This window comes from Hylobates moloch, unplaced genomic scaffold, assembly GCF_009828535.3.
Source record: "Hylobates moloch isolate HMO894 unplaced genomic scaffold, HMol_V3 SCAFFOLD_9, whole genome shotgun sequence".
Taxonomy (NCBI): Eukaryota; Metazoa; Chordata; class Mammalia; order Primates; family Hylobatidae; genus Hylobates; species Hylobates moloch.
In genome coordinates this window covers 97457417-97589933 of record NW_026652284.1, presented here as the reverse complement: position 1 = coordinate 97589933, position 132517 = coordinate 97457417, and the positions used below count along the sequence as shown (strand labels likewise).

General features: G+C 37.8%; 1 long non-coding RNA gene across 1 annotated transcript; it reads left to right on the top strand.

Moving 5' to 3' along the window:
• The first annotated feature begins 11251 nt into the window (after positions 1 to 11251).
• Positions 11252 to 105811, top strand: LOC131384261 (uncharacterized). Its single transcript, XR_009214932.1, has 5 exons — positions 11252 to 11367; positions 13585 to 13684; positions 80124 to 80256; positions 83969 to 84026; positions 105361 to 105811. It is a non-coding gene; the product is annotated as an uncharacterized LOC131384261 (long non-coding RNA).
• The last annotated feature ends 26706 nt before the right edge of the window (positions 105812 to 132517 follow it).

Here is a 132517-nt window from a genome sequence, read left to right as displayed (position 1 = left end):
AACTCCCATTCACAATTGCTTCAAAGAGAATAAAATACCTAGGAATCCAACTTACAAGGGATGTGAAGGACCTCTTCAAGGAGAACTACAAACCACTGCTCAATGAAATCAAAGAGGATACAAACAAATGGAAGAACATTCCATGCTCATGGGTTGGAAGAATCAATATTGTGAAAATGGCCATACTGCCCAAAGTAATTTATAGATTCAATGCCATCCCCATCAAGCTACCAATGACTTTCTTCACAGAATTGGAAAAAACTACTTTAAAGTTCATATGGAACCAAAAAAGAGCCCGCATTGCCAAGTCAATCCTAAGCCAAAAGAACAAAGCTGGAGGCATCACGCTACCTGACTCCAAATCTTGACTGCCAGAAATACTATAATCTTCTTCAGCTTCCCAATTGCATTTCCTGGAAACAAGTGAGATAATGGATTTATATCATCTAATGCCTGGCATATACTATGCCCTCCATAAACAAGAGTAGCCAGGCCCTATTTGTGAATCAATGCTCTTCTCAGATCCTGAGACACTCCTGATGAGAACAAGAAGTGTGCTGGAAGCCTCATCCTCTCTACCCCCATCCAGTGGCCCTTGGAACTAAGTCTCATGTCTCTGACCCCAAGTCCAGTGTCTGAGCTATGATTGATGGGATGCCACATGCCCTCTGAGCTACCTTAATGTCAACCTGGCTCAGGACCCCATGTACGAGGAATGAGCATCTGTGGATCCCTAAACAACAGCCTTTTTCCTTCCACTTATATATGGGTCCCAGCCAAGGGTAAGAACTTTTTTGTTTTTATTTTGACCTTCGTAGTTTCTGCTTAATGTCCCTGGTTAGACCCCAAGTCCAGCTTAGGGTATTGCCCTGAATGCCTGGCTCTTACAAGGTTTCTGTTCCAAAGCTGAATTCTGCTCCCCTATATTTCTACCCAATTGTGAGAAATCCCCATGGACAAACCTAGTGTCAATTGCTCTTCACCTCTTCCAGATATCATTCACCACTGGGATCTTCATCCCTGGGTGCCGCAGTTCAGATAGACACTGGCGATTGCCTGAATCACCTAAGGTCTTGAGGCTTTTTGGAGTTTCTGTGTCCGAGATGCCCCCGCTCATGTCCTCCTACATTTTGGTGACACTGATGCTACTGAAATGTTTTCTCACCTCCCTACAAAAGATGTCTTAGTGTCCCAACTTGCATCTTACCTCACCTTTTCTATGACAACACTGATTTTCCAGACTAGGCTGCAAATGGACTGATCTCCAAGTACAAACTATGGGATTAGAGTAGAAAGAAAGAGGGTCATGAGCTGCATCACTCAAAGATGTTTGTAAGTTGAATCCCAGTCCCTCAAACCCAAACCAGCTGAGGAAGTGATTTTTCTTTTGTTTTTGGTTCTCAAGAATTGCAACCCCTTCAATATTTTATTCATTAGATTTATTTTCCTTATTTTTTTCTGAGCTCAGAACTTCTGTGCAAGATAGAATAAGAAAACTGCAAAACCCCTTCAGGGCACAAATCAGGAATTGTTTCAATTACTTTTTTTTTTTTTTATGAAGTCCAGGATATAGGTCTTGATGAAGCCACATCATCTCTTTTTCTGTTTTCTGTTTTTCTTTTAAACAGAACAAACTGCCAGCAGGATTCCTGTTTCTGAGGGTAGGAATTGCTTGTACGCATTTTCCATAAGGATTCTAACAGGAAGCTTCTCTCTGCTAAGGCAAAGGGCTCATTGTATTGCCAATTTTGGGCATGTAGCCAGAATAAGTCTGAGATCCCTTATGCCCACCAAGACACCCTTCCCTGTATCTGTACAGTCTGATTTGCTTGAGAAACATAGTTCGTTTCTGTAATTATCTCAGAATGGAGAAGTTTAAGTCTGTGTAATTACAGTGTTCATGCGTATTGAGGATTCTCTCAAGTTTGGATGTCAACAGGGTGCCCAGGGAAAGCTGACTGGTGAATCCAAGTGTTGAGACCACAAGCAGGGTGAAATGTAGGAGGCCCCATAATGGCCTTCTCAAGCCCAGTTCCATATTGATCAGTGCAGCTGTGAGAGGCTGGGAAGAGCAGCAGCAGCTGTCTTTCCTAGGCTAATTTCCTTTGAACAAAGGTATGAACAACGAGGCTTTTAAGGTGGGATCATGCTTAAAACAGAGACAACCAGACTAAAGATGTCTTTATCTATGGCATACAATGCATGAATAATCATAATTGTGATAATAACCTTTTATTAAGCATTTAATATACTAAATGTTGTGTATACATTGCATCAGCAGTATTTTTTAAGTGTTTTCTAGTTGCCACACATTCTTCTAGATACTAGGGATTCAGTATGAATAGCTAAAATAGGCATGGCATTTTCTTCTGGTATAAAAACAAATATATTTGGCTACACATGAAAGCAATGTTAACAGTGATCCCATTTTCGGTTGTGAAGAGCAGAGATATACCAGCCATCAGTTTAAAGCATTTATCTCCTCCTTGAGGACAAAGTATTGTCCCCAAGCAGATGGCTTAGCTGAGCCTTTAATAGGTCTTCCCATCATTATATTGGTCTGGTTGCTTCTGAGTGATATGGTAAGATTTCATGGGAAGTGGTCCACTATTATAACTTCTATGCTGTAAAATGCATCCCTTTAATGGACAATGCTGAACGGAATCCCATGTCCATAAATCAGGCATGCAGAAAGCCCTTGGGTGATGGTCCTGAGAGACATACAGCAGGCAGGGAAGGTTAAGACATATCTGGAATAAGTGTCAGTTTATTTAAGGGTGAACTGATATCCCCTCTAAAATGAAAGAGGTGTGATGTAATCAAGTTGCCACAAAGTGATGGAAGATCTCTTTGGGCATTGGTGCTATATAAAGGGACATAGTATTGGTCTTTTGATGGCAGTTTGGACATTGAACAGTATCAAAAGATAATCTAGCCTTGATCAGAGGGACCCCAAACTTAGAGCCCATGCATAGCCTTCACCTCTGTCACCATGGCTACTCACTTCGTGGCTCTATTGCATAGCCACAAGGGTGACTAAGGGTAGAGGCTTGCTGACAACCAGTGGATGCATCATCTTTTCCACCCAGTTAAGTGCTGCCTCTGCAATGGATGGTCTCTGGTAGACATTAATTAACATTAGATAAAAAGATCAACATGGATTTTGACCACTTCCATGGGTACATCTACATACTTCTTTCCCAGCTCCCCTTGTCTCTGATCTAATCTTTCTCTTTCCTAGCCGATGACCAAGCATCCATGCCTTTTAGGAGTCCTCAAAGATCTGTGTCTGTCATTATTTTGAGGTACTTCTCCATTCCTACAAAGGGAATGATCCAGTGTACTGCTCACACTTCCAGTGTAGAGGATTCACCCTCACTACTGTCCTTTAGTGCCAAGTCTAGACGGGGCCGTATTGACGTAGCAGTCCATTTTCAGCTCAAATCAGCATAGTGGGAGGTAAAAAAACAACATATTGTGGACCAGCTCTCAGGTTTTTTCTGCCTTCATCATGTAGTCATAGAAAAACTCTCATCGTATGGGGCCATAGTCATGAGCTTCAGAAAAAGCATCACTAATATGTTGAGGCACATCTTCATGTAATTTACTTTTATCTCCTGCTCGGGCCTGATCCGGAATAGATCATTTCTATTGTCCAGTGTCCAGTGGATTGCTGCTGCACCCACCCGATGCTGCGATTAGGAGAATCTGATAATACCTAGCTCATGTTTGACGGCTTCACTTACCAAGTTGCCTGTTGTTAGGTACTCAGTCTTTACCAGGATCCAGCAGCACTCCAGGTGGTGTCTTTTAAATAGTAAGTCATTCTCTACCATGGAAGGCATCTGTGTGTCTCTTCTATTGAGGTTTGTCAGAGATTCCAAATGGCATACTTATCTATCAGAGGGCATCATTGGCTCTGCCAGGTCATGTGGCCCAGGTTGCAGGGGAGTTGATACCACAAATAAGACCTGCTGCAGGGTTTTCCCTTGCTCCGGGCCTCATTCAAAACTGTCAGTCTTTTCAGACTCCAGATAAACCCAAAGGAGAACTATCTCCAAATGTAGTCAGCATATTGCCTTCAAAATCCACAATGACACTCTAAGTGCCATGGCTCCTTCTTGATAGTAAAAGGTACAAGATATAAAAAATGCCCATCCTTAGAGGGGATGTCCCAGCCTGTCCTAGACCCTTGGACCCCCAAAAACATCACTAACATGGTGAGTAGCTAATTTTTTATGTGGTTTATCTCCAGTCCTCTGACATGTATTTATCCTGCCAGAGATCTAGAGTACTTACTACTTTCTTTTCACCAGATCTTGTTAACATGATATCATCAATATTGTAGACCAATATGATGTTCTGAGGAATGCTAATGTGATGAAGGTTCCTGCTGACTACATTGTGTCTGAGAGCAGGAGACTTATATAGCCCTGGAAAAATTAAGTGAATGTATAATGTTGTCCTTCCTACAAAAGAGAAAACTGCCTTTGATCCTCCTTCGTGATACAATTAGAGAACACATTCACCAAGTTGGTAGCCTCAGACCCAGTACCAAAGTCTCTGTTGATCTCTTTTATGAGGATTTTACATCCAGCAGAGGAGCTGTGAGGGTAATCATAATACTTGGTGAAGTTTATAAGAGTCCACTGTCTTCTACCAGAACTAATAGGTTTTATTATTTCTGGTCCCATACAAGTGAATAGAATAAGGATATGTAGGAACTATCCTCCCTGCATCCTACATGTTTGATGGTAGGACTATCTCCAGAATTCCTCCTGGAATGCATTATTACCTATGCCTTATTATCTTGGCAAGGGTGGAGGCAATCTTAGGAGTTTCCTATAATTTTGACTTATATTCCATAGGTCAGAGAATAACATCTGCCAGCTGTTTAGTATATCTATCCCAATTATATACTTGAGAATTGGGAAATATGTCTGTGGACTCAATGAACTCATTGTAGAATGAACTTGTATCAGAAATCTGTTTATTACATGGATTCTGTGAGCCTCCACTCCACTGGAGCTCCTGGATGGTATTTTGGGCCCCTTGGATGGTGTCAGCTCAGACCCTGTATTCAACTGTCCTTGAAAGGTCTAGATGTTCTCTTTTCCTCTTGCATAACTACTCTGGAAAATTTATTTGGGGAGATATGTCTTACATATACAAATGATGATATTATAGAGTCCTTCCTCAAGGAAAACAAGCCTGCCCTTTGATCAATAACCTCTGGGTCTGTAAACTAATTTAGATCCAGAAATTTGGTGAAGGACTAGTTTTTCATTGTGTTAGCTCACATTGGACAGTTCTCAATTTTGGGCATGTCAGGGAAGGGAGAGAATTACATTAATTCAAATTGAATAGCACTTTGTAGGCTGTCCATCTATCTTGTCCCCTGGAATATTCTAATCTATGATTCATTACCATAGATCCCTTCAGGTAAAGGCATCTTGATTTCTACCTGGCTCTTTCCATTATGATAGTCACATCTACTTTGCTTCTGAAAATTAAGTGCTGCCTGTGGGCCTTTGTTATTCTTGGATCATTTTATAAACACACCAATACAAAGCAGCCCAGTGCCAAGGTAGCAGACTCTACTATCACACCAACAGATGGAAGCCTCCACTTGGCTTCTCAAATCTGTTCATCTTCAGCAGAGCCTTCACGGCCTTAGTAAAGGAGTTTCTATGGGTCCTTCGAGTGAACAGGCAGTTAGTGGGGTTTTCTGCTCTCGCATAATAAATCCATTCTAACGTTTTCACTTCCTTTAGCCGTTTGGCTCCTTCAATGTTCTGTCTAAGCAGTTCTGGCATCTCCACCTCATTTACTCTGCACTGTTATTGTGTACGGCCTTCAAGGAACCATCCCAGCAGTAGGTTAGGACTGGTTCCAGAATCTCTTTGCCAGGACAGTACATCCTGGATCCTTGTTCAGACCACGCTGAGAAGAGACCCAAGTTATTGGTATTGGCAAAAAGGAGTGAGTGGTGGTGGATCTTGAGAAAAAAAAGTATCACTATGTAAGGCATATTCTTCAGGTGAGGCCTTTTCAAGGTATCTAGGCAACTGGAAGTTTTTCTTTGGATAAGGAGACAGTGGTGTCCTTTTGCCAGCCTGGAGTGTTCAGGAGGATCTGGTGGTTTAGGATTCTCAGGTTCCTCCACTAATTGGTTGAGACATGCCCTGGGGACATTAACTTTTCCTCACTTTGAGGCTGCACATGAGGGCAGAGCATGCTTTTCTCAGGTCACCATGCCACTGTGCTAGATAAGACCTGGGGTTGCAAATGAAGAAGAGGTTGTTCTTGCTTAGGGCAGGAAGCTGCCAATGAGTCAAAGACCATAAGTACTGTTTGCTATAACTAGAGCTGGAGTCAGAAGTGAAGTCAAGGCAATACAAGGCAGTTTACAGAAGTCTCTGGAATAAATAGGAGGAAGACTCATCTATGCTGAGTAAATTATCCAAGATGATACATGTATGCTTAGCCTAGAGTTGGAATAAAAAGCCAGGCTATCTGATTCCAGACACCATCTCTTAACCACTGCTACTCTTTATTTAGGACAATCAAACAAATTTTATAGGAAGGAACATATTAACACTGAAGTGGCTGGGCAGAGCTTAGCTCAGCAGCCATCTGAATGCTTCACCTTAGCTTCCAAAAGAGTCTAGCTGCCTAGAAAGTTTCTGATCCAAAGTCTCAGTGCCTTCTGTAAACTCCAAGCCTGGTAATTCCTTTCACTGTCTGATATGGTGAAATTCCCTAAGGAGCTCCATGGTCTTTGCAACTTCCCCTAATCAAGTCTAAGTTCTTTGAACACTAAGCTTTCTACCACTCCAAAACCTTTGTTCTTTCTGTCACTTCTGTCAGGAACTTTCTTTCCCTGTCCTTTTGCATGGTGGCCAGGCTTTCATCCTTCCAGGATCAGTTCAAGTACCATGAGAGGCTGCCTCTGACTACCTCATCCAAAGAAGCACATACCACCCCTCTCCTTAATAACCCTCGACACCGTTATCCTGGTAGTGTTCTTTATTATACCATCACATTCTTCAACTATCTTGTATTTGTGTATAAGGTTATTGTTTGATTACTTCACTAGAATGAAAACACATTGCTTAAGAATAGGCTATTTGGCCGGGTGCGGTGGCTCATGCCTGTAATTCTAGCACTTTGGGAGGTTGAGGTGGGCGGATCACCTGAGGTCAGGAGTTTGAGACCAGCTTGGCCAACATGGTGAAACCCCATCTCTACTAAAAATACAAAAATTAGCCAGGCGTAGCGGCATATGCCTGTAATCCCAGCTACCTGGGAGGCTAAGGCAGGAGAATCACTGGAACCCGGGAGGCAGAGGCTGCAGTGAGCCAAGATTGTGCCACTGCACTCCAGCCTGGGTGACAGAGCGAGACTCTGTCTCAAAAAAAAAGGCCATTTTTCTACTCTCTTTATCACCATGTCCCTTGTCCTTAAATAGTGCCAGGTAGATAGAAGACACTCCAGAAATATTTGCTGGATGAATAAATGAAAGCCATTAAAGCATTGGTTTGCCCCTAATGCCTATGTATGGCTTTCCAGTAACTACCAAATCATTTAGAGACCATGAGAGGTGAGTATCAGTGGAGATTTACTTATTAAGGGGGGCCAGTATCAACCAATGCACTGCAGAGAACACAGAATAGACATTACTACCTTCCTCATGCACTTCTATCTAAACCTGACAAAATATTGAGCAATTAGACCAGTCATATTACCAAATGTATGGACAAAAATTTAGATGCTTAACAAGAGCCTCAAGGATAAGGTGCCAACTCCTTATCTATTCTCTCCTCTGGAAAAGCATTGAGGTGATGTTGTCCATTAACAAGTGACATCTTTGTCCTTGGCCATAGGAATGAGATACAAAACTGAGTTGCATGCTAAGAGGTTCAAGGTATTCTCTCGTACTTTACTTTTTAAAATCACTCGCACCTCCTTTGACCTTTCTTTTTTGAAATTATTGGACTTGTAGCTTTCTACATTGGCTTTCTTTTCAATTCTTGCCTTGACTTGATTTAGAACTTGGCTCCAGACCATATGCTTCATGACTGCCTTTGAAATTCCATTGAAGTCTTCAATTAAGAGTTATTTCAGGTCTTACTATCTAGCTGCAATCCCAGTCCAGCTTCTGGTGCTTGGCTTTATAGACCAGAAATGTAGTTTGTCCAGAAGAGACTAACTGATAAATTGATGTATATTTTAAATTTGTAATACCCCAAATTAAAACATTAAATATTGAGACAACCTCAATGATAAACGAATAATAAACTTGGGAAGCTGAATGATCATTTTATTGTTGAGCAAACTTCATATCAAAACATGGAATATGATAGTTTGGGGATATATTTTATATGGGGTGAGAGGATCACTAGCTATACAAGCTTGAGTACAGGACTCAAACTTTTGAATTTTCAATTCCTTCATTTATTAAAAAGTGTAAAAAATAGTATTTACCTCGTGGGGTTATAGTATGAGCCAAATAAATGCACATAAAGCCTTTAGCATAGCATGTGGCCCATAGAAAGCGCTCGATAAATGTTAGCTGTTAATGATAACAATAAAAATCTGCTTGGAATATCTTTCCCTACTTCCCCACCAGGAAATCTTTCTTTCATCCTTCAAGATTGTTCAAGATTGCTTTGCTCTGTTTTCCCTACAGGTAGCCTTAGTCATCTTCCTTGCTGAGACTCCATTGTTCGTATTTCTATGCCAGTGATGATGATATTATTCATGTCTGTATTACAGGGACTAACCTATGCTAGTTATTCAATAAATCCTGATTGAATAAATGCATACCCTCTGCACATTAACCTTGACCTCACCTGACTCCAGCAGTGGCTTATTGCAAAGTGAGATTTCTGAAGCTTTAAACTGTTAGAGAAATTACTTTTTTACAAGAGCCAGAAACATACAGAAATGCCTTCGCACTCAATGCCTGGGCCAACTCTTTTTGTTCTCTGGGCTTTTTATGGGTGGGAAGAGATCTCAGCGTTCAACCCTAAAAAAAAAAAAAAAAAAAAAAAAAAAAAAATCAAAGTCTCAACTTTGCTAACATATTTTGAAAAAGACTGGCCTTGGAAGTAAAGGCAGGATCTTGGATCTTGGATTCACTCTTGGTAAGTGCTTCTGCCTGAGATCTGAAAAACGGTTGCAGGAAAAGTGCCAATAATTCCAGTATATAACTAAGACAAGCATTTTCTAAAATGTCTGTTGCTAAAGTCAGATCATAGCTCACTCATGATAATGCTCTTAATATTTAATTTAATCAATTAATCGCCTGGCTAGTAAACGTCGTCTTCATCTTAAATCTGTTCTCTTGGACTGTCGTAATAGTCTTACAGGTTCAGAAATGCATAAAATTTCTCACTTCTCCCAGTGCTCAGTGCAGAATGAAAACTCTGTGGCCTTTAAGACCTTTCCAACTCTGAAATGTTGTAATTCTGTGATTCCCTCAGCCAGATAAAATTTTATTAGTTTTAATGGTTCACACCAGGATAAAAGAAGTGATCTTAACCATTCAGGAGTAACTTGTGATGCTGTTAAAAATCTATTGGGTGATTCAATAAGAGATGCCACAGAGCTCCTCAAAATATGCAGCTATGGCAATTTTGCCAAGAGGAAGAATCTAGAAGGCCCAAAGCCTCAGAGAATATTGAAGCCAAACTTACTTCTCCTGTACCATCTTGAGACAAACACCCTTTTAGTATGCTCAGCCAGCCTGTTTTGTAAACTTCCCGTTTCAACATCACTTTACCTCTCTTTACATTGTATATTGCCTAGAAATAGCACCAAATGAACGATCAACAGAAAATAAATCTGATGAATCACCTTGATCTCTGTCTCTCTCTTTCTCTCTCTCTCTCTCTCTCTCTGTCAGACTCTTTTTTTTCCTTAGAGATTTTATTTCTGACAGTCTCCCTAGGAGTCATCTCATGAATCATCTACCTTCCTCTGAGAATATTTGCTCTCAGAGGCTGTGAACCCTCCAGGGAAAGTTGTTTCTGGCTGAGGTGCAGGCTGTGCAAATCATGAAAATGATTCAGCTTTAGCTGAAAAAGCACTACCCAAAATTTAACACCATCTCTTTCTTTGCTCTTCTGTTTGGCTATTGTGAGTTTGCATTTATTCCTTCATTCATTCTTTAATTCATCTTCTCCCTGCTCATTTACTTTCAATTATAATTCAACATTAACCAACTCCTGGAAATTTCACTTAAGTTGCACAAATGTTACTTGATTTACTATTTTGCTTAAAATTAGGTACACTAAATAATTCATTTCTATCTCTAACATCTTTTTGATACATTATTCTAGTAATATATTATTAAAATATGAGATATGTATACTTTTAATTGAGCCATTGCTGGGGTCACAACCATGAAGCATCTTACTAAGTGCCAGGTACTCTGCTTAATTTTTCATACAGTATCTCCTTGAGTTTCACTATAACCCTATGAGAAGCTATATTATTTTTTGTTTCCTGATTACAAATTCCAGCAAGGATAACATCAAGCCTTATTTCTCATCCTGTTCTTGATTGCTACACCTACTGCCTGGCATATTCATTCATGAAGACATTTTTAAAAAATGTATCAATTATCAAGCGCACAGTGGATCGGGCACTATGTTGGCCCCTGGGGATGAAGCTAAGTGCAAGGTAAACATCCATCCCTGCCTTTATAGGGCCTATACTCTAGCAGGGGTGATAATAAATGTTTGATGAATGAATAAGTGAATGCAGAGGCCAAGGTTAAGAGAAGTTAAATAATTTCTGATTAGTAACAGAATTAAGATTCATGCCCAGATTTGAGTGACTCCAACTCTATGCTCCTCATATAAAACAATTTTAGGCAGAATATTTGACCTCAAGGAGCTCACAATCTAGAGAGGAGTAAAGAGTGGGAGAGGATAGGAAAGTAAGTAACTACATAATTACAATGTATATTATTTAACATTTAGCAAGTCCTTCCTATGTAGCAAGTACTGTTTGAATGGCTTTCTACATAATGACTTTTTAAAGTCTTAAAACAATCTTTGGGGCAAGTAATATTTTATTGCCATTCTACAGACAATTAAAAGGGACACAGAGAAGTTAAGTAAGTCTCCTGAGATCACCCAGCCAATAAGTAGTAGAATTTGTATCCAGGGAGTCTGATGCAATAATGTACGGTCTTATCACCATGTCATACTATCCCTTTCAGTGTGGTAGTGTTCGGGAACTGTGCTAGTCTCTTTGGATTCAAAAACAAATAAGATATGGCCTCCATTCTTGATGAGCTCAAAATCAAATTTAGAAGACAAATGTAAAAACATTATTATCACGAAGGATACGCTGGTAAGCTATGCTTTATTTTTTCCAAGAGAAACTATTCTGAACTCAGAGTACCTGGTGTCTGGGGTATACTTAATTACTGGTCCCTATATTCACACTTTTACCATGGCCTTGGTGTGAGCTGAATATATTTCCCAACAACTTGACTTTGACCGTATGACTTGCTTTGGCCGGTGGCAAGTTGGTGGAAGAGACAGCATGACACTCCTGACCCTAGGCCTTAAGCATCACAGGTTTCTGCTGTTGTCTTAACCCTCTGATATCTTCATGGGAAGGACATGTCTTGGCTAACCCCCTGGTCCATAGTGAACTACCTGGCTGACCAGCAGGCTTACAGTTTGATGCAGAGATACCGAGATCTAGGCTCTTCTAGCCTAGATCAGTTGATCCCTGGGCTATGCGCAGATACTTAAACAGCAAAACTATCCCAACCAACTTGCAGGAACATAAGAAGCACTTATCATAATATGTCTTAGTTTGCTCAGGCTCCCATAACAAAATACCACAGACTTGGTGGATTACACAGCGGAAATCCACATTTTCATTGTTCTGGATGCTAGAAGTCCACGATCAAGGTGTTGGCAGGTTTCATTTTGTCTGGGGCCTCTCCCTTTGCTTGCAGAGGACTGCCTTCTCAGTGCGTACTCATAGGATATTTCCTGTGTGTATACACATCTGTGTCCTCGCCTGCTCTTCTTATAAGGATATCAGTCATATAGCATTAGACCTCACCCTTATGCCCTAGGGTCAGAAGTGTCATGCTGTTCCTTCTACCAATGTGCCATTGGCCAAAATCATGACCTTATTTTCTATTCATTATCTTTTTAAAGACTCTGTCTCCAAAAAACAGTCACATCCTGAGGTACTGGGAGTTAGTGCTTCATGACTATGAACGTAAGGAACAATTGATCCCATAACAATACAAAATGCCTCTGAGATTTTATATTCTTTCTTATGCAGCAAGAGATAAAAAATATAGGTAAAATATAAATAGATAAAAATATAGACAGATTTCTCCAAAGAGATAAGGTGACTTCTGGGCATAAAAATATAGAGTTCCTAACTCTTTTTCTCCAATATTAAAAGTTATTAAAATCTCTTGTAGTGGACACAGGTAGCCCAGAGCAGATCTTATGACATGGAAGAGCAATGGGCCTCTGAGTTATGCTCATTGCAGTAGGAAAGAATACGATTAGTGTGCCCTAAACCAAGATGGGTGGATAAAAGGGGAAGAGTAGTTCTAGGTCCATGAGGTTCTGACCCAGCCATCCAGGTAGTAGGTTCGTGACCTAAGGAAATAGCTATTCAAGTAAATTTAAAAGCCAAGAAGCTGTCAGGCCAGACTAAATCTGGCATGAGCTGCTAATGTCTACGTGTAATATTGATGCTTCCATGTTTCAGGGCCAGTAGCAACAACCTCCAGGAGTTGGTTCCTCAGCACAAATGAGCACTCCAGCGTATCCTTAGACACATAATAGAAAGGAAATATTTGTGAAAAGGTAGAGTAAGACTAAATTGGACATTCAGGAGCTTCATAATTATATTCTAATTGTACTCTTGCTCTTCAAATTTGAGTCCTTAGACCAGCAGCATCAGCTTCACCTGCCAACATATTAGAAATGCAGCATCTCAGGCCCCAAACCATCCCACTTGCTAAATCAGAATCTATATTTTAGCAAGATCTCCAGGTGCTTCTTAGGCATCTTGAAGTTAGAATGGCTCTGGTGTAGAGAAAACTATTGGCTGTCAGGGGCTGGGTGGGGAGGTTATTCTGGTAAATTGAATGGGGTACATCAAGACTTCCTGGCTACATTACAATCTCACTGTTATTCCTGTTTTTAGGAATCAAATTCTGTTATCTACTGGTGTGATGGTCAGTTTTATGTGTCAACTTAGTTTAGGTTTATAGTCTTAGTTTTTCTGTTATTCAATCAAACATCAACCTAGGTATTGCTGTGAAGATAACTTGTAGATGTGATTGAAGTCTATAATTAACTGATGGTATGGACTGAATTGCATCTCACCAAAATTCATATGTTGAAGTCGTAACACCCAGTGCCTGTGTTTGGAGATGGGGCCTCTGAGGAAGTAATTAAGGTTATGTGAAGTCATAAGGGTGGGCCCCTGATTCTATAGGATCAATGTCCTTATAAGAAGAACACCGAAGAGACTCTCTCTCTCCCCTCTCGCTCGCTCGCTCTCTTTCCCTGCCATGTGAAGACACAGCAAGAAGGCAGCCATCTGAAAGCCAGGAAGAGAGCCCTTACCAGAAATCAAGCTCTGTTGGACCTTGTCCTTGGACTTTCCAGCCTCCAAAACAGTGAGAAAATCAAATTCTGTTATTTAAGCCATATAGTCTCTGGTATTTTTTTTTTAATGGCAGCCTCAGAAGACTAATACAGTTGACTTTAAGTAAGAGAGGTTATCCTCAGTAATCTTTGGGCTCAATTCAATCAGTTCAAAGATCTTAAGAGCAGAACTGAGGCTTCCCTAAGGAAGAGAAAATTTTTCCTACAGATAGCAACTCTGAAGGAGAATTCCATCCTGTCCTTCCTAACAGCCTGCCCTATGAGTTTTGGATGTGCCTACCCAGCTACCACAATTACATAGGCCAACTCTCCGAAATAAATCTCTTAATAGGTATCACCTACTGGTTTGTTTCATTGGTTTATCCCTGACCGATACAGTTGACTTGTCCATTTTTTTTTTAATTTTCATAGATTCAGCATTTTATTAATTGTTTTTACTGATTATTGTTTTCTCTTTCATTAGGATCTCAGTTTTATTTTTATTTCCTTCCTTTAATTTTTTTTGGCTTAATTGTTTTTATCTGTCCTTTTTTCTTTGGATGTAATTCTTCTTTTTTTATTTTATTAACAAAAATATCTACAATTATAAATTTTTTCCTTTCATTACTGCTTTAAATGTATTCCACACATTTTGATATAATGAGGGTTTTTATCATTAATTTTTACAAAACTTATTATTCTGGTTTTCATTTTCCCTTTACCCAAGAGTAATATAATAGTTTCTCTTTTTTTTCTAATTTCCAAGTAGAATTTTTGTTTTGTTTTGTGGTTTTGTTATTAATGTCTAGTTTTATTACTTTGTGATCAGAGATTGTTGTTAATATTATTTCTACTTTGTGAATGTATTTTATGCTTTCTTTGAGTCATGATTATATTGTCAATGTTTACAAATGTTTTAGGTGCATTTGAGAAGTTCTACACGTTTTAATCAAGGAGCAAATTATATACACATATATAAATATAGATATTTATATAAATATATAATGAATATATAATCAATATATTATTTTCTGTTCACTTAATCTTTGTCTGGGACTGAAAGTGCTGGCTTAAATTCTCCTGATAGTCGTGTGCTTCTGTTCATTTCTCTGTATATCAGTTGTAATTTTTCCTTTATGACGGTGGTTTCTGTGTTTTTGATACAAAAATTTTATATGTGTCATGTCTTCATTGAAAAGTATGGCCTTTAGTACAAGAAAGCCTCTCTTTTTTTCTGTTTTTGCTTTAGAGCATAAATTCTTATATGATAGAAGGATGCATCCTCTCTTTTCCTTGGTGTCGTTTGACTAGTATACTTTCGTCCATCTGCTCCACTCATTTCTTTTTTGCCTTTCTGAATCATTTTGTTTTCAGGTATTTCTATTCTATTTCACTTATTTTCTACACTACGATAGCTCTAATGCTATAGGACAATGACCTAATCTGGAGGTTATGGAAACTACCAACTATGTCTATTTTAATTACACATTCAGAGATTAGAGAAATGACTGCTAAGTGGTTCCATGAATCCTGTGGACCCATTGTGAGCTGGACCTGGGCCAGGCCTCTAATGTGGAGGTGGCATAATAACACTTTGGGTATTAATAATTACTTGGTCCCTACATGCAACGGTCCTTGAAATGTGTGAGTGTTTGCTATTCCCCAGGATTGGGTCCCTATTTGAAAGAAAGAGAACTATTTGAAGAAATCATTGCCATTTTTCCTTGCCATGGTTTTGTGGGGTCCTTTCTCCTGGGGACCTGTCCTCCATTCCAGTCTATGGGATCTGGGTTTGTAACTTCATTTGGACAAGAAACTGGGATGGAATCATGACTTTTATATTTGGAATTGGGGGCTGGGAACTTCCCCCTGATCTGCCTTGTGATTATCTGCCACTGAATTCTTTCGCTTGCACACATTGAGCAGTTCCCTAATTGGCTACTCTTCTATTTTGCCCCTAGGAATACCATCTCATAACCCTCTCCATATCAGCTCTTCTTGGCTGCTGCTTCAATCTTACCACTTGTTACAAATAGCTTCATCCTTAAGGCTGCTGACGAAGCCCACACATTGCTATTTAGTATTTTGTTTTGAAGTTTTATCATTCTCATTATTATTAGAGAGCTATAGGTTGGGAATGGCATCTTCTGCTGTCAGCCCTACACTAACAAGCATTAATGAACATCTCAATGACACTGATGTCCCTCTCACCAGCTCCTTCCTTAGCCCTTTGACAAATAGTGTATCCCCTGGCCTCATTGATGGAATATCACTATCTGGTGAGTTTTCTAACTTTACATAATATATCCACTCTAACATGCCCACTTCTTTGATTCTTTTGCTTCTTCTACTACCTGCCACAAAAATTCTGGAATTTCTTTCTCACCACACGGGGGCCATTGCTTTTTTCATACTTCTAGTGGCCATCCTTACAGTGTGTTTGTACCATCTTCCCAGGGCTTTTTGCCAGGCTGTTAAATACTCCCATACTGATAAATTCCTCTTATCCAAGTTTTTTTCTTTTGCCCTTGGCAAAACATTTTATTGTAATCAGTCTCATTTGTGCTCTTCCAGCTCCTTCTGGTACACGTTGACTAAGTCATGCAGCTGTGCAGTCACCTCCCACCTTTTTCCAGGCTCAACACACTCCTGGTTGGGATAGCCTATGACTTAACTCTAGGTTTGGACTTAAAAGCAAAGAAATGAGATAATGAAAGATCATGAGTGGGTGCTGATTGTTTAAAGGAGAGGCACCTATATCAGGAAGAGGCTGCCCTCCTCTGTTGGAATGGTGAAGTGGTTTCTCTAATCAATTGTTCTCTTTTTGTGGGGGAGGAGTTGTGTGTATTCTGTTTAATGTGATTTTCTCACTCCCTTACCCAAGAGTTGAGAGAATGTACTGATGCTCAGTAGGAGGAGTAGGCTACTTTCTCATCTCAAAGGATTCAGCGGAATTAGGGCATTCAAGATTTTCAGGTCCATCAACTCAGATTTTGCCATCTCATGTGTCATGATAGAGATTAACCTTCTTTGGAACACAGTTACTCTTATTATTAAATCTTAAAACCAATCCTTAGGTTTCACTACCTTTCTGTTGCAAGTGATTAGAAAGTCTTTGTTATGCTACCAAGGAAGCTTTCTGCCTTTCACATTTAGATTTCATTTGGTGATTATTGATTATGATTTGATGATGTTATCTTTCCCCAGGGTGTCCATCAAGTTTAGCAATAGTTTAGCAATAGGTCTCCCAATTCCACTCTCCTTAGAGCTTCTGTTTCCTTCATTTTTTCCCAATGGCTGATACGTTTCAGCAATTAGTGCATTCCCATTAAACAATACACCATCCCAGATTGCCCCAGTGAAAGTTTTTCACTGCTGCTTTATGCTTGATTAACCATCAGTAATGGGGTTCTCATTGCCGGCCACCTAGCTGGTAAGTGATCCAGCTCCAAAATTCAATTTTAGCATCTGCAAGACCACTTCTTGTCAACCATCACTGGTTACATTCTCTAGGAAGTAAACTATGAGATGCAGATTAGCATGCTAGGTGTGTATTAGTAGATACTCTTTGATGAACACCTGTAGAAGGAAGGTAAAGGAAGGGGGATAAGGAAGAAAGTGAAATTTTGCAGTGATGCAAACCCAATAAAGGCCTCAGCCAAACCCATAGAAACCTCTGAAGCTAAGACGGACTTTCAGAGTTATCCTGAGTTAGAGTAAAAAGGGGAGCTGGGCTTTTATACTTTTCTCTCAATCAGTGAAGGAGGACTTGGGTGGTATTTCACAGCATCTATCGGTCAATGTCTATTATTTTCTTCTTTTTACTTTTTCTTACATCTTTTTGTACTTAGAAGTACTTTTATTTGTGTTCTAGTAGTTATCTATACACTAGCAGGTAAAAAATGTTCTTCATTCTCCTTTTTCTTAGTTGGAGTTTGACTATTTGGTTTCTGAGCTTTAACTTACATACTTTGACCCTCACCTTTCTTTTTCATTTCTCTGCCTTTAAAAAAGCTTCCTCAGTTATTTCTACTTAAGACAAATTTGTCCTCTAGTAGATTTTCTTGTAAAGGGCACATGTACAGTATTCCTAGATTCTTGCATATCTTAAAAATGTGTTTCTATAACCTTGACACTTGAAGGACAGCTTAGCTGGATATGAAATCCTTGGCTTGTGCTTTCTTTGAGTTTTTTGAAAATGTTTCTCCACTGTTATCTGTCTTTGCATGTTGCAGTAGGGAAATCTTATGCCAATTTGATTTCTTTTATAAATAATCTGGGGCTTTTTGTTGTTGTTTTGCTTTGCAGACCATGAGGACAATTTTCACTACACATTATACACCATAGGTCCTTTTAATTTATGCAAATAGGTCTTTTATTTCTGAAAAAAAGTGGATTATGATCTAAAATGTTGTTCTGTTGTGTTGTTGTTTTTTTGTTTTTGGTCCCCCAGAGACTCCAATTATATGTATATTGCATCTGCTTTGCCTATGCCAAATACTTTCCCTTGATCCTTTTAAATTATTTCCTTTTCATTATTTTTATTCTTTGCCCTATTTTTATTTTCTTGACTATTCAATGGTCCCTACTAAATTTCAATCCAATGTTTTCTCATTCAGGCAATTTGTAATGTTGTCTTCACTTCTAGGGTGAATTTTATTTTTCTACTATTTCTTTCCTGTGTTCAGTCATTTTACATCTTCCTAATTTTTGTTCATATTTGCTATGAGTTTTACCTTTCTGATTTGAGATACTTATTTTACATATACAGATTCTTGTTTTCAGATATTTAATTCAGATGGAGCTCTTATGTTGCAGTTTTGTTCTGCTTCATGGTTGACATTTTGGGGAGCATTTTTAACAGCTGGTACATTTTAATTCTTACTTCATTTCTTTTTTGTCTGACTTTGTATGGATATTATCTACTTTTCATACTTATTTTGAATGTCTAATTTTCTAGACCTGCAATAGCAGTTGTATGCACACAAAAATGAAAGTTTTGACAGGCTTATCAAGCTCCCTAGTTCAAGACTACCCTCTTCATTTAGTATGGTGAAGTGCAGTTTCTCTAATTAATTTAGCTATTTTCGTGTGTGGAAAATTTTTGTGTATTCTGTTCTGTGATTCTCTCTCACTTTCTCTCTCTCTCTCTCACACACACACATGTGCACACACACCAGAAATCTCAATTTCTTGTTTTTATATATATATATTTTTTACCTTCACTACCAAATAAGTGTCCATGGGGCATGTTTCCTTCTCAAGTTGCCCCATTCCCAGGCAGAAGTGTTAGTTTCCAATATTGCTGCTTTGGGTCCTGATTACATGCAAATCCTTTCATTTCTCTCCTTTCTTTCTTCTTTTCTTTCCTTTCTAGCCAGTACTCAGATCTACCAGATTCTACATTTGTTCCTGGTATTTTCCACTGCATGGTGGGGATTTAGCTTTTTGAGGGAATTCTATTTGGATTCTGTTACCCTATTTCTCCTGTGGCCCCTGCTCCTCTTTCCTCTTTCTTTTGGCCTCTTTCATATCTCTGCCTTACTCTTCCCCTAAACTGGATTTTTAAAAAATTTCCCTACTTGCCAGTGTTTTAAGCTCACATTATTGTATTTTCTGTTTCCTGCAGAAAGCATAGATTATGGGTCGTTTTATTTGCTGCTTATATTTATCCAGGTGGATTTTGGGTGAATATTTAGAAAGAATTAGAGTTAAGAGGCAGCCATTATTCTGTGTAAATCTAGAAAAACCAGATGATTAGGTTTTAAGCAGAAGACTGTCAGAAGTAAGATTTAGAAAAATGAAGCTGTGACAGAGCTCAGAAATGTGTTTGACTACTCACTTTCACTCCTCAGGTAGAGAAAGAAAAGGGTGAGATGCTTTCTGCCTTGTTCAGGTGCAAGCAATCCTCCAGTGCACCCAATATTACTCACCACATCCATCCTAACCACACCCTGGCTCACAGAGGGTGAGGCAGAGAATGAATCATTGGGAGGGTTTTTGTGACTAACAGTCCTTCCACTGTCCTCGGGCCTGGCTATGCAGATTCTCACCTGTACACTTTTCCTCTTCCTGGGGTAATATTGCCCCCAGTTTCTCAGGTCTTTTCAATAGCTATTTTTTACTCACTTTAAGATTTTCTTTAAATATCAGCTATTTCAGGAAGTCTTCTGATGACCTACTGCAAACCGGATGGTGAATATTCTCTTTGTGCAACTACAGGAAACCATATACCTCCCTATCCCTGCACTTGACATGTTATTCTGCTTGTGAAAATGCCTCCACCTATAAAGTGTGGATACTTCATGATTCCTTTTTCCTTTTTGCATTTCCGTAGCATCTCTCACAGAGTGTGATATTTAACAAATACTCACTGGTAGAACGAATGGATGAATAAAGAAAGCAACATAACTGCTCTAGAAATGCCTGCACTTTGCACTGTCCCAGCCTATGGGGAAAATGTCTTCCTCTTTTGCTTGGTTATGCTTAGAGGGTCACTGGTTTCTACAGACAATTTTCTATGCTTATGTCCCTGATTCCAGGGCCACTTGGACATGAATATTAGCCAGACTTCCCCCAAGGCCTGGAAGCATGGAGCATTTTGCTGAGGGTGCTTTTGGGTGATCTCCTTTCTATTCTTGTCTCCAGCCATGTTCCACTGGGGACACAAAAATGAATGTATTATCTCAATATGTAGCTAAATAGGAAGAGTGAATCCATCTCCAAAGTCACAATATTCTCTTCAGGTACAGGCAGAATAAATTTAGTTATTCTAAATCATGTTGAGGGGCAATAAATGTTCTTCTCTATGAAATTTCCTCTGCATTTCTTTCCTCCCCTCACCTGATCTTTAATTGTATTCCAGAAGAGGGTTTCATAATGAAAGACGACCGGCTTTCGTCCAAGATCATTATAATTCTTGCAATCCCAAAGTCTGTTTCTCCCCTCTTCTCTGTAGACCTGAAACTATAAAAGTCGTAAAAGCATGGAACTTAGGACTTGAATGGACCTCATTATCATCTAACCTTCTCATTTGACAGACAAACACTGACTTGCCCATAATTATAAAGCTGGTTAATGGAAGAACAAGTAATAAAATAAGTTTCTTACCCACAGTTTCGTGTTTCTTTTGTTTCTGTGTGCCTCTGTGTGTGTATCTTCTCTCGTTCAAGCCTCCAGGATAGCGACTCCTCCCTTAAATCCCCTAACATATTCTTCTTGTCTAAACGGTTCCAAGTGGCAGTTTGAAAATAATTTTACTACACCATAGAGCCTTGAGATTAATGATATAAGCATCTCCTTGTCATAATGCTTCAAAAATTTTAGAGAAGTTCCTTTTCCTCTCTTTTATTTTTGTCATGAAAAAGGAAATAAAATTTCTCTTAAAAATAAAAAAAAATCCAGAATCCTTTCAAGATTTTTCAGGAGTTTAAATCATTCTTCATCAGTTGCAATTTTCTCTTCTATATTTTCCATTAAGGAAGGTGGAGTTAATAACAAATTTGGAGTCCTGTTAGAGAATTTGCAGTCTCAAATTACTGCCTTCTAGTCTTTTTTATCTTGGCCTTCTCATAAAGGGGCAACTCTGTTTTCTTTGAACAAAGAGAGCAGTAATTCACAATCTTGGTTTTGCCACACCCCAGGGTGTCTTCAACCATAAAATAGTGTCAAGAGATTGTCAAAACAAAATTAATTGAAATTGAAACAGTAAATTCCTGCCATAAAATGTCTTCAGAAGGTGAAAGGAAGGGTGTATCATAGAATGAAGCAAAAGGTGAGTTCCCCAAAGAATGAGAATTGTTGATCCAAAGGGAAGATGGAAAATCTTTTACTCTAATCTCACCTATGTTTTCAAAACCTTGCAGGACGTAGAAGGAGGAAAAACGAGAATTGTCAAAACAATAAGCCACATCTTGTTACAAGTCAGGGCCCTCCACAGCGTTTCTGACAGTTTGAACACCAGCTAAAGTTTTTTTTAACACCAAATTTAGCATGCACAGGCATTTCAGATCTGTCACTAGAAGCAGGGTGATGTCAGTGAGAAAATCTGGTGTTGTTTCATTTTCACAAGTTTTTCAGGATCCAAAATGGAGTGTTTGTTGAGCATGTCACTGCAAGAGGAGGTAATCATTAGTGATCTGAGAAACGAGGCTTGTTGCAAGGTTAAGAACCTAAAAAATGCTTATTAACAAGGAGAAGGGCTGTCAAAGGGAGGAAGGCAGTGAGATAAACGTAGTACTTATCACTCCTGGGGGCTCCAATTTATTTAGATGCTTTGGAATTCTACTCTTTGGGCCATGCATGTGGTAAGACTAAAGTCACATTCACACTTCAGGGGAATGCTGTTGTAGTCATTCTTGAGAAATGTGTCATGACATGGGGCGTCTTTTTTTTACGCCATTCTCCTGCCTCAGCCTCTCCGAGTAGCTGGGACTACAGGCGCCCGCCACCACGCCCGGCTAATTTTTTGTATGTTTTTAGTAGAGACGGGGTTTGACCTCGTGATCCGCCTGCCTCGGCCTCCCAAAGTGCTGGGATTACAAGCGTGAGCCACCGCGCCCGGCGACATGGGGCGTCTTTTTATCCTAAACCATTTGTGCTTTGCCTTTCAGACTAAAGTGGCTTCTGAACGTTAGAATTTTAATTAGAAATTGAATGAAAGCCTTTTACCAATGAAGATGATTTTGAAATACGTAAGGCAATAATGAGGTTTTTAGGAAGCAAACCATTTATTATTCTGTGCCCATTTGACTCTCTGCTTTATGTTGAGGGGCAATAAATGTTCTTCTCTATTAAATTTCCTCTGCATGAACTTGCATTTAATTATTTTTAAGGAAGGCTTCATGTCTGCTGTTAGTCTGAAGTCCTCATGAAGAATTTGGAGTTTCACATAATTTAGCTCCCTGTAGAAGAGATTGCTGGTAGCCCTTCAGTGTCAGTTTGCTCTTTTTCATTAGTCACAGAACCCCAGTTTTATTAGGTTGGCGCAAAAGTAATTGCAATTTTTTCATTAAAAGGGATGGCAAAAACCACAATCATTTTTGTACCAACCTAATATTTGGGTGACAGTGATTTCAGTTTAAAGAAGATATTTCCCCAGCTCTTTCTTTTTCAGCTAAGTGTACTCATGAAATTATAATTGGTTCTTGCCAATGATATGTCAACAAGAAATTACATGAAAAGTAGAGTAAGGTTTCAAAAGTGTATTAACTCACTGACAAATGTGTCCCTTAGTATACATTTCTCCTCCCTGAAATCTGATAATTGGTTCTGAGGTTTGGAGCTCTAGCAACCAACTGGATTGATGTGATGGTTAATTGTGTGTCAACTTGACTGGACCACAGCGTGCCCATGCATTCAGGTGGACGTTATTCTGGGTATGTCTGTGATGGTGTTCCTGGATGAGAGTAACATTTGAATTGGTAGGCTGAATGATTGCCTTCCCCAGTGTCTATGGGCCTCCTCCCATCAGCTGAAGACCAGAATAGAACAAAAGGCTGACCTTTTCCTCCTTTTGGACTCAAACTGAAACATCAGCTCTTTTGGGGTCTGAAGCCTGCTGACTTTTGAACTAGACTACGCCATCAGCTTTCCTGGGCTTGGTGACTACAAAGCTCGGGACTTCTCAGCCTCCATAATCTCATGAACCAGTTTCTTATAATAAATCTCTTTCTATATGTATACATATCCTGTTCTGTTACTCTGGAGAACTCTGATTAATACAATCCATAAGGTGGCTTTGAAGGCAGAAAGTGTGCTGTAGGATGATAAAGCAGGAAGATAGAAGGAGCCTTGACTTCTGACAATTTAACTGAATAATTATACTAGTCCTGGGCTGCTAAACTTCAGGGCTTCACGTTATGTGAGCAAATAAGCACCTAATTTGTTTAAACACTGTTATTTCAGCTTTCTGTTACTGGCAGCCAGAGGCAATTTTTAATTAATATCCTCCCTTGCTACACATAAGCTCTGTGAAAGCTGAAAATAACATTTATACTTCTTTGTTTCCCCACCAGTGATTAGCACAAAGCTTTGCCCAGAGTAGGAGCTCCAGAAGTATTTATAGAAATATTTTCTTGAACAAACATCTATTGAGCTCCTAATATGTACCTGGTAATGTGCTAAGGGTGTGAAATAAAAGAATGTAAAACAAAAGCTCTTGTAACCAGTCTCTACTTAACTATCATGATGGGTTAATCAATGTTCTTCTTTTCCCCTGTAAAAAGCATAAGCATCGGAAGCCCTTGGCACTCCACTTACTCCTGAACAGTAGACTACTCTCTACTGTGCCAAGCACTTCTGCTCCCACAGGTTGGATTTTAAGCTTCCAAAAAGTCCATTTTATTTGTTCACAAGCCTAATTATGCCAGTTGCATTTATTATTGCAATTATATAATTATTATAAAACCAATAAAATATGAGTGTACAAAGAAATGGAGCTATTGTTCATGTAAAAATTAGGCTGAATTCTCTGAAAAGATTAAATAAAGGTGAATCACTAAACAAATGCTGTCAAATTAGGTGGGTAATGATATTACGTATATAGTAGTAAAAAAACTTATAAGTATTTGCATTAGGACCTTTTCCATTGCAAATACAAATAATCTATCTTAGATCCATTTAAGCTGAAAAGGTAATTTGTTGGCTCATGTGGCCAGGAAGTCCAAGGAAGAATGGCCTTTCTGCATGGTGGGGTTTGGGTGGCTTAACTATGTCATCATATATTGTCATCATTTTCCAGCTCACTCGTTGTTTTTGTTGACTTTTCTTGTTTTTCTTTAAACTTGTTGACTTCATTCTGTCCTATTACAGAAAGACTTTCTCTGTATGATGGACAAATTGACTGTAGGCAGCCTGAAACAGGCCTCGTTGTCACTCATATTACCAAGGGAAGACGATCTCTCTCCCAGGTTTAATTGGTTGAATAGGTCCTGCAATCTTGGACTAATTGCAGGATAGTTCTTTGGGTTACCCTAATTCCCCAGTTCTCCCCTATTCTACTTTTAGTTTTTAAGAATAACTGTAGAATGTGTTGGAAATGCAACAGCCTGAGATGAAGAAGGACTGGCTAGAAGAGCCTGGTTTCTGTTCCAGTCCATCTTTAGAAAAAGAATGTCACTCAGTTCCTTAGCCCAGTGGGTCATGTGACCCTGAGGTATATAACCGGGGCAGCCTGCCTTTTGGGGGTCCCTCAGCTGTGGTGCAAGTGGGACATATGTAGAAAAGACTCTATCTGCACCAGGCAGCATTCCCGAGCCTTCAGGAATGCCTCACAATGGACCCTAGGCTTCTGTTGTCCCTTGCTGCCTGTGTGTAAGAAATGCATTTCAGGTAACTTGTTTTGTGTGTGGGCTTCTCTGTGACTTGACTCGGAAACGCTGATAACCAATGCACAGTGAATCTGCTTCTCACTATTCAGTGTGAACAGTTTTGGGTCACCATGCCTATCAGTTCTGATTTACTGTCATACCAGAACCATGGGGGTTGAGGCAAAGGTAGAGCAGCCCCAACTTCTCCACTGTGGCAGGGGTCTATTCTGGGGCAGGGCCTGAGAAACGGTACTTGTCTCTCCGTTCTTCTCTGTTTTCCTTAGGATGCTGGAGCTACGTGGGGTTTTATTAGCCTATTCTAGGCCCAACAAAAGGCCACTTGACTGCACCTCAGAGGACTTGTGACAGAGTCCTTTAGCTCATGAACTGGCTTAAACTTTCTTAAAAAGTTACTCATTGTCGGCCAGGCAAGGTGGCTCACGCTTGTAATCCCAGAACTTTGGGAGGCTGAGGCAGGCGGATCACGAGGTCAGGAGATTGAGACCATCCTGGCTGGCACGGTGAAACCCCGCCTCTACTAAAAATACAAAAAAAAAAAAAAAAATTAGCCAGGTGTGGTGGCGGGCGCCTGTAGTCCCAGTTACTCAGGAGGCTGAGGCAGGAGAATGGCGTGAATCCGGGAGGCGGAGCTTGCAGTGAGCTGAGATCACGCCACTGCACTCCAGCCTGGGCGACAGAGCAAGACTCCGTCTCAAAAAAAAAAGAAAAAAGAAAAGCTACTCATTGTTTCTGGATTTTAGTTTTCTGTGCTGTAAAATGAAGACATTGGACTTGGCATTCTTTAAGATCACTTTGAATCCTAAAATTCTACAACTATGACTCTACACTTTTGCTTATGCTGTAAATCCTGCTCAAGGAATATTTTTACCCTTGCAAAATTTATATATGTAAACTCTACTTTTGGTAAATAGCCTGGTGTTCTGTATCAATCTAGAGACTCTAGGAAAGGTATTTTTGTTTTGTTTTATTGGATATTTTAGTACTTTTATTTGAGAAAAGTGGTGCCTCCTTTATAGCAAAACCTATGTTTTTCTAAATAAATTCAAATTAAATAGAAAAAAGAGATCATTAAAGAATGAATGATTACAGGAAATGACAGCAGGGATATTGGCAGGTGGCAGAAGGAACCTAAGGGTGTGGAGAGTCTTGAACAAACATCAACCCATCCCTTTTAGAGAGAATAACATTTGTTCATCCAAAGACACTCAATTTGAACATTGGGCTTTTTTGAAATAATAGAAGATAAATTAATATTATGTGCTTTATGGCAGGCACTGTGCTAAGTTGTATGATGTGGCTTTTCTCTTTATTTCAAATGGCAACTTCATAGGGGTAGGTTTCGTTATTAGGCCCACATAGATGAGAGGAGAAGGCCTTGGGTAAGTAAGTAGCTCAAGATCTATTAAGTAATAAACAGTAAAGGTGAGATTCACATTCAGGAAGCCTGACTCCAGAGGATGGCTTCAACTCAGAATGACTTTGTGGTTTACATTTTTTTTTTTTTTTTAAGAGACAGGACCTTGCTTTGTTGCCCAGGCTAAAGTGTAGTGGTACAAATATGGCTCATGGCAACCTCAACCTCCTGGGCTCAAACGATCTTCCTGCCTCGGCTTCCCAAGTAGATGGGATTACAGCCACATGCCACCACACCCAGCTAATTTTTAATTTTTTTTTTTTGTAGTGACTGGGTCTCACTATGTTGCCCAGGCTGTTCTCAAGCTCCTGGGATTAAGCAGTCCTCCCATGTTGGTCTTCCAAAGTGCTTGGATTATAAGCATGAATCACCGCACCCAGCCTAGATTCTTTTTTATTACATTTTTTCCTTCCTTCCTAAAAATGTAATTTATTACATTTTTATTACATTGTTTCCTTGTTTTCCTCTGCCTCTTTGTTTCCTCTGATAAGTAGTCTAAATTCATCCCATTGAAAGGAATACCTTGAGGCACACACATGGTTAGAATGCTAAGCAAGAAATCCCTAAAGAATTGTGACTACTTTGTGATAGTTAAAGAAAATAAATGAGTTTGCTTAAGGGTTTTCCAGACAACAGAAAAATAAAGAAGATCTTGTTGATGGCTAAATAGTCTTTTTAGAATTTATTAATATTTATATTGGAAGCTATTTTAAAAGAAGAAGGAAAAAATTATCCATGTTGCTTGCTCTATCCTGTAAGGTCCATCTGCTATTTCTCAGGTATAGATGCCAAATTACATGATTAAAATAACACATACAAAGGGCTGTTCCTTTTATAAGTTGAAAATCTGTCTGATTTTTCACACTCTCACAAGATCAATGTCTAGAGAAAGATTTTATAAATAAATATGTCCTATGTTGCTGCTGCTTCAAGTTATGATTAAATTAGTCCTCTCATGTGGAAGTTTAAAAAACTTCCCAGGTAAGATTCTACAGACAATAAGATCTAAGTCTTCCCCAGAGATGGACATTTAAGCATTTTCTTTGGTACAGCAGCAAGTCTCTTTCTCTCCTGTTAATCCCATAACTTGTTTTCTTCTCTTAAGATTCCACAGTCTCAAGACGATCTCCCACAAATCCAACTTTTCTCCCTTTTCTGGGCCACTTTCTATTGTTACACAATATATGGTAATGATTTGTTTCACTACACAGGGACTGTGAGCTCCTTGAGAAGAGGGTCTGCTTGTTCATCTTTCTCCTGAGTGTCCAGCCCCGTACCTGGTATGGAGAAAGTGCTTCACTGTTGTTTGTTGCATAGAAATGATTCTGGGTTCAGAGCTTGCCTCCACGATGAGAAAGGGCAGAATAACATGTAAGCAATGGTGTGGACATCAGTCAGAATTCAGAACTAATCTTAGGAGCCAAATAAGAAAGAATGACTATATTTAAATTAATGAATTATCTTGGTTTAGCTAGACTTTATTTATAAACCATTTTCCTGATAGGAAAGTTCACGAAGGCATTGTCCAAACCACTGTTGTTACTCATTCCCTTCATTTTGTGGTTCAGGCGTTTTGAAAATGTGGGGGGGAGCAGAAGAAATTAAATTTCATATAAATATGGAAAGAATGGATTTTTGTTATCTTTGTTTGAAGTGATATGTTTGGCTAGTTAGTACAGAATTGAAAAGATTCAAGAGAGTGAGCCAAGTAACATTGATTTTGACATTTTTAATTCAAAGCAATTCTTTAAGCATTGTGTTGTGAATAACCTTAAGAACAGATATGCACCCTCTCCCTCGTTATTTCAGGGCTTTAGAATTCGTGTCCCACATGTGCAGCTTTATATCATAAAACACTAGTTAAGAAATATTTTCCAGGCCTTATATTACCTAGTGATATATTTGAATCTAATATAAATGTCAAGATAAAGGAAGTTTTCTGTTCTGCTTTGTTTTGTAAATTTCAAGTGCTATTATAATAAACACGAGGAAGCAACCAATTTTTCTGAAGTAACAGCTCTGTTATCAAATATATTTTCTCTTGATTAACTACCTGTTTAATCAACTAAGTTCTGTCTCTGTTATCCACTAATTGATTAATCTCAGGTAAGTAATTTCACCTCTCCAAGCCTCTGTTCCCTTGTTTATTATATGAGATTCTTATGTGATGACATGAAAGCATATATAAATCCATGGCATAGTACATAAAAATATATTAGAAACTCAATCAGTGCTACTTTTTCTCTCATAAGGAGAAAAAATACTTGAGATGTTTACTGTGTCACCTCTCAGCCTTCACCCTTTTGGCCAAACAATTCCTTTTAAATATTCTGAATCTCCACAACTATCATTCTTATTATGCTATTCTGTCTTGAACTGTTTTTTCCTAGTCACTGTGAAATTGCATGATCAAAAAGAAATTAAGACAGAGTTTTCAGTCTTTATAATGACTCAGCTCCTTATTACCACAATTTAAATAAAATAAATGGCACAGTTGGCCACATTTTAAGCAAGTTATTTAGTGTTGGCTACAGGTACAGCATTTGGGAGACCTGAGAAAACTACCTTTTTTTTTTTCTAAACAACAATAACAAAAAAATGTATTGCCTACGTTTTACATTCAAGTCATTTAGGTAACTTTGTATGCCTTCCCCTAAATTTGAAGTAAGCAGAGGGTCTAGAAGTGTTGAGTCAAGCCTAGAAAAAAGATGTTCTCCCTAGCCTCTGGCTTATGATAGAGGAGGCATGAGAATATGTGTAGAGACCAAATCTATAACCAGCCCTTTCACCCAATCAAAACACCAGTGACAATGATAATGGTTTAACACCTTATTCTACCTCAAAGATGCTCCATTCAGTTGGCAGCTCCGTAGAGGCTGTCAACAGGCACATTTAGTTTATCTCTACGTTTGTTAGTATGTTGTAAAATAAAAGGGAATCACTCTGAGACACAACACTTTAGTGAGTAGCATTGTGTGGGTAGTCTCTAAAGTGACTTTTTTTTTTTTGAGCCCATCTTTGCTCTTTTCTAGCCTGTAAATGAGTTCTGTGTTTTTAGCAGATTTGAGTTAACTTGAGAATTAACTTTAAGTTCAGGGAGTTGTGAGTGAACTTAACATTTATGCTGAGTGCCAACCCTTTCTACAGGGAAATTAATATTGTGTCAGTTATTGCCATATCCCAAATGAAGAGGGAGATAGTATGTGTCAAGGAATAAGAGCAGCTAATTAACATTAGCATTAATTGACTGATTACCATGTGCCAGGTATGATTTTGATCTCTTCACATCTCTTATATAACTGAATCCCCAACACCCCTAATTAACATTATTCCCATTTCAAATGTGAGAAAATGAAGTACAGAGAATTTAAATAATTTTCTCAAAGTTTCATAGTGATTAAGTGGTGGAGTTATAATTGAAACCTGAGTACGCAGTCTAACTTCTTTTCTTTGGCAACATCAGATACTCTATATTTTTTACTGTAGGGGTCTTGGTCTTAATGTGCTAACTTAAGCCATCCAGTAGATTCTCACAAGAAAAAATCTTCCAAGATCTCTATGACTTAGTTCCAACATAGTTTTCCCTATGTATCTTGATATAAATCTTTTACCAATTGGATGCTTTATCCAAATTGAGTTGCTGACTTTTTCTCAAATCAGTGCTAGGCCTTTTTGTATTCATTCCCTTTCTTTTTTAAATTTAACTTAATTTTCTTTCTTTTTTTTCTTTTTTTTGAGATGGCTTGCTCTGTCGCCCAGGCTGGAGTGCAGTGGCGCGGTCTCGGCTCACTGCAAGCTCCGCCTCCTGGGTTCATGCCACTCTCCTGCCTCAGCCTCATGAGTAGCTGGGACTAGAGGCACCTCATTCCTTTTCTAATTGTTTTGCTCTCTTTTATATAGTTTTGCCTTTTGTCTGTACCAGCATAGCTTCTGTCCTTATCTCCAAGCCCATTCTAGGTGTAGATGCTCACTCCCATGAACTCTTTAAGGGTCTGTCTTTCCAGATGTAATCAATTTCTCCTCTTTCACTTTGCTTGGACCTCTTGCATCTGCCATTTGTCCTTATTTGTGCTCGTGTATCATGTGCTTTACCAGATTATAAATTCTTTAAAGCTAGTAGTATCCCTTAGACGTACTAGGTATGTGTCACAATAAATGTGACAGAGGTCATAAGAGAACAGCAGATAACCTTGCCCTCCCATTTCAATGCCAGAGAAACAAAACCACATCCTAATGTGGATAGGTCAGAGCAGCAGAGCCTTGCTTTTGTTCAGGTGCATTTCCCAGTCCAGGGAGGGCTGTTTCTGTTTCCTACAGCAGACCTCAGGGACACAGTCTACTCTCTTCTCTCTAAGGTTACCACCACTCTATCTGTTGGTGGCTATAGGAGGGTGGATTTTCTGCACAAAAGACTGTAGAGAAGGAGTGTCATCTCCCTAGACATTGTCTTCTTTGCTTCACCCAAAGACAAGCTCACACAATCCTTTTCCCTATAAAGGTTTTCCTGCTCATTGGTCTGGAAAATACAGGAGGTAAAAGAAAAAAACTCGAAGAAATTAAAAAGGTTAAGTAGTCTGTTCCAACATTACTAGTGCGATCCCTGGTGGGTTGTTCCTCTCTCTTGCTGAGATAGAGACTCAAAGTTACTTTAAACTTTTCTCAACTCTATTCTTGGGGGAGTGTTTCCTGAGAGCAATAATCATGGCAGAAAGTAGACATCCATTCAGGAGCCCATGCAAAATGCATCCAGGAACGTAGGAAGGCACAGTGGCTAGAGCACATTTTTGGGGTTAGCCAACTGATGTTTGAATCCTAGTTCTGTCACTGTATATCTCTGTGACACCAGGAAATGTATTTAATGACTCTGACTCAGGTTTCTTATTTGCAAAAAGAAGATAATATTGTATTTACATCACAGGGTTGTGGGAAGTGTAAATGAGACACTGGGTAGGCATTGCCACACTTTGCCATTATCTGGTTTGCTTTCCCCATGTCCTTGAGGCCAGGTGTGGTCACATGACACAGCCAATGGAATATGAGTGTAGATAATCTGTGTCACTTCTAAGTAGAAATAGTTCATTGCTAGTGCTGCACTCTGCAGTCTGCCCTTCGCTACACAATGATTGTGGAGGCTCATATCAGTGTGCTGGTGCCATGAAGTTAAAGAAGCCTGGAGGACGAAGTTATCACATGGGCGGCTGCTCTGGAGAGCCAGCCATGCCTGGAAGAGACTCCATATGAGGAGAAAATAAAACCTTCGTTGTCTTTAGCTTCTGATATTATGAGTTTATGTTATCACAGCATAAACCTAGTCTATGACTAATACAGTGCTTAATAGAGTCTATGACAGAGTAAACTTAAAACCTTTAAAAATTGATACTTTTAGAAATGGATAATTTGCATTTCCTGGAACTCCTAGATTGCAAAATACCTACGTTAATGGGATTCAAGCCAGTCCCACATGGAAATATTTCTTCATGTGTAGCATTGACATGCTTCCATGAAAATTCTCCCTACTATATCCTGTTAGCATTAAATAACATATCCCCATGTAAAATTTACCTGCGGAGAATTTCTTTACTTCAATAACATCAATAGAAACCTTTCAGGGTAAACCTTTTTGTAAGAAGACAAAAGTTAATTTTTCCTGGCAGACAAAGGCGAATGACCACTAATGGCCCTCTTTACCAGATCTCCTCTGGCAATATCATTCCATGCACTTGGAAATGTAGATTTTTCTTTCTTCTTTCTCCCTATGAAGAAGTCATTATGTGTCTAATTAAACTTTAGTAAATAATGTGTTTTATTCCTCTAGTAGATGAAAGGGATTTTTTTAATCCCACAGAGTTCACAGTTCATATAAGCCAATGGATTTCATGACTGGAGTTGGGTTATTCTTTCAAATGAGCAGCAGGGGTGTTAATTCCATGATAAGTGAGGTTTAGATGGAAGACTACTGTCTACTGATCAGTCTCAAGTTGTAACTCTGATTGTAGCACACCCTTGCTGTGTGACTCTGCTCAAGTTTCTTCTTTGAGCTGCCTGGAGTTTTTTCTCATTGGATTATAAAAATTTTCAACATTGTGTGGACTTTAACTCTTTACCTCTTATATTTGTTGCAATCTTCCGCATAAATGTGCGCATACCCTGACTTTTCCTTTCTAATGATATTTATGTATTTGTAGATACGAATCTCATTTCACATCCTAGCTCTGCCTCTGCCAGTATATGTAACACAAGACTAGCTATTTATAAGCTCTCTGCATCTGTGTTCTCTTATTTACAAAATGCGAATAATAATACCTAACCCACTAGATTTATGGTGAAGGTGCACTGGATAATATTGAAAATTAGCTGGTACATAGCAAGAGGTTAATGCATAGTAGTTTATCTTCTTGCTTCATATATTTCTTGGCATGTCAAGATTTAGGACCACCATATTCCATATTCCATATGATATCCAAAAAGAATAGAAAGGAAAGGAAAGGAAATCAAGATTCCAAGGCTATTTCAGTGAAAAAAAGACTTTATTTCTCATTTCAGAAAACTTAGGTAAACTCCCTTGCCTTCTCCATATATATTTTTCACTTTTTTGAAAGTGTCTTGAAGTTTGCAGTTAACATAAACTCTATTAGCCGAAATCAGGACTTTTATACATCAAAATGCCAGTTCTCAAAGCAGTGCAATTAATTTTTATTAGTAGTAACGCTAATATTTACTGAGAATAAATTATGTGCCACATACTATTCTAAGTATATTATGTACAAAATATATTTATACGTAATACATACAAAACATATACTAATACATAGACTTGTTTAGAGAATTAGAGTATATAATACACACCACACACACAGCTTTATGATACAAATATTATTTCCATTGTATCAGTCCAGGTTCAGTCAGGAGAGTTATTCTACAGAGAAACTTTAATATAAGGTATCAAGGCAAAAAGGTGACAAGGAGGTATCCCAGAGGAAGTAACTGCACCTCTAAGCCTGCAGAGAAGAGAAAAGGGAAGAAGTTGGAATTATAGAAACCTAAGAGCATGGAGGAGGAAACTTGTGGATTCGGGACTCTGACCCCTGAGGAAGGGGTGCTGCTTGCAGTTGCATTTGCATTCCTGAGCACATGCAGCGATGCTGGTTCTAGGGTTAGAGAGAACTGACTACACGTTGGAAGCAATGCTGCTGGCACAAGCTATAACTAACAAACCATTGCTACAGTGACATGGTGGGAACAAGAAGCAAAATAGAAATGAGTGCTTCTTCCTCTTCCAGCCTTCAAGTCTTCCTTCTAGCATCCCTATGAGCAGATCCTAAGCAAGATGCAGCTGGCAAAGGAGAAATGTGTTTTACAGAGGTCCAACTCCAGCATCAGAAAACAGCAGAGAAGCTTAGGTTTGATGCTGAGATACAATATCTTAATAACCAATACCGTCTACCCCTTTGGCTATTCATAATCTATATACACCCTTCTACACATACTTTAATTTCAATAAAACAACAAAAATCACTTTGTACAAAGATGACCTCCTCTCTCCAAAGTGGGGAGAGGAGAAGTTCCAATAGTTATAGTGTGTGTCTCTGGAAGACCGTCACAGCATCCATCTCTGAGGTTCTGAAAAGCAAGCAAGGGAACTTCCATTGGTTTGTGTGGAAGCATCCACATGTAATTTAAAAAGATTTAGTGGACTGTGATAGAAAAGTTTTTCTTCATAGTGATTCTTCTTATCCCATTGACTGGTAAATGGCTTAAAAACTTGGTGAAGTTCTCAAGGCATTGATTTTCAAACTTATTTTCAGCTCCATGTTGCCTCCAACATTAGTTTATTTTCTCTTCCCCATCCCCTTTCTCTTCTGCTCTTCTCTCATCTCTCCTTTCTTCTCCTTTTTCCTTTTCTTTCCTCTCCTGTCCTCTTCTCTACTCTCTTCACCTTCCCCTCTCCTCTTTATTCTGATCGTTCCTCCTTTCCTTGTTTCTTTCTTTTTTCAAATATCCCTCTTGTTATATTTGTGTATCCTTTTAATAAACTTGAAATTATTTTCTGAAAAAAATTAATGTATAAATAGATACAGAAAACAATTTTTTTCTATTTTTCCCATAAAGGTTCTATGTTTGCATGCTTACCAACTGATATAAAAAATGTTTGCCTCACTCTACTTGTGTCAATAACATTGTTTTTACATTTTTGCTTATATAATGGGTAAAGAAATAATATCTCCTAATTTATATTACTTTGATTAGTAAGTTAAATGCTTTTTCACATAGAATCTATTTTTTCCTCTTCTAAGAAATTTTTTTATCTTAACCTTTATTTTGTCATCGTCTTCTGAGATCCTTGATGGATTGTTATAATTTTTATTAGTTATGTATTAGAAACATATTAATTATATCACAGTTGTAATTTCCCCCCCAAATTTTATTTCTCTTATAATTATGTTTCTGCTATCAAATTTAAATCTTGGGTCAATCAAAGCAGTTGGAATTTTAAGCCATTGCTGACATCAGTGGAACGATATAGACTAGTTTAGTCATTATCAACAAGGTACTCACCTTGTGCTGAAGATTGTCAACATGCTGCTAATAGACACATTAACCTTTGAGATACAGTTTTCTAAGCTTTTGGTCTATCAGTGGGTAGTATTTACTGTATAAAGGGAAGCCTACATATGACTATATGGCTTCATCTTTTAAAGTGATAACATAGCAACAGCTTTTGTTAGTTTGCAGGAACCAGAAACAGATTGAATTCTTGGCATGCCATAAGAAAGAGGTTTCACAAACTCCGCTGGTTATGGTACTCACTGTGTTGTAAATGTTACTGGAGACAGACCCTGTGACTGAGGCTTTCCACGCTGTGAACAACATATCACTGAGCAACAACTTTCTTCTCACAGGTCTGACAGAGACAGAAAAACCTGCCAAGGTGAAGATACTAAGAAAGAGGGTCATTAAACACTGCCAAATTGCTTTCTTTTCAAAATGGAACACTTAGCACAAGCAAAAAAAAAATGAGCAAACATGCATGTCACCAGTTTGTTGTTATTATTGAAAATGAGGAAATGTATAAGAAGGCTGTCCACAAAAATCAAATGTCTATTTCATTGCTTGCCTAGATATTGGTAGAGGTGAAAATGGATACACAGATTCCAGACAGAGGTCAGGTCAGTCCTGAACAACATTGAAAGATGAACTAAGGTCATTTGATTTCCCTATAAGTGACCTCGTTGATAATTAGGGATGCCTGTGCCATGCTCACTCAGAGGCTACACCTTTCCAGTAATATTGTATATGTACCTATCATCAGTCATTCACTTATTATCCAAGCATTCATTATCTATCTTTTCCAGGTATAGAGGATTTAGTATTATAGATGTTGTCAGTGTCAGAAAATGAATGCAAACTCTTTTCTCATAGATATTTATGACTTTTGTAATTTGTAGGGCAAAGGAGTGAAATTGGCTTTAAGCAAGAGGGAATTCTAAAGTTAAATTATGCCACCAAGATCCTCTCTTCCATTCCGTTTCTCTCAGGTCATCTTACTCCTTACAGGTTTTCATTTCAGGAAACTTCTCTCTACATGTCGACAAAGGAGACTCATGGCAGTTTCTGGCTTATGTGGGCCATTCAAATTTTAATAACATAAAGAAATAAACTGTCTCCAACTGACCAAATCCCTTAAATGGGGAAATATGAGTCTATGTGATGGAGATATTATCTCAGAAGCGGTAGCAGGAGTTTCCAAAAGGAATTCATTAAACAGTAAAAAAAAAAAAAAGGAAAAGACTATATATTTTCACAACTTTAAAAGAAGACTCTTCTTTATGCACAACAAGAATATAGTCTGACAGGAAAAATAAAGCATAAATAGCTATTATATAATCAAATATAGTGTTGTGATAGAAATATTTTCAATGAACTAGAGGCAATTCTGTATCTGGTATGGCAGAGTAAGCTGCCCCATCATGGTCTACATTCCTATGAATGGCAATCCTAAACTCTGAACAAAACATAAAAATATTGTAGACACTAGGGAGTGAACAAAATGAGACAGACTGTAAATAAGTGACAAAACTTGCCAAAAGGAAAAAGAATGAGGTGCATTTTTTCATTATTGCAAGTATTAGTCTGAAAGTAGGCTAAAGCCTAAAACTCCAACAGAAAAGAGACAGACTTTCTGACCTAAAGAACTAGAGGACAGAGTTCAGGGAAATTACCTCTGCTGAAAACCGAGGTAGGTAAGGATTCAGAAAAAAAAAAAAGCCAGAGAGTGAGCCCCACATTTTGGAAATAAATTCTGCCCAAATTTCTAGATAACCATGGAACCACACATACGTGGGCAGAATCAAAGCAGTCCAGCTAAAGAAAAGGGCACTGAATTGAGATCTGAGCTGTTCCCAAAAAGATTTTTTTGTAACTTGAATCCAACCAAGTTAACTGTCTACTAAAAGAAAGAGAGCCCATTCTTTGGAGGAATATAACAGAATCTATAGTATCGCCTTCCAGGATATAATAAAAATTTACTTGACATTTGAAGAACTAGGAAAATGTGATCCACTCTCAAGAGAATAGACAATCTACTAAGACCAACTGTAATTAGAATATATGGGTTTTAAAGCAGCTATGTATGATGATGTAAAAGAAAAAATATTTGGACTTAAAAACTGAATGGAAATGGCAAAGGAAAAGAGTCTGAAGATAAGAGAGCCTCATAAAACTGTAAGACAATGTCTAAAGTCTAATGTGTATATAATTGTAATTGCTGAGGATAAAAGATATACACTGGAACAAAAGAAATTGAGATCACAAAAGCACAAGGAACAAACACACACACAAAATAAGACTTCATCAAAATTAAAAACTCTTGTGCATCAGAGGACCTTATAAAGATAGGGAAAAGGCAACCAACAGAATGGGAGAAATATTTGCAAATAATATATCTATTAAAAGTCTAATATCCAGAATATATAAAGTATTCTTATAACTCAACAACAAAAAGACAAATAATTCAATTTAAAATGGTCAAGATACTTGAAAGATATTTCTCTAAAAAGGTATTCAAATGGCCAAGAAGCACATGAAAAATAATGCTTGGTATCATTAGTTATAAGAGAAATACAAATTAAAACTTCAAAAAGATACAATTTCACATTCACTAAGATGGCTATTTAAAAGAAAACAAAAAAAATGTGTTGGTGAGGATGTGGAAAAATTGGGACCTTATGTATTGCTGGAGGGAATGTCAAATGGTGTAGCCACTGAGGAAAATAATTAAAAAGAGGTATTTAAACAGATATTTGCACATGAATGCTTGCATATGAATGCTCACAGAAGCATTAGTCACAATAGCCAAAAGGTGAAAATAAGTCAAAGGTCTACCAGTGGATGAATGAGCAAGCAAAATGTGATATAGCCATATAATGGAATATTATTTGGCAAAAAGAACTAAGTACTGACACATACTATTAAATACAACATGGACTAACCTTGGAAACATTATGCTAAGCAAAAGAAGACAAGCACAAAAGGTCATATATTGTACAATTTTATTTATATAAAATATCTGAAATAGATAAACCCATAGAGACAGAAAGCAGACTGGTGGTTGTCAGGGGTTGGATGGAGAAAGGGTGGAGAGTGGTTACTTAATGGGTACAAGCTCTTCTTTGGGGTAATGAAAACATTTTTGAGCCAGAGACCACCGTTGCACAACCTTGTGAATGTATTAGATACCACCAATTGTATACTTTAAAATATACAATAAGCTTTAAAATAATTGTATATTTTTTAAAATAGTTAATTTTTGTTGTATATCTAATGCCTTGATAAAATTTTGAAGAATGGATGGTGGACATTTTTTTCAAATTTGGCCATAGACATAAATATGGTAACTAAAGGAGGTTAATGAGCCCTTGGCAGAATAATTATAAAGAAAACTATCCCTAAGAACATTATGTACAAAGTGCTAAAAACATGAAATGATGGAAACTTGAAAAGTAAATAAATTAAAAAAGTGTTAAAAACAAAAATGAAAGGAAAATCTAAAAAACAGCTATAGAAAAACAACATATAACGTACAGGGGAACAATAATTCAAAAGACTTCTGAATACTCATCAGAAACTAGCAAGGCCATAAGACAAAAGATAAACGTCTTTAAAGCTAAGGGAAAAACAAAACTTTCAACCCAGAAGTTTATATCCCATGAAAATAACCTTCAAGAATGAAGGCAAAGTAAAACTTTCAGATGAAACAAAAAGAATATTCATTGACAGTAGTTGGAGATTACAAGGGATGCTAAAAGAAATTCTTCAGGCTGTAGGGAAATGATACTTGAAAAAAGTTGAGGTCTTTTGAAAACAACAAAAAGCATGGGAAATGATATTGTAAAATGTATTCTTCGTATTAATTTCTTTAAAGTACATTTGACTGTTGGAAGCAGAAATTAGTTTTTAGTTTTATGATAGAAGTATATATAGTACATATGATTACTGTAGCATAAGAAACAGCCTTGGGGGGTAAATAGGTCTATACAATTGTAAGATTTTCACATTTTACATGAAGGGTACAATATTAACTAAAATGGACCGTGAAAAGTCAAGGTTATTTATTGTAATCCACTAGAGTACCAAATTTAAGAAATTACAAAGAGACATAACCAAAAAGCTAGCAACAAAATTGAAGTGAAATTTTAATGAAATATTAATTAATCCAAAAGAAGTCAAGAAATAAAGAACAGAGATAAAATGGAGGTGAACAAATAATAGAAAGGTAGGCCTAAATAAAATAACATTAATAATTAATTAATATGAAGTAAACAACTAAAAAGCAGAAATTACCAAAACAGGAATAAAAACAATTTCATACCCTCAGCTACATATTGTATAATAACACAATTTATATGTACAATGATAAGTTGAAAATAAATGAGTGGAAAAAATAATGTACAAACAGCAAACGCAAAGATTGTTGGCTGCCATATTAATGTCAAATAAAAGAAAAACTTCAAGATAAATGGTATTGCCAGAAATAGACGCATTTCACATTGAGTCAATTTATCATGAAGACACAGCAACTCTAAATGAAGGTTCACTTAATAACCTCAAAATAAATGAAGCAAAAATTAACAGAATTAAAGGGAGAAATAAATTTCAAATAATATTTGGGAATGTTAACACTTGTCTCTTAGCAATTGATTAAAAAACTAAACAAAACATATTAGTAAAGATATAGATAATCTGACAAACACTATAAACTACCTTGGTCTAATTGATGTTTATAGTACAACACACCCAAGATACACAGAATACACATCCTCTTCCAAGTGCACGTGACACATTCAACAAGATAGACCATAAGAATAATTTCAAATCAACAAGATAGACCATAAAAACAAATTCAACAAATCTATAGTTAGGTAGATTATACAGAGTAACTTATCTGATTATGCAATTGAAATATAACAATCTAGAAGACTCTAAACATTTGAAAATTAAACACACATCTAAATACAGGTCAATAAAGCATAAAATAAAGATTTTGAACTGGATAATAAAACAACAAATTAAAATTTTTAGATGTGTAAAAAATAAATGCCTATATTAGAAACTAAAGGTCTAAAATCCATTACTTAAGTTTTATTTTAAGAAACAACAAAAAGAAAAGCAAAGTAAACACAAAGATTTTCTAATAAATATTAATGTCAATGAAAGAGAAATCAGACAAATGAGGAAAAATTAAATGAAGAGATGATTCTTTGAAAAGATTCGCAAAATCGATAGAGAAAAAAGCTTAAGAACATAAAGTAGTAATATCAGGAATGGAAGAGGGATTATCATTGCAGATTCTACAAATATTAAGTGAACAGTAAGAATATTATAAACAAACTTAGGTCAAAATTTAATTAAAACAAACACATTCCTTGAAAATAAAGCTTACCAAAACTGACACAAGATAAAACAGAAAATATCAATAGTTCTACCTCTGTTAAAGAAGTTGAATTTGCTGTTAACAATCTTCACATGAAGAAAATTCCTGGCCCAGGTGGGTTTCTAGTGAATGCTATCAAATATTTAAGAAATAATTATTACCAATTTTATGCAATCTCTTTCAGAAAGTAGAAAAAGAATACTTCCAAACTTCTTTTGAGGCCTTCAAAACTCTATTCAAAACCCAGCAAAGAAATTACAAAACAAATACATAAATGAAACTACAGATCAATATCTCTCTTGAACATGGATACAGAAATCCTTAGCAAAATATCAATTCTAGCCGTATATGAAAAGGATTTTATATCATGACCAAGTGGGGTTTATCCTAGAAATGTAAGGTTAGTATAACATTTGAAAGTCAATCAGTTTAATTCACCATAACAATAGAATAAAAGAAAAAAATCACGTGATAATTTTGATTGATGCAGAAAAAAGTATTTGATGAAATTTAACACTGTTAAAAGAACAACTTTAGACAAGTTATATTTAACAGAGTTTAATTGAACAAAGAACAATCCACGAATCAGGCAGCCCCTGAAACCAGAATAGTTTCAGAGAGACTCTGCACTGCCACATAGCCAGAGAACATTTGTGGATAGAAAATGCAAAGTGATGTACAGAAAATGGACGTGTGGTACAGAAACTGCTGAATTGGTTACATGTTGGTGTTTGCCTTATTTGAACAGGGTTTGAAATTTGGTCGCCTTTGATTGAATGAAGCTCAGAGATTGGTGTAAGGGTAGGCTATAGTCTGTTTACACATCCAGTTAGGTCACAGTTCACTATGTATGGAGAAACTTGTAGAGTGAACTTAAAATATGTAAGGTGGCAACTTTAGGCTAAACTTGATTTAATAACATTGTTTCTGATTTAAAAAATTTAAACTAGAAATAAATGAAAACTTCCTCAATCTGATAAGGGGTATCAAAAAACACCTACAGCTAACATATCACTTAGCAGTGAAATATTGAATGATTTCTTTCCAAAATCAGGAATAAGGCAAGGAATTCCCAGCTCACTGCTGGTATTATTAAGCACTGAAATCAGAAAAATAAATTTCAGGCATACAGTTTAGAACAAAAAATACAACCCTCTATTTGCTGCTGTTATCGTTGTCTACATGGAATATTCTAAGGACTTTGAAAAATAATAGAATTAATAAGTAAATTTAGCAAGGTCACTGCATTCAATATTAGTATAAATAAAAATTGTGGGTTTTATATACTAGAAAAAAATAGAAAACAAAATTTAAAAATTAAAAATTTTTTTTCAAAATAGTATCTAAAACTTTCTCCTGCTTAGGAAAAAGTTTATTTTTAAAAAATGAAGATTTCTACTTTTTACTGTGGTTAAGTATACCTAATGAAAAAATTTTCTACTCTTTAATTATGTCTAAAAATAGACAAGATGAAAAATTTTCTGTTTTAATCATTGCTTGTATATAGTTTATTGGCATTAAGTGCATTCACACTGTTGTACAACCATCTTCACTATTCGTCTCTAGAACATTTTCATCATCCCAAACTCTGTACCAATTAGACAATAACTCCCCATTTTCTCCCTCCCTCTATCCCCTGAAAACCATTGTTTGATTTTCTGTCTCTGTAAATTTGGATGCCCTAGATACCTCATAAAAGTGGAATCATATAATATTTGCCCTTTTGTGACTGGCTTATTTCACTTGGCATAATGTCCTCAAGGTTCATCCATGTGTAGCATGTGTCAGAATTTCCTTCCTTTTCAAGGCTGAATAATATTCCATGTGAGTGCTGCTTTATCACCTCCATTGGAACCTTCCAGAAAAAAATGTGGTATTCTCTACTCTCCAAGACAGCCATCCCACTACTCTCAAGTCTGACTGTTAAGATAATCTTGGGTTGAACAGCAGTGATCTTGCCATTACTGCTACTTGTTGATTTGCCTTTCATCATTAATTTATTTCACTTAGCATAACGTCTTCAAGGTTCATTCATATTGCAGCATATGTCAAAATTTTCTTCCTTTTTAAAGCTGAATGATATAGACCTATATTTTTAAAATTGCAAAAAATTTGCTGAGTGAAATTGCAAAGCTGCTAAGTTAGTGGATAGGTATTCTGTATTATTGAACTGGAAGATTGAGTATTTTAAAGTTGGCAATATTCCCCAGACTGATCTATAGAATCAATGAATTTCAAGATTCCTGAAGGTGTTTTATTAGAAATTGACACCAGCTCATCCTGAAATATATAGGTAAAGGACCTAGAACCTCCAAGGAAATCTTGGAAGAACAAAATTGAAGGATCTTTCACTATTCATCTTTAAGACTTATTGTACAGCTCAAATAATCAAGAAAATATGGTACTAGTATTCAGGATTCATTATTAGATCAACACAACTGGCAGTAAAACGTCCAGACATAGACACTTACATGGTCATATAATTTTCGACAAAAGCATTAAAACAATCTAATGGAAAAGGAAAATTTTTTCAACAAATATTGCTGGGAAAACAGGATATTCATATGGAAAAAAATGAACCTTGCCATGATGATTCTCATATCATACACACATATGCACAAATTAAAAATGGATCACCAGGTTGGGCACAGTGGCTCACATCTATAATCCCAGCACTTTGAGAGGCCAAGGCAAGAGGATTGCTTGTGCCCAGGAGTTTGAGAACAGCCTGAGTAATACAGTGAGACCTTGTCTCTACAAAAAAAACTTTAAAAAAAATTAGCCTAGCATGGTGGTGCTCCTGTAGTACTAGCTACTCGCGAGGCTGAGGTGGGAGGATCACTTGAGCCTAGGAGACGGAGGTTACAGTGAGCCTTGATGGCACCACTGCACTCCAGCCTGGGTAACAGAGAGAGACCTTGTCTCAAAACAAAACAAAAGGATTACCAAACCCAACCATATACCTTTTAGAGGAAAACAGGAGCCATCTCCCTTGATAACTTGGCAGCAGGCAAAGCTTTCTTAGACAGATTACAGAAAAACCATAAAAGAAAAAATAATAAACTGACTTCATAAGCAAACAAATGGCAAAAGCAAAAACTTCCACTCACAAGACACTGTGAAAGAACTGAATAGGCAGTAGAAATAATCCAAGTGTCCACCAATTGGAGAATGAAGAAACAAATGGAGGTGAATTTATGCAGTATACTCATATACAACTGTGACATGCAACAGTACAGATGAATCCAAAACAATGTTAGGCTGAGTGGAAACTAGCCAAAAAGAGTACATACTGCATGCATAATTTCATATATAAGATATTCTAGAACAATCTCCTCTGGGAATCAAGGGCTGAGTTGGACTGGGAAGAGGCATGAAGGGACATTTTTGTGGTGATGATAATGTCTTATTGGGTTTATAGAGGTGTATACCTTTGTTGAAACTTGGAAAATGTATAGCGAAGATATATGCCTTCCATTGTATGTAAATATTATAAGAAAATACTGAAAAATATAAAGTATACCACTGTCTGTGGTTTAAATGCACTAAAAATGAGAAGGATATATGAATGACTAGAAAGATGGCTAGATATGTGATCAACCAAATAAAGAGTAAAATGCTAATGATAGAATCTAGATGGTGGACATATAGAATTATTTACTGAAAAAAATATTTCAACTTTGCTGTGTGTTTGACAATTTTTTTTGCAATAAATGTTGGAAAAGAAGCTGTAGGAGCACAGAGGAGGGAACCACAAATTTTCATTTTTGATAGTGAAGATATAGATTGACGAAGAGAATGGTATTTTAAAAACATTTAGAAGAGTCTACTTTTTTTCTCTTATTTCATTTTCCCCTTCCATCAGAATGTTCCTGTACCGTGTCCATGTCATATAAATGCTCCATTCTCTTTACTAGGGCTAATCTGATAAAATTACCTGTGCTAAGGAGTTAATGGCTAGTGAGAGCCTAATGCATGAATCCCTTCCAGATAAAATATTTGAGAAGGCTTCAATGCCTTTCTCCAAAGGAAACACTATTTCTAAAGAGACTTGGGAACTCTAATGATGGAAGTTATCCTACCCCATTCTTCTCACAGAGATCTAATGGCAATCTGTAACTTCTAAAGAAATGGATTATAATTGATACATCTTAAATACATTTATCTTATATCCCCCAAACCCACTTCCCTTCACTTATTTTAATCTGATAATGACACCCCAAAATTTCAAAATGTACTCATCCTCATTGGTCCTACAACTACAGTCTCTCTCTATCCCCACCTTAGCACAGAATCATCACAACTATAATCTAAATTATTTCAATCACATTCTAATTATTCTTTCTCCTCCAGCTTCTCTCCCTTTCCAACCTATGTTGGTGATCTTAATCCACCAGTTTCTGAAAAGTTCATGCTGAAATATCTAAATTATTAATTTAGTGTTCATTTGACTATTATTTATTGCTTTATATACTTTGAGGCTCTATTGTCTGTTACACATATATTCATGGTTGTTACAATTTCTTGATATATTATTTCTGTTACCAGTATATGATTGCTTTTTAAAGTATATCTTTACAGATATTCAGATGCAAAAATATATTTTGACAAATATTAAAATTGCTGTCATGGCCGTCTTTTGCATTATTTTGCCTGGTACACATTCTTACATTTTCACTCTTTTCAAAATGCATTCTTTTGAATATTTCCAGTAAACAGCATACTGTTTTACTTCATTTAAAAAAAATCCATTGTAAATGTCTTTAATTTTTATTTATTTCAAATACCATTATTTCTTATCTAAATATTTAATAATTTCCATATTATATACTTCATTTTCATTTTTCCTTACGACCGTCTTACTTTTCATTGGATATATCAAATTTTATTTTCCTGCTTTTTAAGTATCATAGTCTATTTGTAGGGTTTTGGAGTTTACCCCTAACTTGTTGAGAGCCATATTTATGCATATTTTTCCTATCAAACTCACACACACACACACACACACACACACACACCCCACAACTCCCTTTCTGGACAAATACATAAGCAAGTTCTCCCTCTGGTACCTTCTTTCTCACCAAATTGTAGTCAGTAGTAAGTTTTACTAACTCCTTTAGTCACAATTTCCCCATACCTTATTATATCCCCTCAGTCTGATTTCATTTTTTGAAGAAATAACTTATCCAAGAGTATTTTTTCAGAGGAAGTTTTTGTGATAAACTGAGAGTATCCTTATTTAACTCTTGGATTTTAATGATAGATTAACTAGACACACAATTCCAGATTAAATGATAGTTTTTTTTTAAAGTTTTAAAATTTTACTCTATATAATTTATGTTGTTATTGAAAATTTTAGCATCAATCTGAGTATTGATTTTTTTTTTGAGATGGAGTCTCGTTCTTTCCCCTAGGCTGCAGTGAAGTGGCATGATCTCAGCTCACTGCAGCTTCCGCTTCCTGGGTTCAAGTGATTCTCCTGCCTCAGCCTTCTGAGTAGCTGGGATTACAGGCATGCACCACCACACCCTGCTAATTTTGTATTTTTACTAGAGATGGGGTTTTGCCATGTTGGCCAGGCTGGTCTTGAACTCCTAACCTCAGGTGATCCACCCACGTCGGCCTCCCAAAGTGCTAGGATTACAGGCATGAACCACCATGCCCGGCCGATTCTTGATTTTTTAAAAGTAATCTCAACATTATTGATCAATAGTTTTCATCGTTTTTGTTTTTTCTCATAGGTTTCTCTCTCTCTATCTGGGACTTCACTGATACGAACTTTGACACTTTCCGATTCTACTCTCTTTGTCTTTTAATTTAAAAATCTCTGTCTCTTTGTCCTATCCTGATGTCGTCTAAGAGAATTTCACAAAATGATTTTTACATGTATTCTTCTGCTATTCAGTCCAGTTATTTCAGCCATAACATTTTTCTTAATATCTCCAGTTGATTCTTCCTTATGATTTTTCATGTTTGCTGCATGGATCCAATATTTTTTCTTACATATTTTAGAAAATATATTTATTTTAAATTCTTACTCTGATACATTACTTTTGCTTTTATTTGATATAGCTGAATCCATCAGTTGTCCTTCTTTCATTGCAGTTATGCTCTGAAAATATCTTTATCTTTTTCCATAAATTTATATTCCTTTAGGAACTTAATTTACCTCTATAGAAATGTGACTTTGGCAGGAAGGACAAAAAGCCAGAAGCTAGCGTGTGCCCCTGATAGTAAATATAAGGAGTTAAGATGTGTGTGTGTGTGTGTGTGTGTGTGTAAGAAGGTAAACACTTGGAGCAGGGAACCTCTGAAATTACTACTTATATATCAACATTGGCACTGCTCTTGATCAAAAATTCTTAACCTGAGTTGTAATCACATACCACTTGGTGTACAGAGAGGATGTGCAGGAAGGAGAGGGAACACCGAAAGGCTAACCAGGCCCATTGCACTTATGGTTAGCTGATTTCACCCCAGGTGGACTCAGCAGCACCCCAAGACTTTCCCTGCCATCACTATAGGGGGTAGGCTGGTTGCTCTTGTTCTGCTTTGTAGTTTGTTTATTTATTTATTTACATAGATTATTATCGTCTCAAGGCAATATCAGGGAGAGAAAATAGCTGTCAGAGGTGGAAAATTGCTTCCCTGCTCCATATCGGATGTCTGGGTTGATTATTCCACCTTACTCTACTCAAAGGCTATGCAAGGACCTAACCCATTGCTTTTCCTTGCCCTGATGTTGCTGTATTTCTTATTTCAATAGATTCCTCTGTCTTCTTTTTGCTCTCATGGAACTTCCAGGGCTGTATTCAGGGGGAGGAATGCAGCCTGTACATTGATGTTAATTCACTGCCCTGATCACCTTCCCTTCAGCTAAAACACCTGCAGTAACTCTCACTGCCTTCAGAATAGAGGTTTATTCTCTTCAGACAAGGCAAAATCCAAGATTTGGTAAGCCATTCCTTCCCAGCCTCTTCTGATTTTTCGTATTCATTTAAATTAGACTATTTATACTTTTCCAAAACTTCACTGTACTTTTCCGCCTCTGCATTTTCAAATGCATCATTTTTTTTTAATCTTGAAAATCTTTCCCATTCTGCTATGGAAACCCGAGACATTGTGCATTTCCCACCTTGACTGGCACTTCATGAAACAACGTAATTTAATAGAAAGGATGAGGGCTGGCCGGGTGCGTTGGCTCACACCTGTGATCTCAGCACTTCGGGAGGCTGAAGCAGGTGGATCATGAGGTCAGGAGTTCAAGACCAGCCTGGCAAACATAGTGAAACCCCATCTCTACTGAAAAAAAAAATACAAAAATTAGCCAGGCATGGTGGTGCATGCCTGTAGTCCCAGCTACTTGGGAGGCTGAGGCAGGATAATCGTTTGAACCTGGGAGACGGAGGTTGGCAGTGAGCAGAGATCATGCTACTGCACTCCAGCCTAGGCAACAGAGCGAGACTGCATCTTAAAAAAAATAGAAGAAAGGATGAGGGCTTTTGCATTCAGAACTCAAACTTGACATTCTAGCCATTATTCTTTCCATTCCATGTATGACTATCAATTGTTTATTTCACATTTCTCTGCTATAATTCCCCCATTTGTAAAATAGATAAGATACTACATACTTCATAGGCCTGCTATGGGATTTCATGAGACGGCAAATACTTAATATGTAATAAAGCCAGCAAGAACTTCGGTCTCTACAAGTTTACTGCCCCCTCTCTCTAGTGTTTCACTTCACCCATTTCCCTAAGCCCAGTAGAATTAGTCTCGTCCCTCACCAACCTCCCATAGCATCTTCTCAATAGCATTTTTAGGGCACTCATCCCATTTCATCTGAGCTATAAGTCTGGATAAGAATTTAAATTTTATCTATCTCAGACACACACACACACACACACACATATATATATACACACACACACACACACAGTTTTTTATAAAAAACTGTGTGTGTGTGTGTGTATCTTCCAGGTGTTTTGCAAGAGGCAACAACAGTAATAGTATAACAAGGGCTTTGGAGTCAGAATCTCAGGGTTTGAGTCCTAGATCACAGCTTGTTAACTGTATGGTTGTGGGAAAATTTTGTAACCTTTCTTATGTCTCAGATTGCTCATGTCTAAAATGAAAGTAACTTCAGTCTCTACAGGAATGTTGCAACAATTAAGTATATTAATATATCTAAACCATTTAGCACAGCGTCTCCTGTATAATAAGAGCTCAGTAATGATAACTATATGAAGGCAGAAGGAATTTGTGGGATTCAAACAATGGTAAGATTAACACTTCCCACTCCCAAAATCCCTAAAATCCCATGGCCAAAAGATTGCCCAATCTCTAAACAGCTTCAACATATATTAGCCCTCTGAGGTAGTCCAGATTTATGGATTTTCTCCTAAATTCCCAAATTTCCTTCTCGGTCAACTGGCAGAATCAGATTACATTTCTTTTGAGGAATTTTTTTTTTCCCCAGCTGCATAGGTTTCAGTGTTTAAAGACCTCTTCTTCTTTCCTTATGCAAATTGATTTTTTTTCTTTTGCTCACCACAAGGACTTAGTAATAAACACATCAAAACTGGCATTGAGCCAAAGTTCCCAGGTGGAGATTGGCATATTGGCTTCGATTTGAAGGCAATCTTTAATTTTTCCAGGCTCTCTCTCCAAATCATCAACCCGGCAGCCTTGTAAGTGCTTATATATTTTTATTTCAATTTTTAAAGCAGTTTTTTTTTGGTATTGCACAAATTGGATTCACACATTGCTAACATGTTATACAGAGCTATCAGCCTGCACGATTTGGCCTTGCAGCTCAGTTTGCAAAGTCCTGTGTCTTACTAGAGGATCTCAAGTCAAGCTGGTGAACACCAGTTTAAATCCTGAAGGTCACTGCTTAGGATCTTGGCTCCCTAGATTCTACATGAAATGCATCTTCAAAATTGATTGCTTCTTCTCCAACTTCATGTCAAACTCCTCTCATGCCCCTTCCTCAATCCACATTCTAGATATAATTTAAAAGGATGATTAAAATTCAGCTTTAGTAAAACCCCTTCTGCAGTGGCTTCTTTCTTCTTGTCAATGTTTTGTGCCTGACCTGGCTTCCTCACTTTTTCTCTCTGTCATCTACAGGGACTATTAGATAGAAATCCCCATGCAGGCAGAATGAGATAAATTAGGAAGACTTTACTGCAATTTATCAGGAAGCTGCTGCAAGGCAAACCCGTGAATTTCCTTGCTCAACCTCTACTTTCCATTTACCACTCACACTACGGTAATAATGCTTTGTAACTATGCAATGGTGCTCATTCCTCAATCTCCACTGACATCGCCCACGGTTAATTGGCTTTTACAGCATCCCTGAAGGGTAAGCAAGTGTTGCTACCACTGTCCCCAATTTGCCAATAATTGAGACACAGAGTTGTCAAGTGTCTTTTGGAAGGCCATGGAGAGCCACTCGGAGAATTTTCTGACTGCTATCTGTTTGCTCTAATCACTGAACTTCCCTGCAGCTCATTGTTTCTGGGTGAAAGGCTGCTAATCAGATTCTTTGAGGAAACCCAGAAGAAGAGAATTTAAAGAATAGATGCTCCTAGGAGTCCTTTATTCCCTTTCTCTCTACAGGAAAGCACGCGAATGAAGAGTGAGTTTTTGTTGTTGTTTTGACTTTTAAAATTTATGGCTTTCTATCACTGGAAGTTTCAAAAAGGGTGTAGTCACATTCTTAACTGCCGTTTTATTGTAAACGAAGATGCTAAACAATCATGGGAAGAGGAGATATTTATGATTGCCAAAAGAGAGATGCTCATTCTCTAGAACCCACAATGAAGCTTAGCTTCCCTTCTGGCCCCTGCAGCTGTACTCGCACCTCAGGACCCATTCTCCTACCAAACCCAGCCCACCTCAGGTTCCCAGGAGCGTTTTCACCAACCCAAGTTTCCTGGACTCAGCGTCAGGTTTCTCTGGTGATGGCTTTTTTTGCTTGGGGATACCAAAGTTTCAGTGATTAAATGAAGCCAAATTTGATTCTTTCAGGACACTGAGAGATGAAGACTAATTTATGAGTTATTCATTCATTCATAAAATTAATAAGCATCTATCAAAAATCTCTGTATGCCAAGCACTGTTATAGGTGCTGTGGAATAAGAATAAATAACACACACAGTTTCTGCCCTCATGAATCTTAAATTTAATTATTTCTCTCTTTCCTTTATTCCCTCATTTGTGCAATGCCAAGTAATATTCAGCACTCCCGGAACTGCTTTTCTGTCCTCTGTTGAAGGTGGGATTACCTCTAAAGTCCAAGCACAGTAGGAAGGTGGCATGTGTAGTGGGTGGAATGGTGACTCTCCCTGGTTCTACCAAAAAAAAATAATAATAATACATCCACATCCAAATTCCTAGAACCTGTGAATATTACCTTATTTGGAAAAAAGGGTCTTTGCAAGTATAATTAAGGATCTTCAGATGAGATCATCCTGGATTACCCAAGTGGGCTCCAACTCCAATGACAAGTGTCCTTATAAGAGACAAAAAAGAAGACACAGAAGCGATGGAGTCCATCTGAACATAGAGGCAGAGATTGGAATGATGCAGCTCTAAGCCAAGGAGTTCCAAGGATTACCAGCAGCCATCAAAAGCTGAGAGAAAAAAATGAAATAGATTCTCTTCCCAGAGCCTCTAGGGAGAGTATGGTCCTGCTGACACCTGGAGTTAGGATTTCTGGCCTCCTGAATGCTGAGAGAATACATTTCTGTTGCTTTCTGCCACCAAGCTTGTGGCAATTTGTTAAAGGTGCCACTGGAAGTTAATACCTTATGGCGCATTGGTCTTAGAAGGTGGTGGCAGGAATGGTTACCTTCAGCTGATGACCAATGGGCATGTCCAAGTGACTTCTTCAAAGTCTGAGTCCTGGTCTTTTTAGTGTACCTCCTCAGGCTCAGATGATAACTCATGCTGGCATCCAATTGTAATTTTGTTACCTCCTTTAAGAAACATTCCCTCATTTTTCTCTAAGATCAACATAAAAGTATCAAGCAAGTAATATTTCAAACAAAGTTGTCAAGAAATACATTTTTTTCAGCCTGCATAAATTCTCTTCTGAGAAATGTGCATGCAGATAATACAATACATTATGTAACAATAAGGAAGCAGCCACAATTTGCCAGTCCCACCCCTGGATTTTTAAAGAGAAGGCAGAAAATAAAGTTAGGTGACATGTTATGGAAATTCCCTATCAGTGAGGTGTAACTTGTACACAGGTCTCCCGGAACACCTGATATGGTTTGGCTCTGTGTCCCCACCCAAATCTCACCTTGAATTGTAATAATCCCCACGTGTCATGGGGGGGACCCAGTGGGAGGTAGTTGAATTATGGGAGTGGGTTTTTCCTGTGATAGTGAATATGACTCATAAGATCTAATGGTTTTGTAAAGGGGAGTTCTCCTGCACATACCCTCTTGCTTGCCACCATGTAAGACATGCCTTTGCTCTGCCTTCATCTTCCACCATAATTTTGAGGCCCCCATAGCCATGTGGAACTGTGAGTCCATCAAACTTCTTTCCTTTCTAAATTACCGAGTCTTGGATATGTCTTTATTAGCAGCATGAGAACCGACAAATACAACATCCTTTTGTGCATTGAGGAGAATTGACTGGCCTCGTTTCTCACTAAAACCTAAGCCTCCCCAGGGGGCAACATTGCTTATCATTGTAGCCCTCCCCGGGTTTGATATGGCCTCCAACTCTTGGTGGTAACAATGATAACTATAGCCAGCCTTTATTGAATTCTTAATATCTGCCAGGATTTATTCTACATGCTTTATATATATTTATTAATTTGATCCTGAGTGCCATCCTAGGTAAGAGATACTTGTATGATTCAGATTTTACCATGAGAAAACAAAGCCACAGCCAGGCTGATAAATATCTGTTTTGTTCCTGATGCAAATTATCTCACTGATTGAATTTTTAAGAATCTGAAGCTACTAGATTGTCTATTGCATTTTGTGCTCAGTTTATAGACAACCTCTCTCTACATAATTGGTTGTTATCAGTTTTATTGAGGTAAAATTTGTACACAATACAATGATACAAATTTATTCATATAGTTTAATGGGGTTTGAGAAATGTGTTTGGTTATTTCAGTGCAATAAAAATAAAAATATTTTCATTATCCTTATTTTTTCCCTCATGTTTCTTTGCAACCAATCCTCTTCTCAAATTCCAATCCAGACAGCCACCAAACTATTTTCTATATGTAAGGATTCATTTTTTATAGGTGGAATCACACGGTGATGTTGTACCTGCCTCAATATGCTGTGTTTGTGATTAAGTAATGTTGTATGTATTAATATTGATGAATAATATCTGTTATATAAATACATCACAATCTGTTGATCTGTTAACCTCTTGATGCATATGTGTGTTGTTCCCAGTTTGTGGTTATTATAAATGAAGCTGCTATGAACATTTGTGTACAAACCTTTGTGTAGACCTGTGTTTGCATTTCTCCTGGAGTGAAATTTCTGGGTAATACAGTAACTGTATGTTTAACTATAGAAGAAACTTCCAGGTTGTTTCTCAAACTAGTTGTCCCATTTAACACTCCCATTGGCAAGCTAAAATTTCAAGTAGCTTTACATCTCTACCTACACATGGTATTGTCACTCTTTTTAAATTTTAATTATTCTAAACTAAATAGTGTAGTGTTTAGTGGTATCTCATTATAACTTTATTTGCATTCTTTGATGCATAATGATGTTGAACATTTCTTCTTGTGCCTATTGACCATTTGAATATGATGTAAAATTTAATTTACATATTTTTGAAATGTTCTTTGTTAGATATTTCAATATAGTTTGTAAATATTCTTTCTCAGTCTGCAGCTTCCCTCCTCATTTTCTAAATAGTGTCTTTTAAAGAGGACGAATTAATTTTCACAAAGTTTTAATTTGTTGGTCATCTTCTTCTATGGTGAGTGATTTTTGTGATCAAAGAAATCTTGCCTGCCCAAAGATTACGAAGATTTTTATCTTCTGTGTTTTCTTTTAGGAATAATGTAGTTTTCTATTTTTAAATTTAGATGTAATCAATTTTGAGTTATTTTTTGTCTATAGTTTGAAGTAAAAATCGTGGTTCACTTTTTTTTATATTGTTATTCGGTTACTCCCCCCTCAACTTGTTGAAAGGAGTATTCTTTTTCCGTTAAATTATCTGAAACTTTCTCCAAAATCAATTTTCTTTTCCACTTATCTATATTACTATGCTTGTGTCCCTACCACAATCTTTTAACTACTATAGTTTTATAATAAGTCTTAAAATTAGGAAGTGTAGGTCCTCCTACATTGTTATTTCTCAAAATTGTTTTGGGTTTTCTATGGTCTTTTGCAAATCTAATCAAATTTTCTAATTGGCTAGTTAACTTGTAAACAAAAAAAGCCTGCTGAAATTGTTATTGCTATAGCAATTTGAGTAGAATTGACCTTTTAACATATTGTATTTTATGATCCATATACATCATATATTTCTTCCTTTATTTAAGTATTCTTTAATTTCTCCTAGCAGTCTTCTGTTGTATTCAGTTTATGAATCTTGTGTAATTTTTGTTAAACTTATCCTTAAGTGTTTCATAGTATTCCAATTATCTCTTCATAGGATATGGAAATACAATTGATTTTTGTACATCTAGTTACCTTTTATTTAATTGCTAAACTCGTGAAGTAGTTCTAGTAAATTTTGGTAGATTATTGGAATTTTCTGCTCTCTGTGAATAAAGACATTTTTACTTCTTTCTTTCCAATCTGTATGCCTTTTGTTGCTTTGTCTTGCCTTATTAGACTGACTAGGACCACCAGTACAACACTGAATAGTGGATTCCAATTATATTCATATTAGATCACTTGCTACTGTCCCATAGTCAGTGAGGCTATATTAAATGTATTCTGTCTTTTGTATCTCTGTGCTTTAGTTTTAATAACTTCTTCTGTTCTGCTTTCAGTTTTCTGATCTTTTCTTCTGTGATGTCTAGTCCCTTGTTAAGTGCATCCAGTCAGTTTTTCAATTCAGTGTCGTATTTTTCGACTCCAGAAATGTCATTTCATTCTATTTTATACTTTTCATTTTTCTCTTTGTTATGTTCATTTTTCTTTTACATCATTGAACATATTTAAGAGTTTTTAAATCCTTTCTATTAATTCCATAATATCAGCCATTTCTTTTATTTTTTATTTTTTTGTTTGTTTTGAAACAGTCTTGCTCTGCTGCCCAGGCTGGAGTGCAGTGGCACAATCTCTGCTAATCGCGACCTCTGCCTCCTAGGTTCAGGCAATTCTTGTGCCTCAGCCTCCTGAGTAGCTGGGACTATAGATGTGTACCACCATGCCCAGCTAATTTTTGTATTTTTAGTAGAGATGGGGTTTTGCCATGTTGGCCAGGCTGGTCTCGAACTCCTGGCCTCAAGTGATCCACCTACCTTGGCCTCCCAAAGTGCTGGGATTACAGGAGTGAGCCACCACACCCAGCCATCTATCATTTTGTAAGCTTTGTATTCACTAACTTTACCCCATTGATGGATCTTGACTCGCTATCTCTTTACATGCCTGGTAATTTTAGATCAGATGCTGAGTATTGTAACTGTTACCTGGTTGAGTATCTGGATTTTGTTTTCTTCCTAAAAAGAGTGTCATATTTTTTTTCTTTTTTATGAGAGTCAATTAGTTTGCATCTAGGCTAACTTCACCCTTCCAGTCTTGTTTTAAAGCTTTGTATGAGCTTGTATAGAGAAGTGTAAACTCTTCAACTGGTGCAACACTGTTTTGTGTTCCTTTGAGCTTTACTGGGCTATCACTGTTGAATAAAAATTCTACATATTTAAGGTGTACAATGTGATGTTTTGACATGTGTATACATTGTGAAATGATTACCACAATCAAGCTAATTAACATATCAGTCACCTAACATTTTTGTGTGTGTGGTAAGAACACTTGAGATTTCCTCCCTTAGAAAATTTTAAGTATATTTTAACTTAATATGAGTCACAGTCACCATGTTATATATTAGATCTCCAGAACTTATTCAACTTATAACTGACAGTTTGCACCCTTTGACCAATATGACCCCCTTACCCCACCCCCAACCCAAGCAACCACCATTCTACTCCGTTTCTGTGAGTTCAACTTTTAAAATTTCAATATATGTGAGATCATGCAAAGTTTGACTTTCAGTGTCTGTTTTATTTCGTGTAGTGTACTGTCTTCCAGGCTGTTTCCTTTTTTCTTGAAACACAGTCTTGCTGTCACTCAAGCTGGAGTGCAGCAGCATAATCATAACTTACCACAGCCTCAAACTCCTGGGCTCAAGCAGTCCTCTCCCCTCTGCCTTCCAAGTAGCTGAGACTACAGGTACGTGCCACCATGCCTGGCTGATTTTTTAATTTTTGGTAGATACAGGGGTTGTGCTATGATGTCAAGTCTTGTCTCAAGCAATCCTCCTGCCTTGGCCTCCAAACTAATCACAAGTAGAATGACAGGCATGAGTCACTACACCCAGCCCTTTCTCCAGCTTCTTAAGGTTGAATAATAATCCATTGCGTGTGTCTGTATGTACAGACACACGCAATGGATTATTTTATATATATATACGCACAAACAATTATATTGTAAATAATGCTGTAATGAACATGGAGTGCAAATACCTCTTCAACATACTTATTTCACTTCCTTTAGATGTATACACAGAAGTGAGATTTCTATATAGTAGTTCTATTTTTCATATTTTGAGATACTTTTATACTGTTTTCTATGGTGTCTGTACCATTTTACATTCCCACAAACCGTGTACAAGGGTTCTTATTTCTCTACAATCTCACTGACACTTGTCTTTTGCCTTTCTGATAAAGCCATCCTGGCAGGTGTGAAGCGATATCTCCCTGTGGTTTTGATTTGCATTTCCCTGTTGAATGGTGATGTGAACCTTTTCATATACCTGTTGGCATTTTCTTTGGAAAAATGTCTATTCAGATCCTTTGCCCATTTTTAAATCAGGTTATTTGTTTTTTCCACTTTTGAGTTGTATGACCTACTTGTATATTTTTGCTTTTGTTACCTGCGCTTTTGGAGTCATATCCAAAAAATCATTGCCAAGAACAATATCAAGAAGCTCTTTTTCTCTGTGCTTTCTTCTTTTAGGAGTTTTATGGTTTTATGTCTTACATTTAAGTATTTAATCCATTCACAGTTGATTTTTGTGGCTGGTGTAAGATAAGGGTCCAATTTCGTTATTTTGCATGTGGCTATTCAGTTTTCCCACCACCATTTAATAAGAACTATCCTTTTCCCACTTTGTATTCATGGCCTCTTTGCCAAGATATCCATGGGCTTATTTCTGGGCTCTCGGTTCTGTTCCATTGGTTTATGTTTCTGTTTATGTGCTAATACCATGCTATTTTAATTTTTATAGTTTTGTAATATAAATTGAAATCAGGAAGTATGGTGCTTTCAGCTCTCATCTTCTTGCTCAAGATTTCTTTTGTTATTCAGGGTCTTTGGTGGTACCATGCAAATTTTAGAATTTTTCTTCTATTTCTGTGAAAAATGCTATTGGAATTTTGATGGGGATTGCATTGAATCTAGAGATTGCTTTAAGTAGCATGAACATTTTAATAATAATTCTTTCAATCCATGAACAAGGAGTATTTTTTTCACTGATTTGTGTCTTCTTTCATGTCTTTTGTCAATGTTTTATAGTTTTCAGTGTACAAATCTTTCATCTCCTTGGTTATTCTTACATATTTTTGATGCTATTGTAAATGACATTGTTTTCTTATTTTTTTAAGATGGTTTGTTGTTAGTGTGCAGAAATGAGACTGATTTTTGTATGTTGGTTTTTTATATGGAAACATCACTGAATTTACTAGTTCTAACAGTATTATTTTGGTTGAGTCTTTACGGTTTTCTATATATAATATTATGCCATCTGCAAACAGACAATTTATCTTCTACCTTTTTTTTTGAGACAAGTTCTTGTTTTGTCTCCCAGGCTGGAGTGCAGTGGTGCCATCTCAGCTCACTGCAACCTCAGCCTCCCAGGTTCAAGCGATTCTCCTGCCTCAGCCTCCCAAGTAGCTGGCATTACAGGCATGCCACCATGCCCAGCTAATTTTTATTTTTAGTAGAGATGGGGTTTCACCATGTTGGCCAAGCTGGTCACGAACTCCTAACCTCAAGTGATCCACCCAACTTGGCCTCCCAAAGTGCTGGAATTACTGGCATAAGCCATCACACCTGGCCTACCTTCCACTTTTATTATTTGAATGTCTTTTTTTTCCTTTTCTAATTTTTCTGGCTAGGACTTCTAGTCTTATGTTGAGAAGAAGTGATGAGATGGATATTCTTCACTTGTTCCTTATCTGAGAAGAAAAGCTTTCAGCTTTTCATCATTGAGTTTGATGTTAGCTGAGAGCCTGTCATATGTGACCTTTATTATATTGAGATATATTCTTTGTATATCTAATATTTTCATAGTTTTTATCATGAAAGTGTGTTGAAAATGTAAAATGCTTTTTCTGCATCTATGGAGATGATTATGTCTTATTTATTCTTCATTCTGTTAATGTGATATATCATTTATTGATTTCCATGTGTTGAACCATTTTTGCATCCCAGGGATAAATCACACTTGATCATGGTACACAATCTTTTTAATGTGGTATTGATTCAATTGCTAGTATTTTTTTGAGAATTTTTGTACATAGGTTTATCAGGGATATTGGCCTGTAATTTTCTTTTCTTGTCGTGTCCGAATCTGGCTTTGATATCAAGTTAATGCTATGCTTGTAAAATGAGTTTGGAAGTATTCTCTCCTCTTCCCTTTTTGAGAACAGTTTGATAAGGATTGATATTAATTCCTCTTTAAATGTTTGATAGAATTCAGCAGTGAAGCTATTAGGTCCTATGCTTAGCTTTGTTCAGGTTTTTTATTCATACTTTAATCTCCTTACTCATTATTGATACATTCAGATTTCCTAATTCTTCATGATTTAGTGTTAGAAGGTTGTATGTTTCTAGAAATTTATTCATTTCTTCTAGTTTGTCCAATTTGTTGATATATAGTTGTTCATAATAGTCTCTTATGGTCCTTTGTATTTCTGTGGCACTAGTTGTAATATCTCCTTTCCATTTACAATGTTTGATTTTTTTCTTTATTTCTTAGTCTAGCTAAAGATTTAAAATTTTAATCTTTTCAAAATATCAACTCAGTTTCAATTATCTTTTCTATTGCTTTTCTACTCTCTATTTCATTTATTTATTCTCTGGTCTTTGTTTTCCTTCTTTCTGCTAATTTTATGCTTCATTTATCTGTCTTTCTCTAGTTCCTTACATGTAAAACTAGCTTGTTTATTTGAGATTTCTCTTTTTTCTTAATGTAGGCATTTATCACTATAAACTTAACTGTTTTTCTTTATCCCTTAAGTTTTGGTATGCTGGGTTTGCATTTTTATTTGTCCCAAGATATTTTCCATTTCCCTTTTGATTTCTTCTTTAACCTTATAGTTATTCAGAAGTATGTAGTTTTTGTGGATTTTACAGTTTTTCTCCTGTCATTGACATCTAGTTTCATATCACCTGTATTAGTCTGTTCGCAGGCTGCTATTAAGAACTGCCTGAGACTGGGTAAATTATACAGGTAAGAGGTTTAATTGACTCACAGTTCTGCAGGGTTGGAAGTCCTCATGAAACTTACAGTCATGGCAGAAGGGGAAGCAAACATGTCCTTCTTCACATGGCAGCAGGAAAGAGAATGGGAGCTGTGTGAAGGGTGAAGCCCCTTATAAAATCATTGGATCTCATGAGAACTTACTCACTATCATGAGACTAGCATGGAGAAAACAACTTCCACGATTCAATTACCTCCTGTTTGTTCCCTCCCACAACACGTGGGGATTATGAGAACTACAATTCAAGATGAGATTTGGGTAGGGACACAGCCAAACCATATCACCACTACTGTTTTCTTATTAATTTTCTGTCTGGATGATGTATTCATTAAAAGTGGGGCATTGAAATCCCCTTCTATTATTGTATTGCTAGGTATTTCTCCTTTCAGATCTGTTAATGTTTGCTTTATGTATTTGGGTAAGAAATCATTGGCTAGGAATTCTTTTCTTCTGAGGTTAAATGAATGTATATTTACAATTGTTTTATCATCTTGATAAATTGATCCCATAATTATTATATAATGACTTTTATTGTCTTTTGTTACAGTTTTTGACCTAAAGTCTATTTTCTCTGATGTTAATACAGCTATTTATCTTCTCTTGGTTTATATTTGCATAGAAAATCTTTTGGTGTTTCATCTTTTTCAGCCAATGTATGTCTTTAAATTTGAATTGAGTCTCATGTAAACAACATATACTTGGAGCTTTTTTAAAAAAATAAATTTGGCCGAGTGCGGTGGCTCAAGCCTGTAATCCCAGCACTTTGGGAGGCCGAGGCAGGCGGATCACAAGGTCAGGAGATTGAGACCATCCTGGCTAACATGGTGAAACCCCATCTCTACTAAAAATACAAAAAAAAAAAAAAATTAGCCAGGCGTGTTGGCGGGCGCCTGTAGTCCCAGCTACTCGGGAGGCTGAGGCCTGGGGGACAGAGCAAGACTCCGTCTCTAAATAAATAAATAAATAAATAAATAAATAAATGTAACCACCATATGTCTTTGATTGGAGAATTTAACCTATTTACATTTAAAGTGGTTATTGATAGGCAGGAACTTACTGACATTTTGTTAATTGTTTTTTGGCTGTTTTGTTGTTCCTTTGTTTCTTCTTCCTTTTCTGTCTTCTTTTGTAGATTTGATGATTTTTTTGGAATGGTATGCTTTGTTTTCTTCCTCCTTATCTTTTGTGTATCTCCTATGGGTTTTTGGCTTTGTGCTTACTGTGAGGTATACCTAAAAGATCTTCTAACGGTCTATTTTAAGCTCATAATAACTTTAATTGCATATAAAAGCTGTAAACTTTTGCTCCCCCAAATTCTCTGTTGTTGATTCACAGTTTGTATATTTTCATATTGTGAATCTTGTGAATCCATTAACAAGTTACTGTAACTATAGATTTTTAATAATTTTGTCTTTTAACCTTTCTACTAGAGTTAAAGTTGAGCTTTACAGTAATAGGGTAAAGGGACACTTATCTTTACCAGCAAGTTTTATTATTTCATGTTTTATATTACTAATTAGGATTCTTTCATTTCAGCTTAAAAAGCTCCCTTCATTATTTCTTATTAAAAAAAAGGTCTAGTGGTGATGGTGATGAACTTCCTCAATTTTTATTTCTCTGAGAAATTCTTTATTGCTCCTTCATTTCTGAAAGACAGCTTTACCAGATAAATTATTCTTATTGGTGTTTTATTTTCCTTCAGCACTTTGAGCATATTATCTCACTTTCTCCTAACCTGTAAGGTTTTGCTAAAAATAAAAAAGTCTGCTGAAAATCTTATGAGGGTTTTGTTGTAAGCAACAAATCTCTCTTGCTACTTTCAAAAATTCTCTTTGATTTTTGACAATTTGATTATAATGTGTCTCACTGAAGTCCTTTTTGGGTTGAAACTCTTTGGAAATTTTTGTGCTTCACATATCTGGATGTCCATCTCCTCCCCAGCTTTGAGATGTTTTCAGCCATTATTTCTTTAAAGAAGCTTGTTTCTTTCTCCATTCTTCTTGTGGGATATTCCTAATTTTATATTATTTCTCTGAATGGTGTCTGTAGTTAGTGCTTGTAATTCTATGTTGCCTCAGCATCCATTTTAAAATATGTATAATTTTCTCATATCAGAAGCAGGGCTCAGCCAGCCTTGACACAGTTTCTAATACTATACCCCACTCAAATGGTTCCAGGTAGTAGCTAGAGATAAATCTTAGAGGCATCTTTCTTGCCTCACAGGCTGATCTCCCTACTTTCCTGCTGCCTCCTTTAAATGGACCATTCAGACATTTTCCAATGAGCTTAAAGGGACCACTTCTTGGTTACAGCATGACCTCCTGGAACTAGTGCCTGTTTGCTTTAACCCATGAATTAAAGCTCCCTGGGGGAAACCTGTTTCTATAACACCCTGGACTCAATAAATGCATTGACTCATGGGTCCCTTCTCTCTTTCTGCTCGTGCTCCCTGGCTTCTGTGTTTGTGTGGGCTTCAGGGGTGCTGTGTATCCTCCAGGATCTATAAATACTAAAAACTCTTAAACTTTCACATTGTGGTTGTGTCATTGAAGTTGTTCCCACAGTCCAACCCAAACCCCTGATGGTGAGGCTGCCCCAAAGGGACCCATGCAGGTGGATCCCCTGCTGGTGCTCTTTTGTCTGAACCTCTCAGCTGCTGAGAAGTTACCAGTTAAGCTGATAGAGTTTCATTTAAAACAGCTTCTCATACATCCTGTAGGCTTTCCTCATTCCTTTTTAATCTTTTTTTCTCCTCTTACTGGATAATTTTAAGTGACCCATCTTTGAGTTCACAGACTCTTTGGTTTTGCTTGATCAAATCTGCTGTTGACACTCTACTGCATTTTTAATTTTTTTCATTGCGTATTTCAGCTCCAGAGTTTCTATTTTTTTAAAAATGTTTATCGCTTTGTGCAACTTCTTGTTTTCTTTGTGTATTATTTGCCTGACTTCATTGAGTTGTCTATGCTCTCTTTTAGCTCACTGAGCTTCTTTGAGACAATTGTTTTGAATTCTTTATCAGGCAATTTATTGATGCCTATTTCTTTGGGATTGGCTACTAGAATAATTGTATTTTTCGTTGATGTCATGTTTAGTTGATTTTTCATGTTTTAAAAAAATCTTGAATTGCTGCATTTGAAGACACAATCAACTTCTCCAGTTCTTACTGACTAGCTCCAGGGGATAAACACTTTCACCTGTCAGCCTGGTTAGGAATTCTGACTCTCTCTTAGACCTTTTCTCTGGATGCGTGCACTCTACACTTTGTGTTCCCTCTTGGGGAGCAATTGTGATTGCACACCTTCTCTTGATGCTGGAAACCAAGCTGGGTTCTGGGAGCTCCCGTTTGTTTTTCCTAGGCTGGTGTCCTACAATCCTTGTTTGCGTGCTGTCTCACAATCCTGCAGAGTTGGGCCAGCTGTCTGCATCTGCTCATGAGCCATCTGCAGAGGCTCATACTTGTCATTCACAGAGGCAAATGTGGGGTGGGGTAAGAGGGATTTGGTGAGGTGTGTCAAATGTCATGGGTGCTTTTGGTTCAGTCACAGTGGTCCATAGGCGAGGCATTCCAAGTGCTTCATGGATGGACTTCCTGATGAAATCCACAAAGTAGTTAGTAGGATTCATGGTCCTTTGTTGTTTTCTGAGCTCTGGTTGCTTTGTGTCCCCTCTCACTTTCCTGATCCCAGCCCCTTTCAACCACTCGACTGTGCCAGTCACCAATATTCTGGTTGGGACATGGGTCTCATGAGCAGCATCCCACATGGCTGAGGGAGCCAGATGCTCACTTACTACACTCTCACTTTTCCGTGTAGGAGAAATCATAGGCCCAGGGTGTCTGTCTTGGCACTGAGCTTTGCCACTTGTGGGAGGGCTGATATAGATAAAGTGAAGCTACTCCTCTTAATCTCTCCAATATGTTAGATTTTTTGCTCCAGTGATGTGCTCAAACTTCCCTGCTGGATTCTTGTGCCCCCACAAAGGTACTCTCATCCAGGGATGGTTGTTAGCATCCATGCTTCTACATGGAGATAATGACAGGAAACTCCTGTTTCACTATCTTGCTGGTGCCACTTCCTATAGCACTGTTCTCAGTGTGTGGTCATTATAACACCTCTGCTAAATGCCCTGGGTGTTCGATGAGGTCTCCCAGCTCTTGTTGGTCAAAATTCAAAATTTTCTTAACTTCGTATAAGCCAGATTTGTTGTTTTGCTTATAACTCCCTAATAGTTCTTTCCATCATTATTGTGTTCATCAAAAACCCTGAAACTCTGGCCTCATAAAATTTCAGCCTATGCACGTGCAGCTTAATATTTAGATAAATATCTACAGTTTTTCAGAGCTATTTTCCTCTGTTACTTATTTCTGGTTGTTACCCTAAAAATGTCAGGTACCTCAGTTTTTCCAAACTTGATCTCTGTTATATAAGTTCAGTGAGACTATCACTGCTTAAATTAACTCTCCCCGCTCCAGAGTCCTTTATATTATTCAGCTGGAAAGTTGGAAAGAATCTAGAGCTTACCGCTTTTGTTTTCCTTTACTGGGAGTTACATTCCTTTGCTGTTCTTTATCTAGTGACTGGATTTCTTTCAAATAAATTTTGTCCAATTTTCTAGCTATTGATGTGAAATGGGCATTACAGTATCAAGTTTTCATTATGACAGGAAAAAAAGAGTAATTGTTGAACAAAGAATCTGAAGTTCTTATTCCATGATCTTCCAAGAGTTTCCCTTAAGCTTATCCAAAGTTTTCTGTGGCGTATACACATATTTTCTTGATGTTTTTCTTCACTTATCTCCACTTCTAAGATACATCTTGGTCTGAATTACTGTTATTTCTTTCATCCATTCTCCAAAAAAATCAGCAAGGCAATGTATTTTGTGTGGCAGTATATTGCTAAAAATTGGTAATGTGTTGTCAGTTTAAGTAACATCACACCATATCAGATGACAAGTAGAGATATAAAATAGAAGACTTGACATCAACAGCCTTAAAGATACTGGAGTATTCCTGACAGGGAATTTTTTACTATACATCTGTCCTACAGAGGCCCAAGTGTGAGCCATCCTTTGGGATTCATTCATTCTCCTTTTCTTATCCCTTTTCCTATTTCCATTCTTTATCCAATTGCATAATCCCCAATCCCTCTTCCTTAAGCTATCAACCCCAAATTAAGAGTTCTTGGCAGGGCGCAGTGGCTGACACCTGTAATCCCAGCACTTTGGGAGGCCGAGGTGGGCGGATCACCTTAGGTCAGGAGTTCAAGACCAGTCTGGCCAACATGGCGAAACCCCATCTCTACTAAAAATACAAAAATTAGCCAGGCATGGTGGTGGGTGCCTATAATCCCAGCTACTCAGGAGGCTGAGGCAGGAGAATCACTTGAACCTGGGAGGCAGAGGTTGCAGTGAGCCAAGATCACACCACTGCACTCCAGCCTGGACAACAGAGTGAGATGCCATCTCAATAAAAAAAAAAAATTAAATTAAAAAAAATTTTATAACTTGATTAAGCAGATCAACTTAGATTTTTCTCCTCAATCTTATCCTTCTAGAATGGTGGTTTTTAAATTCTGGCTGCTCATTAGAATCACCAAAAGAAACTTTTATATAAAGTCTATTTCCTGGGCCTTTACTAAACACAACAAGGTCAGAATTTCCCGGTGAAACTGGGCACCTCTATTTCTATTTTTAAAAATTCCCCACTAATTTTAATATGCACCCAATTGGGAACCGCTTCTGGAAATTCGGCCCATGGAGCTTGTTTTTCTCAGCTGGAAAGATCCTATCAGGTATTTTTGTTAACAAAATGAACATTACTCTAACTTTCCAGCCCAGAGAGCACAAGGATTCAGCACAAGTTTTGATATTATGATTTTTTTCACCCTTCGTCTCAGATTATATATTTAAGTTTATCCTTGCAGTGTTCTCAAAATGAGAGAGAGGGATTAGGAAAATTTCTTTCTTTCCAGAGCTAAGATTATTAAATCGTGATTTTCTTATCCTTATAATCTTCATATCTTTTAATATTTGATACACTTAAAAATTTAAAAAGATTGAGTTTTAATAACTCAAATTTTGACAGTTTTTGGTCATGCTTAGTCTGTAAAATAAGTTATGTTATTGTCTCATGGTGAAATTTTCTGAAGTTGACTAATCCTTAGATATTTTAATGTAATTCATAAATTGACAAATAATAATTGTGTATATTTATAGCATTCAATGTGATGTTTTGATCTACGTATACAATGTAGAAAGATTTAATCAAGCTAATTAACATATCCATCACCTCACAACTTGTCATTTTCTTGTGTGGTGAGAATGTTAAAAATATATTACCAATTTGAAATATACAATATATTATAATTAACTGTGGTCACTATGAAGTGCAATAGATCACTAAAACTTATTCTGTGATCTGACATTTCATAATCTTTGATCAAGATCTTCCCTTCCTCAGTCCCTCCTCCTTCCTCCTAGCCTCTGGTAACCACCTTTCTATTCTCTGTTTATATGAGATCAACTTTTTTAAGATTCCATATATAAGTGAGATCATACGGAATTTGTCTTTTGGTGTCTGTTTCATTTCACTTAGCACAATATCCTCCAGTTCTATCCATATCGACATGAGTGACAGAATTTCCTTCTTTTTTAAAGGCTATATAGTATTTCATTGTATATATGCCACCTTTTCTTTATCCATTTACCTACTGATGGGCCAGTTGGTTGATTCTATATCTTGACTATTGTTAACAATGCTGCAATGAACATGGGAGTGCAGATATCTCTTTAACATACCAATTTCATTTCTTTTGAATATACACCCAGAAGTGGGATCATTGGATCATATGATAGTCCTGTATTTAGGTTTTTGAGGAACCTCCACACTATTTTCCAAAATGGCTCTGCTGATTTACATTTTCACATTCCCCCAATAAATTCTTGCAATCTCTCATTAGAGAGAAGCTAGGGGACCACCCATGCTTACAAGAGAAAGGAGGCATTCCTTGTGCCTTCATCCATGGCTTGCTTCAGCATTACCTTCAAACTAGAGTACTCCCCTTACAAAGAAGGTGTAAAAGTTCTGCTTGCTTGAATAGGAAAACAGGTACTCCCTGTGCCCCGTTCCCCACCTTGCTCTGGTGATAATTCCAGCCCTGAAATCTCTTTAGGAAAAGAGGTTGAAGGCCTCTGCCTGCAAGAATAGAAGGGATGGCACTCTTTGCACCCTCATCCTTGGCTTTCTCTTGAGATAAACTCCTATAATCTCTCATTAGAAGGAGGCTGGGGGATCTCTCCTTGCCTGAAAGGAAACTGGGTGCTTTCTATTACTTCCTCCCTGGCTTGCTTTAGGGATATATCCAGACAGAAGTCTTCCTCTAGGAGGGTGTGAGACTTCTGCTTGCTCAAACAAGAGAGAAGGCACTCCCTGTGCCTTCTTCCCTGGCATACTGCAGCAATAAATCCAAATCTGTAGACATTCCCTAGAAGTGGTTTCCACATGCATTGTGTACCCCCAACTTTTACAGTCTTCACCTGAGGAAATGATTCTTAAATTACCTAACTCTAGGAGTTGATGGGGCTCTGTCCTCTTGAGTCTGCTAGACCACATAGAATAAAAAAGTGACATTTAACCTTGCAAACTTTTATCAGCTGTCTCCTCAGGTTTAAGGTGAGCAGTCTGAAAAAGAGTGCAGGCACCTGCCTCACACCCTCTTCTTGGTGTAGGGTAGAATGATTGGGAGATAAACTCTGGCTCTCATCTTCTCGCCAAGAAAAGAAGTAACTGGAACACATATCTATCACCCCAACCTCCCTAGCTATACCCCAAGGGACTGGCTTCTGTCCCATCTCTCTCGAGGCGATAACATAACTCAATAACTTTCTAATTTCTTGGGAGGCAGTAAGAACAAATGCAGGAGATTGGACAAGGACAACAAATTTAGAGGCACCTAGAATCTTTTGCTGAGCTGATTTGAGAGAAATATCTTTTGTACAAGACCAGTCTAACAAAAGTGGGAGAGGTGTTTTATCTTATGTGAAGAAGCCAACATAGAATGAAAGAAAATAAATGGAATTATGTTCCACGTAAAAGAACAAGGTAAATATTTAGAAGCTGACTCTAATGCAATAGAGATATGTGATTTACCTGACAGGAAATCCAAAAGGATAGTCTTAAATATATTTACTGAGGTAAGGAAAGCAATGTATGAACAAACTGAGAATTTCAACAAAGAAATAGAAAATATATAAAAGTACCAAACATAAATCACTGAGCTGAATAATAAAATAATTGAACTCAAAAATTCAATAGAGGGATTCGACAGCAGACTAGATTAAGCAGGAGAAAAATTTAGCTAACTTGAAAATAGGTCACAGAAATCATCCAATCTGAGAAACAAAAAGATAAAATGAAAAAGCAAAGGCAGCCTAAAGTATTTATCATAAACCATCAAATTTCCACCAGAAGAGGAGAGAGGAAGAGATGGAATATGTATTCAAAGAAATAATGGCAGACAATTTTTCAATTCTGAAGAAAATAGAAATCTGGACTTAGGAATCTCAATGGATACCTAGTAAGGGTAAATTTAAACAGACTCACACCAAAACACATTAAAATCAAACTGTCAAAAGTTAAAAACAAAAAGAGAATATTGAAAGTTGCATGGGAAAAGCAACTTATTAGATACAAGTTATATACAGAATCATGTTACATACAAGTTACATACAAAAATCAGAGTTTCTAACAGAAAATCTGCATGTCAGAGGGAATAGGATAAGATACTCATAAAGCTGAAAGAAAAAAAAATTCTGCCAAGCAAGAATACAATACCTAACAGTCCTATGCTTTAAAAATCAAGGGGAGATAAAACCTTTCTCAGACACACTAAAGTTGAGGGAATCTATTACCACTATACTTGCCTTACAAGAAATACTAACAGTAGTCCTTCAAGCTGAGGGACAAGGTCACTTAAAAGTAAACATATAGCCAAACTGAAAACACTCCTATATTGTAGTGTGATATGAACATCAATTATATTGCTAGTATAAAGATTAAAAGACAAAATTATTTAAAAACAACTATAGCTACAATAATTTGTTAAGGGACACAAACTATAAAATATACAAAATATGTCATCAAAAACAAATTGTGAGGAGGGGAGTATAAAAGTGTATAATTTGTGCAAGTGATCAAGGTTAAATTGTCAGTTCAGACTAACCCTTTGTCTTATCCAAAATCATAGAGGGCGTATCCATGTCTCTGTTTTAATTACCTATTTTTGCTATGGTCGGAACATGTCCCCAAAAATTTATATGTTGAAACATAATGACCATTGTGATAATATTAAGAGATAGGGCCTTTTTGAGGTAATTATATCATGAGGGTGCAGCTCTCAAAGATGGGATTAGGGCCATTTTAAAGGAGTTGAAGGAGTAGATTCACTGTCTTCCACTCTTCTGCCATGTGAGAACGCAGTGTTCATCCCCTTTTGTTTTTTCCATCCCTTTTCCAAGTGATGACACCTGGGTGGCCCATCTACAAGAAACAGTCCTTCACCACACACTGAATCTCCTGACACATTGATCTTGGACTTCCCAGCCTCCAGAAATGTGATGAATAAATGTGTATTCTTTATGAATTACCCAGTCTCCACCAATTTGTTACAGCAGCACAAGCAGACTAAGACACGTTTCTTGGCCACATTCTTGGGGTCTTTTTTTTCTTTTTTGAGGATGGGGTATGAAATTCATGGGGTATGAATTCTAAACTTGGACCCTTAACTTTCTTTATCTAGATGTCTTATTTTATTTCTAAGAGAAGAAACTGTCCAGGTATCTGTCTTGTCAAATTTTTGCACTATTTTAAAGGCTCCTTGGAGAAATGGTCAGTGTTGGCAACAGTAGATAAAACATTCCTAGGATTTATACCAAAGAATGCACAATTTCTTCACTCCATTTCATCTATGAGGAGAGCCTACTTGGACCCTGGAATTAAGCCCTAGTACATTTACTATTTCATCATCAGAGATTCAGGGAGATGTTGTTAATTGTTGTTAATATTCATCTTAAATTGGGAGACCCTTATTGTATCACTTGATAGTAATACTTAGCTTCAGGCCGGGCGCAGTGGCTCATGCCTGTAATCCCAGCACTTTGGGAGGCCAAGGCCGGCAGATGGCGAGGTCAAGATATCAAGACCATCCTGGCCAACATGGTGAAACCCTGCCTCTATATACACAAAAATTAGCTGGGCGTGGTGGTGTGCACCTGTAGTCCCAGCTACTCAGAAGGCTGAGGCAGGAGAATCACTTGAACCCAGGAGGCAGAGGTTGCAGTGAGCCGAGATTGCACCGCTGCACTCCAGCCTGGAGACAGAGCAAGACCCTGTCTCAAAAAAAAAAAAAAAAAAAAGGAAAACTAAACTGCAAAGAAGTTAAATGACTTTGTTTATGGTCTTTTTATTTGGATATTTGTAACTCACTGGATCTTTTAGCTCCCGGGTAATATTCTTTCCACTATAAAATTGTGATATTTATTTAACGGATTAAAAAAAACTTGACTGTGGCATAATTGTTTTTAAATTTTGGCAGCATACGTATGTGCACCCACATGTGCACAAGGACGTGTATGTTTCCTTAGAATATTTTGCATATATTTTCAGGGAGATCTAGGGTCTTAACACCCATTTGTGGATCCCTCATTAAGAACTTCTGTTGTAGATATAGGCTCAGTGCAGGAATAATATCAAATATTTTAGCATTGACTTTCTTCAAATACTGGTAGAAAGGGTTTTTTTTTTTTTAATTTTTTATTTTTTCCCCCAATACTGTCACCTTAGGGTCCAGGCAAATTTTCCACCCAATGAGGCAAAAATATTTTTGTTTGCTGTCTTCAACCAATTTCTTAAAAATAATCCAGCCTAGAAAAATCAGCCAGCCAAATGCTGTCAAGACAATTCCTGGCTTAAATAAAATACAGCATTGCAGACTTTTTTTTTACACCTTTGCTGGCTCTTTTGTAGTAATACTTGTTTTTTTTTTTTTTTCCATTTCTTCCTTTTATTTATTTTTTTTTAATAAAAGAGTTTTCTAGTCTGTGTTCTTAAATACACTCCATGTCTATCAGGAAACTTTTCCCCAAGAACAGCAGCCAATGAGTCCCTCCACTGAAGAATAGAATAATAGTATAGCCTTAATAGATGTTGTTTGGAAGTGAATTTGAGTATTTATTATATGTCATGAAACACATTAAACACTATCAAAGTGCCAATCAAAGAGATCGAATCTCACTGATAAATGAGATGCTGGTAAAGAGTACTTTGGGGATACTGAGGATGGAACAACTAACAAGATTCCCTCCTTAGCACCTCCAGAGTGAAACAAAGCAAAGTGGAACAATTTCCCTGACCTTAGCACTTCCGAGGTCCTGTGAGTTTGCAGTGACAGATGGTCAGTGAATCAGGGAAGGCGGCAAGAAAAGGGGTAGTAGCTCTATTAGTATTACAGGTGTCTGAATCTTATATATAAAGCACACCTGTTCAAGAGAAAGTGGCTTCCCTGACCCCATTTTTCTTCATAGTTATCCTCAGGCTAATGGTTGACTCTTCCCACTTCATTCCTTATTTAAGGAAGCCTTTGATATTCCTTTTCTAGCAAATGTCACCCTGGGAAGGCACAACCTTGAGGGTGATTGCCTCCTTAAACTCTGGCCCTAGTTACCTCATTTGCCTTACCTAGTCCTGGCCCAGCCTAGAGTTAAAGGGCTAGAAAGGAAAAGAAAGAAGGGAGGGCTTGCTGTCTGCTACCCTATAGCAAAGGTTTCCAAAGGACAGTTGGTTGTTCATTGAAGAGAGGACTGTCTGCCTTGTTTCTCCTGCAATGCTTGGGCACTCCCACCACAAGAAGACCTGTAAAGATGTTGAGGTGGAAGACACCAGAAATTTGATTGATGCTGGTCTCACACTTGACCTTGGCTGTCATTGATTTGAAGCAGCATCTCCAGGACACTTCTCTCCCATTTGATATGAAGATTTAAGTTTGCAACAAGCACTGAAACGTTTTTACCTTCTATTTCCTTCTTAAGACCTTCTTCTCCTGTGAATCTCAATCCAGTGAGGGAAGGCATTGTTGCCCAGGCCACTATACCTGATCAATTTCCAGAGGAATATGCTGTCCTCATTCACACAGAGGGGATGGAAACAGTGCTGCTACCATCTCCCAAGGTAATTTACAGTTAAAGAAAGCAATGCTTAGCCCAGAGTTGGGAAAGCTTACTGTACATACTATCATCATTACTATAACTCATTACTCAGGCCTTGTTTTGATTTTGCAAAGCACTTTATTTGTATACTCTCATCCTCAAAATAGAGCCTGATAAAAATTATATTTATCCCAGTTGTACAAATGACAAAAGTAAGGCAGAGAAAGTTAAAGCAGCTTGCCCAAGACACACAGTAAGCAACAGTGGAGGAAGACCCTGAACAAAATGTTCCAAGCTAAAATTCGTTCTCTTTCCACTATTGAGTACTACCTCCTGTGCCATCAGGAAAGAGCATTTCTAGCATAAACTTTCCAGGTGTACTTTATCTCCCACAAATGGGAGATGTAAGTTGATTACAACAACATTTATAGGGCATTTTGTGCCTGGTATAATGATAGGTGCTTTTGATGGTTAATTTTATATGTCAACTTGGCTGGACTAAGTGATGCCTACATGACTAGTAAGACATTATTTCTGGGTGTGTCTGTGAGGGTGTTGCTGGAAGAGATTAGCATTTCAATCAGGAGACTAAGCAAAAAAGATCCACCCTCACCAAGGTGGGTGGGCATCATCCAATCTGTTAAAGACCCAAATAGAACAAAAATGCTGATGAAGGATAAATTCACTCTCTCTGCTTGAGCTGAGACATTCATCTTCTCCTTGACCTTGGACATTGGTGCTCCTGGTTTTCAGACTTTTGGACTCAGAGTGGGACTTACATTGGCACATCAATTCTCAGGCCTTCAGACTGGCACTATATAATACCACTGGTTTTACTGGTTCTCCAGCTTGCAGATGGCAGATTGTGGGACTTCTCAGCCTCATCACTGCATGAGCCAATACCTATAATAATTTTCCTCTTATATATATATATTTATAAATATCTAAATGCTATTGGTTCTGTTTCTCCAGAGAACCCTAATACAGTGCTAAAGATAAACTGAAGAGTAAGATTATCTTCCTTGCTCTCAGGGAATTTTTGGAAGAACAAGTGGCTACTTCTTTTTAGGTTCCATGAATTTGTTTATTTATGTAACATATCATCCTGTGTGGGATTTTGCTGTTGACGCTGGACTCACCTTTGCCATCCAGCTTCATGTGTCTTGAGTCCAGGGACCATCTCCTATAACCCTTATGCCCAGCATAGTGATGAAGCAAGGCAGGTGCTCATAAATATGCATGAGTTGATTGATCAACTAAAGGACAACAACAATGGCATGTGTTTGTGTATGTGACAGTAGGGAAGTCCTGCTTTTGGGACTTTTAACATACTGAGCAGTTTCTCTAACTCCATTTCCCTAATTCCCTAATGCAAATGAAGGCTTGCTTGGTTCCCACAGGAGACACTGAGGCACTTTCCACTGCAGATCTGTGGCTTAAAATGCAGCTTGTTTATGCTGATCTTGGGCAGATAACGGAATGTGGCTTCTTTCTCTCTTGTTCTAGTGCATCCTCATAGTGCTCAGATTCCCTATTGTACCAGCTCCCTCTCTGACATCAATTTCAGTTTCAATCTTATCTACTTACTCCGATTCCTCATGTTTTATACATCCTTTTCGGGCACTGAAGACTTATCAAGCACCTCTTGAAACCTTAAATAAAGAAGGCCCACCCCAGGAGTACCATGTCACATCTTCAAAGAATTCTAACAAAGGTAGACTGTGAAGGGTAGAAAGGCCAGGCCATGGCAACTATTCTTCCCTTTGATCCTCTAAAGTACATTGTAAGTGTGACTGCTCGGAATCTTTCCCTCGAAACCCCTCACTATTTTTGTAATGTTATGCCAGTTACTTTGCAGCCTAAGATGTGTTTTTGTGTTTGGGGCTGTTTTGGGGAAGTAGGTGGCAGGCTGGAGGGACTTGGTGGGGGAGGACGGGGAGGAGGGATGTGTGAAGAAAGACGCTAGACAGAGCATGGCAAGCCCACCACGACCCTCAAATCCTTTCTTCACTACCCCACAGGAGGTGAAAATATCAAAGAAAATTCTTCCGTTCATACAGAGCTGATGTCTGACAGCTTCTAGAACCTCTAACCTTTGTTTCAGGTATTATTGGCACATTCTTTAATTTGTCCTCAGGAAAGTGGGTAATTAAAGGTTATGAGATTTGGGCAATTATCTAGCCTCTTCCTTCCTAGTGGCAGACAGCAAATATTAAAATGCTGCTCCGTATTTGCCTGTCTGCCATCAGCAGCCTTGTTCCCTTTCACACGGATCGTATCCTTTCATGCCACACTTAATTGGGAATAAAAAAGGCCTTTCATGCTCTTGTTCACCTCTCCAGGATTTTTTTCACCTCCCTTTTTGTTTCCTGGGGGGAGGCGTGTGAACGAATTCAGCCTTATACCGTTTCAGCCCTCGCTCCCCGCTCAGTACCAGCTGGCGTTGTTCTACCATTTGGCCCTATAAATATTTTGCATTCAAGGAGCTGTATGTGCAAGCAAGCTTGTTCTAAGCTCTTTTGCTTTTGTTTCAAGAAAGTGAAAACCAGCCTCCGTGATCAGCCTTAGCATTTTATGCCAAATGAGTGGAGAAAACACACACTTAATCAGCTCTCATATGTCCTGCTGCACCTCCGCAGTGCAGCTCCCTTTCCCACGTTCTCTAGGGGACCACCCTTTGCCACCTAATCACCTGCAAACTCATAAGCTGTTTGTTAACATGGGGCGATGCCTTACTTTTATTGCAGAGGGTGATTCCCCCTCGCCCATTCCCGGTGGGTTCTCTCCAGTTGATCAGCAGATGAATGAGAGAAAGTGTCTGTTCTAATTTACTGGGTTAATTTTCCTTTATCAGTAGTCATTGTTTATTAAGCCGAATGTTGACAGGCACTCTGCATCTCTCTACTCTTCTCAACTACTATACTAGGTAGGGATATTTTGTCTCTAGGTTTTGCAGATGAGGAAATGGAAACTCAGAGGTCGAATAACTTACCCGGGATCACACAGTCAGTGGTTGAGCTGAAAGTCCAACGCAAATTTACTTGAATCCAAAGTGTACGCTCTGTCAACTGTATGATGACAGAGACAGGAGCAGCTGACATTTCCAATAATGACCCAAAGGGGATATTTCTCCTTATTAAGCATAGCAGGGTTGAAATTTACTCTTCACGGCTCAGATGTGCAAGAACTGTAACTTTTCCTTTTAAATAACAGGTCTCATCTTGCTTCAAAATCCTCATTCCTGATAATAGTGTGTGTGTGTGTGTGTGTGTGTTTGGAGACTGAGACACAGGAAAGATGTTTAATAAAAGTAACTTAGTCTCTCTCTTAGTTTAATATACTCTCTTAATATACTCATATACCATATATGTGTATCTATGTGTATATGTGTACATAATGTATATGTGTATACATACATACATACATAAATTTAGTGGTGTGCTGGTCAGTGTTTCACAATCAGCTTTCTGGGACAGGGAACTCCTAGTTTGTAGCACTTTTCAATTTCTACGGTGTAAATAATCTCACTTTGGTCAATTTCAAGTTACCAGCATGATTATACTGAATGTGCAACTGGGAGGAGATCATGCAATTGGCTTTCACCAGCAAAGTAAGCCAGCCCATCACCCCATTTTCCCTCTCAGGAGCACAAGATTCAACAGACAGGTGGGCCAGTGGCTCTTTAGGGACACCAACCTAGAGTGCCAGGAATCAAAAAGGACTTGAAACTTGCCAGGAGTCTCTCAGGACAGGGAGAGGGAGATGGATAAAATGTGTGCTGTCTAGGGTAAGTCTATAGCTATGGAACATGCATTCATTTCTATAATTTCTTTTCCACACATGAAACATATAGAGAGATTATATACATTCAATCTAAGGTTGAACATCCCTAACAGAACTGTTTCACTCTTTCAAGGGCTTCTCCTTCTGCTTCCACCTTTTGAAGCCATCATCTGGGTATGGGGAAATCAGCAAAGAAGCACCATGGGCTCCAGGGCTCATCTGTGGCTCCAGTGAGAAGTCCCAAGTCCTTTTTTGATTTCCGGCATCTAGATTGGTGTCCCTAAGAAGCCACTGGCCCACCTGTCTGTTGGATGCTGTGCTGGCATCCATTGCTGGTAGCCAGGAATTCTGCCATCAGCTCCAGCTACAAGGCCCTTACCTGTGCAGCCTTATTTCCCTGGCCTTTTGGTCCATCAGTCCAGCTGATGTGCTCTTTACCCAATGCTGCTGTGGGCCGTAATCTTTTGAGGCACGCTCAGGCTTTCCCTAAAACCTTGCTACTCTGGGTAAAGTCAGCGTGGCACCTTTCTGTGTTTTAAGTTGTTCTGAAATGCCTTTAAAATCCGCACGTTCGGGGAAGTGGAACACAAGCTACACAGTATCCTCTATTATTTGCCTGTTTCCTGATGGAGGCTTTGAGTCTTGAGGGTGGCAACTGTGTTGTCTTTATCTTTATAACTGAGAATCTAAGAACAGTGTCAGAACACATAAGCATTTGTCAAATGAATGTGCCAAACAATAAGAGAATGCTGGAGTAATTCTGAACAATGTCTCGCAAATTTTAAGAATTTGGACAAAACCGTCAATTCATAGTAAGATAAAAAAAAAAAAAAAAAAAGGAGAATAACCATCTCAGAGTCAGCTCAATATAGAACAAGAGAAAAAAAAGTCCAATTTTTGACCTACTGTACCGTGTGGTTCCCTTCAGGTGCCAGCCACTCACAAATTGCCTCCTGTGACCCTGCCTGGGACCTATTTAATCTCTGAGGTCCATTACAGAAGACATAAGAAAAGGGAAATGCTTACTGCCTTGTTAGGGAATGGATTAGGAAATTTCATGCATTTTATCAGAACCAGCAGAGATAAGTAGGTTGCAGGATAGTCTTTCAACACGTTTAAAAACACACCCAACAAGACCCCAGCACAGCTGAATAGAAAGCTGATCTTACCATAGCATACATTTGCATTATCGATCCATTGGTGAAAATACTTTTGCAGCAAATTAAACCAAATGCTTTCTCCAAATACACAAGGTTTCCAGTATCACTTTGTTTACATGTGTGTCTGTGTGTGTGTGTGTGTGAGTGTGCACGTTTAAGCAGTTTTGCACAACTTGGACTTAAACTTAGGAGAAAAATCTCAGACTGGGTTTGAGAGAGCCTGTCTTTCTTCCCAGCTGTCGGAAGGGGGAGCTCACGCTTCATGCACAGCTGGGGCTTGTCTGCTTGCTGGAGACACAGACCAGATGAAGAAGGCTGAGGTGCCTCAAGAGAGAAGAGGAGATGCAGATTTGGGCGTGGGAGGGAGATTAAACAAAATTAAACAAAAACATATATTTCTTTCAAATGTCATCACTTTGGCCAACTGTCTTTTGAAAGATAGAAAATGTGTGCTGTCTAGAGTAAGTTCATAACTCTGCAACATGCGTTCCTTTCTATCATTTGTTTTCCACAAGAGAAAGCCTTTTTTTCCGGGGAAAGTGCGGTTTTTTTGCTGGAGTTACACGATTTTCTGAACTGTATGTTTGAGAAACTAGTATCTTTGTGACATTTACCAGTGATGTTCTAAGTATTGGCCTGGTAACTTTAACTGCATGTGCTAAAGAGGGTGCCAGACAGCTAAGAAAGCAGCATCAGCATTGGCTTTGATGAAGACGGAGGCTTTGATGAAGACGGAGGCTTTGCCTGTGAGCAGTTTCAGGAGAGAGGGGTCAGCCAGAGGCCTTCATCAGGCCCTGCCATGGGAAACGGAGCACAGCGTGTTACTATTGATGTTACTGGAACAGTAGTCATGCATGTGCACATATGTTCACATGTGCATCTCTGTGCACACGTATGAGAATGTGTACGTGTGTGCGTACTGAGTGTGTGTGCTCTGAATCAGTGATTGAGGTCAGCTACAAATCCATAGCAGAAATTCTGCCAATCGCTTCAGCCCTATAAGAAAAAACAAATAAGTAAAAACATCACAAGCATGGAGATATTTTTTAAGAGAAAAAGCGTCATTATTTTTTCATCATTTTTGATACAGTAAAACAAAAAGAATGAAAGCTTTTTAAAAATGGCTTGCAGTATTATTATTTTTTAAGTAGTGATAGTTTCTGTTGCCATGCATTAAAGGATCTATGCCTAAATATTGACTAAAGTTTAGGATGAAATTCTTCTAATTCAGGTATTTTATTTTACTTACGTCTGTAGCTTCCTTTAAAAGCAGAGTTTGCTGACTTAATATATCTTTGGCCACACACACACACCGCGCACACACAGACACACACACACACACAAAAGGATGGTGGTAGAAGGGGATGTGAGGGAACGATCCTTGTGTTTTTACCAAGGTTTTCGCCTACTGTGTGTCCGTGCTCCCTGGGGCTCTGCCTGGTGCAGTACGGTAACAGTTGGAGAGTAGTGCCATCTTGTGGCCACACTGGAAATTAAGTCTAGAAATTAACAGGTAGTGGACAAAATGGTCAATATTTGAAGTGCCTGGTCTGGGATTTCCAAGTAGTTGGGCAGAATCAATTGAGTTAGAATCCCCAAGGCTCTTTTATGCAGGGCTGGGGCAGGGGGATCAGATCCCTCTCACTAATACCTGAGGCTAGCTTTTCACTTATGCAGATTAGTTTAAGTTTTTTGTTTGTTTGTTTAAAGACAGGGTCTCGCTTTGTTGCCCAGTCAAGAGTGCAGTGGCATGATCATAGCTCACTGTAGCCTCCAACTCCTGGCCTCAAGTTATCCTCCCACTTCAGCCTCCTAAGTAGCTGGGGCTACAGGTGAGTGCCACTATGCACAGCGAAGTTTTTAATTTTTTATAGAGATACGGTCTCACTATGTTGTCCAGGCTTTTCTTGAACTCCTGGCCTCTACTAGTCACCTTACCTTGTCATTAGGCTTTTAAAAGTCACCTTCCTTCCACTTAGTGTGAATGAGCTTAAAATCCAGTCCTGGCAGACTTTCTGATAAAAGGAGGAGATTCCTGGGAAATAGGGGAAGAAGAATCAACATATTTGAACTGGGATAGAGGCATGAAAGTAGACCAGGAAAACAGAGCACCTCATTTTTGCCTGGTTAATTTTCTAGAAATGAACCTAACAAGAAATCTTTGAAATGCTACATTCTCAGATGCTGTAGGAGGAGCTGTTGCTTCATGGTCAAATTTACTTGGCCTATTTATGAATTTTCTTCTTTTTTAAAATCAGAAAACAGAATCGTCGAACTTCTCTTTGTGAGATGCCCTGCAACTGAAAGATTTGTAAACCAATAATGTAGTTGTTCTTAATAGGTTGTATTTTCCAGATCTGTTTATCTAGTTCAAAAATATTTGTCATCACAATGTACAGTAGCTTTTTGGGATGAGTTCCTGTCTCATGGAAGCAAGTAATATTTAGACATCTTTGGAGAGAACACTTTTTTGTGGAAGAGGTTAATAACATATTTTTCTGGTTTGTTCTATATTTCTAGTGAATGGTCTTGAAGCTATGTGTCTTATTTTTGAACAGTAAACAATATTTTTTAAATAATTGCAAGCAACATGAGATAAGTCAGAGCCTTTAGCTTCATTTGACGTATGTTCATATGGAAAATGGATGCTCATATGTCATCTTGGAGCAAGTGGTAGAGTGTCTAGGGTCACTCAGAATCAGATGAAATACATTCAGATCTCAGCTTAGCTACTTACCAGCTACATAAATATGGACAAATTGTAAAATAATATGAATCATGGTTTGTAAAAATGGAGCAATATTACCAACCACAGAGGGCTTTTTGATAGTCTGGAGATAACATGGGTAAAACATTTAGCACCTCTTTATTATAAGAAGGAAACAGACAAATTCCTGGATCCAGATTCCAAACAAATATTGATCACCATTCTGGTTCCTAACGCAACTTCAGTCCAGTCTGACCTTAGAGGAACCTCAGGTATTTTAAATTCCTTGTGGAAATCATCACAGAAGACAAATGACATTCGCAGTTTGGCTAAGTTACAGAGAATACCTTTGCTTTAACTACAGAGGGTAGGAATTTGAACCAATAAAATATCTCTACTACAAGGATATAGCAATGCCTGAGAAACAAGGGCAGCAGGAGTAAAATTTAATGGTGACTTTTCCCCTGGATTCCTTAAAGAGCAGATGTTTATTTTGTTAAAATTGGCTTGAGTGTCCTATAATTTTGACTTGAAAACAAATCTCTAATCACGATCGAGTGTTTGTTTCTTCATTTTCCAAACTACCACTTTTCCCGTCCCCAGCTCTACTTCAATATATTCCCAGAAACTTTTTAAGAAGTTAAACCCCAGATGAGCATGCATGTTGGAGAGATGCTTACAAGCAACCTATAAGCTGCTCCAATAATCTTAGCAGCAGCCGAGGCAGCTGCTGTCAGCCCGATGTGGTCTCAGTGTTTCAATAACCACACAAAATAGATCCACACACAATAGATCCACACACGTTCAGCTAGTTTTATTTTCACTTCCCGTTGAAACTGGAATGGTATTGAGCATCTGACAAATGGAAAGGGATTAAACTGACAGTGGGCTGATGTTAATTTCAAGCTTCAGAAATGACATTGTAACCAGTAAAAATTTCTTTAATCTGTTAAAGATGGGAAATGCTTGCCTATTTCTGATAAAAAGAACAAAGTTATAATTGGTGTTACAATTTATGGAATCTGGGATGTGTGTGTGTGTGTGCCTGTGCACCGATGTGAGCCTGTGTATATGCTGTGGGTAAGAATGGCAGGTGTGGATTAAATAGCTTTCAAAAATCTCTTGCAAGCTTTTTTATGATGTCAGGGGGCAGAATATTAATATTTTCTCTGCTTCATGGATGGGGAAACTTAAGCTCAGAGAGTTTAAGGACTTGTCTCTATTCTTACAGATATTAGAAACAAGATGTGAAGAAATTAAGAGATGTCCAAGTTCGAAGAAGCCAGCTGTTAGTTCAGGCAAAGTCTTATCTAGAGTGCATCGTCATCGTATGCTCTGGGTTCTGAATTAAACCTGAAATGCAGGTAGGTATCCAATAATTATTTGCTGAATGTATAAAGGGAAAACTTATGACTGTCTAGACAGAGTTCACCTTTCCCAGGATAATGACTTAACTTTATAGCTCTAACCTTACTAGCTTTTCTATTCACTCACAGGGTCTTAGTGACCTTCCATCAGTCTTGATCTCTGTGAACATTTGGCATTGTTAGGTAATGTTTGCTTCCTTTTAAAACTCTCCCACTAGAGAACCTTTGTACTAACACTCATACTTCTTCCTCTCTGTTTCTTTTCTTTATTTTTTCAGTATTTTATTTCCTTCTATTTCCTAAATGTGTGTATTTTCTAAAAATTTGAACCCAGCCAATTTCCCCTTTCTCTCTTGAGGAGAAATTTCATGGTCATTCTGGAGGCTAAGTGAAAAATGGGTCTTGTGGTCATATAACTAGGAAAGTACTCTATATGACCTCTTCGTTGTAAAAACGCATCATATCCAGCAGCAAATCAAAGGCTGATGCGGATCAGCTTTTCTTCGTAAGACTAGCGTTTTCTAAATTTATTAACCTATAAGACTGTGTTAGTTAAGGCAATACCATCTTATATTACAAAGAACCCCAAGTGTCAGTCACTTAACACAATAAAAATTCTTTCTCATGCAGCAACCTGATGAGGTCCCCCCCCAGTCTGGGAGATCTTATGATCTGCTTTCCTTCATGTGGTGACTCACAGACCCAGGCTCTTTCGGTCTTATTGCCCTGCCCTTTTGTAGGTCCTTGGTCTCTCCCTTCATTGGGCAAATGATGAAAAAAAAAAAGAGTGGAGGACAATGAGGAGTTTTTTAGAAAGCATATGGAAAGCACTTATCATGACTGCCCACATTCCATGGGTTATTTGGCCACACCTAACTGTAAGGAAGGTTTGGAAATGCAGTCTAACTTAGGAGGAAACGAAAATTGGCTTGAATGAACATAGCAATCACTGACTTTTATTGCCACATTCTTTCTCCAAGAAACAGAACTGATTTACTTTCTACCAAGGTAAACACTTTGGGTCCCATCCATTCAATGCACTCCATGACCAGGATCTATAGGTGATGTACAGTCCTTCTGCTATGTACAGATGTGGTTCCTTTTGGCACAGCAACCTGTAAAACTAGAGATAAGTTACTCTACATGCTTCTGCTCCAAAACACTTAAATATAAAATAATGAAGATTGTATAGGATAGCTACAATTTAAAATTCCCTGGTGCTCCTGGCTCCACCCTTTACAAATTTCTTCTTTATTCATACTTGAAGCTGGTGTCCCCGCCCATGCTAGTTTGGATCTACCATGACAGTTTTAAAGCCTAGCAAATAATCACAAGATTATTAGACTTGACTTGGGATTCTTCTGCAATAAAAGATTCTCCAAAACTTGGCAGTTTCTAATCTAAATATTTCCATTTACTTTTATATATCAATAATCACAGTCAAATCTTTTTTTTCTAGATACAATTGTTAGTCCTGCCTTATTTCTCCTTTATCCCAATGCCTTTCTCTCTTTCCCATGCTTTCTTATTTTCTCTCATCTTAATGGAAACTGCTTGTTAGCTACCCAAAACATGAGATTTGGTGAGGGAGTAACTCTTTTAACTGGTCTTTGTCTCAGAAGGAGTTATTAGCTGAGAATCATATTGAGCTTTTTATGCTTAAGACCTTTTTCAATTTGGAATCTTACTATCGGGAATCCAGAAACAGCCTTTCCAACTCTATAAAACACTTGATCTCTGTATTTTCACTATCCCCTATAAATCTACTTTAAAATAGCTGATTATTTTTAATTAATAATTTGTTTACTTTGCATACCATGAAATTCATCCTTTTGAAGTGTACATTTCAGTGGTTTTTAGTATATTCACAGAGCTTTACAATGTACCACCCTATGACTATCTAATTCTGCAATATTTTACTTACCTCCAAATGAAACCTGATGTCCATTGGCTGTTAATCCTCAATCCTTCCCCTCCTACCACTCTCTAGAAATTACTAATCTACTTTCTGTCTTTAGGGATTTGCCTATTTTGAACATTTCACATAAGTGGAATCATATAATATCTGGCCTTCTGTGTCTGGCTTCTTCCACTTAGCATAACATTTTCAAGGTTCATCTGTGTTGGAGCGTTTATCAATATACAAGTTTTGCACTTCTTTTGTTACATTTACTCTTAAGCATTTTATCCTTTTTACATATATTAGAAATATAATTGTTTTTTCTTTATTCATTCTACCAATCTCTGCTTTTGGATTAGTGTATTTAATCAACTTACACTTAATGTATTACTGAAGTGATATGATTTATGTCTGTCATTTTGCTATTTGTGTTTTATATGTCCTATTTTTTCCCTCTATTATTCCATTACTAACTTGTGTTAAATAAATAGTTTTCTTTTAATTTCACTGTTGTGTATTATTTAACTTAATTCCATTGTTGCAGCATTTAATGCCAATGTTATTTCTTTTATTATTTAACTTAATTCCATTGTTGCAGCATTTAATGCCAATGTTATTTCTTTTATTATGTATTTTGGGTTATTTTCTTAGTGGTTTCCTTGCGGATTACAATTAATAACTTAATTTATAACAATCTAATTTGGATTAATACCATCCTGATTTCAACAGGATGCAAAATCTTTCCTGCATTATAGCCCTGTCCCCACTTCTGCCTTTGTGTTGTTACTCACAAAAACTACATTTTTATATATCGTGTAAGTACTGCTTTTATGTAGTTGTCTTTTAATTCAAACAAAAGAAAGAGTTAAAAACAAAAAAAATACACTATACTGTTTTTACATTTACCTATATAGTTACCTTTTTTGCCAGCTTGCAGATGGAAGACTGTGGGGCTTCTCAGTCTCCATAATCATGTGAATCAATTCCTGTAATAAATCTCTCTCTCTCTCTCTCTCTCTCTATATATATATATATATGATATATACATATAAAACCTTATGTTTTATGTTTTTCTAGAGAATTCTGATTAGTACATTAGATAATATTCTATTACATAGATATGTTACAATTTGATTATCCATTCAAATGAATGGGATTCCCCCCTTTTTTCTATTACAAATAAAGCTGCTATGAACATTTTGTTTTCTTAATGACTGAAATTATCATTTTTTCTTTCTTAGTTTGTTAATATGGTGAAATACATTGAATTGTTTTTCAAATGTTGAACCAAACTTACATTAGTATATCTTTTTACTTCCTTTCAACCTATTTGTGTCATTTTATTTACAGTAGGACTTGTAGGTAGCATATTTTTGGATCTTGACTTTTTATTCAATCTGACCATCTCTGCCCTATAATTGGCAGATTTAAATGATTTACATTTAATGTGATTGTTGGTTAAATTTATAACATTTTGCTATTAGTTTCATATTTTTCTAATCTGTTTTTGATCCATTATTCCTCTTTTTACCTTCTGTTAGAATAATTGAGTATTTTTTATGATCTTATCTTCTCCTTTCTTGGCTTACTATGTGAACAGTTTTGTTCTTATAATGGTTGCTTTAGGGCTTTTTCAATACAACTTGTCTGTGTTCCAGTAATATTATACAACTTTCTATATAGTAAAAGAAACTTAAAACAGTTTATTTCAATTTTCCCTTTTTAAATAGACCTTTGTGCTGTATTTGATATGCATTTTACTTCTACACGTTCTATAGCTCATGATTTTTTTTTCTACTTTTATTTTAGGTCCGGGGGTAAATTGTGTGTCACTGAGACTTCGTGTGCAAATGACCCCATCACCAAGGTAGTGATCATAGTACCTAGTATGAAGCTTTCTGGCCCATGTCCCTTTCTCACCCTCTCCTTTCAAGCAGTCTCCAGTTCTATTGTTCTCATCTTTGCATCCCTGTGTATTCAATATGTAATGCCCTGGCTGGGCGCCGTGGCTCACGCCCGTAATCCCAGCACTGTGGGAGGCTGAGGCGGGTGGATCACTTGAGGTTAGGAGTTCAAGATCAGCCTGGGCAACATGGAGAAACCCTGCCTCTACTAAAAATACAAAAATTAGCTGGGTGTGGTGGCACGTGCCTATAATCCCAGCAACTCAGGAAGCTGAGGCAGGAGAATAGCTTGAATCCGGGAGGCAGAGGTTGCAGTGAGCTGAGATCATGCCACTGCACTCCAGCCTGGGCAACAGAGCAAGACTATGTTTATATATATATATATATATATATATATATGTGTGTGTGTGTGTGTTTTGTTTCAAGATATCTGTTTCAAAAAAAACATATATATATATATAGTGCCCAGTTATAAGTGAGAACATGCAGTATCTGGTTTTCTGGTCCCACATTAGTGCACTTAGGATAATGGCCTCCAGCTACATCCATGTTGTTGTAAAGGACATGAGTTCGTTCTTTGTTTAATAGCTGTATAGTATTTCGTGGTGTATATGTACCATATTTTATTTATTATTATTATTTATTATACTTTAAGTTTTAGGGTACACGTGCACAATGTGCAGGTTTGTTACATATGTATCCATGTGCCATGTTGGTGTGCTGCACCCATTAACTCGTCATTTAGCATTAGGTATATCTCCTAATGCTGTCCCTCCCCACTCCCCCGACCCCACAACAGTCCCCGGAGTGTGATGTTCCCCTTCCTGTGTCCATGTGTTCTCATTGTTCAATTCCCACCTATGAGTGAGAACATGCGGTGTTTGCTTTTTTGTCCTTGCGACAGTTTGCTGAGAATGATGGTTTCCAGTTTCATCCATGTCCCTACAAAGGACATGAACTCATCATTTTTTATGGCTTCATAGTATTCCATGGTGTGTATGTGCCACATTTTCTTAATCCAGTCTATCGTTGTTGGACATTTAGGTTGGTTCCCAGTCTTTGCTATTGTGAATAGTGCTGCTGTAAACATACGTGTGCATGTGTCTTTATAGCAGCATGATTTATAATCCTTTAGGTATATACCCAGTAATGGGATGGCTGGGTCAAATGGTATTTCTAGTTCTAGATTCCTGAGGAATTGCCACACTGACCTCCACAATGGTTGAACTAGTTTACAGTGCCACCAACAGTGTAAAAGTGTTCCTATTTCTCCACATCCTCTCCAGCACCTGTTGTTTCCTGACTTTTTAATGATGGCCATTCTAACTGGTGTGAGATGGTATCTCATTGTGGCTTTGATTTGCATTTCTCTGATAGCCAGTGATGATGAGCATTTTTTCATGTGTTTTTTGGCTGCATAAATGTCTTCTTTTGAGAAGTGTCTGTTCATGTCCTTTGCCCACTTTTTGATGGGGTTGTTTGTTTTTTTCTTGTAAATTTGTTTGAGTTCATTGTAGATTCTGGATATTAGCCCTTTGTCAGATGAGTAGGTTGCGAAAATTTTCTCCCATTTTGTAGGTTGCCTGTTCACTCTGATGGTAGTTTCTTTTGCTGTGCAGAAGCTCTTTAGTTTAATTAGATCCCATTTGTCAATTTTGGCTTTTGTTGCCATTGCTTTTGGTGTTTTAGACATGAAGTCCTTGCCCATGCCTATGTCCCAAATGGTATTGCCTAGGTTTTCTTCTAGGGTTTTTATGGTTTTAGGTCTAACATGTAAGTCTTAATCCATCTTGAATTAATTTTTGAATAAGGTGTAAGGAAGGGATCCAGTTTCAGCTTTCTACATATGGCTAGCCAGTTTTCCCAGCACCATTTATTAAATAGGGAATCCTTTTCCCATTGCTTGTTTTTGTCAGGTTTGTCAAAGATCAGATAGTTGTAGATATGCGGCATTATTCCTGAGGGCTCTGTTCTGTTCCATTGATCTATGTCTCTGTTGATATGTACCACATTTTCTTTATCCAGTCTACCATTGGGCATCTTGGTTGATTCTATGTCTTTGCTATTATGAACAGTGCTGTTTTCAACACATAAATTCAAGTGTCTTTTTAGTAGAATGATTTATTTCTCTTTGTAACCCACAATTATTTTTATTTAAGTAGTAAGTTACAAAATTAAAAATAATATTTTATCTTTACCTATGTTTTTAATATATACTAGTTTTCTTCATCTTTGTGTAAATCCAGATTTTCATCTGATATCACTTTTCTTCCCTTTAAGGGACTTCCTTCAACATTTCATATATTTGAGGTTTATTGATAATAAACCCTTTCTGCTTTCATATGTCTTACAAAGTCTTTATTTCACCATTAGTTTTGAAAGATATTTTCACTGGTGATATGGTTTGTCTGTGTCCCCACCCAAATCTCATCTTGAATTGTAACTCCCACAATACTCACATGTCATGGTAGGAACCCATCTAATGGGTTTTAAAAATGGAAGTTTCCCTGTACAAGCTCTTTGTCTGCTGCCATCCATGTAAGACATGACTTGCTCCTCCTTGCCTTCCACCACGATTGTGAGGTCTTCCCAGCCACATGGAACTTAAGTCCATCAAACTTCTTTCTTTTGTAAACTGCCCAGTCTTGGGTATGTCTTTATCAGCAGCGTGAAAATGGACTAGTACAACTGGAAATAGAGCTCTAAGTCAAAACTTTTGGAGGTCTGTAAAAATATTGCCTCACTACTGTCAGTTTTACATTTTTTCCAACAAGAAGTCTATAGTTATTTTTTTCTGTTTTTTGTTCATTTGTTTTTCTGTTTCAAATGTGTGTATTCTCTCTGTCTTTAAGGCTCCCATTGATGATTGGTTTTAATCATTTTCTTAAGATGTAGCTTGGAGTAGTTTTATTGTGCTCAGAGTGTACTGGGCTTCCTATATCTCTGGGTTTATAGTTTTCATCCAATTTAGAAGAAAAATTGGCATTTCTTCCAATACTTTTTTCAGTAATCATTCCCATGTCAGAGATTTCAATTACATACATATTAGGCATCTTAAAGCTGTCCACAGTTCAGATTGCTTTACTATATTTTTAAAGTCATTTTTGTCTATTTAATTTTGAGCAGTTTCTTTTTTCTTTTATTTTAGGTTTAAGAGTACAAGTGAAGGTTTGTTACAGAGGTAAACACATGTCATGGATGTTTTTTGCACATACTGTTTCATCACCCATGTAGTAAGACCAGTATATACTAGTAGCCCATTACCCATGTAGTAAGCCCAGTTATCTTCCTGCTCTTCTCCCTCCTTCTACCCTCCCCACTCAAGTAGACCCCAGTGTCTGTTGTTTCCTTCTTTGTGTCCATGTGTTCTTATCATTTAGGTCCAACTTATAAGTGAAAACATGTGATATTTGGTTTTCCGTTCCTGAGTTAGTTTGCTATGGACAACAGCCTCCAGCTCCACCCATGTTCCTGCAAAAGACATGATCTCATTCTTTTTTATGGCTGCATAGTATCCCACGGTGTGTATAACAACCACATTTTCTTTATCCAGTCTGTCATTGATGAGCTTTTAGGTTGATCCCATGTCTTTGCTATTGTGAGTAGTGCTGCAGTGAACATTCACATGCAGTTTTAACTGTGCATTTATTAACATTTTTCCTGCATTGTTTATCTGCTATTAATCTCATTCTTCATTTCAGACATTTTATTTTTCATCTCTAGAAGTTTACATTGGGCCTTTTTATGTCTCTGTTTAATATCCCCATATTTATTCTACCTTTCTGATTATCTGCAATATAGTTATAGATAATTCAATGTTGTCTGCTGTTTTTAGCATGTTTCGAGAATCTATTTTAATAATTAATTTTTCTTCTCGTGACGGATCATATTTTCCTGCTTCTTTGCCTGCTTGGTAATTTTTATTGGCTGCCTGACATTGTACATGTTACCTTGTTTGCTAGTTTTGTGTACCTTTAAATATTCTTGATCTTTGTTCTGGGGCACAATTAAGTTACTTGGAAATTGACTGATCCTTTCAAGGCTTGATTTTAAGGTGGGATCAGAAGACTTTAGTCAAAGGCTAATTCTGCCCCAGTGCTCAGGCGATACTTAGAGTACTTTATCTGATGCTCCCTTGTATTACAATGTTCATTCAACTTTAGCAGGTAGGACCATAAACTCTTCCAGGCTCTGTGGGAATCCCAGGGGTTGTTCCTTTGAATCCTTCCTGTTGATTCCTTTTCTAGTCCTAGTTAGTTTCCTCACATATATGCACTGAGTAGTATTCAATTGAAGTCTCCAAAGGAACTCTCTGCAAATCCCCAGAGCGCTCTATCTGTGCAGGCCTCTCTTATCTGTGAAGCAATTTCATGCCTGGTTGTTGTCTCTATAAGTTAAAGCCACCTTAGAATGTACAAGTTCTCAACTTTCTCTGGTCACCTCAGGGAAACTGCCAGGCACTGTTTGGATTTCCCTTTCCTGCAAAACAACGTAAAAACTCTCTCCAGCTAGTAAACTGGAAAACATAAGACTCCTCTCATCTGTTTCTGTTGTCTCATTCTCTTGCATAGCCTCTTTCCAAATGCCTGAAAACCATTATTTCATATATTTTGCTTGTTTGCTTAGTTTTTTTAGGTAACAAGGTAAATCCTTTCCCTCATACTCGATCATGGCCTAAAATAAAAGTTATGAAGTACTTCATGGATACTAATATTCTAAGGCACATAATATATTGAAAATATCTCTCTAAGTCTGTCCCATAGGAAGGTAGTGCATCTGAGAATCCTATCTTGTACCTAACACACACTTGCAAATTGAGGTAAATATTTGGGAGCCAGCTTATTCATTTGAATGTCTACTCTGTCTGAGAGGTTCAATTCCATTTGAACTCTCAATATATACTGTAATGGCTCATGTTTTTGTTCACATTTTGCAGCATGAAATCACCCTTGCTCAGCTTGAATTGGGCTGATTGCCAACCCATTGCTTGGACCACTGCCTGGTTTGATTTGGCTGTAAATATAACTAATATAATGGTTTCACACATGGTTATTTCGGCCATCGTAATATAAGCAGTTACAATCTGCTGCTGGCTAAGTATTTCGATTGCCACTCTATTCACCATAAAATGTCAGTGTGGTTGTGATTTATAGCGATGACCTTAGTAGGCATAATTGAATTTTTCTGGCATTGTGGAGCTGGAGCACATCTGCAAATCACAGCTGGCAATGTCTCTGGTTAATCTAGGCATAAATACAGCTGGGCCAGTGAATAAGCATTCAAAAGAAAAAAAAAATTCAAAACAAACAAAACATAACTAGAACCAAGAGCTGATATAGAAATTCCAGTTTATTAACTCATTTATTTACTCAACATCTTGAGTTAAGTAGTAGAATATGTGAGAAATCCAACGTAACACATATGCAAAATAGCATTTAGCCTATTATCTCTTGCATTCCATAAAAACAGACACATAAAATTGCAAAGGAAAATAGCTTTGAAATGTTAACTGATGTAAGTTTGCTGTTGTTTTTCTTGGAATTACCTGTTGCTCCTTGACTCTGTAGCCAATTCAGTTTCTAGTTAGGACTTTGCTAATTTAGTATTTCAAGGTAGTGATGATCCAGACAAGAGAGGAAAAAAAGGAAGTTTTTCTCAGGTTTTGAGTTTTAAAGTCTAGGTCTTCTAGACGATAGGAAGGAAAATAGCAATGCTCCTCAGAACTGATACTAGAAAAAGTCTCTCAGAGTTAAAGAAATGGGGAAAGTCAGCGAGGAAACATTTTCAGTAGCTATTTGTGCTTCTGCACAAGGGGAGATTGCATGTTGCTCAATCCAGAAGATAAAAGAAAGAATGGCAGGGCCCAGAAAGCCTGGAGGATCTGTGCAAAAGGAAACCATGCCTGCTTTCTTGTGAGAACCTGGAGAAACAGTAAGAGCTTGTCCACCAGTTCCTTCCAGTTACATAGGTCCAAGACCATTGCATTTTTATCGCACATTTTGAAGTCCTTCACCCAACGAGATGCAGATTCTTCAGAACAATTCTTACATGTCTGAGAAAAGCTCCAAAATTCCTCCAGTTGGGTCTAATCATGGGCTTCTAAAAGAAGATTACCCAAGAATGAATCAGATTTTAGATCCTCACTTACATAGATCAAGAGAGAGAACTGCAGAGATCAACAACAGGAACAACAGTGCCCTGGTTCTCCCTCCCAACACCTTCCACCTCCTCATCATGCAAAGCCTCCTAAAGTTAAACCCAGTCCTTAAGGGAGGAGAAACCCTGAATTGACTGAGAAATTTTTCTGCTAACCAGCAGAACAGGGGATTTGTAATAAAACTGTTAAAAAATAAAAAGGTCTTGTCATAACACATCTAAGTTTGGAGTTTAAGATTTAAACCAACTATATAGTAGAAGTTTCTGGGATATCTTTAGCTTGCCATTTTCTGGGCCTTACCTCTAATATGAGCATTGCAAAAGATACTCATTTAGTAAGTGCTGAGCAGATATGCAATTAGAACCCAGAGAAGGAATGTGAGATAACATAATCTGTCAGATACTGCAGCTGAAATTAATATATGTCAAAACTCAGTGGCTAAAAACAACCGTTATTTATTATCACTCGCATGTCTTCATGTTGGGAGGGGTTTGGAAGCTTTGCTTCCTGGAGTTGGCAGCTTTGCTTCTTGTGTCTTTTATCCCCCTTCTTGGACCAGCAAGACAGCCTGGGTATATTTTTCTTGTGGTGATGGGGGAGGTGCAAAGGGCAAGTAGAAACATAATGCCTCTTAAGTCCTGGTCTAAAAACGAGCCCATTGTCACTTCCACCCACATTTCTTGGTCTAAGCAAATCATGTAGTCAGCCCAAAGCAAGGAGTGGGAAAGTGCACTCTGCTCAAGATGTGGTCATGGCAATGGTGTAGTTTCAGACAGGGGTGAATAGTTTTCCAGTCATTTAACTGATCACAGGTAAGAGTAAAGAATTTTTTTAAGGCCGGGCGCGGTGGCTCACGCTTGTAATCCCAGCACTTTGGGAGGCCGAGGCGGGCGGATCACGAGGTCAGGAGATCGAGACCATGGTGAAACCCCGTCTCTACTAAAAATACAAAAAATTAGCCGGGCGTGGTGGCGGGCGCCTGTAGTCCCGGCTACTCAGAGAGGCTGAGGCAGGAGAATGGCGTGAACCTGGGAGGCGGAGCTTGCAGTGAGCCGAGATTGCGCCACTGCACTCCAGCCTGGGCGACAGAGCCAGACTCCGTCTCAAAAAAAAAAAAAAAAAAGAATTTTTTTAAGTGCTGCCTATTAGTAGCCACTTTGCTAAGTGCTTCACATGCTACACATCTAAGTCTGTAAAATGGTATTACATAGTTTGCATTATTTTATCCTTTTTTCCCTTAGCATGTGAGGAAACAGGCTCAGAGAGGCCAAGTATCTTGCCCACTATGCATAGGTAGAGACTGAGCTGAGATTCTCAGCTCTGTTAGACTCCAAAGCCTGTGATTTGGAGGAACCAGGCTGTTGGCCAGGTCTCAGGTTTCCTGATGCTTAATCAAGCCCCCTTTTCCTGAATGACCTTGTTTCTAGATGATTAGATAATTCCAAGGGGCCTCTTCTTTTTCTACTTTCAAGCACAGTCCTTCTTCCTTTCCTGTTTGACTTGCTAATTAATTCAATGACTTTTCCTTGATTCCTATTAGTAGGTAACACCATGATTGATACCATCTGGAAAACATTTATCCAAGTCTTCAGTGGAAAGTTTCACAGAACAGGAGATGTAAAAGGAGACCCACAAGAGGTGCTGTGTTTGCATAAGTGATAAATTATCAGCCCTTGGATTATCTGCCAGGAGCTCTCCCTCCAGGTTTGGGGGCAGCACCTTTCCTGCTGTGGTGCCAGCTGTATTATTTACCACATGTTTAGTAAAGCATGTGCCCTCTGAATGAGGTGAGGAGGGTGGAAGCACTAAGCTTGCATAAACTAGCTTTCAATAGAATCTATTTTCCTCCAATTGTCTCACGTGCCTTCTCCCTGGGTAGTCATGCTTCATACTTTTAGAAGCTCAGATCCCAACAGCTGGAGATAAAACTCCCAGTGTAATGGAAGAAAACATGTTGATAGTTTTAATTGGTCCCTAAAGTGAAACCCAAGGAATGATTTATTGGTTGATGGATTTGAGGCTTCCAACTTAGCAGAGCTGGGAAACATATGGGAAAGATAAACACGCTAGAAATTTGTGGCTATTTGTTAGAAAGTTAATTTTAGTTCATTCAGTTTATGATAATCGAAAAATCTCTTTAAATTTTATTTATTATTATTGAAGTTAATGATGCATCTACTTACCTGCAGGCATGAACACCTGCATCTTGGACCATGCTGTGGTTTTCTACCAGTCTTGAATCCTCCAAAGGTCTTAAACCTATAGACCCAAATAGGCAAAATGTCTATTCCCAACCATACAACTTCATTATTCAAGTGGGAAATATCTGGTGAGGCTGGGGAGCTCTGTAAGCACCGAGAGGCTGGCCATCAAAGACACATGAGAACTTCCAATAGTGTACACCCACATTCATCAACAATTGTTGCCATAACACCACATAAAAATCAACTCCCAAAGCTTCCTGGGTTATAACAGCAAATGTTTATGGTTTACTCATGAGTATGCACGTCATGAGTGCACGGGACTGCAGGCCAGCTGGTCCCAACTCTGTCTGCTTCAGGTTAAAAGTGAAGTTCATGTCAGCTCCTTGTACCTTTTCTTCCAGAACCCAAGATCAAGATGCAGAATCATGGTCATGTTCAGCCTACCATGGCAAAATGCAGAAACACAATAGGGCTAGAGAAAACTAGCTGTGATTTTTTTTTTTTTTTTTTTTTGAGGCGGAGTCTCACTCTGTCGCCCAGGCTGGAGTGCAGTGGCACGATCTCAGCTCACTGCAAGCTCCACCTCCCAGGTTCACGCCATTCTCCTGCCTCAGCCTCCCAAGTAGCTGGGACTACAGGCGCCCACGACCACGCCCGGCTAATTTTTTTGTGTTTTTTTAGTAGAGACGGAGTTTCACTGTGTTAGCCAGGATGGTCTTGATCTCTTGATTTCGTGATCCACCCGCCTCAGCCTCCCAAAGTGCTGGGATTACAGGTGTGAGCCACTGCGCCCGGCCTAGCTGTGATTTTTAAAACCTCATCTTGGAATTGGCCCATTACCACTTTTGTTCATATTCCTTTGGTCAAAACAAATCACATGTTCTCAAGTCAGTGGACCAGGAAAATATACTCTACCGCATGGGAGAGAGAGAAAGAGAGAAAATATTTGCTAAAAAATAGTCTAATAAAACACACCTTTATTTTTATTTTTATAAACCATGACCTTTGTTTTTCTCTTCTATATAATTTAGGGCAATTGAGAGTGCAAATAGGAATATGCACATGAAGTAACTCATGGAGAGATAAATAGAATAAGGAAGTATAAACTTTTTTTATAAATTGTAAAATGTCATGTAATATTACAAATTGGAAACCATTTATTAAGCACCCATTATGAACTGTGGAAGGCGAAATGTTGACAATAAATTATTCATACAAGTCTTTCTGACTACAAAGCCTGCTAGTGTATACTGTATAATGAATTAAAAATATAGTTTTTAATAATAAAATCCTAGTGATAAGGGCCTTATAATTATCTCTTTAGATAGAAGTTAGGTATTGTGCAAGACATTTTTTGGCAGTGTTCAGGGTAGGTTGAAGGGTTGGCTGAAGGAGAGAAATAAAGAGGAATAAAATGTGAGTTCTACTCTCTGGAAGCATAAGCCTAGTAGTAGAAATAAAATATGTTCATGAGGAACTATAACCCTTCCCTTCCTCTCTTCTTTCCTTCCTTTCATTCTTCGTTCCTCTCTATACTGTGATGGGGCATAGTGTAATGGTTAAGAACACATACTCTGGAGCAAGACTTCAAGGATTTAAACTCTTGCTCTATCAGTTGTTAGGTCTATATTTCTAGTAAGTCATTTAACCTCCGTGTGCCTCAGTTTGTTCATTTGTAAAATGGAATAACATCATTTCAACAAAAATTGTTGTCCCACCACATCCCCTTAGCATTTACCTGTATGTCCTGAAGGCTGCTAACAATAAAACTCTTACAAATCTCTGCTGAAGAGCTTTAATTTTCTTTCTTTTTTTCCTCTGGTCATAGAAGTATGGTCAGCCCACCCAGAGAACTCAGGAGGAGCACTCAACCAATAATAGGAACAGAGACAGTAGATAAATATCTCATCTTCTTCACCCCTAGTTTGATATAAGCTAAGGTTTATTCTGCCTATATTTTATTGTTTCTCAGTGAGATTAAGCTCCAGTTACATATTATGATAACTCACTTGACAACCTGTATTTATTATCTCTTTTTCTCCCCTGTCTCACCCACTGCCTATCGTGTTTCCTGGGATAGCTACTCAAACTATTGGCACATAAATTCAGGACTGCTTCTGGAGAATCTAAACTAAAACAATAGTTGTATCTATGTTGTATTGTTGTTATGAAGATTAAACATGTTAACATATGCCTGATGCTCTTAGACCACTGTCTGACATGACATTTAATTTGGTGTTTTCTGTTATTACAACACTAGAATGAAAGTTCCAAGAGGGCAGAGCTTATTTTTTTTTACATGCTTTATTTAAACTCAAATTTTTTTATTGTTTTTGGTAAAACAGGCTTTTTATGATTCACAAAAATTTTTATGAATTGCAAAAATGCTTTTTTCTTTTCATGTTTTTCCCTATATTACCATGTTTTTTCCTGTGTTCCCCCATTCAAGATTGGCTGCCACAATGAGATAGAAAGCACAAGGACTTTTTTTTAAAACTTGCATCTGTAGTGGAAACCTTAGCAGCAGACAGTAACTGCTCTAGGTCTGTCCACATAGATGCAGTTTTATTCACTTTTGAATTTTTAGCATCCATAACAGTGCTTAATCCATAGCACATACTCATAAATATTTGATAATAAATTTAATTAAATACTTGAGGGCCTTCTAGGCTTTGGTGATATGAAAAAGTATTGGAATATATACATGTCTTGGAGTAGCTTAAAATCTAGTCCTGAATAGTTATATAAGCAGAAAAATTACAAAAAGGATTAAAAGGTCTACAAACAGAGGTGATAGAACAAGAACAAGTAAGTAACAGGTAAGTAAGAGGAGATATGATGAGAATGCAGAGGAAAAGATTAAATTTAGGTAGATACATAGGAAAAGAAAAGCTTCCTGAGGGAACATTTGCACTGGGCCTTAAATGATGGATAGAATTTTACATAAAAAGATAAAAACTCATTTGCAGGTTTGGAGTTTTCTCTGTGCCATGCATGTTATATGACTTGCCTCAGAAATTTCTATTTAATGGGATCTAGTTGCAGCCTTTCTTGAGTACTTGTCAGTAGTTAATTTTTCAACCCAAATGATCAGTGACTTTAGGGACCAGCGTCTCTGTGGCGTTAGTGACAAAAAGAAATGGCAGGAAAAAAAGGATCCTATGAGCCTTGAAACCAAAAATTGTCAATTTATTCCCAAAGGAGAAAATCGCATAGTAAAAATAAATCCAAGAACAATTGGAGCAAAATTAAAGCAGGGCAAAAAAAAAAAAAAGAGCAATTAGGGTCATTGCACTGGTAAACGCAAAACAACTGTAGAGAACTATTAAAGAAACCCCAGAACATTCAAACAGTGCTTCAGTAGCCCATGCCTCAAGGATCCCAGAAATATTCTGTCAGTAGCACAGAGACCTACCCTTAAAATAACTGCCTGAAACAGAATTTGTGTTGACCAAGGAAACTCTGTTGATACCAGTTACAGTGAAAGTTCAAATACTTGTGAGAAATGGCAAGTTCCAGAGGATATGGACAAAAGAAGGAGAAGGAAAAACAAGAGGAGGCTGAGGAGGACGAGGAGGAAGAAAAAGAAGAAAGAAGAAGAGGAAAGAGAAGGGGAAGGTGACAAAGAATAAGGAAGGAGAAGGAGAAGCAGAAGGAGCATGAGGAGGAGGAAGAGAACGAGAAGAAGAAGAAAAGGAGGAGGAGAAGAAACAAACTGTAAAAGCAAAATACAAGTGAGGATAACAGGTTGGAGGGCAAAGTCCATAGATCTCTAATGAAGAAAATAATAGAAACAGGGACGCCTGCAGAATCAGGCTTAGCCCCGAGGCAAAGAAGCAGATAAACAAAAATGTCATAGTTTTAATACTCCCTAGGAGCCAGAGAGGAGGGATCCCTTTAGATGTGAATCTGGGATTGCTTCCTTGGCCTACCTTCAACCTCTACAAAAGATCTGTCTTTTGATAATCTCATTTTAGCCAAGAATTAAAAAATATGAAAAGCTATTATAAGATTAAAACATACAACTCAATTTTTATGGACAATAAAAACATTGAAAAACTCACATTTTTGTTTACAAAGAAGATTGAAATTGAAGCCCGATATTTCACTTTCAGTAAAAAGAAGAAAATGCCCAAGGCAGTGAAAGAATAGCAGAAACAAAATATTTTAGAAATTGAGACAGTTGGACACTAGAAAGAGATGAAAAGAAAGCTGAAGGAAATAAAGCATGAACTAGAAAAACTCAGGATAAAAAAGAATGAATTAGAAAGAATTCAAAGTCAAGTAGACGTTATAGAAAGCATAATGTGGGAAATATATGTTATAGAGGAACCTTAACGTAATGAAATGAAAATAAGGGGACAAATCATTCAAGAAAATCTGAAATACAGACAGAATAGAAGCAACATGTATGTAACTAGAGTTTCCAAATGAACAAAACATCAATGGGGCAGAGCCAATATTTACAACTATAGATTAAAAAAAACTTTCCAGACTCAAAATAAATCTTAAATCTATGATTGAAAAAGCACTGTATTAGAGAGACAGACTTTATAGTTTTAGTCCAAGCAAATTAACTGTCTATTGGAACAAAACACCAAATTCCTCAGAAGCTTATACCAGAATCCAAAATTGCTTCAAGATATTCCCTAAAAGGTACAATTTTCAACTGAAATTATCAGACAAACAAATAAATAAGGAAGTATAACCCATACTTAAGAAAAAGTAAGTCTACAGAAACAGACTTTGAGAGAGCCCTGGTTGAATTTTATAAAGATTAAAAGTAACTGTTTAAAATGTCTTCAAATAATTAAAAGAAAGCATAATCAAATTTTTTTAAAAGTATATAGTTTTGATGATTGAACAAGTAGAAAATTTCAACAAAGAATAGAAATCCCCCCCAGAATCAAATGATAATTCTAGATCTGAAAAATAAATGAAATAAAAAATTTGCTACGTGGGCTAAAGAGTGGTTGGAAGACAGCAGAAAAAAATACAGTGAATCTGAAGATAGATTGATAGAAATTATCCAATCTGAAGAATTGAGAGAAAAAAAGTAGCACTAAAAAGAAAATCCATAGCTTTAAATATCAAATCATATCAAATCCATAGCTTTGGTATCCATAGCTTTAAATATCAAAGTCAGTAAAAAATTAGTTAAGTCTTCAACAAAGAAAAGCAGAAAATGCAATTTTAAACAGGCAGAAAGAAGGAAATTTTTAAAAATGAAAGCACAAGTTTATAACAAAACAAAAATACCATAGATTTAATAATAAAAACACAAAGCTGATTTTTTGGAAAATCAAGAAAATAGACAATCGACTTGCATTTGCTAATCTAATTAGAGAGGGGGTTAGAGGGAGGCAGACCAACAGACACAGACACACACACACACACACACACACACACACACACACACACACAGGCATCCATTGGTATAACACTCCTTACCTCTATGTCTTATAGAGAGGAATGACTTGTCTGATGCGTGACTTTGCAGAAAGAACTCGTTGAACCCCACTGGTGATGGCTAAGCTATAATCATTACTCTGAAATTAAATAACCAAAGGAAGAAAATTAAATATTTATCTTACCTTTCTGGTTTGATCTGTGTTTCAGAAGTCATCACATAGTTTTCATGGAAACTGTGAAAGGAAAGTTCTTCTATAGAGAGTAGTTCCCACTAAAAAATACAAAGATATAGAATTGAAAGTCATCATTTTATAAGCCCAATGAAATAACAGAATCAGACAGTAGTGATCAATCATTTCATAAGTGGCTTATAAAATTGTGCTACGCCCCTGTACAGCAGCATAAACATCACCCAAGAATTTGTTAGACATGAAACTATTTGGTTCCCAACCCAAACCAATTAAATCAGAAATTTTGGGGTTGGGGCCCAGCAATCTCTGTTACAACAAACTCTCCAGGTGATTTTAATGGAAATCAAAAGCTAAGAACTGCTTTATGTCACACTGGCTCACATTACTTCATTCTGCAGAAAAATCAAGGAGGATTAAGGCTGATTCAAGGACATCAAAGTTTTCTAGGACATCCTTGTTTTTATTGCATTCTGATTTTGGCCAGGGTGGAGGTTTGGAGGTGATGGAAACATTTTCGTATTTTGGAAGCTCAATAATGCTGTCATGTTTCTTCTTCCCTTGGTTCTGACCTTTCAGTTAAGACTGTGTCTCAAAAACAATTGCAGAAAGGTCAGAAAGATCTTTTCTATCCAACTTTGGTACCTGGACTATTAAATAGTAATTTTGGTTTCTGAAGCCTCCCTAAGGAACTGGGACAAATCGAGTTCATCAAATTTTCTAGACTCCTTTGGTTTTCCTACAGTCATACAGACCTGGCTCCTGTAATTTCGAATTTCTGAGCCTTTATTTTTATAGAGAAAATTGGATAATACTCTCATGTGCTTTAAAGCAGTTTGCAATCCTCTTAGCAAAATTACCTATATGTGATAGAAATGTTGCACCAACAATCCTTGCATTACTTTGAGCTTTTCACATGACCATCATAGTGTGTACAGGTATTCTTGATTTGTATAACCTCCTGGAGGGCTGTGTCTGAATTCTGTGGAATTCTTTTTGTAGCAAGCTAAATGCTGCGTGTCATTAGGTATTAAATTAATACATTTTGATGATCAAGCTGCTCTGAAGAAAATATTTCTCTTTTGAAATGTGTGCGTCTGTGTGTGTGTGTGCTTTCCATCCTGAGTCCTTTCGACCCAAAGCCCTTGAGATAGCAAAGTCCTTAAAATGCTTGCAATCTGAGTCTTTTAGCTCATAGAAGGTAAATTGGGATCAGGATAACATAACACCACTTCTCACCTCTCCACACATGCGTGACACGGATTCTTGTGCACTACCTCAATATTTCCGCCAAGTAATTCTGAGAGTCCATAAGTGGTGTTTCACCTATGAGTGACAAACCTTGTCCTCTTGTGTGCCATGTGGGCTCTGCCATTTATTCACCTTCTAGGACCACTCCAACCCCCTGTGGTGAGCCTCCTGGTAAAATCAGTCCCAAAGCAGCAGCTCAGTAGAGATGGTACCTGTTTAGGATAATGATGGAAGATGCCAAAAAGCTGCTGCTAAACATTGCCCTGTGCACTCATGCTGCCAAAGGAGCAGCACTGAAGAGGTTGATAAGGATGGCATTTCCTATCACTGCCCAGTGCCTCATACTTGTACCATATTATGACCACTTTATTGACTTAGCCTTTTGTAGTTTTTAACTGACCTCTTGCAGCCCACTTGTCCTCAGAAGTAGGCATGTGCCTGAGCTGGCAAATTATCAGAGTGTCACATTCGATACCCATGATTACCTCCCTTCCATTCTGGCCCCTTGCTGTAGAGCCTAATCCATGTGCTCAGCTCTCAGGCTTTGGGATGGAATTCTCAGACCCACTTCACCAGGTCTTCAGATATGCCCAGATGTGCCTGCATGCTAGGATAAATATGGCTTGAAGGCAATTATTTCTATCCCTGCTTTAGACAAAGTTGGAGGGTAATGTGGTGAGCATAAATGATGGAATAATATCAGATTTGACTCCTTGGAGGCCATCTGAGCTAAAAAGTGAACTTTAAATGCTAGGGAAGGGAGTAACGCAATGTCCCATCATCTCTAGAAACATGTCTTCATTTACTTCATTCAACAAGTATTCATTAAATACTTACAGTGTTCTAGACCAGGGATTGCAAATAGGTTCCATCTTGTGTGCCAGCTCTGATCAGTTGGTGGTTACTACCTGTAGCCATCTGAGTCTGCATGTGGGCTCAGCAGGAAAGTGTCATGAGTGATTAGCAATGCCAGCTATAGAGGAAGGATTAAGTAGTAGTGGCAGCAAACACAGCAGGTATTTGGTATCCGTGTTCCAGTCTCTAGAGATACAGCAGTAAATAAGACACATGCATATCTTTAGTTAAATTCCCTGGCAACAAGAATTCACAGGATTTAATTTAATTTAATTTAATTTTGAGGCTCAGATTCCCTTTCCAAAAGATGTCCCTCAGTCATTCAAGCCAACTCTGCCAATCTTGGCATGTACTTGTATTTTTCTCCTACTGAGTTCATGTTTGCATCTGGATCTGCAGCATCCGCAGCCGGCCACAGCCTCATTCCTTGTTGTTAATGCACAAGACTAATTCATCTTCTGCCTTAAGGAATTGGAAATGACATTACAAAGAAAAATTGCCCCCTGACTCAAGAAAACTCTGTCCTGGACCAATTTCAAAAAGTTCAGCTTCCTACAGAATGATGCAATTTGACATCCCAATTAAAGTAACCAGAGAGAAAAGTCAAAGAGGGAATGAAAGGAAGAGACTCACATTTCAAGCCGAAAAGAAAAACCATTTAGTTGACTTGCATGGGGATGAAAGAGACCTCAGCCCCAGAAGCTAATTACCTACAGCATTAATTCAGGATGTGAGAGATAAAAGATGTACCTTTGTAAAAATGCTCCAAGATAGTCAATTGAGGCTGATTAGTAAAAGCAAAGCTGGAGGGCAGGAGGGGAGGGTGTGCAGGGAGTTGTGATTCATGGTGTCTTTTCTAATTTCCTAAAGAATCACCAGCATGTGAGTTCTATAAAAATCGATTAATCATTTGAAGCCAGATGCATTCTTTATTGAACCTGGCCTTTCCTTATTAAATATAGTGATTAAGACCAGAAGTAAGGAAATAATACTTAGCATGATCCATCAAGATTCCTATATATTTTACTGCTAATGAAGCAAAAATACTTTTTTATTCAATAGATATTGAGATAATCAAATATAAAGCCAAACTGTCTCTTCAATTTCCTGACACAATTAATGGATGAATACAATGTTCGTTTAAAAGCAAGGCTTTCCTTTACCTCCACAATCAAAGTAATTAAAGCATATGGTTGCTTTCCTTTTGGATCCTAATAAGTGGGGAAAAATCATCCGAGTTCTGCAGATAGCAAAGTTTTATCATTCTTGGACTGCTTTATAAAGAAAAAAAATAGCCTTTGCTAATGAGTATCTGTTATCTGTGTTATATTATCCTATTATTTATTCAATGGAAACTTACCATTTTGTTTTTCTAACTTCGCTTGCTTTTTTTTTTTTCCTGAGACAGCACCTGCTGTCTTCTGGGAATTGTCCTTTCTTCCCCCCAATTCCAACTTCATGATTTTCAGTATAAATGCCAATAATTGAACATGTTCTTGCTCCTTGTTTCTCTCCACTACAGATCAAGGAGTGGGCACTAGAATCAGGATGGGTCAGAGTTCCTTCCCTGTTATTTTAACACTTGGGAACATAGAGAGCCTCACGCTGCCTTTCCTTACTGGCTGAAGTCCTTGACAGGCATGTTTTCCACCACGCAGCAAGGCAAAGCATGGGTAGCCAATGTATAGAAATAACAGAGTGGAGGGCAAAGTCCTGAAATGAGAGACAGAAGATTCTGACAATCCTATTTCTTGCAGAAGTCTAGCAGTATCCATTCCTGTGGCTTGGATCCTCAATTCTTGTATAAGATGCTCCAATACTCTTCCTGTTTATTACTCATTTTGATTAAGCTAACTAAATTTAAATTTAGGTAACAAAGAGCCAAACTATTGGAGTGCCTACTAAGTGTGCTAGCAATTCACTAGGCAGTAATGCTAAGCAGTTGGAACTATTTCATCTAGCCGGTGGATGGACATTGATAGGAAGACTTTAAGTAATAGTGGGGATTTGGGAAGATTCTGAGGGATAGTTAGGAATGGGCAGGGAAGCTGAGGCAAATTATGCCATTAATAAAAGAATATCATGGCAATTTGCATTCAAATGATCAAAGCCCAGGCCCTGTTCATTTCAGAATCAGTGAGGACACCCTAGTGCAGGATTTACACAGCTAGAAAGTCAGACGATTAGTCTTTTGCCTCCTATCTATCCCCAACTACTTGCTCTCTTTGGCATCACTTGTCAGCTTTGATATCCACATCCTTCCTTAGCATCCCCTTTGGACAAACTGTAATTACCTTTCCCTGACTTTCAGCCTTCTAGGTGAATTCCCTCCCAGTTTTCATGCCCATGGTGTTCATCCACAGCCAACTGAACTTTGTCCTAGGCCTGACCAATATAGTAGCCACTAGCCACATAAGTCTATTTGAATTTATACTTTTGAAGTAAAAAGTTTAAAAAATTTAATATAGAGCTACTCAGCCAGATTTCAAGTACTTGATAGTCACATGTGTCTAGTAGCTACTGTATTGGATATTTCCATCCTGGTAGAAAACTCTATTAGACATCCCTGTCCTACAATGTAGCCCTTGCCTGACCAGACTACCATTGCTTGCCCTCTTGGCAGCTACTAAGAGAAAATGCATAAACAGAATAATAAAATATAACAGCCAGAAGTGTCCTTATTTCTCCCAGGGATGCAAAACATGTTACTAGTGCTTCCATGCCTCTCCTGTGCCATGTCCTTGGCAGACATCACTAGTTAATCACAGCACTATTTCCCACTGAACCAAGACAGCTTTTACAATCTTTCTGAATGCTATGCTCCTAGAAACTTCTATCAGAAATGACCAGGGTGGATATTTGACATAAACCATTTAGAATCTGATTCAAGTACAATCCCCTCATTTAGCTTAAGAGGAAATCAAAGTCCAGTGAACCAAATGAATAATAGAACCTGGACTAGAATTTAGGCCTTCTGATTAAAAGCAGTATAGCATGTTCATAGGCAAGAAAGCTCTAGAATTAAACTGCTGGGGTTCTGATCCCAGTTCCACCTTTTAATTTCTGTGTGATCTTGTACTTACTGTTTTTAAGCCCCAGTGTCCTCATTCTGAACCGGGAATTTCAATAACAGTACCTTCCTCATATGGTTGTTGTGGGGGGTTAATCTGATAATTAGTGTAAAGTGCCTAGCATATAACAAGTGCAGAATGAATGATAGTTATCACCTCTGTGGCATTTAGGGCTCCAGTTAGTATTTCCATCATATAAATGAGAAAGCAAAAAATCGAAGAAGTGAGACCAATGTCAGGTTCACATAGCTATTCCATCGCAGAGAAACGGTTCTCACCTAAGTCCAGCACGCTAACCACTATAACATGTTCTCTAAGCAAATCTTGCTTCTGTAGATTCTCTAAAATGATTTTTCACCCTTCCAGTGCAGGGCACTGAAAAATTCATGTATTTGTGTTCTTACATAGCCCTTTGACACAGCCGACAAAGATCCTGACAGATAAATTGGTGTGGGCCTGTCTTTCTGGGACCTTCTTGTCTGAGTAAGCTTTTCACAATCTGTCCATCAGCTAGTTAGAAATGAGCATGTAGGTCTAGGTCACGTTCTACTTTTTCCACTGCTTCCTAGGTCTTGAAAGTTGTGACTTTATTGTGGAAGCAATAAAATTGTTGTTATTTGATAGATTTTGACTTGTAAAAACTGCGTTTTAACTTAATAATTGTTATCTTCATTTTGCAAATAAGAAAAACAGACTCAGAGAACATCAGTAATTTGCCCAAGGATAAACAGCTAATAGGTATTGGAATTGGTATTATTCAAATCTAAATCAGTCTGACTAGGTTGACCACTGTTAACTATGTATGACCTGGGAGGCTGGGCACCTTATGCAGACGACAAGGATGTCATGGGGGAGGGATGGAGTGGCCAGTCTCACCAGAGGAATACTGCTGACTCTTTGAAGACCACTCTCATCACAGCAAAAGGCTTCAGACATCATGCCTGACAGCCTGTTAGTTGAGAATGCCATTTTAATAAAACTGTATTTTAAACCACTTGTCAATTACTTGCTATTGCAGAATTAACCAAGGAGCCCAAAGCTTTGCCATCTAGGAAGTTTTTTATTTAGGCGATGTTTTTATTATTTTTCTATTTCCCTAAAAATCTTAACCCAATTTTATGTTCTTACCGAATTTCCTTCTGTCATTCTTACTTAGTGGCAAGCAGTACCACTCCTAAAGGTCTTTAGGAGTAAGGCTGTTTAAGGACTATTACCCCCTAAAATGAATGGTTGGTTTATATTTTTGTATACATTTATAACTTTATAAAAATGAAACTTTCTCCAAGAAGGTATTTTTTGAACATGAATGTTTTTTAAACCTGAGTATCATCAATCATCTTTTTTGTCCACAAAGATAAAGCAGATCATTGGTCTATCATATGTCTTTGTTTTATGTACTAAATGTAGTTTCATTCTCAGGTAATAGCTAACCTAAAGGTAGTTCTTTATGACATAAGGCTGTGTCACCATGGTAAAACAGCTGATGGAAATTTTTTAATGTGCAAGTTAATTGATTGTACTTATATGACATCAAATACTTAGATTAACTGAATTTTCTTCCTCCAGAAACCTGTCTATTTTTTAACCCAACTGGAAAATTGAGTTAAAAAATAGACAGGGTCTCATCCCTTACACATTACATGTTTATCTAAATAAAAGCAAACCTGTCTTGGCATAGAATGCAGAAGGAAACAGGAATCTTGTGAAATTCCTAAGTGGGGTTTGTAAATGGTTGTTCCAAGTTTCAGCTGATGATCATATTACAGTATCAGAAGCTGTGATTATATATATTTGGAGCATTTAGAAAGAGGAAAAAAAATTGTAAATCACATGCAAGACCTCTCAATATTTTATTGTGGCCCCCATCACTTTCTCCGGCTATTGGTTATTTTGTTGAAGCATGTAAGTTTAATATGTGTATTTTAAGTATATAATATGTATATATTAAGTATATATGGATATGTTAAGTATATTATATACATATTAAACTTACATTATAAGTTAATATAATATGTTTATATGTGTATATATATATATATATATATATATATGTGCAAAAGAATATATTTTCTGCCCGAGAAATTCTGTTTCTGTAAACTGGTGGTGAAGGCTATTGTTTCTCTGGGGCCAGGCTGACTACTTCTCTTTTCTGTTTTCAGAATTATTTCAAGACCAGTTTTCTCAGCCATAGAGTATGTGCAGCAGAGGTCTGTATCTTCTGCACGTTGATGTGCTCCTGTGCAACTGGATCGGCCCCAGTTCATGGCCCCAGGGCCAACAGAGACTATTTATGTTTTAATGAATTACCTTAGGAGCACCATGAAAAAAAAAAAAAACAGTGAGAGTGCCAGCTTCCCTCAGGGACTCTGAAATCAGGAACATTTTCATCCATTGTCAGTCCTGCTCCCTGAAATGTTTTTCTTGTTAAATCTCAGCTATGTCATCTTTGGCTTTTTTGGCACTTCTATGCTGAAAGTAGCAGAGACATTCTTAGCTTTTTTTTTTTCTTCAGTTTTGCAATTCTCTAGTTCACTATTGGGTAAGAATGATTTCTAGGCAGTTCACAACACATTTAGCATCATGTAGGAGAAGAAGGGGCAAAAAGACACATTCGATCCATGATAAACTAAAATCATCTCCTATTTCTTAGTGAAATAAAAACCAGTTTTCAAATCTGATTACCAGTCTGACACCATGATTCAAGACTTGGACCTTCTATTGCATTCCACACCAGTTAAGATAATCACTTCTCAACAGTCACAAAGGAACCCAAATGCTATTGTGGTTCTCTAGGTGGATTTTGATTGCACTTGGGCACTATTTTAGGGCACTATTTTAAGTCTGGCTTTTTGGTTTGGTTCTGCCTTTGCTGGGTTTTCAGCACATGAAATCCACCTCTGCAGAAGGCATTGTGGAGAGCGTGGGGGAACCACTAGATGGCAGGAGTGCACTACCTAAAATGGGAATCGCCATTAAGCAGCAAGCTTTGGCATTTCTCTGAACACCGGCAGTGAGGGGGTGGGGGGAGAGGGTAGCTGACTATTGATTGGCCCAGTGACCCCTGTCTCCTCCTCCTCTCTTCCAACTCTAATTGTAATCCTGGATGCTGTTCTCCTGCAGCTTCTCAAGCACTTTGCCAGGATGGGTGGCTTTGAAAATTGTCCTGTTGGACTCCAGGGTGGGTCTGCAAGATGACAGAGCAGACAGAGCAACTTTAGTTTAAGGTGTCTGAAAGGTTTTGTTTTGTTTGTTTGTTTGTTTTGTTTTGTTTTTCCCCAGCACCATGGTACTGGCAATTGTTTGAAGAAGGTCCTAAATCTGCCTGGGTTTGGGAGTCTTGGCTTCTATTGGGAATGATACAAGAGGTCAAGGCTACTTGTAATAAATAAATCCTGTTCTCTGCCATGATTGTTATTTGCTCATTCATTTTCTCTTCCCTTAAGTGTACATCTTTTTTTTTTTTTTTTTTTTTGTTTTGTTTTTTGACTGAGTCTCGCTTTGTCGCCCAGGCTGGAGTGCAAGTGGCATGATCTCGGCTCACTGCAACCTCCACCTCTAGGGTTCAAGAGATTATCCTGCCTCAGCCTCCCAAGTAGCTGGGATTACAGGCATGCACCACTGCACTTGGCTAAGTTTTTGTATTTTTAGTACAGGCGGGGTTTCACCATGTTGGCCAGGATGGTCTCGATCTCCTGACCTCGTGATCCACCTGCCTCTGCCTCCCAAAGTGTTGGGAGTGCAGGCATGAGCCACCACACCCAGCCTTCAGTATATATCTTAATATACTTGCCTTACTTACTCACTAGTTCCTACCATGAAATAGGTGCTAGGGATGCAACCATAAATGAGACATAGGCCCTGCAAGAAGCTTACAATTGAGGTATGAGAGACACAGGAAGGTAGGCAATTAAGACAGGTGATCATTGCTACAATTAGGATACAGGACTCTTTAGCATCATAGATAAACTTTCTCATGGGGGTAAAGACCACAAGGAAATCTCAAGGACAACTAAGAGTGAGCCAGGCAAATAGTCAGGAAAGGAAGATTCTAACCAAGAGTCCAACCTAGAGATGAGAAGAATATAACCCAACTAAAATGAGAGAGAGTGCTGTCACTTGGGAACTTAAGGAGTTGTCTAGCTGAAATATATACAATGATGACAGTGGAGGAGCAGGGAAGGAGAGCAAGTACCAGATTAAAAAGGGTCTTGCATTTGCCTAAATTTACCATATCCGTGGGGAGCCAAGAAAGCTGATATATAATGTCCTGGTCACATTTGCTCTTTAGACAGGTCATTCTGGTGGCAGTTAGAGAACAGGTTAGAGGGAGGCAAGAGGGGAGCAAGTTAAGCTCAGCATTTCTGATAGCCACAACTAAAGAGTAGCTGGGGGATAGGGAGAAGCTGGCCATTGGGAAAGGGTTATTAGGCAAATAGAAAGGATACTTGGAGATTTAATTATATATGTGGGGTAAGATAGCAATACAGGAAGTCCTCACGTGAGGTCGTTGATAGGTTCTTGAAAACTGCAACTTAGAGTGACACAACGTACAGCAGGTCCTCTAATAACATCCTTTTGTTCAACATAGTTTGTTAAAATGTTGATGAGGAAAAGGAATTGTTCCATTGTGCATTATGTCACTTCAAGTCACAGTTTCCTGGAATCTAGTGATGACATTAAGTGAGGACTAACTGTATTCTCAAGAATAACCTCTTGGCCTTCATCTGGGGAAACTGCAGAGATTATTTTGCCATTAACTGTGTATAATACTAGGCAGAAAGTTAATTCTAAACCCTGATAATGTGCAGTATACTTTGTTAGAATGTAAATAACATGAAACTATGGTTATTTAATGAATATTCATTAATTCAATTCATTCATTCAAACAATATTCGTGGATCATCTACTTTTCATAAAGTAATATGCCAAGTCTGCATACCACAACAGGATGCCAAAAAGTTACTGTTTTCCAGTCTTCAGGGGGCTTAAAGAACATTGTTTTCTTCTTAATAGATGATTTCTGTTGATTGATTTTTGCTTCTATTATATATTTTGAATTTTGACTACATATGATATTATTTTTAAAAGTCATTTTTATATAAACCTCATCACTTCACCTAGACAAAAATTTGCTTGGGGTCAGGTCAACAACCATAACATTGATACCTCCACAAAAAGCTGTTTGAAAATATTTGTTGAATAAAATGAAATACAACTATAATTTTTATAATTTCTAAAGCTACTTTTGACACACAGTTTAGGACTCTCCTACCATTGGTATTATGAAAATTTTGGAAAAAAAGAGAAAGAAAAAATAATTAGGTTGAGTTTCATCTAAAATCCTCTCCTTCTGGAGACATTCTCATAATATTGCAAGCAAGTAGAGCTGAAAAACAGTAACTAGGTTCTATAATGTGAGAATTGGATATATTACTGATAGTATCCCAATAGCTAGGAAACCTTACATTAAATATATATACAGCAATGACCCGCTGTTTGTATGTCCTTAGTAAACATTTGCGGAGGTCCTGTGTGGTGGCAGTACACTGTAGGCACTGCTGATAACAGGGTTAACAAAACAGGCACAGTCCCTCTTCTCATGATGCTTAAGATCTAGTGAGGACAACGGATCTTAGACAAGAAAATACACACATACTGTATTCCCATAATGAATGTGAACCTGTGTTAATCCACCAAGAGGTTTTTTGCTCATGATCACACATTTGTGGAGGAAATATGTAATAATGCTTGTGAGACAGAGAAAAACAAACACGAGGATGTGAATCCATTGTCTCGGTCATCATTACAGAGCTAGAATTCAGTCATTCATGGTCAAATGAAATAAACACCTAATGAGAAGAGATAGGTAGTCTCCCAGGTCCTTAGAAAGAGCCTCTGCACCAGAGGTGGTAAATGTACCAGGCTTCATCTCATTTATCAATTCGAATTGATTTGAAGTGGCTGCCTGGAGTGTCACGCTGAGCAGGACTTAGTGGGAAAGAGGGATGGTTTTTCAAATGAACAATTGCTTAGGAAGAGAGGGGGTGATACATGGCATGCATTTGTTAACCTTTCACTACACCATGGCTTAATCAATAATATTGACATATTTAAAGAAGACATGGAAAAGTTGAGATGAATGTCTGGAAACACAAGGATCAGAGAAGCAACCTAGGTTAGGAACCACCACATTCCTGAATCTGAGAGGCTTGTCATTCAGGTCTGTAGGCAGGTGAATGCTGTTGAGGGTCATCTATTTTTCTTTGCTCAAATTCTGTGCTTAATGGAGCCTTTTAATTCAGCTGCTAAGTTCACCAAGACCGGGAAAGAAGACAGCCAGTAAGAAGTTTGGGGTCACTGGAAACAACTAAAATCCAGTTTCTGAAACTGTAAGCCAGAGGATTCGGTCCCTGGTTGTGTAATTCATTCCAAGATCACGCCCTCCTGGAGTTTCTTATTCGTCAGTCTGGCCTGGCCATAAACATTGCCTCGACGTGACTTTTTTTTTTTTTTTTTTTTGACTTTGATGAACCCACATGAAGTTTTATCAGTTAGCCAAATAAGCTAATTTGTAAAATATATAACCAATGCAGAAGACTGATCACAAAAGCAAATTATTCAAGAAATTCACAGTCTTATATTTGGACCAATACAAACTTTAAAAGTAAACAAATGTGACAATCGAAACATATACAAATTCAATTTTGATGATTTCATTTTTTGGCAAAAAAGTACTATTCATTTTCTCTTCTCACTGGCATCTTCTCCTGATCTACTTGCAATTTCTGCAGAAGTCTGCTTTTGAATGTATTTAAATGCAAATTCTAAGTTTACCCACACACTTCTGTTAATGATGTGAGAATTCTAATGTATTTTATTTCTCGGTTAAAAGATGAAGCAAAATGCAAATTTGAAGAACATTGAAGGAATTTTCTTTCTGCCTTTTAAAATACTTGGAACAAGTGCCATCCTTCAAGTTGAAATACACACACACAAAACATGCCTAATAACATTTGCTACTTGGACTTGGCAGTTGGCATTGTATTTTTTCAAATGAATACCTCAGGATTGAGTCACAGAAACTGTGTGACACATAAAAGTGCATGTGAAGTAACTGTCTTCACGAAAAAGAAGGGCTTGAAAACACTGTAGGCTCAATAAAACACTTTTCTGATGGCTCAGCAGTCTGAGAAGTTCATTTGGAAGTGGGGCTAAAATGGAAAAGAATGGGAAGGAGACAGCAGTTGGGAGCAGAGGGCAGAAGACAGGTAGAAGGAGGGAAGGGAAAGTCCTAATCAACCAGAACTTCAGGCAGGACAGGGTGGGGACTGGGTTAGGCATTATAGAATATTTGACAGGTTATCTCAACTGTGAGCATCAGGCTAAGACATTGATTCAAGGGGTTACGGTTTTCAAAACACAAGCCACATAAAGCATATTACAACCCCTGTAACAAATTTACAAATGGCCACAAATTTCTCCCATCCCAAATCAAGCGATGAGATCTTGTGACTTTTCCTATCCAAAGGCGTAGTCAAACAAATCCCCTCTCACATGGACTCTGCCAGCCACGTAACTTGTGTCAGCAAATGGGACCTCTGCACCTGTGACACAGAAGCTTGCAAAGCATGTGTGTGCAAAGGGGCTGGCTCTCTGAGAACATTACTTGAGACCTGTTCTATTCTATTGAGGGATATGAGGGGCTGAACTGGTTCCCTGTTGCTGCTATAACAAATTATTGTGAACTCAGTGACTTAAAATGCCACACACTTATTTTCCCATAGTTTTCAAGGTCAGAAGCCTAAAATGGGTCAGTGTATTAGGTTGTTCTAGCATTGTTGTGAAGAAATACCTGAGACTGGGTAATTTATAAAGAAAAGAGGTTTAATTGTCTCATGGTTCTGCAGGCATTCCAGGAAGCATGGTGTTGACATCTGCTCAGCTTCTAGTGAGACCTCAGGAAGCTTACAATCGTGGTGGAAGGCAAAGGGAGAGTCGGTGCATCATATAGGGAAAGGAGGAGGGAGGGAGTGAGAGTTGGGGTGGGAGGTGCTATTTACTTTAAATGGCTAGATCTGGCAAGAACTCACTATTGTGAAGACAGCACCAAGCCATGAGGGATCCGTCCTTGTGATCCAGACACCTCCCACCAGGTTCTACCTTCAGCACTAGGGATTACAATTCAACATGAAATTTGGGTGGGGACAAATATCCAAACTATATCAGTCAGCAAGTCGGCATTCCTTCTGGAGGCTCCAGGGGAGAATTCACCTTGATGCCTTTTCCAGCTTCTAGCCACCACTGGGATTCTTTCTGGTGGTCCCTTCTTCACATGGCTCCAACCATGCTTTTTGTTATCACATCTCCTCTGACCCAGACTCTTCTGCCTCCTTCCTAGAAGGTTCTTTATGATTAGATTTGGCCTTGATAATTCAGGATAATCTCCCCATTTCAAGATCCTTAACTTACTCCTCATCTGCAACGTTTCATTTGTCATGTGACATCACATGTTCATACTCACAAATTTTGAAGATTAGAGCATGCACATCTTTTGGGAATCATTTTTCTGTCTACCACTGAGATCAAATACAGGAGAAAACCGGAGCCTCAATCCGGAGCCTGCACTGAGGTACCAGATAGGTGAATGACAACAGCTTGGCTTTTCAATCCCAGTCCAGAATGGAGCCATGTCAGAGAACCCACATGGGATCAGCAAAAGAAAAAGCCACACTACAAAATTACAAAAAATAATATAAAATTCATTTTTAACTTCTTTTAGATTTGGGCCATATAATCCATAAGCCCTGATTTAAATAATTTATTTTTACAATAATTTCCGTCAACCTTTTGGAAACCTGAAATTTTATATCTTTATTGGCAACAGTAACATTTTGAAGAAGAGAAATAGCTTTACAACTTCTTCAAATTGTCCCTCTCCTCATAGTATGAGAATTCATACCATTCTTATAGTGTACACACACATTACATTTTCCAACTTATCTATAAATATTACTCCTTTCTGAAAAGGTTAAGAAGTAAGAGATGGAAAGGATTTTCAATTCAACATCCTAATGGTTCTCTAGTAAATATTTGGTTGTTTCTCTGAATCTCTATGCCTCTTTCTTGAAGTAATTTTAAATGCTAAGAGGTACTTGTGGCCCTTATCAGTGTCATTGGAAATTGTTCCAATTTCTTATTTTCTAAAATCACAGATGCTTAAAAATAGTCCTATTCATCCCGACTCTTGGAATCACAGAACAGTCTATACCGCAGTCTCTGTGATGTTTTTATATTCATAAGACATTTATGGGCCACTCTGTTCCAATTAAATCATCATCTATCATTTGAAATTTGTGAAGCATTAATCTCTGCATTGGGCTCTATGGAAAGCCATACAAATCAAGTTTAAAAGACAGGGTCCCAACTCTCTAAGAAGTTCAATAAAATTTAATTCCACATGCTCATTGGGGGAACAATAAAAGACTTCTTTGGTCCTTCATTAACTCAAATATTAAATACTTGATTTGCAACTCAAGATCCTAACTTTGAACATTATTATTTTGCCTTCTAGGTCATCTTCCTGGAACTTTATCTTGAATATCAATTTCATTGTCTTGGAAACTGGGCAAATCTGAGATTGAAAACTCTTAGTTACATTTTTCTATTGTAGTGTGTTAGGGAGATAAACAAAGAGAGTAATGTATATTCTATTTTCCAAAGTTTCTTTGATGAGTGTGAGCGACTGATCAATTCTTCTACATTTATGTCATATCTTCTAGCTTACCTGAGATTTCTCCCTCTGTGGCCATGTGGCAGTTTTAAAACATGTCTATGAATTATTTGAAATTTTGCACACTGAGAGGTGAATTCTGTCTCCTCCCTTTTACTAATATCTAAGCCTGTCTTAGTAACTTTCTTGTAAAGAGTGGAATGCAGCTGCATAACTTTAGAGACTACATCTGGAAAGGCCTGGCAGCTTCTGGTTGGATTTCTCAGGACACTCGCTCTGGGGGAAGCCAGATACCATGTGAGAGCCCCTGAGACCACCATGCTGCACAGGCCCGTGTAGGCACTCCAGACAGCAAATCCAGCTTAGCTTCCAGCATGTAAAATCCAGCACCAACTGCCACCCATGTGAGTGAGCCCTTCTGATGTCCTACCTGCTACAGCCTTCAGATGACTGCAGTGCCGGCCTATATTTGACTGCAACTGCATGACAGACTCTCAGTACCATCTACTCAGATAAACCCTTCTGTAATTCTTGACTGGCAAAATGGCGAGCAAAATAGAATGATAGGTATCTTCTATCACTACGTTGTGAAGCAATAGTAACTAGAATAGGCTCAAAACAAAAAGCTTGAGTAGGTGTCTAGCTGCATTTAAATCAATTTCCCAATCAAACAGGGCCTTGTGAAAAAACTTAATTCTTGTTCCAGTTTCAGGAACCTGTTCTGCGAAAGAGGTATCTTGTTGAGAAGAGGCACTGAACCTGGGTAGTAGGAACCTAGGATTGTAGACTAAGAATTGCGACTAATTGCCGTGTGAATTTGATCAGAACATTTTCTCTCTAGGACCTAATCTCCTTAACTGTAAAATAGAAAGTTTGGGATAAATAATATATATGATTTCTTCTCTACTTTAAAGTTTTGTAACTCTAACAATTTTTAAGAACCATTGAGATGGACAGATCAACTCAATGAGTTGGTATGGAATATCTCCTAGAAAAAAAGCATCCCATTTCTAAGTGTGATGGTTCACTTATAAGTTTGTAAGAAGTTCTGTGCAAAAATATTAAAGAGCTTGATTCCAGGATTGGAAAATGATTATGTTATCTTACATATTTTTATTGAGCTTTTAAAAGATGACAGTGATTAGAAAAAGCTTTCCTAATTCCACTGTCATTAACTCAAAGGTGTTATATGTTTTTTGCAATTACTTCAATGTGACATTTACTTAAATTATTCATCATAAGAAACAGTCATTTATTTTCTTATTCAAAAAGTATTTGAGCCCTCCATTTTCCAGATTATTTCTGCTTTCTTCTGAATGTGATCAATCTTCTTGTTAAGGATTGAGACAACTGAATGTGTGAATAGCGATTCACCCCCACTCTCTAGGGGTATTGGAAAAATGAGCCTTTTGATTTTTTTTAATTGGATGTTTCTGTAATATTTATAACTGCAGGTTATAACTAGGCTTTTGGGGGCAATAAAATAATAAAGAATTAAATAGTTTTCAGATAAACAGGGGAAGTAAAGATAGTTTTACATGATTTCAGTCATTCCTATAACTGCATGCCATTTCACATTTCATAGTGGTTATTATTACTTTTTTTCATCTTACTTTATCGTTTCCTAACTTTATCTTACAGTCTGTGTGGACTACTCAAAGTTTGGTTTAAAATTACTGTTTGATTTAAAGATGTATTTTGTGAGAAGGAAAATAGTGTATTGAGATGTCCCCAAAAGGCTAAGGAAACACAGAAGAGGACGCAACTAAATCTGAAACAGGGCCGGGTGCGGTGGCTCACGCCTGTAATCCCAGCACTTTGGGAGGCGGAGGCGGGTAGATCACCGGAGGTCAGGAGTTCAAGACAAGCCTGGCCAACATGGTGAAACCCCGTCTCTACTAAAACTACTAAAACTACATGGTGCTGGGCACCTGTAATCCCAGTGACTCAGGAGGCTGGGGCAGGAGAATTGCTTGAACCCGAGAGGCAGAGGTTGCAGTGACCTGAGATTATGCCACTGCACTAGAGCCTGGGCAACAGAGCAAGACTCCATCTCAAATAAATACATAAATAAATACATTAAATCTGAATCAGGTAAGGCTTCTGAGGGGAGGCAACATTTGAGTTGGGCTAGTAAGTGGCAGAGGGAGGATTTTAACCTCCCAGTTCTTCCCATCCCCCGACTCTAGGTCTCAGCTCTGGACTGCCCGGCTTTCCCAGTTTCCACTCCCAGGTCTACTGTCTGGGCCAATCTGCAGATTAGACCTCATTTCTTTCCTGGGCCTTTCTGACCATGCCAAATAGGATCATACTAATAGTCATATTTTAACACTGACACCAGCACTAATGCCCAACACTCACTGGGCCCCTCACTAGGTGCCAGGTCTTTTATTAACAGGGAGATCACAGAACTGGTTGTCGAAACAGGGATGCCTTTTTAAAAACAACTTGATGGGGTATATTGACATACAATAAACTATATATGTTTAGTATATGCAATTTGATACTTATTAATGTATGTATTCACCAATGAAGCCATCACCACAATCAAGATAACGAACATCTCTATCACTCCTGAAAGTTTCTTCTTGCCTCTTCATAATCTGTCCCTACTACCCACCAGGCAACCACTGATCTGCCTTCTGTCACTATGGATTAGCTTGTGTTTTCTAGAATTTTATACAGATGGAATTGTGCAGTGTTTACTCTTTTTTGTCAGGTTTTATTCACTCCATGTTCTTGCATGCACCAATAGTTCATTCCTTTCCATTGCTGGGTATTATTCCACTGTATGATGTACAACAGCTCATTCATTTGCCTGATGACAGGCACTTGAGTTGTTTTCAGTTTTTGAATATTACTCAATAAAGCTGCTATGAACATTCATATCTAAAAATAATGATGGCTTGGATTCTGACAGGCAGAAAAGGCTGGATTCTTTTTAGCTCCATGAATCCACTTCCATCTCACTTTGGATCTTAGTAGACACCATTCTTTATGTTTGTAACCCTCTCCTTTGAACGCCTCATCTGTGCTCCCATTTTCACTGTCACCTGAAAATCTCCATCTCACTCTTCCTGTCTCAGCATAGACCTCGCTTCCTTCCAGAATCACTTCTCTGACCATCAGTGGGTCAGGTACCCCCATGTGTGTCCTAGCACAGCACCCTGCACTTTGCCCATGACAGGATTTATCACCCTGTATTGTAATTGCTTCTTTAATGTGTGCCCCTCTCAGGATCTCATTGAGAGCAGGACCATCTTGTATTTATCATGGTATCCCCAGAATTTACATTGACTGGAGAAATATGTTCTAAGTGGTTGAATAAATGAGTGAATGAACGAAAGGTAAAGAGTAGGATAAGCACAAAAGGGAATTGAGAATATTCTATAATTAAGTTGTGGGGATGGCTGCACAACTCTATGCATATATTGAAAATCAATGGGTTGTACAAACTAAATGAGCGAATTGTATGGTATGTGGACTATATCTCAGTAAAGCTGTTTATAAAAAGAAAATTGAGAAATAGTAAGTCATCCAGATGGAAGAACATATTACATAAGGCTAGAAAGAATCTTTAACATTTCAGCGTCAACTCTAAATGTGCTGAAAGATTGAATGATCAAAACTCAACTTACCATCCAAAGTCTTTATCCCAATATTGTCTTCTTACTGGATGCATTTACTTACTTTATTTATTCATTTTTTTTTTACCAGTCTTCAAAGCATGTTAAGATTAGTTTTCTAAATGCTTTTGTTTCACTTTCCTGCTGTGAGTAGCAATCTAATCTAGACTGGATAGCATAATAATTTAGGAGAAAAGAGGAGCTCATTCCATACTTGGAACCATCACTCTACAGGAGACCAGACGCAAATCTGAACTTCTATTGCCTGCACCAATGAAGGATAAGTGAGGATTTGGATTTGCCAGGGTGTTAATATGGAGAGGAGCATTTTTGTGGACATATGGAAGGACAGATTATAACTCAGTTATAAGAGTTATAGGCTGGGCGTGGTGGCTCATGCCTATAATCACAACACTTTGGGAGGCCCAGGCAGGCAGATCACCTGAGGTCAGGAATTTGAGACCAGCCTGGCCAACATGGTGAAACCCCATCTCTACTAAAGATACAAAAATTAGCTGCGTGTGGTGGTGCATATCGGAAATCCCAGCCGCTCAGGAGGCTGAGGCATGAGAATCACATGAACCAGGGAGGCAGAGGTTGCAGTGAGCCAAGATTGCACCACTGCACTTTAGCCTGGATGACACAGTGAGACTCCACCTCAAAAAAAAAAAAAAAAAAAGGTATAATCCACAAAAAAGGCAGAAAGGTATTAATCATCAAAATAATCATTGAAGAAGGCCATGTCCTATGGTGTGAAACTACACAGTGAAGGTGGGTAGCAGCAGGAATATGAGACTAGAGAGGCAAGTTGGTGTAAAATTCTTTTGGTGTAAAATTTCTTTGACCTGAAAGAGGTTTGGATTTTATCCTGTGATTGAGGGACAGCCAACATTGGTTTAAATTAGGTTTTTAAGAAGGAATGAATGACTACAGGGTAATTGTGAGGATAAATGCAGTAACAGCTAGGATAGCATTTTGAACCCCTGGGAAGAGAATGCAGAATAAATCAAAATTTCTTTTACTTATCTAATTTGACCATAGCCTAAATTAGCCTCTCATTTGAATTCAAACTTCCTACACTCATCTCCTTTCTGTCTCTCGCCTTCTCTAAAAGTCTCTGGTTCCAAGCATAGCTTTGAATGTGTCATCGTAAGTGCTCTCAGGACATCTTATTTTGTGAGTTTAGGATCAAGAAGAGATGTGTGCTCTTGGCTCCTTTCCTTCTGGGAGCTATCTTCTATCACCACAGAAATTTCACCTCAAATTGAATGTTATTCGAAACAATCTGTCTTGAAGGGAGCCATATTTTAACCATCCCAATTTTTATCTGTTGGCTTGATTTTCATCCATAACTACATCTTGATTTCAACACTTTATTAGATACATATTTCATCCCTATTGGTAGGTTTTTTTGTGTGTAGGACAATGCATATGTATGCATTGTGTGTGTGTGTGTGTTTAGTGTGTATGGGTAGGTGAGGGATTGTATTCCTTTATTTTGCCACAGAACTAATTATAGCAACCTTAATGGCTTAAAGCAACACCCATTTATTAGCTGGGAGTTCTGTAGGTCAGAAATCTGAACAGGCTCAGCCAGGTTCTCTGCTTACAACACACAGGACTGAAATCAAAGTGTCAAATGGGCCAAGTTCTTATTGGGAGGGTCTGGGGAAAAATTCACTTCCAAACTCACATTGTTGGCAGAATTCAGAATAAGGATATTCTTTTTCATAACTACAGTGCCATTATCAAAATATGAAAATTCAGAATTAATAAAACACATTTACATCATCCGCTATAATATTCAAGTTTGATCATTTCTGCCAACAGACCTATTATAGCTATTTTCTTCCCCAGCCAAGGATCCTATCCAGAATCACATTGCCTTTATTTGTCATGCTCCTTTAGTCTTCTTTAGTCTGTAGTAGTTCTTTAGCTTTTCTTTATCTTTCTTGACATTGACACTTTTTTAAAGAGCATAGACCAGTTATTTCCAGAATGTTCCTAAATTTTGATTTTTATTTCCTGATTAAATTTAAGTATTTTTCTCAGGAACGCTAGAGACACAGTGTTGTGTCCTCTTCCACGGTGCATCATATCAGGAGGCCTATGATGTTGATTTGTTCGAATATTGGTGATATTAGCTTTGATCATTTGGTTGCTGTGTTGTCTTCCAGTTTTCTCCACTGCAAAATGTCTATGTTTCCCTTCGTAAGTAATTTGTGGGGAATTACTGTTATACATAAATATATGTTCCTCATCAAACTAATTTTAGCATCCATTGTTGATATTTTAAACGCCATCATTTTCTCCACATTAAAGCATCTTATAGCATCCTACTATAAGGAAGACCTGGTTTGTATATTTATTTATGTCAATATGAACTCACAGATTCTTATTTTACCAAACGTAATCATTTATATATTTACTTATAGTGAAGTTCAATTTGACCCAGATGTGGCCATGGGGGACCTTTCGACTTGTTCTCCTGCCCTGTTGATACATCCTCATCATCTCTGAGTACTTTCTAATTTTTTGGTACAGGAAAATGTTGCAGGCTTAGCTTGTATGTAAACCCTAAAAAAAACTTTTCTCCAAAGAGGCCTATTGGGTTTTTAAAATATTATTATTATTTTTTAATTTTTTGTGGGTACATAGTAGGTATATATATTTATGGAGTACATGAGCTGTTTTGATACAGGCAAGCAATGTGAAATAAGTACATCATGGAGAACGGGGGGTATCCATCCCCTCAAGTATTTATCCTTTGTGTTACAAACAATCCAATTACATTCTTTAAGTTATTTTAAAATATACAATTAAGCTACTATTGACTATAGTCACCCTATTGGTTTTCAGAGGAGAATGTGATTTAGAAACTAGTCATAGGTGTGCTTATTGCTTCTGGTGTCACCTTTGTGGCCTTTGTGTTGAAGGAGCTTTATTCAATCAGTATTGAATCATATTTTTAAATAGACACCATTTTTTAGAACAACTTTAGATTACAAGATTACAGAAAAGTTGAGAAGATAGTTAATTCGGACTTTCTGAGCTTTACTTAATGTTCTTTTCCTGGGTTCCGTCTAGAATACCATGTTACATGTAGTTGTTACATCTCTTTAGGCTCCTTTTCACTGCAATAGTTTCTCAGACTTTCCTTGTTTTTATGACCTTGACAGTTTTGAAGAGTATAGGATACTTCGCTATTGGCTTTTTGTTTGTTTGTTTGTTTGTTTGTTTTAGAGATGGAGTCTCGCTCTGTTGCCCAGACTGGAGTGCAGTGGCGCTATCTCAGCTCACTGCAAACTCTGCCTCCTGGGTTCAAGAGATTCTCCTGCCTCAGCCTCCTGAGTAGCTGGGATTGCAGGCGTGCGTGACCACACCCACCTAATTTTTGTTTTTTTAGTAGAGATGGGGTTTCTTCACATTGGTCAGGCCGGTCTCAAACTCCTGACCTTGTGATCCACCCTCCTCGGCCTCCCAAAATGCTGGGATTACAGGCATGAGCCACTGCGCCCAGCCGATGTTACTCTTATGGTTATACTGGGATTGTGTGGTTTTTGGAAGAAGACCACAAAAGTAAAGTGCCAACTTAAGCACATCATATTAGGAATACATATTATCAACAGGATTTACCACTGTTGAAGTTGATCTGGGTCATTTTGCCGGTGTGTTTGTCAGGTTTCTCCACTGCAAAGTTACTCTCTCCCATCCCCACATTTTTATACTGTACTCTTCCCAGGGAGATCACTACTGGAAGCCCACACTGTGCTTCCCTCCTTAAGAGCAAAGTATTTCCATAAATTATTTGGAATTCTTCTGCCTGGGAGCTTTGTCTCTTCTCTCTCATTTACTTATTTATTTATTTATTCATATCAATAAGACCTCATGCATATTTATGTTATACTTTGAGTTATAATCCAATACTACTTAATTTATTTTGTTGCTAAAATTAATGATTTTCCCTTTGGCCATTGAGAGCTCTTTCAGTTGGCTCCTCTGTCCCTTTGACATTCCCCTATCAATTTGGTTTGGGTCGATTGGTTTTTGAGCACTTCCTTAGTTTCCAGTGCTATAAGATGCTTCAGGCTCATGTTGTATATTTCCTGCCCCAGTAAGCTTGCTTTTCACAATAGTATTTGTTAGTAATTCTAAAACTATATTCTGTGTAGGTTTGAGAAAATGAGAGATGTATTGTGGAGAATGGTAGCCAGGTCTCTCACTCTGAGAAAGAAGTTAGAAATATGGAAAGGAGAAAGAATAGAAGGTAACTTGTGGGTTTGTATTAAAATTTAATATTGCTATATAAACTCATGATTGCAAATTTAAGGATATCTCTGGGAGAGATACTCCTTGTCTCAAAGTCTGATACTCCTTGTCTCAAAGTCTGTTTTGCCTAATATTAAAAATGGTTTCTCCAACTTTCTAATACTTACTGTTTTCTTGGTATATTTTTTCCTATCCTTTTATTTTCAGACTCTTTTCATATTAAAAGTGAATTTCTTATAGATGATAATAGTTGGATTTTGTGTTTTTACTGGAAAATCTCTGCCTTTTAATGGAAGTAATTAGTCCATTTACATTTTATACAATTATTGAATCTCAATGCAGTTTTTATCTACCCTACTCCCACCATTCCTTTGCAGTGCTTGCTTCTCAGATATACTGCCTTACAAATTCCAGTCACATCTGAAATTTGTAATTATAACTTCTGCCTTCTTACCTTAGTGAGACCCCAATTCTTCTTGAGCTTTTTCTTCCTGGTCTGCAGCAAAGAAGTCTGAGTGATCACGATATTATTATGGCCCCTATGTTCTGTGTTTTTCTTCTTTCAAATATTGCAGGACTGTGCTGTCTGTTGTTCAATGCTTTAAAAAGTTTCCTCACATATTTTATCTATTTTTATTGATTATTTTATTTTTTTAATTTATAATTATTTTTAGTGGGAGATCAAGTCTAGTAAAGTTATTCTACCATGCTTAGATACACAGATAGCTAAACAATTCACCTTTTCAACTAAATACAACAATAAAAATACCATTGCCATACTATAAAGTCAAGTATCCTGGTTACCTTAATACATGGGTTGTCTTTGCAGATAAATCTCAAATAACTTTTCACTGATAAATTACCTGAATATCTTTAAATAAGACATTTAACCCTTTTAGCTAAATATAATTTTGGCCAAAAACAGGAAAAAAAAGGAAAGATATGTGGTGTAAGTGACAGAATATGGATATTGTCCAAGAACACAGTACTTATATAAGTATGGTACTTGGCTCTCCACATACTTTTCCATCAGGACTCCTGTTGGTTACAAAAGACAGAAACCTAGCTCAAAGTGAATTAAGCATGACTGGCTCATATAAACAACATCTCTGGTTATCTGGCTTCAGTTGTGTGGTGGGGAATCTGTCTCTCTTCATTTCTCAGCTCTCCTTACCCCTGCATTGGCCTTGTTGGCTGACAATTTGACATTAGCGGCTCTTGGCTTATATTCTGCTAGGTTAGCAAGCACAGCAAAAAGATAGCTCCTCCATTAGTCAGCAAATAATTATTGAAATCCTGATACTTAGGGAATATGGGATATATACAATGATGAACTAGATAACTAATGTGCTTGCCCCCAGAGAGCTTACACTCTGGTGAAATCAGAGACACAATAAAGATGTGAACAAGTAAAATAATTTGGGACCCTGAAATTAATATGAAAAAGATAATACAGGATAATGCAGTAAAGACTGCAATGGATGCTTTTTTTGGTCATCCAGGAAGACCTATCTGTGTAGGAGACATTTGGCTTAAGACATAAATGATCATGGGGAAGAGGCAGCAAGAGAATTTTCCAAGAAAAAAATATTGCAAATAGAAAGAATGACAAGTGCATAGCTCCTGAGATGGGAACCAACATAGCCTATTTGAGGTATAGAGTGAAGTGAATATGAAGAAATAACAAATGATGAGATAAATGAGGTAGGTAGAAATTAGATTATAGTAGCTTTATGGACCATGGTAAGGAGTTTGGATTTAATCCTTGTTACAATGAAAGTTATTGGAAGTTAGCCAAGTGATATTATGTTGCCCTCTTTTAAAATGATCAACCTGAAGACTAGTCAGGAGGAATTCCCAACAATAAACCAGGACTGAGAGTTATTAGTCTGGCTTGGGTGATGTGCCATTCTTAAATTAGTCACTATGGCCAGGCTAATGCAATGCTTTGATTGGCCCATCTTAGGTTATCCTATTTCTGAGGCCAAATGGTGAATTCAACTCCATCTGAACTACATGGACTGAAACTAGGAATGAGGGTGATGTTCTCACATTGAGGTGGTATTTCCAGAAGAAGAGTAAATGGATGCTTGGAAGATACAAACAAACAAAAAAAACCACATCTGCTCATTATTCAGGTTGAGCAAAGAGTGGTTACTATTATTGTAAAAGTGTTGGAGCCCTGTTGTATTCTGGAAGCTATTGTTCTTAACAGTCAAGAGAATTTATCTTGCCAAATTGAGAATAGCATCTAAACACTACATACAAGTCTGAACTCTGAACAAGATTCAGGGTTTCTTATCCACAAACATTTATTGAGTATTGATCTGCACATTTGGGTTCTAAAATGATTTTCAAATACAGAATATCTCATTAAATAAGATGAAGATATGTTTTCTATTATTTTAATTTTGTAAATTATGGCCAAAGAGACCACATTTGGAAAAAGAAAATCTTGTTTGTTATTATGTTCTAACTGAGTGAGTAGAGGCTAAAATACTTGCATTTCTATAGCACAAATATTCCTTATGGGAAATTCAAATGTGTCTCAGTCTTTAAGGATGTACTTCTTGAGCAACTTTGAGGAACTCAAATATAGTAAATCACTAGTATTCCTTGATACTCATCTGAGAATTCTGAGGGAAATAAACTTTGAAATAGTTGCACTGCCAGTAAGGATGTAATATATTCTCTCTATAAATAGCAACTTTCCTGAAGGTTGGAGGAAAAATTGCTAATGCCACACCCAGACTGTGGAAGGTGCACATGAAATGCTTGTTGAAGGAATTGTGTGTTAGACATCTATTAAGTATTCAATCAGTTATTTGATAATTCACCCAACTTACATTTCTGGAGGACTATGTGATGAGAATTGTGCTTTCTTGACATTGCAGACACAATGATGATTGAGACATCATCTGTGCTCTCTGGTAGCTCATAGAGGACAAGAAAGAACAGACACACAAACAAGTAAGATTGAAAAATTAAAGTCAGATGAACCCAGTAGTCTTAACATTTATCTTTTTCAGTCTCAGCATGTGCATATATGTGTGTGTCATCACTATCATTATTTGATAGTGATATTGCATATTTTGCAATGATTCTCTCTCTCTCTTTCATGTTATTTCAATGTGGCATCAGTTAAAATGTGTTAAAATCTCAGGTTGAATTGTCACTAACAAAGGACTTTGAAGCATAAAATCATTTTCTCTTAAAAGGGCATGTTCCTATGAATATGAATCCTGGCTGTGAAAATGAAAACACCATGGGATCTTATAATTAAAGCAAATCTTGATAAAAATAAAAATTCATCTCACAACTACCCACACTTGAGCATAAATCAAGATGCAGTGAATTTAGGGACTGTAGCCAAGAAGTTAGAGATAAAAATCTGAGAATATTGATTATCCTAGGTACACTGAAAATTGACTTAAGAAATTAATTAAACACCCTAGAAAGAGGCAAAAACATTAGCAAACCTTAGTCTTTCCCAGAAATCATCTTATCTCAATCACTGTCTTTCAAGAAGAAGCTCTTTCAGGTAAGTGCTAAGGTTTACCCTGTGTTTCCCTTGTTGTCTGACCACCTCCAGATCCACTTTGAAGAGTTTTTTTTTTAAGGTCAAGTAAGTTCTAGTAGCTCTTTTGAAGTATAAAAACAGAAGAATATTCTTCAGTTTGAACCAGCTTGCAGGTTATTATACTGCCACTAAAAAATTGAAAAGGTTCATGATGAGTTACCAAAATGGAATTAGTCTGCACAGTGACAAAACTCAAATGTTCTCTGTATTCAGAATGGGAGAAATGCTATTCCATTTTTTTTTTTTTCAGAGACAGGTTACAGCACAAAGTAGGCAAGGTACACTGGATCAGCAGTTAGAACAGTATCTCATTTTGGCACACCATTAAAGTGCTTAAAACCTCTCTTTTCCAAATCCAGCCACACCCAGTCTTAGTAAATGCTGCCTTTTTTACTTCATCCTAAAGTTGCAGCCATTGAGTTTGATGTTCATTAACTGTCCTGCCAAAATTCATCTATATCCACTTCTGCCCTCTAATCTATTTCTTTCATTTCAGAGGCTATGGGAAGGGACCACCACATTAGGACTTTTTTTGCTGCTTATAAGAGAGTCTAGGAAAAAAAATGGCTTAAAAAAATAGTTCTTTTCCTACATATCACTAAGATTAGGAAGAGATATTCTTCTTAGGTAGAGCTGGTGCAGAAGCTCTGTAGTGACAACCGTGGCCCAGGTGCCTATGATTCTTCTGTTTCTCCTTACTTAACACTTAACTTTCATCCAAAGACTTGCCTCATGGTATTAAAAAAAAAAAAAATGTGACTGTAGCTCTAGCCATCATGTCCACATGCCTGGAGGTAAGGAGGAGGAACGGAGAAAAAAAGTCCAAAAGATATCTTCCCGCTTAGCCATCTTTTAAAGGAGATTTCCTGGACCCAACAATTTCTGCTTATATCTCACTGGTCAGCATTCTGTTGCATGGCCAGCCCTACCTGCAAGGAAAGACAAGACAAAAATCCTTTAAAACTTGGCATATCACCACCTTAAGAAAAAAAGGATTCTGTTAAAAATATAAAAGGTAACAATGAATTTGAGTAGGCAACTCATAGTCACTGCCATAATATCTTAAACCATTTCTTCTATCCTCAAACACTCCCTTTGTTGAAATGCTAAAAAGACAGCAACGAGGAAAAGGAACCGAAGCTTTGGAATGAGACAAAGGTGGACTCAGACAAATTCTGAGTTCATGACTAATTAGCTCTTGGATCCTGCTCAGGTTATTTTAAATGCCCAAGCCTTAGTCTCTTCATGTATAAAACAGAGATGAAAACACCTATTGTGAACAACCTGTTTGGGAACATTGATGTAAAGAACTGGAACATAGTAAGTGCTCAGTCATTTGTAGATACATAAAAACCACAAAATGCTTTGATTCTTATTGAAACAACATGTCCATCCCTTCTTTTTGCCCCTGCAGACACCTTTGTTTTCTACCTGTCAAGTAAATATGAATGTGTCCAGGTTTCATTATTGGCTCACTGATCTCTTTATTCTGTGTTTCTCATCCATTATCTTGGTTTCAGTTAGCACTCAAATGACGATGCCTCTCAGCTCATACTTCAGACTCAGATTTCAGACTCACTCTTGGGTATCTTCAGCTTCACACCCACCCCTGGGTATCTCCAAGGTGTCTGTAGTGACTTGAATAGTGAACCCCCAAAATGCTGCAGGACTTTTCCTGGTCACTTTTCCAGCTGGGGATCTCCGTGGCTGGCGACATCTCTACCCAGGCCTGCCACAGGAGGCACCCTGTCAACTAGGCCCACTGGCCTGTGCCTGGCTTGCACACCAGCCTGGATCCTGCATTTATCACAGGATCCTCACTCAGCCCATGGCTAGGCCAGGCATGCTCCAGCCCACCTGTGTTACAGCTCATACCCACATTCAGTGGTTCCCAAGACCTTGTCTCATGTTCAAGAGTAATGGGATTATACTCACAATTGAAGGGTAAGGAGGGCAGAGAAGAATTTTATTGAGCGACAGAACAGCTGTCAGTGGAGAGGGGATGCAAGGGTGATTCCTCCACCCAAAGTCAGGTGTTCTCTTCCCCCAGTGTGGCTGGGTCCAGGACTTTTGTGGGCTCAGAATGGGGCAGTGCATGCTGATTGGTTTGTGAGTATGCAAGAAAGCTAAAACGAAGACACCACTCAAAGGTGAGCACAACAATGTGAAAAAACCAATTAGGGAAGCGTAGGTATGTGTAAAATAGGTGAAGGCTGAGGATCAATCAGAAGAAAGCACGCCAAACAGGAAGAGATATTCTAAATCTAGTCTGTGGATTTGACTTCTAGCTTGGCTTTCAGGCTTTGAACTGTCTTTTGCTTGAAGGTGGAGTTTCACCGGGGACCTGTCCCTACCTACCTGGACATTTGACTGCCTCTTGCTGCTATCAAAATGATATGCCCCCCAGAAACTCAGAATGTGACTTTATGTGGAATAAGGGTCCTTGTAGATGGAATTGAGGTAATGTTCTTAAGATGAGATCATCCTGGATTAGGGTGTGACCTAAATTCAATTACAGGTATCCTTATAGGAGAGAAAAGAAAAAAAAAGAAGACACACAGACATGGAGAGAAGACCATGTGAAGACAGAGGCACAGATTGGAAAGCTGCGTCTCCAAGCCAAGGAACACTAAGAATTGCTGGCAGCCATCAAAATCTAGGAGAGAGATAGGGAACGAAGTCTCCCTCATGTCTTCAAGAAAAATACAACCCTGTTGACACCTTGACTTTGGACTTCTGGCCTCCAGAACTTTGAGGGAATAAAATTCTATTATTTTAAACCACCAAGTTTGTGGTAATTTGTTATGGCAGCCCTAGATATTAACTAATCCAATATCTCAAACTGAACTCGTCATTTGATTCTATGAAAGCCTTTCTCTGCTCATGCTTTCTAACTTGTTTTGTGACACCACTATCACATAGACAACACAGCTTGTTATCCTTGACTTCACCCCCACCATTTGCCCCCTCACCCAACCAATTGCCAAACTTTGTATCTGATTAATTCTCTCATCTAGCCTTTTTCTCCAAAGTCATTTGCTACTTTCTGGGTTCAAGCTATTGCCATCTTTTCTGGACTTGTACAAGAACTTCTCAATGTGCCTCCCTACTCCTAGTATTATCCCACTCAAATACAGCATCTGCACATTTGCCAGAGAGATCTAGCCAAAATGCAAAACCAACCATGAGCCTGACTTGCTTAAAACTCTGTGATGGGGCTTTGTTCTCTTCTGGATGAAGCCCAAGATTGTGCCATGGTCACCTTGCACCGTCCAACTTACCTGTGTCCCTTTGTACATGCCATTCCTGCTCCTGGCATATTCTCCTGTTCAGGAGAATGTACCAACCTTGCCATCTAATGTCATTTACTATACATTATGACTTACCTTGTGCATCACTTTATCTAAGAAGTCTAACTGATCCCTCTCCCAGGTAGGCACATTCCTCTGAGCACTGATAGTACCCTAGATATTTACCTTGATCTGCATGCTTTGCATGAGGTATGAAATTTAAACAGATTAATTATGGTGATAAATAACATAAAGAGTTGAACCACCCTGCTAGTTTGAACTCCTTGAAGACAGGAAACCTCCTTTACCTTCTTATCTCCATAAACCTGCACAATGCTTGGTGGATGCTGGTGCCTGGTAGGCCCTCAAGAAATGACTGTTGAAGGACTGAAGAGCTTAAATATTTCCCCTATGAAACTATCAATTCTCTATCTCCATCCTTGGTACTCCCACTCAATTAGCAACATTGATTTCATCTCAAATCTTTTTCCTTACTGTCCATTGCAGCCAGTTCATCCCAAGTCCCTAATTTCTTCTTTAATCAGAGAAGGTCTCTACAGAGACCTGAAAGACCAGTAGTTTAATGTACAGGCTCCAGAGTCAGAGAGTCTTGATCAAATTCTGGCTTTGCCACTTCCTAAGTCTATGACCCTGAACAAATTATTTAAACTCCCCAGGATTCCTCCATGCATCTGTAAAATGGGGATGATCATAGTACCTACGTCACACGATCACTACCATTTACTGGTCACTAAGAAAAAGGGATGAGATAAAGGTAGGGGAGTATATCAGATGAATTGAGAATTATACTGCTCTTTTCCTGACTTCAGTTTTCTATATAACCTTAGTAACTCTGTGACATATAGTCTTTGAGGTATATGTTAGTTTATTAATTATTGTTTTCCAATGGTGCAATAATCTTGTGCCCATTCCCCCGTGTGATCTGCAAGCCTTGTTCAGGCCAGAACCACTTATATTTTTCCAGAATGACTTTATGAGACTCTCAGTTATTCTACTTCTTCTTACTGTGTTTCATTCTTACCCTTAACATTACATGCCTGTTTTTATATGAAGTATTAGATTCCTGTTCCAAAGTGTCATTTGGATCAGAATACCCCTTCTTTTAAAAAACTTTTAAAAAGCTTCTAGTTTTCCATCAAATTAAAGTAAAATGCTTCCTCCTAGGCCTCAAGGTTCTTATCAGATTGTTTTTCCCACAACACTGCTCTGACTTCCTGGCCCTCTCAGTTATTGTCCACTTCATACGACATCCCTGATAGTTGCCTCAGAGCCACTCTACATTTTTAGTCAGGATAATATTTTGGAAAAATATGAATGCCTTATCTCCTCTGCAATTTTAGGTTCATGATCTTCTCTCTACTGAGGTTGAGGCATCCATCCACCAAGAGAAAATAAAATTTTACCCTAAGAAATAATTGAGAAGGAACAAAGTAATACTGAACTTCTGACATCAAGATAGAAATTATCAGTAGGAAAATAGCTTGCGGTCAGGTTTTCTGAGCAGGAAAAAATTTTCAAACTTCTCCTAGTTTCTATCTATTTGTAAAAAGATCAAAACCTGGAGGACAACTGGAGTGGGTTCTATGACAGCTAGCTAGCCCGTGTGGTTTGTTGCCCTGGCTGGAAAGAATATACAACAGTGAAAGAGGGAAATGCCCCCCTTTTTTTTTTTGTAGCGTTAGTGGCTCGTGAAAAGTGAATGGCACATGGAGCTAAAGCAATCAGTTGAGTCTGTACAATTCAGACATGGGTTGGAAGAAAGATATCTGATAAATTGAGGGATATGCTGCCCTGGTTCCTGGCTTCTATTCTGTGAATAACATCAACAACTCTGCCACACAGAGTTTTGAGGTTTTGTATTTTATGTCTTTTCAATTTCATTTTCTTCTTTCTTGCAAAGCTGTAAGATCCTCCAGGGCAAAATAAAAAACAAAAAACAAAAAAACAAACTTCCCATACCCCATGGTTTGGCTTCTGAATTATCAGTACCAAAGAATGGGGAGTATATTTCCAATAACCATAGGAATCATCATTGAACTACTGGGTAGAGATTGCGAGATGAAAATACATCAATAAAACTTGAGAAAAAAAGATGTAAGATCCTTATTTATGCCTTCAGGCTAACAAATGTTCATTGCCTTTCAAAGAATTGTGGCCATGACGGGTATGTGAGGAAAGTCCACATTTTAGTCTCCCATAGGTTTGTTTAAATTTTTCTGCAAAACAATTTCATATGTTGCATCTAAGAGCCCCCAAGATCAGCTGAGAATCAGAGCAACTGTTTATGCTAAGAGTTGCTGAAATGGTTATGTGGACTGTGGCCAGATAGATTTAGTAATAAATAATTGATGAAAAGGCAGAAGGGGTAAACATATTTTGAATAAATTGATTAATCTTTTATTATCAGAGTTTTGAACTATATGCCAGAAAGCATGCTTGCACTGGGCTCCCAGAGATAAATGATGTTCTGTACCTTTACCTAGCTAATATTTATGGAACACCATTCTAAATATATAAATGAAAATTTATTAATTCTCACCACTACTTCAGGATATATGAACTATTATTGGTCCTTTCCAGATGTTCAAGGTTACACAGTTAGTAATCACTGAAGCTGGCATGTGAATCAAAGCAACCTGGCTCTGGAGTTTGTACTCTTTACTAAGTCTGTAATGTGGTCATTTGGATATGCACAGGGTTGGCACCAGAGAAATCTGGGAAAATATCAGAAGAAAATTTAAAAGAATATTTGTCTATCTTGAGACGGGGAAGGTCTTTCTAAGCATGAACCAAACCCAGAAGCCATAAAAGAAAAGACTGACATATTTGGCTATATGACAAACAAGAACCTTGATGTAGTCAAAGAAGCCACACGTGAAGTTAAAATGTAACTGCCTACTTGGGGAAAAAGATTTGCCACCTACCCATAAAGAAGGTAATGATGTTTAAAGAAATCCTGTAAATCAATGGAAAAAAAAAAACAAGCCAAAGAGGTAAGAAATGAATCAGAAGAAGGCAAATCACAGAAGAAAAACACAATGGCCACACACCCATACAAAAAGACGCTTAATAGCGCTAACAATATCACTAATAATCAGAGCAAATGAAAGCTTTGAAATACTTTCATCTTTTTAATTTGCAAACATTCAAAAGTTTGATAGCAGGATTACATTAGGATGTGAATACACGTTCTTGTTTGACTCAGAGATAGGAAAGCCTCCATCGGATTCTCAGGAATTAAACAGTATGCAATGATTTGGAAATTCCAGTAATAATTATTGAAAGAGCCATATTAATTTTTCTCTATCTGTTGAAATTAATTGATTTTTTATTGATAAAACCCATAACTAAATAAGAAAACTAAAACAAAACACAAAAATCTAACATACTTATAATGGTTATTCCATACTCTCCTGGGAAACTACAGCTTTTTACTAATCATGAGATACTTCCTCTCATGATTATGGATGCCTTCATGGAGACAACATTTGTAACCACAGGCTATTTTTTTGCTTCATTTTTACACATAAGACATTTGCTATTCCAAAGACCAAAATTAATCAGGAGTTTCTGAAAATCTGAAGTGTGACAAATATGTAGAATTAACACCTGTTCCTATTATTGTACATAATCAAATCTCTGGAGTTTTTTGAAGGCATAAGCTTGGTACTTTAGGTAGGGGCCTTAGAACAATTTTCTTAAGGAAGGAGGGAGAATCAGAGAAGAGAAAGTTAGGCACTTCAGAAAACTTCGAAAAGTGCTCCAAACAGATAAGTAATCACCATGTGATAAACACTGCATTTCACAGACCATCTCATTAACAAGACTCACTTTCTGCTGACTCACTCAGATATGTCAAGTGGTAGAACTTTAAAAATAAAAAATGAAGAGAATTAAGGCATGATCCCATGACCCTCCTGAGAGAACTGCTGACTTCACTGACATCAATATTCGAAAGACTTTTATGTAAATTTCTAAATTGGGTAGCTAGAATTCTTTTTTATTTTTCTTCTACAAGTATTTCACTGAGACCCTCTCTGGCTAACTTCCATCTTCTATCATTTTCTGGATGAGAACCCTCAAGAAGGATGGAACAGAATACTCTGCTGGCTTTTATCCAGTTTGGCTCTCTGCAGAGCTTAAAAAAAAATAACCCTTTGGAAGGCACATTAACTCTTTCAGAGCACACAGATATCATGAGGCAATCAAAACAATGGAAAAAGCCTCCAGTGTAGAGATGAAATGATGGTGAGGGGTCACAGATGGGTATTTAGCTCAGCCCTGCCCCTGAGTTGGTGAGTCACCATAAGAACTTGATTAACCACTCTAAGCCTCAAGCTTTTTCATCAGTAAGATAAACCGGTCATACTCTATGTCCTTTGAGATCTCTTTATACCTGATATTCTGAAGTCTATAATAAGATGGAGTTCAACAAAATATTCTAATACCCCAAAATATGAATTTTACAGCTAATTAGATGACACCTTTTAAATTGTGTTTTTATACAGCATCAGTAACTTCTATTAAGCTATTGAAACCATCAAACTTTATCCAAAGCATTTTCTCTGTTGAAATTTTATTTATTTATTTTATCCTTGACATTATTTCTAATTATTTGGAGTTCAGTTTGAAATTCAACAATTTGGTGTGTCAGAAAGATGATTTTCGTGCCCCGCCCCCCACAAAAAAACCTAGCTTTTTATATGGGGCAAGATAAAGTTGGTTATGCCGCAGAAACAAATTAGCTCAATAAAGTCATAGCTTATTCAAAATCTGGGAGTCCTTTAACTACAGGGCCAG